At 37.9% G+C, this 121,896-nt stretch overlaps 4 protein-coding genes and 1 long non-coding RNA gene across 12 annotated transcripts; 3 read left to right on the top strand and 2 right to left on the bottom strand.

The window, feature by feature from the left end:
* Positions 1–1,209: 1,209 nt before the first annotated feature.
* c3h10orf67 (chromosome 3 C10orf67 homolog) lies at positions 1,210–19,192 on the bottom strand. The gene is made up of 17 exons (XM_056744551.1): positions 19,066–19,192; positions 18,734–18,969; positions 18,396–18,516; positions 17,171–17,314; positions 17,004–17,078; positions 16,752–16,880; positions 14,682–14,820; positions 13,818–13,876; positions 13,659–13,724; positions 10,075–10,140; positions 8,006–8,065; positions 7,839–7,918; positions 7,189–7,254; positions 7,020–7,107; positions 5,293–5,370; positions 5,115–5,211; positions 1,210–2,599 (listed from the first exon to the last, which is right to left on the bottom strand). Exons 2-17 carry the CDS (start codon positions 18,817–18,819, stop codon positions 2,559–2,561), a joined length of 1,395 nt encoding a protein of 464 aa, XP_056600529.1. The 5' UTR covers positions 18,820–18,969; positions 19,066–19,192; the 3' UTR covers positions 1,210–2,558.
* Positions 19,193–39,050: 19,858 nt separating this feature from the next.
* si:ch211-207d6.2 (sickle tail protein homolog) lies at positions 39,051–84,231 on the top strand. Of its 7 annotated transcripts, none has more exons than XR_008906155.1 (20): positions 39,051–39,176; positions 49,280–49,560; positions 54,616–54,811; positions 56,568–56,766; positions 57,320–57,413; positions 67,832–68,598; positions 69,107–69,208; positions 69,367–69,413; positions 69,902–70,059; positions 70,133–70,308; positions 72,682–72,818; positions 72,931–73,078; positions 74,592–75,027; positions 75,562–75,784; positions 75,893–76,140; positions 76,439–76,582; positions 79,510–79,587; positions 80,064–81,737; positions 81,840–81,961; positions 82,199–82,322. XR_008906155.1 is itself a non-coding variant. In XM_056742505.1 (20 exons), the coding sequence occupies exons 2-20, from the start codon at positions 49,447–49,449 to the stop codon at positions 83,191–83,193; spliced, it is 5,481 nt and encodes a 1,826-aa protein (XP_056598483.1). In that variant the 5' UTR covers positions 39,051–39,176; positions 49,280–49,446; the 3' UTR covers positions 83,194–84,231. The 7 variants fall into 7 exon arrangements, 6 of the variants coding, with proteins under 6 accessions (XP_056598483.1, XP_056598480.1, XP_056598479.1 ...); XM_056742505.1 differs by lacking the exon at positions 81,840–81,961 and adding an exon at positions 82,744–84,231 and having other exon boundaries at positions 54,649–54,811; positions 82,199–82,321; XM_056742502.1 differs by lacking the exon at positions 81,840–81,961 and adding an exon at positions 82,744–84,231 and having other exon boundaries at positions 79,513–79,587; positions 82,199–82,321.
* On the top strand, positions 57,675–62,531 carry LOC130417179 (uncharacterized). Its single transcript, XR_008906156.1, has 3 exons — positions 57,675–61,509; positions 62,061–62,154; positions 62,489–62,531. It is a non-coding gene; the product is annotated as an uncharacterized LOC130417179 (long non-coding RNA).
* Positions 84,232–86,990: 2,759 nt separating the features above from the next.
* On the bottom strand, positions 86,991–101,199 carry paxip1 (PAX interacting (with transcription-activation domain) protein 1). 2 transcript variants are annotated; one of them, XM_056744363.1, is made up of 21 exons: positions 100,997–101,199; positions 100,337–100,471; positions 100,143–100,186; positions 99,928–99,991; positions 99,731–99,841; positions 96,585–97,208; positions 95,572–96,430; positions 95,287–95,381; positions 92,244–92,336; positions 91,811–91,948; positions 91,519–91,640; positions 90,577–90,761; positions 90,415–90,458; positions 90,208–90,275; positions 90,024–90,126; positions 89,578–89,746; positions 89,084–89,184; positions 88,733–88,867; positions 87,694–87,769; positions 87,499–87,558; positions 86,991–87,292 (listed from the first exon to the last, which is right to left on the bottom strand). In XM_056744363.1, the coding sequence occupies exons 1-21, from the start codon at positions 101,075–101,077 to the stop codon at positions 87,276–87,278; spliced, it is 3,324 nt and encodes a 1,107-aa protein (XP_056600341.1). In that variant the 5' UTR covers positions 101,078–101,199; the 3' UTR covers positions 86,991–87,275. The 2 variants fall into 2 exon arrangements, with proteins under 2 accessions (XP_056600341.1, XP_056600340.1); XM_056744362.1 differs by lacking the exon at positions 86,991–87,292 and having other exon boundaries at positions 87,300–87,558.
* An 806-nt stretch (positions 101,200–102,005) lies between these two features.
* htr5aa (5-hydroxytryptamine (serotonin) receptor 5A, genome duplicate a) lies at positions 102,006–108,084 on the top strand. Its single transcript, XM_056744221.1, has 3 exons — positions 102,006–102,292; positions 105,267–106,020; positions 107,386–108,084. The coding sequence occupies exons 2-3, from the start codon at positions 105,322–105,324 to the stop codon at positions 107,719–107,721; spliced, it is 1,035 nt and encodes a 344-aa protein (XP_056600199.1). The 5' UTR covers positions 102,006–102,292; positions 105,267–105,321; the 3' UTR covers positions 107,722–108,084.
* The last annotated feature ends 13,812 nt before the right edge of the window (positions 108,085–121,896 follow it).

Raw genomic sequence — 121,896 nt, 5'->3', positions numbered from 1 at the left:
TCAAAGCCCCCCATTCTTTTCCATCCCCGGTATTCTCGCACAAACGATTTCGATACAATATGTTTCCATGATGCACTTCATGTGCCTGGGACGCAGAACTCGTTGCATCCCAGCTCAATGCGTCGACTGCCTTTTGTTCGGACAGGATGGACTTGAGAGGGTTTTCCCCTAGTTGCCAGGTTTCTAAAGTGTAAAAGCATGCATCATTTTTCACCAGGTCCCGTTTTAATATTCACAAAAGCGAATCTATGAAACAGACCTTTCACTTGTTCGCTGGCATGAACCTCACCGCTGTCCAACTGATTTCTCCTATTATAAGGGTTTCACAGCAGGGAGGTATTTGCAACACAAATGCAGCTGCAAGTTACTCTGCACAGAAATAGTTTATGGTGAGTAAAGATGTCCAGCTTGATGTCATTAATAAATGATTTCTGCACCACACAAAGGCACAGACCATATTGGATGGACTTCATCTAAGAAAGAAAAAAGAGAGATTATCTGGTATAAATTAAAGCTAAGAGTTCAGGAGTTTTTTCTATTAGATTTTTTTTCTCATAATACAATATTGAATTTAGCTTTTTTTTTCTAACAATCCAAGCACGGTAAAAATTTCAATTGTATTGTCTGTGCATATGATAGAAATGCAGGTAAAGGTGTAAAACAGTAGCTCAGCACAATTTGACCAGAAGTTAAGAATGATTGGCTGAAATGGCCTTGGGCCAGAGCTGGGAAAGCTTCCAGGCCAGACTCCCATTAACCCTCTATGGTGAAACTCTGCTGGAATCCAACATACCAGCCATCACCATTTATCCTCCAACTAATGAAACTAATTAATTTCTGGAGTACAGCTAAAATTCCACTTCGCTGTTTTACAACCTGAGTTTAAAACACTGTGAAAATAGCAAACGTCTTTAGTGCGATACCCCCTCCTGTGTTTGTTTTAGCTGGTGATATATATCTGACATCTGATAGTAGTCTCTATGGTTACTAGGCTACCAGCAGTTTGGACCATGCTGGTTTGTTCAGAAGCACAGCAGTACGGAAAAGTTGTTTTGTGACTTGGCAATGGACCAGTTAGTCGAAGATTACAAGGAATTAGGCCATAATCACATAATCCCTGAGAAAAGGGTCACGGCACAATGATCGAGTTGATCAAGTCATAACCCAATAACCGTCCGTTGTACATGACAGATAGTTAAATGAGAAATTGGTAATTGATTCTAAGCTTGTCCCTGTGGGTCAGTGGGGTCTGCTGAGACCAGAGTTTGGAGAAAAACTCTGCAGGGGTTTTTCACAGAGGGACGGCGTTTATACAGAATGTTATAGTTTGACGACATCTCACCAGCCGAATCCCTCCGCCTTTATAGCTTTGAAACTTTCCAATAAGTTCCAATAATAAATTCATACTTTCTTAAAGAAATATAACTCATTTGAAACTTCTATTCAATATCTTCCAAATTCAGATTACAATTTCTGTCAAAGATTTTTCTGTACATGTAAAGCTGTGAAATAAAGAAAGAGATGGGGGCAGAGCAAGACTAAAGACCGAAATGGGTTTGAGAGCCAAGATCTTATTGTTCAGCTGCACAGCTATTGAGATCGCCTCCAAAGCTTTGCATTCCGCTGGTTTTGTGCCGTATGCGGCATGCGGAAAGCTAAAGACTATTCTTGGAGCGCTCTTTACTGTGGCAGAAGAATGCATACAGTTACTCATGTCTACACCTCTCCAACAGCATTCAGGCTTAAGAGGTGCATTAGACTGAGTCCATTCAAAGCCCAGTCAATTACAGTCAGTTAAAGTCACGATAGCTTTTGTTTTTCTTAATGGGAGCTCTGTGTGGCTTCACTATGGGAGAAATCTAATGCATTTACTTACAGACATTTGAAGTTTTCTATTCTCATTGCTTGAAACCAAGCCAAACAGGCTAAACAGTAAGCCGTGATATCTTCACTGACAAACTTAACTTCCTCTTGTTCCGATGTATGAAATAATAATCATTCTTTTGTCTCAAGATGCTCACAAGTAATGTTATTTCTTAGGCATTTTATTAAAAGAGACAAAAATATCATAATCTATCTAAGGCTTAGTCCTGGTTTAAGGCTTAATTGTAACCCCGGATAAATTGCCAATACTCAAAAAAATGAAGTTTTTTGAGTTTTAGGGGTTCTTGGTTTAATAAAGCAAACTTTTACATTTGATTAAATTTTAAATATAAGTTCTTAGTAAGTGTGACTTAAATATTTAATTCATCATTCTCCTGAAATTAAGTAGACAGAACTTAAAAATCATAAAAAATATGTAAAAATCATGTTTCAGGAACATTAAACATTAAATTTCATTAAATTATGTTTACATTACTTAATCAGTTTGATTATTTTTAGCATTTGGATTTACAGTGGCAAGCCTTGTTTTTGAAACCGACCTTAGACTTTTTTCGGATAAAAGAAAAAAGCATCTTTTTACAGTATACTGAAGGACATGATATCATCATCAAGTAAGGACAGCACAAATATAAACAGTAGTTGCCTGGTTAAAAAGGTAAGAGGAAGGTCCGGGTCTATTCTTCATTCTTTTCATCTGCAACGACCAACAGTGAATCTGCAATGAAATATAAAAAAAAAGTTTCATGAAAATTCTACATTTCAGTAAAATATAATATATTATACACACACACACACACACACACATATATATATATACATATCAATTAAATATACTTTAAAAATACATTCAGAACAATAAGAAATATATTAATGAAAATTCTAAGTTAGGTATAATGAACAGTGTTCACGTACATGTATCATCTGACCACATGCTAGAATATCATTAGCAAACCAATAATGACATAGATATTATATAGCGTCTATAAATTGTGATGCAGGAAGAGTGGTTTTTGCCATCCCAAGTCATTTTTTGTACCAATCAAGTGAATGTGAGTACTGCCCATGGGAGGGGCAACATGACATTTCCCTGGCCGATTCTAAACAGGTCACGGACCCTCCATAGACACCAAGGCGGTGGGAGGGAGAACTTAACCACACCGTGTAACCGAATCAAACCAGTGGTTACCCCTTTTCAGCCCACTGGAATAGCCATAACAATACCATTCACAATGCAGCAGAGAAGACATGCTCCTTTGAGACTAACTGAGAGGCTTTTTATCAACCGAAGGGCTTTGAAAACAGAAGAGAAACAGAAAGCTCACGTTTAACTCTAAAAGTGGTTCATTTTCAGTGTGTCTTTTTTCTTTTTGCAGCAGGTTTAAGATGTAAAATGAGTCTTGGTAATGGATGATGAAGGAATATATGGGTTTAAGTGTGGAGAAAAAAGTCAAGCTTACGACTGCCCTAGAGGTGACCTAGGCCTTTCAGGTTGCTTGAACACATCAGAATTGCCATTGTTGAGGTTGATTAATTGAGTCTGATAAGTTACCATGAATAAAGATTGTTATAGAGTTTAATGTGGTGGGCCTGGGTTTGTAAATGCCTCTTTCAAATAGTTACGCAGCAAAGCATATGGCCCAGACGTATTCACTAAGAAAAAGAAGAAAAAGACCAAAATTTATTATGGTTGTGTATCCAAGCAGTCTTGTCCCCCTTCTTTTGATCATCTGCCGAGTGACTTTGTAGCCTTCCCATATAAAAAAGGGGGAAACCCTTTAAATCTCCTAGTAAAACTGACCGCTTAACGGCAAAAGAGATGCTACAGTGTTTGCAATGTACTTAAAATATTCATTGCTTGCATATTGAATATGAATCGTTTAATTTACGATTTTTTTTCTTTTTACTCTTGAAATATTAGCCGCTAAAATGAAGAATTATACTTAGCATTTATGAAGTCGTGAAATGAAAATCACACAAGCGTCCCCGGACCCAGACAGACAGCCAAAGTTTAGATGTCTAAATAAGAGCTTGTAAGAGTGGGTCTGCCATACAGACTTGAAATTATTCACACCACCTTAGATCGGTGACCCACTGAATAAACATAATCTGCTGTGTGACAACAATGTTTGCCGACTCTTTCCAAGTGTCAAGACCCTCAGTAGCCGTTGCCTTATCTCCAGTGTCTCAATTATTGGGTGTCAGTGGTGATGTATGGACCAGATTCCCATGGTTTAGACAGGGGCCGGCTAGCTGTTGTAAAGGTCACTGACCAGGTCCTCTGGACTGAGGACCAGTGACCCCCCTCCATGTAGACCCACTATAATCTACTGCGTTAGTTGGCCTGTAGAAGTCTCTATCCGTAGCCCAGGCTGCAAGTGAGCGGCTTTTATCAAGGGCTTAAGCAAATATACAGAGAACAATGTGTCAGGGGTTAAAGGTGATTCAAAAATCTATGACTGCGCTGCATAGGTCATTAAATGCACAAAAAATGTTATTTATGGTGAACATTCTAACCAATTATTTGTTTTCTTACCAAATAATAGTTGTGAGCAAGGTTTTAGATTTAGTTATTTATTGCAAACAAGATTGAACATAAGATTGATTGAACATATATATATTATATGAGTTGTAGAAGCATTGATGCACATATATTGTCTATAATTACCAGTCTGTTGAAATCTGCAAAAGAGTAATCCGTCCGATTGATTAGTTAGCTTCTGTGCATCAGATATTTGTGTCTGAGAGCTTCCATATTGACAGAGGGTATTAAGTCTTTCGGTTATCTCGCCATGTCATGCCTGCTAAGCTCATTAGCCTAGATCCCAATCATCAGAAAGTCAATAATAGGCAAAAGAAAGATTAAAACGTAGCTGAAACGAGACTACTCTCTCCATCATTTCTCATTCCTATTCCTCATGTGTCAGTGCTAATATGATATTACCTCACAAGGCGGCCTTTCAGAGGGACGTTTGGGCAAATCAATATCTGCAAAGACTTTATAAACAAATTAACATATCCTTGTGATATGCTTCTTCATAACAGGGAAGGTCTTAATGTTCTACTAAGGTTCAATGGAGTAAAGCGGAATGTTTGCAACCTGTTGTGCGAGTTTGGGGCGTCGCTAATGTTTTTGTGAACATCATTATGTTGTTTTAGTTGTTGACTCTGTTAGTTATGAAATAGTTATTTGTTATTTTTTCAGGTGGTTATGGAGAGCATAATTGACTTACCTGAGGTGGTGAAAGCAGGTCTCTCAGTCTGCAGGCATAGGTCCATTGTCCCAATCGTCCTGTTCTTTTTCTGCTGGCCTCCAGCACCTATACGTGGCTAAATGCAGATGGGATTCTAAGCTTGAGAGATTTTACATCACACGTAGAACATAACAGTTTCATTTGGAAAGATCCTTACCAATGGAGCTACACTAGTGGAGCCCAACCGTTTTAAATTACTGTCACTCTTTTGCAGTGGTGCACAAGGAACATCCATCTGTAGGAAAAACGTGTTAAAGCTTATCTGAAATGTGAGATTTCTCTCATCCTCTCACACACATTTACCTACAGTAGCTTACTAAATGGGGATATAACATAGATTCATCCTAAATACTATTGACTAAACGTAATCCACACCCTTACCTTTGAAAAAAAATCTAAACATCTATAAATTTGTATTGTTTCATATAAAGCTGAAATGTAAAGCACTTTCCAAAAAAGAAAAACACTTGCATTTTTTAAACATAAAAAGCTTATTTGCTTTATTATAAGTGTTATACGGTTTAAAAGCAACAACATAAACAAACATTAATGCACTTTATGCAACATAAACAAAGAATTAAACTTCTCGTGCACATCCACATATAATCCCTGCAGATTACGTCTAATAACAAGTAAAAGAAAACAAGTATTTCACATTAGCTAGCAAGTTAAAAGTAGGTCCAGCCAGTGTTATTTTGGGTTACCAGTAGAATAACCGTTACTTGGCTAAACTTAAATGCGACAAAGTCACAAGACCCATGATAAACAAATGATAAACAATTAAATTAAATAAAGTGTTTATTTAATACAATTATTATACAATGAAATATAAATATAAATTAATAGTTGTATTATTAGCCACTAGCCAGATCAATCAACAAACACAGACTGGAAGTTAATTGCGTCCTGAAGCCATCTATACCGCTGCGAAATAATAGACGACTTATTTTCTGTTTTCTGAATTTACTATTCCAGGTCGAATTAAAAAATGTATTTCCTTTTGTGTACTAGTGACAATACTCTAAAAAAAAGATTTTTTAATTGAAACGGGACAAACTGGTAAAAAAAAAAATGCAGATCTCTAACACCGCAAAGAAATCAAGTTCATATTCATGTTTAAATAACACAGAACTGTTTTACATGTTTTTTTTAAAGTTTAAAAAAGGGAGATGTTTGACAACTTTCATGCATCTTTCACATGATTCACGTGATTTTATGTTATTCCTGAGGTTTGTTTCTGTTAAATTCAACAGACACTGATGCAATACATGTAGAAATGCTGCTTAAAATCAAAACCGGAGTGCTCTCTTAATGTTTTTAGTGGATTTATATCACAAATGAGGTTTTGTCAGATTTAGCTCACTTACAAACAGTAACTTAATAAAGATTTCAAACACGTAGAGTTACTTCTCACTTGTTTGTCATGTGTATTATTTGTGTAATAAACGACATCCGGCACATGCAGGCCTCAACGAGGTGATTGGAGTTGCGTTTGTCCGCCGGTTAAATGGGGTGTGGGGAGCAGAGCAAAATAAAAAAACAAAACCAGCCCAAACTTATACATATTCATCAGCCTTCACCAATTGAGGCCAGGGATGAGGGGCTTAATGGGCATGCACCTGTTAAAGTCTGTTAAGGGTAACCTCTACTGTATATGTGCTCTGTGTGTGTGTGGGACAGGCCACAGGTGCAGATTTCATTAAGGGTTACATGATTAAAGCGTCTGCCCTCATTTACTGCGGCAAGATCATGAGCTTTGATAAAGGAAAAAAACATGTTTTGGTCTCACTCAATAGTGTAAATATCATGGGGGAGCATGTTTATTTATTCAAAGCGATCATATAGTTAGAGGACAAATGCTGTGTTCTTAGAGAATCCACTGACCGCAAAGCTGACTGAGGGGTTGTGAAGTATCGCCTCCTGCCGCTGGAGCGACTGCCTTAAGAACATCTCGTCCTTGATGGCGTGAAAACTTATAAAAGAAAGGATCAGTGAAGCATAGCACATAATAGTCTATCGTAACAACTTACAAGAGTTAGACCTTGCAATGTACCTCTGTCTTAAAATCTCAAACTTCTTTTCCCACACCTGATTGGAAGTGCACAACTGCTTATTGAGCCTGATAACATAAAACGGTAAGAGATAGAAAAACCGAAAAACGTATTTATTTAGCAGAAACCTTCATCCAAAGCCACATACAAATGAGTAAGCACTTAACATTTTGCCTTAAATTCTGTCTTCATTTACTCACCCTCAAGTTTTTCCAAATGTGTTTAAATGTATTTGTTCTGATTAACACAGAGAAAGATATTTGGAAGAATGCTTGAAACCAAACAGTTCTTGGTCAACAACGAGCATTTTTCCAAATAATTGTGGGAACAAAGATATTGATACAGATTTGGAACAACTTGAGGTTGAGTAAATAACAGAATTTTGGGAAACAACAGTATACAAAGCTGTTTACAAGCAGAAATTGTATTTTAGTATTTGGTTAACAATGTCAAACAAAGGAAAGTTAATGGTGGTTATGGATTGGTTAGGCATAAACAGAAAGGTCTTTCTTCAGTTTTTTGCAGGTGGTGGTGTTTCCAGTAGATCGGGTGAAGGCCGGCAACTCCTTCCACCAGAGAGGAACCAAGCTTGTGAATGTGTTTCAAATTGATTTGGTGAAAGACATTTATCTTTGTCAAACATTTACAGTACCTTTCAATCTCCCTTTTCTGCCCTTCCTCTGTCTTTCTTAGTTCTTTTAGTGTTTGAACCAGCTCTGTATTCCCAACAAGCTGAACAAGAAAAACATTCAAGATTCAGATAAGCTTTAACATGTTAGGTTAAGACATTTTCAGTTAAGAAGAGACCGGTGGCTATACCTCCATGCTTGCGGGTTCTGCTGACTTCGCCTCCTTAAATTTCCTTTCAATAGCTGCTTTCTGACAATATGAAAATCACAACTGTCATATTCAAAAACCACAATAATGCAACAACTTTGTGTGTATCAATAAAGAAAATAAATGAAAATCGTGTTTTTGTGTTTTTGTTCCAGTCCCTGATATCCCAAGAATTCAGACACTGAACCTAGCAACATGTTCGGAGCACGTCCACCTTCTTCAAAGGAGGAAATGTCTTTGGTCTGCTTCTCAATGGAGATTTAAATGGCCGGCCATATTCTGTGTGTCATTATATCAATCCGTTTCTCACAAAGGGTCATTTTAACACCAAATGTCCACTTTGTGTGGCATGTCCAATCAAGGCCTGACACAGCTTTGTGGAACGTCATGTTGGCTGATTGAGTGCATACGTTCAGAGCAGTGTGAAGGTCAGGTCACCTCAGGTCAGCTCGGACATCCACTTTTCCACCCATGTTCCCCCAAAAGGCCTAACGGAACGTGGGAGTCCCTTTTAAAGTTGTTCTTAGTATGAGTGGGCGCCGAGTGTGTTGTTAGTCTAACCCAACATAAAAAGGGTGTCAGTCCAACCTTTTCTTTCAGAGCCAAAGAAAAAAAAGAGAATGGGAAAAAAAAGTTTCCTTGCCAGAGTGTTCAAAGACCCATTGTGTGTAAAAAGGAGTAGGTGTTGATTTGTGACAATAAGATATTGAGTTGTGTTGGTCTACATGAAGTTCTCTATATTGAGCGTGAACACTAATGACGGCAAGTAACACTCCCAATCCAGTCTGATGAATCCAGGATGAATGTCTACATTTTACCAGCAAATAATAAAAGCCGCAAATTAAACTTTGATCTGACAAAATATAAAAAATGCACTCAAAACTTTATACAAAGGTCATGTCTATGCAAAAACTGTTTGTCATGGTAAATAAAGGAACCCGTATGCACATGGTATCTAAGCTTGAGTTGCTGTCTATGCCGAGCCAGGCACGTGCCAGTTAAGATGGAAGCTTGGGCATTACAAAACAGATAAGAGTTACACACATTACCATAATAGCTAGCCACTACAGTGGCCATGCTCATTGTGAGGGCACCCTTTATGAAGTGGACTTTAAACCGGGCCTATTGTCCCACTTCTATTCAGCAGGACCCCCTCACCCACTCTATCCTGTCAGTGTGTTGTGTCAGCTGTATGCCACATTCCACACTCTCCTAGGCTCTGAGCTGATTCAACCCGGACGCTGCCTCTATGGTCACCGTGTTGACAGAGTCATCTTCCCAATGGATGAGGCCTCGACAAGCCATGAATAAGTTAAAAGGAATAGATGGACTATGAAGACTTAAAGGGACAGTTCGCCCCCAAAAATTGAAAATTCTGTCATCATTAACTCACCCTTCTGTCATTTCAAACCTGCGTGACTCAATTTCTTCTGCAGAACACAAAAGAAGATATTTTGAAGAATGCTGGAAAGCAAACGACCGCAGTGCCCATTGAATTGCATTTTTTTCTGTGTCTGTGCAATTGAAGTGAGTGGGTACTACCTTGTCTGTCTACCAACATTCTAAATAAACAAACAACAGAATTGTTCATTTTTTTAGTTTCATTTTACCTAAAGGTAAGTTTAAACAGAAAAGGGCATTTAAATAGTAAGTTTCTAAGAAATGTATGTATAAAAAAGTAACACTTATGGTATGTGCTTCTATTGGTGTGATAAAAATATAGTTGTTTGTTTGCTTTAAAAAAAGGCAAAGAAGTGATCTCTCAATCATGACACAGGGTTGTTAATGACTGCGCTTTAGTGTTGGTCCGGGTTGTATTTTAACCCCAGGCTCATGGCTAAAATCGATACCACTTAGACGCTGCGTGTGCACCTTATCCTTCTTCTTTGCTTTAGGACTCTGATGTCTGGGGTGAAAAAGGGACCTTCCTTTGGCCAAGAGTTCAAGACCTTCAAACATCCTGAGACAGATAACTCGCCACCAGGACGTGCAAAAAACGCATCAGGTCTGTGCCGTATCTGAGGCCTGTTTTCTGTTTCACTGGGTCTCACCTCCTTCATGTGTGAAGCCTCAACCTGTGCAAGATCTTTCTCCATTTCCTCTTTAAACTGTTTCATCTGTGAAGGAAAATAAAAATATTATCTTTAAAAAACAAGAGATAGGGTGAAACTTATTTGTGAGCTCCACCTGTGTAAGTGCAGTTATCCCAAATGATTTGGCTATACCGAGTTATGTATTTAAGCTCATTTTTAATTATTACACATCTTCCCTAAAATTCCATTCTGATGTTGTTTACCAGTATGAAAAAGTCCTTATCAAACGTATTTACATAAGTAGTATTCATGGTAATAATAGTGTTACTTGCAAGTCGTTATTTTAAATCTTTAATATCCCATGCCATAAATAAGCATAAATAAAAAAATAAAATAAAAATCCTTTAAAAATACTCATATAAGTCAATGAAAAGTGATAAATGCATAAAATATAATTATATGATTTATTATTCTTTATGGTAACATTACACATTAGGATACAATTTATTAACAAATAATTATTGCGTTAGATAACATGAACTAACAAGTTGTACATTTTTAGATCATTTATTAAACTTTGTTCATTTTAACATCAATAAAATATGTTATTGTTCGTTTATTTCACTTCATTGTGCATGAACTCATTTTAAGAAATGCTACTGTAGAAACATCATTTGATTTTGTTAAATTGTATTAGAAAAATGTATGAAAAGTCGGCACACCAAAGCTCCAAAAAATATAATTTTTAATTGACTTAAACAAAATGCGTAATGGTTCGAGCACTTCATCAGACTTTTTGAGGAACTCTATTAAAAAATATTTTTTTTGGAGCTTTGGTGTGCCGACTTTTAATACATTTTTCTGATATCATTTGTTTGAAGGTGATGTGCGTACTTTTGTTGTATTAAAACTCAATTTATCTTAAATTATCCATATTTGACCTAACCATGGGTTTAAAACAACCCAGCAGTTTTTAGTGTGTATTCTAAGGTGTTACCATTATTACTAATACCTGACCTAACAATCAAAAAATAATTGGTATTAACCAATATATTCTGCATGACTGTCATGAGTTGATAAACCACTAATTTAAAAGATACCACACTAGAAGATAACTTTCTTATAACAATGCAACACAATATATCATGAAAAAATGTTGTGAAAAGCAAAAGCGGTGGGTCAGGGGTGCTGTTGACCGGTGTGGCCGTGTGGTTCAGGGACTGTTCATTTGGTTGTCTTTTCACAGAGGCAAAGCTTACACCCAGCTGAGCTTCACACTCCACTCTGGCCTGAGCCTTCAGCCTCTCATTATAGGTCTCCCTGCGGCCCTCTGGCTATGGAAACAGATTTTCTGCTCCATTGATCAAAGTCACCAAAATAAAGTGAAGAAAACCCTCGTTTTTTCAAAACGTCATTTTTTTGCTTTACATTTTCATGCATAGCCACCGTGATAGACCTTAACATTGAGTTTGTCAGTCATCGCACAAAAGGCCGGCTAAACAAAGGGTGCAGGACTGAAAAGAGATCAATCTAAGCTGCTACACTAAATATGGATTATCCTTTCTCCCGGTGGCCGTAACAACAATAAGGAGGTCTTTATTAGTGTTTTTAACCAGGGCTTCTTCATAAGGTGTGTTCGGCCACCACCTGCTACTTCAGCCTCTTGATGGACCCAACAAGTTTTGTGTCCACTCAGTGCTACATGAAAAGTCGGAACATTATTGTTCTGAAACTGATACACTTATTTTTAAATAGAAAACAAACTGTGTAATGCAATAAAAAACAATGCTTTACCTAATTTACTGGTTTCATAACTTTTTATTAAAGTCAAGCATATGAAATTTTATTATGATATTGTTAAATAGTTCAATCAAATCACAAATAAAGGATAATTAGACATATCTACAGTATGTAGCAACAACTGTACCTTATATGAGAATATCAAAAAAATTACTTGTATATACTATATATATATTTCTTTTTTATTTATAAGAAAAACTTAAATTCGGTTTGTTATCGCTTTCACTGTCAGCTGTAAGCACTCAAATGTTTACATCTTTATTGACACAGCATGCCACAAACCTATATAATAAACAAATAAGTAAATAACGAAAAGTCTGGGTACATAAAAACTCTTCAGGCAACAAGTGGCAACGGTAAACATCAGTATGTGTTTCCTTCTTTATCCTGCTGAAGAGCTGTGCTAATATGAGCGTTTGATTGCAGGCTAAATTATGGCAGCTTTGACAGGACCCTTGCTGCTTGTATCCCAGCAACCCTGCCAGGCCAGAGGGAGACTTTTAACCTTCTGGATTCTGTGTGGCCAAATTCAATGGCTGAGTACCATAGAGTCTTTCACACTCCTTTTACATTGTCCGCTGTGTTCATATTTTAATTTTAGCCATTGTTTGGCAAACTCGGTGCATATTGTCCCTTGCAATAAACCCCAGGAAAGCGTTTCTCGCTAGCCACTGCTTCAATACATTTTGTAAAAAAACCATCTGGTTTCAATAAATAATTCTGCATTTTCATCATTTTCAAATCAAATCAAATCATGTTTAGCCTTTCAAAGATAACAAAAAGAGGCTCAAATTCAAGCTTGTGATTTATGAATACAAGGCAACAGTCCAAGTTTGCGCTTATTCAAAATGCAAAACAAAGCCCTTTGGCCGCATGGTTTCTTACTGTAGTGCATAATATAAACTCTGGCATTGCCCCAATTTTAACACCACGGAGTGCTATTTCACACACACACTTCAGTTTTACTGCACAAAAGATAAAAACCCTAAATAAACAATGCTATATCAATAGGTGTCAAAAACGCTGCGCCACGTCCATTCGCCAAATGTTTTATCAAAATCAACAAGCTACAGTGTCAGGCCTCAATGCTGAATATTCTCAGCTGTGCTTGATCACATATCATAAACTCATTTACAGTTCTCTCTCATGCACCAGTTGCTGCACAGCATTAAATCTTGCTAAGATGCTCCAATGGCATGCGTCTGTCTGCTCACAAAGCTAACACATGAGAGCAGCATACAAAATTATGAGGGAAAACACAAACCTAACATATGCTACCATATTTATTTTAGATGTCACACAGTAACCATTTCTGGTAAAGAGAATTATATCCTGGGGCAGTACATATTAGAGAAACACTTTACAATATGATGTTAACTATACATGAGTAAGCATGAACTAACAATGAACAACACACATTTATAAATCTTAAACTAATGCAATTTTAAATCAAATGTTGTATACGTTAACATCAGTTAAAACGCATCAAACTAACAAAATCAAAAGATGAACAACTGTGTTTGTATTAACTCGCATTGACACAAATAAAAAATATTTCAATTTCAATTTTATTGTAATAATGTTTTATTTTAAAAATTATATTTCTCATTGTTAGTTCAAGATAGTTAATACTTTTGTTAATGAACATAACCTTATTGTTACTTAAAAATGCAAGAAAAGTACAAAGAACGTAAAGACCAATATTTAGACTTTGATGATTCAAAGCTGCATCAAATATTCATAGATCTAAATATGATTTTGTATGATCATATAATTTGAATAAAACAAACCAACAATCTCACCTTTTTCTGGCCATTTTCTCTCTCTGATCTTAACTGTATTTTCACTTGTTCATGTTCACTGGTTAACTGAAATCAATGGAAATTAGGATTTCATAAAACACAAATCAAACACAACATGTCATTCATATGTGTGTCCGAAACTCCTGGTGTATTGTGTACCTTCTGAAGTGCCTTTTTGCTGTTTTCAGCCTCTAATTTGACCATTGCCAGTTCCACGGCTATGGAGAGAACAAAGAGAGTTTAAAGAAAATCTCTTAGAACTTTACCCGTTCTGTAGTGAAAACTGTGTGAAGAGAAACAATTGCTGATGTTGAAAACACAACGACAGGACATCCACTCATCTTTGTTCGTCTCTGGTCAAAGGACTGAAGGCCAGCTCTGGCCTGAATGACCCGCTCTGGCTCAGGGTCCTGACAAGCTTCTGACCTGGCTCATAGCTGTTGACATGTCCACTCACATGCGTTGACCAAACACAAACCACTAAGTTCAAGGGCCAAGTGTGTGTTAGTGCCCGAGTGCTTTTCTTTCTATTTAGATGGTCAAGACCTGGGCAGCTCTTAAATTTAGTCACAGCCAATGCAAAACATTTTAGCAGGTGGTTCTTCACTTTGTGAATAGAGTAGTTTATGTTGTGTTATAATGGACGACGCATTACTTAGTATTTAATCAGTGGCATATCAAAAATAGATGTGTACGCGCGTAATCAAAAACCGACGGAAAATACTCAGGCGGTTACCTAAGTTACATAAGCAATGAATGAACATCAAACATATATGGGAGATAAAGGGCTGACCCTTGAGAATACACCTGTCTTGTGTTTGCTTTCTCCTCACAGACTCCCACAGTGTGTGAGATGATAGCTATGATCGAACAAGTGTCCTCAAACATTGCTCTCCAAATGCTAACCACCTCACACAAATGGGCCAGATAAGGTAAGCGGCCTATATATCACTCATTCGTAATGTTTATCTTTGGTCCCAAAAAAATCATTTGAACACTTGTGTGTGCGTGTGGTGTAAGTACCCAGCGTCTGTTCTTTGGATTCCAGGCTCTGTCGAATTTCTTCCACTTCGACGTGCAGCGAGTCGATCTTATCTTTCAGCTTTTCATTCTCTGACTTGAGTCTGTTTTTCTCTGTGTCCGCCGCTCCCTCCGGGTCGATCTGAAAAATGACACAAGTCCTTTTTGACTTTCCCTTTACAGCGCGAAACAAAAGCCACGCCGCTCAAGCTGCGTGGCAAATATGAGTGCCATTCAGGCACAAAGCAATCGTACAACTTTCTGCCTCCTACCATTTCCCCCTGCATAATAAAAAGTGAGAAACAAAAACCGCAAACACACTTCGAAGAGGGCCATCTTTTTTCCCTTCCTCCTTTCTTGTCTTTTCTTCTTGCCCGGAAGAAAGATGGCAGTACATTACATACAAAGACCATAATTCATGGGGACATTTTTATTGACAGGAATAATACATATCATACTGTTTGTGTGCCCCTGTCATTCAGGTCAATTTATTCTGGAAGTCGAGGAAGGCAGCTGGGGCCTATCCACCCACAGTCTGGGCTCAGCTTTCTAACAAGCCCGGCAGAGCCCGGCTGGGAGATGCTGGGGTGTGGGGGGGCGATCGGAGGATGGCTGAGCGGCCCCAGGGGGTTCACAGAGAGCACGGTTTCCCGGGGGGGCTTGTTGCCTTTGTGCTGTCCCTCAGTAGCAGCGCTGCCAGTGTCACCAGGATCACATCACATGTCAGTACGCTGAAGTTCGCAGACTGGGAGCCGCATGGAGCCCATCAGGTTCCTGTGATATCCACGCAGTTGGCTCTCTACTTTGTGCCGCAGCAACCATTCATTCCCTGAACATTAACAGGGCTTTTGCATGCCTGTCACACTTAAGATTATGCAGGCGTTCAAAGGCTTTCAAAGCTTTTTAACTTTCTTCGCTCCGTCTCTCTCTCTCTCTTTCATTCATAAGGAGAAAGTAAATCGCATGCAAGATCCATAAAGAAGTTTTGATTGCTATACAGTTGTTTGATGTTTGATGACACATAAGGATGACTCAAAAGAGCCCCCACGACATGCATATCATAGTATGTAAAACATAATCAACAAATGTTTTAATGTTCTGATTTACGCCTGCGCAGAGCCTGAGGATTACTCAATCACTAATAAGAATGGGCAACAGAGCATAGCAAAAATCTGACATCCACACACTGTACGACTTAGAGTGATGAGGGGCGGTCACCTCCATAACCCCAATGTCGCTGCCCAAACAACACTCGCCCACCCACCCTCCATCCATCCTTCTCTCCCATCTAGTTAAGACCAGAAAACATCATCTGAATTTGTAAATCGTGCAATTCTGCCAGAAATATAATCCAAGATGTTTTCTATTCTGCTCTTTCACCCCAAACTTAAACTCTGGCTCCACCATCTGCTGCAGTACCAGAACTACAGGTGATTAGCCATGCATCTCTCCTGTGGGCGTGAGAGCTCTCATTAGCACAATGAACAAAGCTCGAACTCCACCAGGCCGCACTCATTTGTTACACTTTGAGTGGCAGGTTTTGTATGGCCGTTCTTCCAGCCATCTGCCTACGCGAGCAGCCGTTTGGTTGGACAGAGGCGCTACTCTATGGGTAAGAGATAAGTCAGGCGGAGTGAGGGGGCAGCCTATTAAAAAGGCCAATAATGATAGACACCTCACTTATTGGCACCTTATAGCTCATTCATGTAGCATGTCACCCTATTCACCAGGGCATAAAGGTAAGTAATTGATTTCAATTTGTGGAACCCAAGAACCAGCTTATTAGTGTATTGCCATTGGGCCGTGCCACTCCCAAGAGCACTTCAGGCCACAATAGAGCAAGCCACTAAATAATAATTACCGTTTTGCTGGTCAATAATAACACAAGCTGGATGACATTTAAGAAATCAAGAGGAAAGAATCATATTGACATCATTCAATACAAATGCACGGCAGTGCACAGACTATCATCTAAACAAAGTACTAGTCATTTATATTTAAACAGATTGAAACAGATATGTCAAAATGTATAAGTCTTTTTATGATAAATAGTGATTAATAGTGATTTTGTACCTCATTTTTCTGTTCAGTCATACATTGAATTTTCAGGTTCTTCTCCTCAAGCTCTTCTAAAAGTTCCTTTACTCGTCCATCAGTTGAGTCAGAAAACAAAGCTGTCTCTTCCAGATTTCTGTTACTTTTCTGCCACACCACAATGTGTGTATGTGCATGGTGTGATAATGTAAATTAACAAATTATCATAAAAAATATATGTAAATATACTGTATATAAGTTGATTCATTTTCTACAATCGTTCAGTGTTACCTTATAGCTGGATTTGACCACCTGCAGTGCATCAGATAGCTGCTGCTGATAGCTTCTCCGAAGAACAGATAATTTCTTTAAAAAAAGACAGCAAACTAAACCATTAATCATTATCAGAAAAGAAACATGTTGGACGGAGGAGAACATGAGCAGCGCTGTATACAAACCTCTTTGTGACAGTCTTCCAAACTCGTGACTTTTTCATTCATTCTTGTGTACAGGACGTCAGCCTCTTGCTGAAGTTTGGTCTCATACTGAACATGTATTATTTTCAGTTTCTTTTCGGTGTCTTCCCTCAGAACCTGCACTTCCTGAGATGAATTAAATATTTTAAAACAAACACAAAACACAACGACGTCGCACTATAGTAACTGTCACTGAAATGGAACTAGCAATGGGAAATGGGTTAATATACATCTTGATCTAATGCACCAGGTCATTTGAATAAAAGCATCTGCCCAACAAAAAAAGCTAAAATGAAAACCAGACCAGAGTAAATAGGTCAGCATGATATTGAAGAAAAAAGTGACGCTACAATAATGTTTTAAGTTTGTAAATCAATTATGTTACAATATGTCAACTGAAAATAATATATCCAACATCCATGCTACACATTCTTTTTTGCAAAAGAAAGAATTGCTATAACTTCTGAAAGAAAACAACCACGTTTTACTGTTGCAGTTAATAAAAATAAGTCTGACAATGGCATTTTAACAATTTGTCAGATGTGTGCGTGTGCAAGCACTTACGCACATATATCCCATCTAACATTTGCATGCCAGTCTCTCTGCTGTCTGCACTGGCATCAAGTTCAAATCATTATTTTTTGAAGTATTAGATTATTTATGTAATTGCAAGCTGTTGCAATTCTATACATGCACATTTGGGATATGTTGATATATTGCGCATCCCTGCTAATTTGGACTCATGCATTTAGGAGAGTATTTATTTAACTGCTAGCCTGCTAATCAATATGTTTAAGCTAAAAGAGTCATGAGCACTCCTTGTGAAGGCACTGTTCTATAGCATAAAGACACCATATGCCCTCTCAGCGGGTCACCCGGACTCCAACTGTGAAGCCACTCAGAGCTGAAGTCAGAAGAATCTTGAACTAATAAGATGAAAAGACAGCAGCATGAATGAATTCAGTGGGCAAATCTAGTGGAATGCACCGATAAAGTATAAGCTTAATGTGCAAAAATACACAAATCCGCATCATTAATAGCTGCACATTGATTGATTGAAAGCTGACAGACTGCTTCCTGTTTTGTGGTAAAATCATGTGCAATGATCAGACTCAAAAACCTACCTTGGTTAGCCTCACATTTATGCATTTGCTTTAATAAATGCTATAATAGATGCTTCAATCCAAAGTGATCTGCATACACACACCTTCAATAGCTCTGCAGTGTTAGCAGCAAGAAGCTTTACATTTGGCAGGTCTGACTCTTCTGTTTGGACGCTGGCATCTTGTCCAAAAAATCCTGACCTCAATTGGTTTGATACATTAAACCTTGAAAACGGGGGAAATGAGGATGAGGTGAAAGTTCAGTTCCTACATCAAACAATCGTGTTACAATGAATTCGTAAGGTTTATAATGTGAGCTTAATGTTTAATGTAAGGTGGTTTGAGTGTCACAGTTATATCTTGTTGCACTATGTCATGAATTGTTTACAGTTATATGTTACGACTGAACTCGACTTTTAACGCAGCAAGAAACATGTCTTACCGATTTATTTCTTCAATCTCTTTTAAAATAAGATCATCTTCAGCTTCATCTGTAATGCTGTTTAATCTCTTTTTAATCTCGTCCATTCTTGGAAAATAGCTACAGGACAGCCAAAAAAGGTACAGAGCACAGGCAGCTTGAAGGGATTGCCATAGCGACGGAAAGTTAACAGGAAGTGAATGAGTCTGTAACCGGAGCTGGAGTATGCATTTGACACGTGCCCAAATGAAAAACGTCTAAAACATAATAACAACACAGCTAATATGCTTTTCATTGTGTGTTTTTATTTGTAAATCATTTTAATGTTTAAAATTCATAATCATATTTCTTACAATAAAAGTACCCTGGCACACATCCGGGATTTTCAAATCGTCATGTGTGTTAAAGGTGCAGTTTGTAAAAGTTCGCACGACCAGAACAACAACAATTCCGTTAGCTTGATGACGCTGTGAAGGAGCGTGGAATGATGGGATTGTCTTCAACTCCACCGCTGGACCATCAATCAGACGGGAACAAGAAATCATGTTAGAATTTGAGGTAAAGTTTTATAACTATTGCAAATAACTGTGGTCCATAAATAAGTGACTGCTCGAAACAATTTATTGGCTTGCTAGACGCTAGACACTACTTCCACATTTGTGCTCGAAACTGTTGTCGTGAGATTTCTACGTCAGTAAAGGCGGTAACAAGAGGGGAACGCCGATTACGATTTCCTCACGATTTTCTCACGATTTACAAGTAGTTGGGAAAATTTGAGATATTGTAAGTGCTCAGCTGAAGAAAAATATAACACTATCTTAAATTGTTACAAACTGCACCTCGATGTATAAAATGCATTAATTTATTTGTATTACTTTTTATTTGTTTAAATTATTTTTTTGCTGTTTTTATTGTTTAGTAAATTGCTTTATGCTTATCATCCCACTGTACTGTTTAAATGTGTTATATATTGTGTTATATGTGTAGATTAAATTTATCCAGTTGATACCAGACATGATATTGACAAATGGAATAACAAGTGTATCTCTAAAGCCTATTACCCTTTATTAGACCTACACAGCTATCTTAACTCACAATGAAAACAGATGATCGAGTTCTGTTTTCAGTAAGCAATTTTGGACAATGAAGTTCAAATCTCAGTCTAAAGACAGACAATGGTTTTCAGATTAACTGGGTTTACCTCCTTAATACAGTTTTGGGGGCTGTTTTGCACTTTGATTTCACTAATCACAAAGCCTACTCTTCATTTTCATACAAGGAAAAGTCTATTAAAATAGATTAGTCTGTCTAGTTGCCATAATCTGTTCGAGTCTGCTTAAACACAATAATCCCTAATACTGAAATATACTCTCCAACATGGTTCAGCGGCCCTAAACTCACCCAGAGAAGCAGTCACAACAGCAGACTCTAGGTATGTCCCCTCCCCCTCACAGACAGCGTTGCTTCTACTGTAAGAGTCTGCCCTGGGGGCAAGGCAATATGGCCCTTTAATTAATCAGTTTAGCTCTTTTCAGTAGAGGACAGTCTAATCGTGGTGTTTTTGGTTTTGATTTCACAACGTGGAGATTTCTGAACATTTTGTGTGCTGTTTTTTTTTGTGGTTCTATCAGAGTGGAGTAGTTTTGAAATTCAGAGGTCTTAACGAGAAATAACGTATGCATGGATGAACATCAGTCAGGCGTGAAAGACAGTCTTGGATATGCTTGTGTAACATGCACCTCTTAATAAAGAAACCTTGTTTATTGTTTTGTTCATCACTTTATGTCACAGTTCACCTACATTATAATGCTTGTACTTTGTATACAACCTTTCAGATTACTTATAATAAAGATGCTGTTCTCTGCATTTGCAAATGCAATAGGTAATAGGTAATATATAGAACAACCAATTATTTGTCCAAATGTTTACAAATTTGTAAGTGTGACGAAATGTCAAATACAATATTCAAGTTTGTTTTTATTCAAAGCATTTCTTTATTTTTTTTGTTTAAATCTTTAAATTTAAAGCATACATTTTTTGAATTATTCACCCGTTTATTATTACACCATCCATTAGTTGCATCTAGTAGCTATTGTAAACTGATCTTCACCACAGAGCATCACAATCACCAGGCAGGCGTAACTGTACAGAAAATGAAGGGTGTATTTTTGGAGTCAAGTCAAGCAACAAATTCCATAAGACACGTCCCACCAGCTGACAATGGAAATCAGCCTTAATTCATTTAGTCTGATTCATTCAGCAGTTTTGCAGAAGCCTTGAGGGCCCAGTGCTGGCCTGGGTAGAACTTCAGTGAAAGGGATCCATGTCATCACATTGTGGACTTCATTCATCGAGATTCATATGAAGGAATCACACTAATCTAACTCAATGGTTGGGTAATATGGTGCTCTTGGACGGAAAAACAAGATCATTACGTTTAGTGTTTTGACACTAATTTATGCAGATAACCAAAAACCTACTATTATAATACGCCTTTTGCTGCCCTCTACTGGTTACCAAACGTAGCGACCTGCAAACATTTAGTCAGACTTTACATTGCAGGTGTAATTTATATGAACGATATACAAAGTGTTTGCTTTGTATAAAATGCTTTATCTATTTTTTTCACCATGTATTTATGATACATATATAAATCATGCTGTTTTTATTTGCTGTATAACTTTCATTTTTACTTTACATTAGCCTAATCCTCATATTTACCAAAGTGTGAAAATACGTCAGTAGATATTATTATTTATATTACTCTATTCAAAACATTATTCAAAATATTTCATTTGCATTATTATTCCATATTTTGATGAGTTCGCAATCACAATTAATTTAAAATGTAATAGAAATAAGACAAAAATGAGTAAGTAATCCAAAGCAAAGTGGAAAAGAGACACGGAAAAGGAAAAACAAGACATTGCAGCACCCAGAGAACACATCATTGGGAGGGGAAACACACTATTACAAACAAATGGCCTCTGGTCACATAAGCTAAAGCTTTCCTTCTGAATAATCAGAGAAATTAATTAGTCAGAGTTGGCAGCAGATGACAGAGGCTTAAATGACATATGGCAGTTTGATTATGGGTGCGTTTTGGTTATCCTGGAGAAAGTGAGAACATCCAGTCTCCACAGAAATAAATTGAATAACAAATCAGTCTAACAGGGTTTTACTTGATGTTCTTGATAGTCCGTGTATAAAATGTGTAGAAGTTTGGCCATGTCTTGTAGTTTTCTATAGAGGGCAGTAGCTGACCAGGCGTGTCATGATTTGTACATTCATACCTATGACCTCTAACTGCCTGATTTAAAATGCTGTTTACGTGAGAGAGCACATAAAACTATGCATTTCACTAGTAATAATGAAAAAAAAATCTTATTGAAATACATAAGGTTAATGTATAACTGGGTTATTCTTGCCCTAAGACTTTAGTCTTTCTGTAACGTAATAAAAGCTTGTGTTGTTTCTTAATTTAAGAAAATATGTCTGTAAAACAGTACTGCATACCTAAAAGAACTTGTTAAACTCATGAACATAAACATTTAATTTACTACTTGACTTTTTTAACACTTTGTGAAATGCCGATATATGCATACATTGACTGTAGGGTATGTTGTTTTATCAAACCAACCAATAAAACATAACAGAATGTAAAATCCATTGTTAATGCTTTTTCAACACATATTGCTTTTTCACCACATGATATCACTTCCTGGATGATGATGTCATAAAGAAAAACGGAAAGAGTTAAAGGGAAATTGCAATACATATTGTTTTGTTTTGCTTGTTTTTTTCGGAAACTTTTTTTTAATCAAAAAGGCTATGAAATTAACTTTTTAATTATTAATCATAATAGTTGTTTCAGTTGTTGTAACTTGCATAAAGTCACATCAGTTCTTGTCACTGGCTAAATTGCTTGACTATCCAACTTAGTTTTTCAGCATTTACTGTGTTAATCCTTGTTAATGTAAGTGCCTGTCAATACAGTTATTCATGTTAGTTCATGGTGCATAAACGTTAACAGTGACAACATTTGGTTTTAATAATGTATTAATAAATGCTGAAATTAACAGGAATTAATAATAACAAATTCTGTAGAAGTATCTCATTGTTAGTACATGTTAGCTAATGCATTAATTATAACACCCTAATATTCTGCGAGGAACCTGGGGGTGATTTTCGTCGACTAGCTGAAATTCACCTCCCACATCGCAGCAACCTTTCGAACTGGCAGGTATGTGCTCTACTACAACATCAGGAAAATCAGGCCGTTCCTGTGGAAGTATGCCCTTCAGCTTGTCCAAGCTGTGGTCAGATCAAGACTGGACTACTGCAATTCTCTACTGGCCGGCATTCCAACCTCTGACACTGGCCTTCAGAACGACAACGGCAAATTCGCTCATCTACCTTAACTCAGTGTTCCAGGTCTGAAAATGAGTGATGCCAGGTTGTTCCATCACAGCGAGGCACCAAATCGCTTGCAAAAACCTTTCCTTATTCGGTTCACCTTTGGTGGAATGAACTACCAGCCTCCATCAGAACTGCAGCATCCTTCATACGTTTCAAAAAACAGCTCAAAACATACCTGTTTCGCATTTATTTGACTAACCAATAACTCTGTAAGTCTGTCAAAAAAAAACTTTTGTTCATTCTCTCCTTTGCTTACTCCAGCTTTAATCCTCCTAGTAGCTGGCCTTGTAAACTAACGGTACTGTTTAGCGTCTTGACAAAATGTTTATATAGTCTCCTACTTGTAAATCGCTTTGGATAAAAGTGTTTGCAGAATTAATAAATGATAATGAAATCTTATTGTTAACAAATAGCACCTTATTTTGAGGTGTTACCAAGAAGTTGGTCATATTTTAAGTGGTGGCTTACCAACACCTTACCTTACCTCACCCCAAACCCTAAAATCACAGCTGCAAAGGCTAATTTTGCTAAAAATACGAGTTTCATGAAGTGGCAAAGCACTGATAAATGACTACTCTAAATCCCCGCCCGTAAACATAACGTCACGGAGTGAAGTCAGATCATTACAAAACATTTGAATGAGATCTAGGAAACAGGAATTCACATGAACATTGACATACAGTATATTAATGCATGAGAGATACCACGTATTAAAATAAGAAAAGGTTGTTATGTCACGAATTCCCTTGAGACTGTGTCAGACTATCAGATAATTTAGAAATCAGTGCCATTAGAAATAAGGTCCAAGTTCTGATGTTTCTCCTGATCCTGCTGGGATTTTATAATCCTGTTAATGGTCTTACATCAAACTGTGCCAAGAACCTGCCCAATGAGCTGAGATCTCCTAAAGCTAATGACTTTTAATTACATGAAAGGTCTTTTGTTCTCCGCAGCGACTTATTATGAAACAATGTGCAAATAGGCACATCATTTAAATGTTCATCGATAGATCCAAAGTGTTTATTACTGGGGACCATTTTAAGAGAAAAAAGAGAAATGTCATAAAATTAACAACTTTGACCACAGCTGTGTAGGGCTGATAAATAATTGTACTACTTTTTTCTAATTTAAGTGAAATAATGCCCACAATGTGCAGTTTTTAACCTGTGATTTTTGCTCAAGTTCGAGATTCAATCTTAGTTGTAATGGTTGCCATGTCTCTGTAAAGACATCCTTTATTATTTTGCCGAAACAGAATTGTGTGAGTCACTATCTTTGTTTGGATCAGATGAGCTTTGTGTGTCTCCGGATAAGATCTTTCACCATTTAAATCAAACAACTTTTCTTCAGAATGCATAGTGTCACAGTACTCTGAAAGTTTATATGTGCATAACTCTTCAGGTTACTAATGATTCACTCAGTAATTTGTGGTGATTAAAATGTTAATAGAAATGTTTTTTTTGTTCTCTTTAACCCCACAGTCTGTCCTTGCTGCAGTTGTCTGTAATCAAAGGTCTGTGGGAGAGAACATCAGACTCGTGGATATTAATGCAGGCTGTTAAGGAGTAGACATCATAGACTATATGAACGTGGGGGAGACTGGCCAGGACTTGGTATTAAGGTCCAGTTAATTTAAAATGGCTTTTTTAAATAATTTCTTTGGCACACAAGGATCAAGTCACTAACAGACGACCTACAAACCAGCTCCTATATGGTCACCACTCTGCATCGTCTCTGAAATTTCTAGCATCTTCAGTTATGGTGAGCTATACGTCTATGTGACTTATTCTCTCAATAGTAAAGTGTAGCTGGTCAAGTGGTTTTCCATTCAATTATTATAATTTTTGCATAATGTTATGACTTGCTAACTACCTAAAATGGTTTGCTTCAGAATAAATATTGCCTTGGATGGATGATTCTTAAAATTATCCTAAAATCAGAAATTTGTTCAACTGAAATTAGTTCTAGGCTCTTTTCTTGTTATTTCTTCGTAAATAATGTAATGTGTACCTGAGAGACTGAGGTACTGGTACATTACTAAACCAATAATGTACACTCCTTCACTTACTTAGGGAAGCCAGAGTGCCCTATTTTTGACCGTGACACACAGCTACACCATTTCATCCCCAGAAGATAATGAGGTGTCTATTTCATCCTGTGTGGTATAAGAAGGTGACATTTATATTATCGTGGCTAATGGAGAAGAAACACAGGGAAGACTACAGGCGGACTGGGTCTAAAAAGTGTCCATGGACTTCTTCGGCAGGGGCTGCCCACAAGACCCAGCTTCTGGGCAGCCCACATAACATAACATAACACACATAACATAACAAACTGAAGCACAAACCATTCTTTAGTACTATAGTGCCTAAATGTAAATGTTTTTTAAGATCTTTCATGCCACCTTGCAAAGCCAATAAAACGTTACACAGTAAAGGCCAGTAAAGAGTAAGCAACAAATCAAAATTACTTAAAAGCCTGCCTAAACATGTAAATGTAATATGAGGTAATGTATTTAAACTGACCATGACATGTCATGCGGTTTCTACATCAGTAAGATAACAAAGGGTAACGTGGATATGACCCCATTGACAGGTGACGGCACAGCCCAGAGTGACGTTTTAAGCCCTGTCCCAACTGGCACACTGCGGTCTTATTGGCCTACTCCGAGTCCACACTTGGTGACGTCAGGAAGTGCAAACCTATATAGCACCATGCACTAGTGCACAAGGGTACATAGGAGTGCATTTTGGGACAGAGTTGATGTCATCACGCCTAAAGAGCGACCAGTCTTTTCTAATCACTCTCGCGGTTCTTTGTTGTCATTCGCAGATCAGTCTGCGTAACGCCGCGTGAAGTTGACCCCACGTGTTGTCTCATTGTTGTTATTGGGGACAGGAGCTGCCGGTTTTCATAGTTCTGAATTTCATATGTTTATATGGCACCCGAGCAATAGATACTTATGTTTGTTATGCATTCATTTGGCACTGACGTAAATGCAACAGCTTGTGTATATTTATTTGCATGCACTTTACTTAATGAGCACAATGTGTTCTTAATATGCATATATGTTGTTATTTAATATTTCTCTATGATACAGAAGCTGTGTTGTTTAGCTTAACAGAGCCCAGAGAAAACTATAAATCTACAACAAAACATTTATTAGCATAAATGCACTGCATTAAACGTTTTTATTCTTGAATAGCTGACTTAATAGAAAATAAATAAGCAATGGTGTGAATAAGAAAGTAATTAATTAAATAATTTCGAATTTTATCAAATGTTTACGTATATGTCTGACATCCATGACACTCCTCCCATCCGTTCTGTGATTGGGCGTTCGCAAGGATTCCTGGGTAACGTTAAATAACGTCAGTTGAGTGCTAATCCATGCGGGTTTCGCTCGCTAGTAGACTTCTGAGTGCTGAAAAGTGAAATATAACACACTACGGACTCGTAGACTTGGCGAGTATGCGCAATTTTAATCCACGAGACATAGATATTTTAGATATTGCGGTAGATATTTTACCGCAAAATCGTTACAAATAAAATTTTGATGTGCAGAACTCAGGCAGATATACACCTTTTGTCGTCAGTTCAGTGTGTCTGCTATTTTATTGAGTTATTCCTGACGGGAGGCTTCCGTAAATATTTACCTTATACGTAAAGTTACGCTTCAACTAAGTTGAATGGTGCTGCTCAAAAATATTTAGTAATTCGTAACTTAGTGTCCATTTAAGTCAAAACTAGGCTTAGTTTTACGCACAGCTGGTGCAACCGGCCCCTGCTGGACTCTAGCTGGACTAGCCATGTCTTTGAGCCTTGTAGACAAAAATCAATAACCCACAAACAGCTCTGCTGAGGCGATACCTCACTTCCGTTCAATATAAATGTGCCTCGTCCCCTACACCTGTGGTTCTCAAACTGGGGGCCCGAAGATGGATCTGGGGCCCACAGATTTTGTGGCATTATATGAAATATAGAAATTCATCATAGATTTTATGCAATCAAACATAAAAAATTAAGAACACCAACCAAAAGAATTGATGTTCCACCATTGTATAACTAAATATGTTTTTGGTTTAATTAAATTCTAAGTTTAAGATTATAAATCTTCATTTAGGGGGCCGAAAAGCAATGCATTCTACACAAAGGGGGCCTTTCAACAAAAAAGTTTGAGAACCACTGCCCTACACATAATTTGAGTACAAAGATCAGTTAGGTGTATGTTTACATTTACATTTAGGCATTAGGCAGACGCTTTTATCCAAAGCGACTTACATTGCTTTATCCTATACATTTTAAATAGGTATTTGCAATCCCCTGGGATCAAACCCACAACTTTGCGTTGTTAACACAATGCTCCTACCACTGAACTACAGGAAAGCTACTGTATGTGTGTGTGTGTGTATTTCATCAAAGGCAAAGTAAATTAAGAGGAGGAAAACTAATTTCCTGATAACTTGGACAATCAGAGATAGAGTATCGCCTGTGCTTTAAAGAAGAAATCTTATAGTAAAAACGGCTTCGTCATCATGGAAGTAGTTCTAGATTTAGTGTCAGGAAACAAGCGGTTGTGTAATTATGCACTTTGGTGTGGAATTGTAATATTTTACGATTTAATAGTTTATGCATTGGTATGTTAAAATAATCTACATTGTTAAAAAATGAAATAAGTGAAATTGTACTGGTAAGTTTCTGCTAGGAAATTATGCATTAATGTTAAGGACCATACTGTTAACCCCTAAAACATGATGCAATCCCATATTCAAAATACACGTGAAACAACTATAAAAAAATCAATACGTAAAATCCCTTCATGTTAATATAGTTAATTGTGCCCCAGATTTTTACAGTGTGTCGTACTCGTAACACTTAAATGATCAAAACGATTGTTTGTGTCTCATTAAACTTCAAAAGCCAACTTGTTTTTTTAAAAGGTTGTCTATACCTGTCTAAACTGAAAACTGCTTGCACTGACACAACTTACAATACAGCAGTGCCATTGTTTTGTCTCAAGATGCACAACTGTAATGCTTGTTTGTAAGACATGTTTTTGAAAATTACTTAAATGTCCAAATTTAGCTAAAGCCTATACCTGGCATAAAATAATCCCTGTGCAGGAAACCCCCCCGAAGTGTCTGTTCGGCTTTTGGTCAAAACGAGGCAACACAGAGTGAGATCCAGTCAAATGTTTTAAGGAGGAAAATAAGATTGTCAGTGTCTCTGTGCCCTTTATATAACCTCATAGTAAGTTAAAAAATCAGACAGCAATTTCCGTTCTCATGCGACATCGGTGACAACATTGACTTGTCTGATCTGACAGGATTGCTGAATGTGTACTTTTGAATAAAAAAATCTCCACATCATTGCAGGCTCTGTCGACAGCCTGACAAATCATGTCACGAGATGAGATACCTCAAATCCCGGATCCTGAGTTTCCACAAGTCTGTTAGCTTTCATTCTCAGACCTCAGGCCTGAAAACCAAGGGCTGGCTGAAAATAAACACCTATTAAAGCCATTTTATTCTTGTTCTTCAGAGAACCATGACAGCATGAACTGCCTGGAACATGTGCTGGTGAGATATTATTGGACATAACAGATTAGAGCACACTAACCTATGACCGACACAATAATGTGCTTGAGGGGGTAAGATGACATGGGCATCACCCAATTGTTGTGATGATAAAATACACTGCATGTGCTTTTTTGAGGATGTGGATTATCTTTTCTTTATTCTGTGAAACAAAATGGAAACTCAGCAAGGTTCAGTCTTGTTTTAATGTTATTTAATATTAGCTTGCCTGTCAATAAGCCAACAGTATATGTTTATTCAATGTAACCCAGAGCTCAAACCCACAGAATGTTAATGATTATGTGAGCAGACCTCAGTTTATAACCCATTCCAATTAAAAACAGACTTCTGCGCAGTGTTATTAAACTCCCTTAAGAGCAGATAGTGCTTGTTAAATACAATCCTCTTCATCCGCAGAGGATTTGTGGTATGACCAATAATCTCATCACTCTTCCCATCATTTCTTCTGGTTTGCGTTGGAGTGATTCTGGAGGAAAAAGACTAATGGCTCAAATCAGCTGTTGAGGGTGGAACGCTTTGCTCCGACATTTAATGCATGAGTGATAAGTTTCTCTTTGTTGCTTATTTGTTGATGCAGGAAGTCTTCAGTGACAATTGCGTTGGATTGTTATTAAGAAAGTGGACATCTATTCAATTGGATTTTAAAATTGCCATAGTTATTGTTCATACATTTTAAACATGATCATTTGATAAATATTAATTGTTTTTCAAATTTACAGTAACTTGGTCAAAGTAACACATATTTAAAGAAACATTAGAGTCCCCATTGTGATCAACTGCATAGTATTGCAGCAATTTTCAGAAGGAAACTGAATATTAAATAAGAAAAATAAAGGTTGCGGCTTGTTTTTTCCTATGCAAATTGATTGTTTCATTCAGAAGCTACCTGACTGTTGTTCTGTCCAAGCCGTAATGATGTCATCAGCGAAAGATATCCTCAGAGGAGAGATACATTTTCAGATTTTAATTTCAGATTTTTTTTAGGATTGACTTTATAAATAAACTGTTACCAAATAGGGTAAAACTTTATTACACTTGGACATTTAAGACAGAAAACCAAAATGGAGCTTTAACATGAGATTAAACGAAGACAGCAGAGTGTCACATAAACCTCTATTATATTTATTTCCATAAATTAAAATGACTAAATTAAACATCATACAATATGATAACTTGAATGACCATCTGGTTACTGTTAATTATTCTAAACAGTTAATGTTACTCATGTACTAACGATTGTATATGCTAATGTGCAGTGATGTGCAGTGAAATCTCATTTATGAATCTCTTTAAGACAGACATACTCATTTCAGTAATATAAATGTTATCAATCCTAATTATTTACAAACTGATGTTCACATCATCTCTAAACTGAACCACAGGAAGGTGCGTGTTAGAGCTACAGGCAGCCTTTTACATACAGTATGAGTCTCCTCTCTATTCCTTCTATCTCTCTTTCTCTCTGCTCGAGTGTGTGGTTTAGCTGTGGCTCTGGTCTGCATACACACCAGTAGCAGGGCAACTGTCAAACAGCGATCATCTCTGCTGCTTCGCCGGTTATATCTGCATGCCGATTTAACAGTGGAGATTACCCCTGCATTATGAGTACTGTTTTACTAGCAACTGCACAAGTAGATTAAAGCCTGATGCTTGCCTGCCGCTGGATTAGAAGGATCATTTCTGCGAAGCGTGAGAAGTGATTAAAGAGGCAGAAGACCAGACAGTTCATTGGTGGGTGTCCAAAAGAACTTTCCTTTCTGCGGTGTTGTCTCACAGCAACAGCGTGATGTGTGTTTTGGAGGCGTGATCTTTCTTCATCTTTGGTCTCATTATTGTGTCTCAAGCTGCGCATATGCTTCTATCCAAGATGTCCTGAACTGCTTTAATGGTGACAACTAACTTCAAACGCCAGCTTTCTTCAGGACAAGAAACAATGAACTTCATTAGAGAAAAACAGTAGTGCGAAATTTGCACAGGTGTGCGCTTGAGTGTGAACTTTGGGAAAAAGCTTAAGGAGAACTTGGAGAGATGTCCAAACCTTCACGTCTGGTCAAACCTTCCAAGCAGTCCCGGAAGGAACCTGCAGGGAATCGCTCTCACATGCTGGTAGTTGGAGAAAGATTGATGAGGGCTGGCAGTGAGGGCAACCTGGTGAGATCCAAACCACCTCAGTACCAACAGACATCACCTAAACTGGGTTCCCATCCAGGTACAGGTATATATTACTATCACCATTTGACCTATTAAGTGTTTCAATTTTTTGCATATCTTTTTTCTGTAATTGACAGACCATTTTCTAATACAGTAGATACAAATAAGATGAATATCATCCTTCATTGTTCAATTGTCAGCCATACAGTACATGCTTGCAGACACACACACAGACACATGACACAGTTCTGTCATGATTGTAGATTTACCGATCTGAGAAGAGTGGTGGGCTACTGAATGGTATGCCTGACTACAGCACATGACTTGTATGGTTTGGCTGATACCTTTCAATATGGGGGGATTAAAACTCCAGTCTGCATAGTTGCATTGCGCTCATCATCACATTCTCTCACATCTCTTGATCTTATCTGTGCTAATACAACAAGCGACTCTCAGACAGATTCACATACTTTGCAAATTCAACTGGCGGCCCTATTGGAAATTTCGCTGGCACCATTAATATACAAAATAATGCAATCTAAAAATATTGATGTTAAATTAGAAACTGACCTTCCGTTTTTGGGCAAGAAATTTAAACTTCTATTTAAGGATTATAAAGTGCCCATCCATCACTGACAGTGTTTCATTTGGCGCCTTTGCAGCACATTCACAATAAAGTTGAATATAAACATCCCAACAAAGAGGGATGAACCCAACCGTTGGATTAAATTAACCCAGAAATAGTTGAGATTAACCCAGCTCTTGAGATGAATACAACTCAATGGCTTTGTGGGTCCCTTTTGACCCAATGCTGGGTTGAAAATCCAACATTTTTAGTATGTAGTTTAATAAATTAACATGTCCAAACAATAGTATTTATGTGCTTCTGTGCATTTTATGTTAGCTAAATGAACATGTCTCAAGATGGCTTCAAAAAGATTGCTACTGTGCGATGCTCAGAGAGACGTGGCCTTGTTGCAGTAGTTGACTTGAACGTTTTGACAGTGCGTTTGGGCAAAAGTTTACAGGAACTATCACCGATCTAATTGGGTCACTTTAGAAACCACATGGTTGCTAATGGGTACAAGGAGCTCGAGTTCAGACTTCACAAGTCAATTCACATCAAATCTGAGAATGACTTTGTCTTGTGCTGTGGGTCACTGCATGCAGAACATCATGTCGTATAGAATCTATTTAAAGTAAAAATTAACAAATATGACCAGTTTGACCTTAAAGGTCCAGTGTACAAAATAAAGCGGCAACTAGTGATAAGGATCTGAATTGCAACCAACAACTAACTCCACCCCTCCCTTTCAAAGCACCGTGGTGGCTGACACAGACGATATCATCACGTTTTTGCTTCTTCGCCGAAGAAGATTAAGTATTCACAAAACATGCTCTGTAGAGCAGTTTGTCCGATTAGGGCCGCTGTAGAAAAAACATCCATGCAAGGGGACTCGCAGTGTATGGAGATCGAAATAACTCATTCTTAGGTAATAAAAACATGACACTTCGTGATGTTAGGTCTTTATACACCTCTTGCATTTCTGTCAGTAGATACTCCAAAAAATTACACTTTAAAACCATGTAAATAATTTTTACTTTAAACCCATGTAAAATAAATAAAGTAGCCTGCATTTTTAGGTTTCTACAAATAGATGGCGATAGAGAGGAACATTGCATCACAAAAAATATTAAAATATTTTACTTTCTGGATTCAAACAAAAATAATGTCCTTTCAATAATATATTCATTTTTTGTTAAAGAAATCCCCTTATAATTGTATTCACCGGTGCATTGCTCTTGTTTCAGTGTTTAATTTGCACTTATTTTGTACATGGCTTATTCACATTATCAATTACATTATCAATCATTCAATTGCCTGAATGATTTTCTGCCACACTGCTCTGATACGTTTGAGAGACAGATTTAGTGTCTCAGATTGAAGGAACATGACATTTCCACGAGCAAAGAACACAACACGCGTGGACTCCTCTCTAACCTCAGAGGCTCCAACAGTGCTGAAAGAGATTTTTCAAAAAATCAGCAGCACCACAAGACTTGATGACCTACCCAAGGGTCATTTTAAAGCCTCTTTTCCTTTGGCTATCTACGCACTGAACCGCATTTCATTACGCCTTGGACTTTACTTAAATTTGCTCCTAAATTGCATTTTTATAGGTGCGCCGAGGCATCACCCATGTCGTGTAAATGTATGCTTTTTTAATAGCAAACACCACCACCTCTCTTTTATTGTTGAAATATGTCCTGACATCCAACCGACCTGTCAAGGGAAAGAAGAACACAGGTTAAACTGCTTTTTTCGAAAATGAGAATTTGCTGCACTGTGCTGTTTTATTATCACAAAATATAGCTTATAAAATACTCTTGATGTTGTGATAGATTTCGTGAATGAAATGAGAAATATGTTTCAAAAGCGAGTGATATTTATCATAATTAGGCGGTGATGGAGAAGTGGGTGGAGAATGGTCTGCTGGGTTAGAGATTATCTTTTAAACTGTGTTATTGCTCTGCGGCTGCACAGAAAAATTTTCTCAAAAAAATCTCATGGTATGAATTCTTTCACTTTGTTCATTTCTGCCGAGTTAACACCAATCAAAGCCTGAAACATAAACAGGCTGTTTGAGAGGTGATGCGTTCCTTAAAGAGATGCTTGGCCTTAGTCTAAAAAAGCATTCAAAACTGTGTAGTTTAGGTTTTAATGTCAAAGCTTAAAATTGCTCACTGTCAGACCTAAACTTACATGACTGCTTATTGAGTTTCAAGGCCTTTTCATCTTGCAAGTCTACTTTAGAGCTGTAATTCTCTGTAGTTATATAAACCCTCTGAATCTGTCTCTACATCACTAATTTAATACAGGAAAGAGCCAGATCTTTGTGTGACATTACGTCAACGTAATCTGCAGGAAGCGATATGCTCTGACATCAGTGTGATCTCACGCAGGATGTGCGCTTGTCTTGTTCCATTCCCATCTACTGCCCTGTCTAACTTCATTTATGTCCCCTTCCTCAGCTCAGCAGTGTGGCAGTCATAGTTTCTCCACATCTTCTAAGCAAAATTGCACTGTTTTTAAAATGTAGTTTAACAGAATTTTGCTCTTATTTTTTACAGATCATACAAGAATAATGTCCAAAATACTGTAAATATAATGTTTTATTAATAGCGTTTTTATTGCATTTTTGAAATACAGTCAAAAATTCTTAAATTACAAGAAAAAAAATCAAATTTATAAGAAATACAGAAAGCCATGTCATTTTACAGAAAAAAACGGTTATTTTAGAGAATATTTCTGGCGCCCCATCTGCCAAAAAAGTTTTTTACTGGATTGTGTCCACAGTCCAGAAAACACATAACAACCACCTTAACAAAAACCCAAATAGCTTGGGTGAATTGATAACGCCTTTTAAGGTGGACCAGTATTTGTTACTTTGCTCATTGGCATGTTCTTCATAGAAGAACTTCAGTGGCTTTGTTACAGGTTCTCGTCTGCTTGCAATTTTCCGAGAGTGATTTGAAGTTTAAAGCAATTGCTGCTTTAGGCACGCATACCGTCTAATCTTTAATCTCCTCAAGGTTTCCCAGTTACTGTGCGGTAGCTGAGCCCACCAATATGCTTTCTGTTGTCAGAATCAAGATTGCTTAAAAATCTAGAAGGTCAAGATCCACACACACCCACAACAACAACAAAACTGCCCGTAATGAGACAATGAGGTCATCTGGAGAGAGCAGCTCCTTCTTAAAGGACATTTATTTCCACCTCATTATAGTCGGGAAGGAATACAGAAATGTTTGTATACTAATATTGTTGAGAATTTAGTCCTACGTTGTTATTATTTCTTTTCAGCATTTTACTTATTTGGTAATATAAAGTTAGAGAAACACATTATTAATCATTTCGTAGATGTCACGGAGTATCAATTGAATGTGAGTAGCCAAGAGTAAAATATTGCGTAAGTGACATTTCTTCCTCATTCGCAGTAACAAGAATTAAAGCAGAGTTTTACTTTTTAAATGTCACATACTTTAAATGATACAACAATATTCATTATATTGTCGTTATATGGTGGTCTGTTTTTCTAATATGCCTTAAACTAATAACAAAAACTAAAATAAAAGCGTGTGTGTGAGTGTGTATGTGAGTGAGTGCGTGTGTGCGTGTGTGTCTGAGTTTCATTTCACAGCAGTAAACAGAGGTGTGTAACGTGTCATTTTTATGTTTAACTGAATCTATCCTTTGAGATTACTGTAACGCAAAACTGTTAAATCACAGACGTCTAGGTGTCCCAGAAGGGCATCACCAAATTGATTTAACTGAAGGCAAGCAAACTTGATCTAAAGTTAGATCTGTCGCTGTTCTCTTTAGTAAGATGTTTGGTTTCTTCATGTTTTAACCCGTGTCTTGGTTCCTTGTAATGTTTTGATAGCTTATTAATGTCTCCTAGCTCTGAATCATAAGGTTAAGTCTTTGTAAAGGTCATTTAATTGTGATGCTAAATGCATCCCCTGTAAAACAATGTTTTCACTGTAGACACATGAGCCAAAGGCTATAATCATGAGCATTTTTCGGCTGCAGGGGATAAATTATGCTTCTCAGCTTTTTAATCATGAGAATTTTCCCTTGCTTAATAGACTGCCCAGAACTGCTGGTAATTTGGTACGGTGCCTTCAGTCGACAAGCTGGTGGGAATGATGTCATGTCTTGGCCAGGTTCCCTCCTGCCGCCTCTATTAACCATCACCTCATCTCACACAACTCCTTGCCGCATCTTTGAGCTTGTTATATCCTGTCGGAGCCTGTGAACAGAGGTTTGGGCGAAGAGTAGAGGAGAGATCTTTCCCATGACCATAATGAATTTCTCCTGCTCTGTTCTGTGCTATTTGCGATGTGTGCTGTACGCATTCAGTGTGTAGTGAAGCATCCCAGCGCAGCGGTCCAGAGGACCCTGCTCCGGGGCATAAGTGAACTAGATCAATCAGCTTGGTTTTGTCAACCCAGGAGAATCCTCCACCGCCCTCGCTACATCTGTGTCCTTCTGTGCACTGTGCAGCTCTTCATAAAGTCCCGTTTAGATGTAGCATCCTTTTGGAAGTCTTATTATTTTTAATATAAAAATGGGTGCTTTTTTTAATTAAGGGTTTGATTTCTTTCCATTTAAATGGGGTTAAGTCTCATTTTATGCACCATGATAGGATATCCCAGTGAAAACCTTTTTAATATCTTGAAAATAAATGAGATGAAATTAAACAGTTGGAAGACCCTTGCTGAAGTCAGCTGCTTCTCAGATGGTTTTCCTGTCCCTGGCATTCTCAAATGTGCTTCATTTAAAGTTTCATTGTACAAGATAGAAATAAACAGAGCCGAATGACACTGATTTGCAGTCAATTCACATGAAACCAAACCAACTCTGAAAGAGTTTGCTGAGCATTTATTTGTATCCTAGAAAAACCCTGATGTATTTAAACCTTCAGCAGTTGCCTTGGAAAAGGAAAAGCACTAGTGATGAGCTCAGAGGTGTAAACTTGGTACTGGCTCTGCTCGTGTTCCTCATCGGTTGAATAAAACTGAACAGCTCAGAGATTTTTATCTGTTACTGCTGTCTATCTAATGTTGCTGAAAGAGCAATAACTAAAAATATAATGTCCTCTGGGCAGCCCATATAAATGTCAGTCTGGCTCATTGGAGTGTACATTTGGACTTTTGTTATATCTTTTTCTTTTAAATGTTAAATGCGGTTGGCAAAATGTGAACCAAATTAAGAAGAGTTCATCATTTGATGAGAAAAGTGCTTGTGAACTTGTGAAAGAATCTAAACCTTCAAGGCTTGTACACAGGTTATATGAAAAACACGCATAATCGTCATTTATAAATAAAGTTGTTTAATTGCACCCTTTTTAATATTTAGATTTTGGGGGTGTTTGCCTATTGCAGACAGTTTATTTTTGTGTCTTTTGACAGCAGCAGCAGCACAAAGGAGCCATATGATTATTAGAGGTTTTTGTAGCCAGTCTGTCTGCCTCTCTGGGTGCTGGGAAAATATTTGAGAAGATTCAAGCTCTTATGTCTTTGAATAAACATTAATTGGTTGCAAAGTTTGTGTCAGAATAATACTCGGCTTTCTAAGCTTCTGATGATATTTCATATGTTTCATAGTATCAAATTAAACATTAAATCTCTCACATCAGTGTTTCCCCGCAACAATTTTCAAAGTTTCAAATGGTTTATTTGCTATTTACACAGCTAAAAAAAGACTTTCCTACTACTTAACTGATAATGATATTTAGATTGATAAACATTTACATATCAATAATATATATATATATATATATATATATACAATGTAGAATTTATGAAAAAATCTGTCTGTTTACAATATACACTCACCTAAAGGATTATTAGGAACACCATACTAATTCTGTGCTTGACCCCCTTTCGCCTTCAGAACTGCCTTAATTCTACGTGGCATTGTGCATTGATTCAACAAGGTGCTGAAAGCATTCTTTAGAGATGTCGGCCCATATTGATAGGATAGCATCTTGCAGTTGATGTAGATTTGTGGGATGCACAAAGCTCCCGTTCCACCACATCCCAAAGATGCTCTATTGGGTTGAGATCTGGTGACTGTGGGGGACATTTTAGTGCAGTGAACTCATTGTCATTGTTAAGAAACCAATTTGAAATGATTCAAGCTTTCTGACATGGTGCATTATCCTTCTGGAAGTAGCCATCAGAGGATGGGTACATGGTGGTCATAAAGGGATGGACATGGTCAGAAACAATGCTCAGGTAGGCCGTGGCATTTAAACGATGCCCAATTGGCACTAAGGGGCCTAAAGTGTGCCAAGAAAACATCCCCCACACCATTACACCACCACCATAATTGCATTAATGAGAAATTGAACAGGTGTTCCTAATAATCCTTTAGGTGAGTGTATAAAAGAGGATACACACCACTAGTCACAAGTTCGGAAACACTTACTCACTTATTTATATGTATTTTTTCAGCTTTTAAAAATATAACTCATCAAAACTATTAACCTGAATTTACATTAATCTGTAACTATTTTATTTTAGGAGATGGCTAATTTGTATGAGTTTGTACTTTGTGATTTCTAGAAAAAATAAAGTTTCACCCTTATGTCACTGGCACGAAAGCCAATTATACTGAAATTCAAAATGATGTTATATTTTATCTCTAAGTTTCCACCCTTTGACTTGTGTTTGCAGTCAAATTTGCTGTTTACTAGAATTTGCAGAACTTATTGCAGAATTATTGAATACATTTCCATCTATGCTGGACTATTGTGTGCTCTTTATACATTATTTGGTCCAAGTAATCCATTTTTAAAAATGAATATCATTTTGATATGTTGGGACAAGTATATTTTTGTCTACTCAAGGAATAAAAAAAGGCATACAACTTGAAACTTATTAATAGAAAGATTTTAGTCAAACATTTTGAAACGTTTAACCTTTAACCGGTATATTTATGTATTGTATCTAAAATTGGAATCAGTTATGTTTTTCTGTCTAATTGTATTACCAGTATTATACTATTGATTTTTTTGTTGGGATGGACAGGAAGAGAAGGAAGGCTGGAGGAACCAGCTGAGGAAATTGGTGATTAACCCCAGCAAGCAAGAACCAAGCTGTCACTTCCAATTCCCGCAAACAATGGGCAGGTGTTAGAAACATAATATGAAAAACAAAGAGGCGCGGAATTTTTGACATCTTCTGACAAACATCTAGTTGTTCCTCTTCTTTAAGGAGGGGTCGGGGGAGATGTAACACAATCTGACCTGCAGCTTTAAGCATTGTCAAACGTGCTGTTGAAACGTCCGTTGTTGTCTGTTCGGGGTCAATGGCAGGGTTTGTTGCTGAAAAACTAGCCTCTTGCTGAAAGAAACATGATGGAAACCTCTCCCAGCTTCTCTGCGTTCTTTGTTTTAAAGGCCTGATGCCGTAACCTAAGCACACTTTAGAAACACCACAAACATAAACTTAAGTTTCCTTTTTAGTCAGTGATCCCTTTTTGAACAATTGCTAGGTAAAAGGTTCTGGAATACAGATGCTATTAGTCATTCAATAGACCCTCCTCTTTACTGCACCTCAGACACACACACACTGACTCACATAAACTTAAGCTGTGTGGTGCAGAGAGTAGATCCAATGGACTGAACAGTGGGCGAGACACTCGTATATTTAATAGAGTGAGGTAGTGTGAATTTCACACCGATCAGGATACACATGCAAACTGACTCAGAGGACATTAAGAGCTGGTGAGTGTTTGTATAGGGGCTGAACTGCCTCATGCCTCAAGTAATTTATGTGCACACTTTTCATAAAAATAGGGACACTTATTTCTCAGGTTTATAGCTGCTTCAGAACTATTTTGTAGAAATGAAACTTGTGTGATGTGATTTGTATTGCATGCTTTAACCAACAGAAAGTTCAGTTGTGCTGCTTTTGTTGAACCACTGTAAAGAATGAGGTTTTTCTGTATACTGTGATATATAGCTAATATTTTCCTGGCTCAATGACATGATGTATATCCTGATGAAATCGTTTGACTTTGTACTTTAGTTCTCTATACCTGTCGAGTTGTAGAATGCTGAGTAAATCAGAAGAGTAATTTAACACTCGGCTTTATGAAGTATGTGACATTATTTAAACAACACTTCAATAAGTTTGAGCTAGGAATTGGGAAGTATCAGTCCAGCAGTTATATGACGACAAGCTGTGTTGTAATAGTTTAAGTCCTTACTTTTCTTCTAAAGAGTTTTGTTTGTTTTACAATTTGCAACTTTTACAAAGGTGAGCAGAGTTAAAAATAATACACTTTAGTGGATGGAAATTTCACTTTGAAATCAAAATTTCAAGGGTAATGTTTGGTTGGATGTTGGTGGATACGCTCTGCAAATTACATTGTGTGTGACATCACAATCTCACGGGAATTTAAAACTATTTTATGAGGTTGCTATTTTGTATGAATTGGTACAATTTTAATTGCATGTTTAAGGTTATTTTAAGGTTTAAGGTGTTTTACGATATGCTTTTGCGGCAGTGATGTTAGATTTAGGGGTGGGGATTAGGGGAGGGGCTTCGTTGTTGCATTCTTTTGAAAATTGTATGTTGTTGTACAATTGACATCGTACAAAAACAAATTATCCAACTCTTAAAATAGTTACGAATTCCAGTGAGATCAGGTTGGATATGGCTATATTTTTAAGGCTTGTCAACATAGCAAAAGTACCTGCGCTGTACTCTAACCATCTCGCCTGAAATGAAACTCATTATCTCTGTCAAAAACAATAACTAAAATTGTTCCTTTGACGTATACAACACGATAACCACATTATAAATGTTGTTATCATTATCATCAGTTGGATACTTTAATGTGACGTGTATCCCTGTCACAACCAACATAGCTTACAATATATAAAAGGAGCTTGAAAATGATCAAGCTGTTCCAGGTAAATTATTAGTGTCAGTAGTGAGCTGGGTATGCAGGAGTAACCACACACACAACTGTCATAGTTCTGAAATCAAGGTTCAGCCCTTTTGGTTCTAATTTGACGTTTGTGCTGCATCAACAGCGATTTGAGTCCCATTTGTCGTAATGGTTTAGAATAGAGGGCTTGACTGTGGGCCAGCTAAATGGTCTATAAAATAGCACTGGTTGATGAAGCTTAATTGTTGTTGAGGTCTGCTGAAATGCTGATGGCCGTGCGTCAGCCCAAATCCTTTCAGCCGAGGCATTTGTGCGAGCGGGCGCTGGATGGGATTCATTCCACCGCTTTGCTGACTTTGGGGGGATTTGTGTTGGACGTGAATGTCCCAGCGCTGAGTTAGAGAGCAGGGACATCCGATATGATCAACAACAGGCGTAGGGGTTTAGACTCAGCGGACGGGATGAGGGAGTGAATGAAATGTGACAGTTTTGTTATTTCAGTTAATTTACAATTTACAAAGTCATTTGGGATTGCACAATAAAGAGCAACTGGCTAGTTTACGGTATGCAACTGGCGTATTCTATAATTGGCATATTCTAGAATTCTATGATTGTCTGATTTTTGGAGTATAAACTGTATTTGCAAATAGTTTATGCTGTACCTTTCGATGTTACAATTTCCTTTAAAAACATATCTTTGCAATGGAAGAATTTATTTGCACGACATCTGCTTTTGCTTTCAGTCTATTGGTCTAAAGGTAAAGCTCAAGCCCAATAAACAATGTGATCTGAATTCTTGATCAAACCTAAAGTAGGTGCAGAATAAATTCATCCAGGGCATCATACGTGCAGATGCTGCGCTTGCCTGCTCACATTTCTTACTTATTCTGAGTGTGTTGTGATGTACACTAATGAGCTCTCTGTGCACATGTCCATACTCTATATTCCTCCAGAATCCTTAATTAACTGAGTTCCTGCTATATCATCCAATAAGCTTTTTTGTTGTTGTCATTTATTTTTCTTAACAGAATTTTTATCTAATTTTTGAGCTGCATATTTGATAAAACAACTAGGCCTATTACAAATATGATAAGGAATAATACATGGCCTGTATGAATTGTCAGATTTGTAAGGTTGTCAAAGCATTTTACTCTGTTAGTTTTAGGAGAGCTGGTTTGGATTTATTCTTGAAATCTCTGTGTGTTTTTATTATAAAATGATAAAAGCAGGAAAAACAGTCAAGGACAAATAAATGGAAAGAGTTGGGGCTGGGCTGGGTGATATTTCCTGACTGCTGGTGTTCATGTTCTGTCAGGATAATGGAAGATTCCAGTGCTATCCACTCATAGAATAGCAGGAAAGGTGCCAAACATGTAAACAAGATTATTTTGTTTATAGCCTACAGTACTTTACTACCATGCTCTCAAACCATAGCCATATAAATCAATGTGTTCATGTTTTTTAAATATTTGCAAAACTAGAGAAAAAATAAGATGGTAACCCTTTACAATAAGGTTGTATTTGATTCTGTTAGTAAATGCATTAGCTAATGTGAACAGATACAGTAGATAGATTTTCAGTTTGTATTAATCTTTGTTCATGCTAATCCCAATATACACAGTATATGCATTAACCTCCATTTGGTTAATTTTTTTTACTTTAAGGTATATTGTATAAAATGTGACAGCATCAAGCAGTGAGGTTGAAACTTGCAACCATTGGCTCACTCCACTGCTCCCGCCTTTCTTTCAAAGCACTACGGTGGCTGACACAGCACTAAGATGTCGTCATGTTTTCGCTTCTTTGCCAAAGGAAATAACGAATTTAGGAAATGTGTTCTGTAGAGCAGTCTGTCTGTTTAGGGCTACTGTAGAAACAACATGGTGAATTATATGTAAGGGTACCCGCGGTGTATGTAGATAAAAATAGCTCATTCTTAGGTAATAAAAACAAGGCTTCATTATGTAAGGTCTTTATGCAACTCTGAAGACATAGTTATGTATGTTACTTTGCATTTCTTTCAATAGATCCTCTAAAAAATTACACATTGGACCTTAAAACCAATAGTATTTTAATAGTCAGACTCCAAACATTGGATTTCCGTGCTCATGCTAAGGATATGTAAACATGACAGAACACAGAGTTACAAAGTTTGTTGGAAGTTTTTGACTTTCTGAAAACTGTAAGCTCTGTGTGTTTGAACAGTGTGGTTTAAATAGGCTGTAGCAACACTGAAAGAATGTGACTTTTGACCATTAACACTTTTTATTGGCCAATAGGTTTCCATAGACACTGTCTACAGTTGTTACGTGTGGATAGGTAGACAAACAAGGAGAGGATCCAAATGCAGTTAAATATTAATTTTGAAAAAAGTCCACAGAGTGACATTACACCCACGGCGAAATAAGTCCAAAAACACAGGAGAGCATATACAACATAAAAGGTACAAGAATTTACACTAGACAAAGGATACACTGGGGTTTATATACACAAACCTGGGAGACAATCAACAAGGAACCAATGAACAGAGCTACAAATGACTACAAAACAGGACTGGAAGTCAAAAGAAAAAAGCTAAATGTACAATCTACCAGGGAAAACAGAGGTTGCAGAGGTTGACCTAGGCCGTGGTGCAGAGCCACAGGCTGGTCAGGCAATCAGGGAGGTGCAGGCTGGTCAGGGAGGCTCAGTCTGGTCAGGGAGGCGCAGGCTGGTAAGGCGGCCAGGGAGTAGCAGGCGTGGCAGGCAGGGCTGGAAACCTGGGCAGGGCTGGACGACATGGAGGTGCAGGCAGAGATGGAGCCCTGAATGTGTCAGGAGAAATTAGAGCAGCCATCTTGACTGAGACACAGAAGAGTCGCTAGCGTCCATCTTGTCAGTAGCCCCTTGAGCGAAATGGCAATACACAGCCCAGACACACCACAAGGCTCCAACAGCAATGGGCAGAGCTGACTCCAGGGACAGGACCTCAGTAAGAGACGCCCCCAGGACCACTGGACATGGGACCTTAGGGACACCAGCCACCCGTACAGACACCAGAGGAGTATCTGCCAGACTTGAAACAAGACACTTGGACCTCAAACCAGCCATCTTGCGAGCAAGCTCTGGACTGGCAGCCATCTTGTGACTGGGCTCTGGACTGGAGGCCATGATGACCAGGGTGGCCACCCTCAATGTGGGCTCAGCCGGCTTACTGCCCCTCCCCGAAAATATTTAGGAGCAACCTTATCCTCCACCTCACCCACAGTAAAGGCGGACCAAGAAGACAACAGGGCATTGTCCATAAACTGCGCCAAGGACCCTCTGGGCCATAAGAGGAGATAATGTTTTTGTATTGATCATAAAGAAGGTGGTCCACAGAGTGCCATTACGTCCACAGACCAATAAGAAGTCCAAAAACACACGCGGAATCACAAGAACATAGCATACAACATAACAGGTACAACAATCGAGACTAGACAAAGGCTACAGTGGGGTATATATACAAAACAAAATAAACAAAATAACAACAAATGACTACAAAACAGGACAGGAAACAGGAACTCAAAAGAAACAAACTAAAAGTCCACACTACCAGGGAAAACAGACAGGATCGTGGAAACTATCAACTCAGAGGGTCAACCAAAATATTCCAAGGTCTGATAAAAGTTTTTAAGAGGGGGTAGTTTTCTCGTAATGTGTGAAACTTAAAGACAGCCGAGTAACATTTCGTGCAAACAACAAATAGTTGTTTGCATAGGCAATTTCATTGCATAATCAAATATATTGAATTCCTAATAATTTTTTTCTTTACTCTCACAAAATACAGTAAAACATTGTACACTTATCAAAATACATAAAGTTTAAAAATCGTGTCATGTCTTGTTAATCTCTAGAGGGCACTCATATATCAGACTCATTTTGAGTAAGTAAACAAATTCAGGTGTTTAGCTTTATTATTTGAAATGCTGTATTATGTCACAAGAAACGATATACAAATAACAAAAAAATGCAAGTTTAAGTCATTTGACAGGAATGATGAATGGGTTGATTTTATGTCATTCTCGCTGCATCATACAGATTACGTAACACCACAGAGCATTCGCTGCTGGAATACGAATGAATGCCAAACACGAATTTACGAATTTGAAGAAATTTTCTCATCTGGGGGAGACCCGAGTATGCAAAGCTGCTTATCATGGTGAGCACAGGCACTGACACCAATAATGCAAAACTGATTTAAAGCAAGTCATTAAAAAGTCCTGCGTTTTATTAGTATTCTAAAGGGGTTTCATATAATACCTAAAGATTCTCAACTGAAGACATCATTCTGAATACTAATCACAATGCACCGCTGTCAAACCATGGCAGATGCAGCCACTACACACTCCTACCATGCCAGCAATGTCAAATGACATCATTTGGATGTTCATAATGCCAGTTAGTGCAAAGCTTAAGTGCAGCTTGTCACTTCACTTTCTTGTCACATAAAAAAGCCTTTCCTCTCAATCTGGGACACCTAATGGTCATTTTAGAGAGGCCCTTGCCTCTATTTGGGTCCTATGGCTAACCCTGTTCTCTGACTGTAGATGTCTCTCATAGCCTGTATATTTCTTCTTATCTACCAGTCACATTTTATGACAAATCTTCACTAAACTCACTGAACCAGAATATGTTTTTTGTTGCTTTTAAATAGGCTGAATCTCTTATTGTGTATGCAATAAATGCCCAGTTAACGTCTCATACTGTGAATCAGGGAATTACCTCTCTTTCACCATGGTGTATACAGTAACACGCTCTATACATCTACGGCAGATTGTTTTCTCAGGAAGCAGCACACAATGAATCTCTTTTATGGCCTTCTAATGATCCTATCAAAGATGGATTAAGTTTCTGTGTACCTGGCTTGTAACTGCAGTTTTCTTAATGAAAAGAGAGGCTGGTACACATACTGTAGGTCTAGTAGACCTCTCACGAAACAGCAATCGACGTTTCATTTAAAGGAAAGCCAATTTTTTTAAAGCTGGGCCTGTAAATCCTTTAGCCTCTTAAAATTGTGCTTGTAGTTTAACACGGAATGACGAGACATGAGTCTGACACAGGCAAGTTTGAACTCATCATAAAGTGAAGCTTCATATTAAAGGACTTTAAAATGCTTAATGCTGGAATCATGCAACTGACAACTGGCTAAAACTATATCGAGGAGCCTCAGCAAGATTTATTTATAAGTTTGTACGGCCTACATGTACCATCTATGCAACATCTTTAAGTGGAATAGAGGATATCCTCTCCATAAAAGGACCTCACATGCCTGAAAAAATGTCAAGCTTGGTTTTCCAAGGAAGTTGAAGGATACGTTTTTTAAATAAATAAATATAGCACTTATAACTAGATAACATTAGAATAACATTAAGAAGAGAGTACAGCACACAGTCTTTGTGGGAAATAGCATATAAACACAATTTTTCCTGAGGGGCTGTTCTTAGCCACTGGAGTTAATGTTATTTCATCTTTTATTCAACTAAAGTCATTAACTGACAATAAAATATGAATGTAATATATAGATGATGAATGCATACATGCATGTGTTAATAGACTTTTAATGTTTGATGTTTAAATAATGCTAATCAAATGTTTATAATAGTTGCAATGACTTAATATTTTACTACATTTTTAAAAAGGTGTGTGTAATTTTTTGGAGGATCTATTGACAGATCATGCAATATAATACATAACTTTAGAGGTGTATAATGAGCTTATGTAATGAATCGTTATGTTTGTATTATCTTAGAATGAGCTATTTGTACACACCACGGGTCTCTTGCAAGATTTCCTGTGGCTCAGTGGTAAGACCATTGCGTTTCGATCCCAGGGGATTGCATAAACCTATGTATAAATTTAAAGGATAATGTAATGTAAGTCGCTTTGGATAAAAGTGTCTGCCAAATGCATAAATGTAAATGTAAAGTTGTGTCAGCCGATGTAGTGCTTGGAAAGGAAGGGATGGAGCACTAAATGAACCGAAGGTCTTCTAGGTCTAGATCTTCAATGAACCGAAGAGAGCACACGTCACTCCTCTCCTCATTAAGTTACATTGGCTCCCTATAGTTGCTCGCATCAAATTCAAGACTCTGCTCCTGGCCTACAAGACCACCACTGGTTCTTCACTCGCTAAAGCATACTTATGTACCCGCCAGTTCCCTACGCTCTGCAAATGAACGATGTCTTGTAGTGCCATCCCAAAAAGTTTAAAAATCACTCTCACACACCTTCTCTGGATAGGTTCCACATTTGTGGAATGATCTGGCCGCCGCTACAAGATCAGCAGATTCTGTGGCCATCTTTAAGAATCGGCTGAAAACACATCTCTTCCATCAGTACCTGACCGGTCAGCTCTAACTTCTATCTGTTTTCTACTCTTTCTATAAAAATGACTTTGCTGAAAAAACTGTGGTATGGTTTGTGAGACCAGTTTTATTGCACTTATGCTTTTTTGTTGTCCTAATGTTGTTCCAATTGTTTCCATTGTAAAACCCATTTGTAAGTAGCTTTGGATAAAAGCGTCTTCTTAATGACTAAATGTAAAAGTAGACCCTCAGCACTAAATTAGTCTGGAAAAAAAATCTAAAAGTTTGCAGAACAACATTAATGTCCCTGCTCTCAGTAGTCTCGGTTCCTGTGAGTCATAATATGCGATAATAGAGGCTATATGTCTGTGTGATAGCATTCAGAGGATGGAGATTGTTTGGCTAAAGCAATAGAAACAATCAGGCATTCTTACATAATCACCAAATGAACAGCTGGCCATCAACAGATATCTATGACCACTCAGCAGCATTAACTACAGTCTTCCTCTCGGGGGCCGTCCAGATGTCTGATGATGATCACACAGCAAGCACGGGTATTTCTTTCACAAATAAAATGAATGGTTAAAATGGTGAAAACATCTTTCATCTGCATGATGGCTTGAGGCTAGTGCCCTGGAGAAATGTTTCATTTTTCCTCTAGTAGAGGAGATGCAAGTTATTCTTGCCCAACAGATCTCATTTACTATGTGTGACACTTTCTGCACAAAATGATTTATTTTCTCCTGTGCTTTATATTTTGTGGTGAATAAGTACAAAGACATGTAGCCTGAAACATTTTCATCTACAGCGGTCTGAGCCTCTTCTGTCTCGATGTTTTTATTTCATGATGTCCTGTGAAAATTCTGAAATATGAGCCTACATAAATTATAGTTTATTTACAATACGTGGACATAAATGTATATTATGAATTATATTATTTGTTTAAGAGTGCATGTTTGGAAACATAAAGTGAAGACCATGGTTTTCTACACAGTCTAATATGCGTACATAATTTATTCATTCATTCATATTTTGAGATATTCATTCAAGTTGTTCACAAAAATATACACCCTACGGTACATTGCAAGATATTAAAATGACCAACTCTGCGGTATTTAAAAAAATATATCCACTTCTATGAAATATATTACACATAACATTTACAAAAATATCACGTTTTTCCATAACAGCACAGCTTTCTATACACTCTTAAAAATAAATGTTTTCACAGCGATTCGATAGAAGAACCATGTTTGGTTCCACAAAGAACCATTCAGTCAAACGTTCTACCTTTTTTATAATCTGTTATAAACTTCTTTATGGAACCCTTTAGACAAAAAGGTTCTTCTATGGCATCATGAAGTATCTTTATTTTTTAAGAGTGTATGAGGAGTCATTAAAAATATCAAATTTCTTTCATTTCTCTATAATTGACCAATAGGCTGAAAGGAGCTCAGGTCAGATCAAGGAAAGTCATTGGACAGTGGATCAGGGCCTGAGCCAATTCCTACCCAAAGAGATTTTCATTGATATGACAGTCAGACATTCAACTGACATGTTTAGAGAACCACACAATTTTTTGTGTGCAATCTATGTAATGATCTGCCTGCTGGACAAGAACTTACTCCAACCCATGACCTCTACAAGCTTTCCCCTTTTCTCAGTACAATCTTTCCACAGAGGAAAGATATAGTTGCCGCAGAGAAGAATTTGCAGCACATACAATCGTCTATCTCCTGATGACAGAATTTCAGATACAATGAGCATTAGAGTCTTCTTCTAACAAGCAGCCTGAGACTCTGTGACTCCAGCTGAAAAGACCAGCACGAGAAAGAAAATGAATTTGATAAACGCTTGTCTCTCATTAGCTTCCTATGATGGAATGCATCTGTAAAAGCCAGTAATGAGGCCAAAAATGTAATATTTCAGCCCCTGGGAACAATCGTTTGATAGCTGTGGGTTAAAGATGATCTGAAGTTTTATGGGGAGTCAGCAGATGCCTGGCTTGTATTCTATGTGCTATTTCTCATTCCACCACAGGTTCTGTGAAAGATGGAAATGTAATTTGCAGAAGTACAATTTTACTGAGTTTTGTGCAGTGCTTGAAGTTTGTCAAATAACACAAGTCAGTGTACCTAAATGTACAAACAATTTACATTTGTATACACAACAGAAACACCACTCAGATTAATAATACCAATGTTTTAAAATATAAACATTAAAGAACCAAATATTTCTCCTTTTTCCTGAACTCTTATATTTAATAAGCACATTGTTGTGTTGAAATGACCCCTGCTTCTCCCCATCGGTGGGTCTCAAATCCCATACAGACAGTTTAGGCCAATAATAAGCCATCACACCGAGTGCTCTGAGACTTCTTTTGGCAAGATGCAAACTGGTTATACGAAACAAATTGCCTGTTTGGAGCTCTGCTCAATAATTGCTCTCTTGGCCAGCAGCAGACGGACTCTTAGCCGGTCATTGCCTTGACTCTGTCAGTTATCACTCTAATTAATTGCAGATTTCGAGCCAAGTGCAGCCGCCCACTGAGTATCCCTATCTAATCTTTATTCCTTTGTATATTTTCCTCTGCCTTTAACCAAAGAGCCAGCAAAAAGCAACCAGAGGCTGATCTCCCATGAGGAGGCGGAAGGCCACGTCAGAAAGCAAAGCAGCGCAGATGAGATCGATTGCTCAGACCCTTGGTCCCCACGCACAGTGCCAAGAAGACACACAGTAGGAGGGCCTCGCACCGCTGGCGACGTGATCGTCATGCAGTCCTACAGCATCGACCACAAGAAAGAGGCTTTTCTCGAGCATCTGAAACAGAAGTATCCTAATCATGCCTCTATCATTATGGGTCACCAGGAAAGACTCAGAGAACAGGTGAGATGAGCTCCACTCCATTCATTTTTTTTGGGTCCTCTGATGGAACAAGTTATGTGAAATACTGAAGTTGGTTATTGGTAAAGGATATTATTTGTTTCCAATGACATTGAATGGTTCTCCAGGCCTTTAAGCGCCACTAGAGGCTAAATTTGGTCCTAATTGCTTTAATATGTTTATATGTTAATATGTTTATTATGTTGTACAAAAGCACAGCATAAAGAGATTAAAGAATTAGGGGATGTGCTGCAGACCAAACAGACAACTTTACATTTTAGACCTGATGTTTTGTGTAATTCATTAGATCTGGTCAATAAAAATCTATGCTACATTTAGTCATGCTACATAAGAAACGTCACATAAGGAACTTGTTTGGGCCCGTCCACACACATTTCTTCAGCATATTGAGTGTCCTCACTAAGATCTTCCCATATATCACCTGACTCCTGAAGATTAATGAGCACTGACATTTTATTGCTGTCGGTTTCCGCTTGACATTTTCACTGCGTCTTTGTTGGTTGGATAGGTTTGAGTTGTATAGTTATATAGCCTGAAGCTTCTTTTAAATATACAATATGTTTAATAAAATATTGATAATACTTCAGGAAATAAATGATAAACTTGTGTTTATATTTACATTTTTATTTAGATTTTGATGTTAATTGATGTTGGAAGGATATGAGAAAATGTATTAAGGATTTGATTTAAGAGAGACAATGTAATACTACAACATCTCCAGATGACAGCGCTCAAGTACCGCTGGTACTTCACATCGATCAGTCTTAATATGCCTCAAGGATGTAGCAATGTGTGTCAATTTTATTGATTAAATAATAGAAACCATCACATCAATTTTAATGAAACTAATGGTTATAATAGAAATGTTATTGTTTTTAAAAGGAAATAATCTGGTTTCGGATGGTAATCGGTTCTGTTGGTGGGACACTTCATGGATGATGGGAATCAACAGAACATCATTAAATTTTGCTGCAATAAAAAACCCACTACATACGTTATTTATGTAATGGTCTTAACACATTTGATGGTTTATAGGTTGATAGTTTAGGATAAATGGTAGAACTTTTGTAATGGTCGTATTATTTATCTGTTTTTCAAAAAAAGGCAGATAAAATGTAACCTCAGATATTTGTTTTTCAAATTTTATCTCCGTTGTTGTAAACAAGTTAAAACACATTTCGCAACAGATCTGTTGTAGCCCAACAAGTCTTTCAGGTAAATCCACACCGATGGGCGTGTCTTTGTGAAGACGTTGATGTCACGACTCTCAAGGAAACGCGCACGCACGCACTTCTGCTGCGATCTATCTGAAAAGAGAAGTTTGATTTTGATAAAGTTTCCTGCACCGGTTTGCTTTTGTTGTGAATTATTGTGAAAACGTCCTGATGCTTATGTGAGGAATCACGGCGGACGTTTCGCATCCAGGTATTGTAAAATTTATTTTGTCAGATCGGGTTGCTTCTCTTTTAACATGCTTGAATCAACTCGTTCAGTTCAAATTATTTTTAGACTTTTGCTGTATGGCTTTTTATTATTTAGCAGCTCGTTTAATAAGTCCGTTAAACTTAACGATGTCCAGGTTTTTACATTGTAAAGCAATTTTAACATATCTGCATGAACTGATGATTTATGTGTAAACTGAATTTGTAAAAAGGGAAGTCTTCACACCGGTTTTTATTTTATTCAAATCAATCGGATAATGTATGAGTTACTTAACTTTAAATTATGGTGACAAAAGCATTGCTGATACTCAATGTCTGTCTTGGTGTCTTCAATAACATAAAAGTGGTGAAAAGTCCAATATTTCTTAAATATAGTTATATGGTAACTTAGTGTTTTTTAACATAATAATATGTAGCCTAATTATTTTAAATACTGTACCACCTTTCTTTGAGCTCCCAAGTAAACCCACACACCTGGTGTTATTTTTATGAGCTGTCATGTGCAGTCTCTTCTTGCATTTTTCATTAGCCTTCATTTTTTGTTAGTTTTCCCTGTGACTGGCCATGAATATCACCAGACCCCTGGCACTGAGCAATTCTCATTCCCATCCTGTAAGGGGGAGTGTGTCTTTCAGCCTAATTCCTTTCTTCAATACTCTCCAGTCGCAGATAAATGAAGGTATGATTTATCTTACCCTGCCAGTGCTTTCAAAGGCCTGGCATCATACCAGATCAGATGAAGCATGCTCTATGGCCAATCATCTCCCTGTGATAACAGTGTATGTCGACCGATATACGTTTTTTCTCTGGCGGATGCCGATTTTTTAAATCGCAATAAGAAGTGATACAGAATATTGCTTAGATTAAACATTTATTTAAGAAATGTATTTTCAAATCAGTGCACTTGATTGAGAAAGATTGAATAAGTGTTTATTGCAGGGTACAATATCTGCAGTCTAAGTCTTAGGCAAATACAACATTGCTCACAACTTTTAAGCACCTTCTCAAACTGTATATGTCGACCGATATACGTTTTTTATGTTTGTTGGCAGACACTTCTATTAGTCAAATGATCATAATCTAAGTTAAAAAAAAGCACTTATATATCACAGCCTGGTGATAATAACTGCGTTTTTCGTCATATTTAGCTTTAAGGCTTTTTTCTAGCCTGACAGGAAAATAGACGCTCTTGTGGTCGAAACCAACATAATGCGTTAAGTGAACGAGGCGAAACTACAAGTCAGGATTAAAACTTTGGCTGAAGACTTAAAAGTTTGGTTTAATGACGAAAAACCAAGAAGGCAGAATGTTTTCTCTCCATTTCAGATCTCGAACACAGTGTTCAGTGTCTCGCGGCTGTAAGAACAGAAAAAAGCCCGCTTCTCTCTGTTTGTTTATCTGCCCCGGTCACGTTCGTTTGTACATTTTGTGCACTTATTTCCTCCATTTGAAAGATCGCCCAAAACGCATCTTACTACCAAGATTAATAATAGTCCAACCCACAGAAACAGTTAAGCAGGAAAGTGAACTGTAATATAGCCACTGTGCTCGCCCTCACCAGGTTTTCCAGCCGCATACATGTAGCCGTGATTGATGGCTCGCTAACAATAGAGTTCAAAAAGCTACTCGCATTCCCAAGAAGCATCAAATTCAATCAATGAAATATACAAGGCTAACTAGATAATTTAAGTCTTACCGTTTTCTTGGTAAGGTTAGTTAACAAGTTAGCAGGCAGAGGGGGATGGTTATGCCGCAAGAGGCAGCGTCGAGCATTAACTACAAGGTTAGCTGCTCACAGATCCACCTGCTTGTTAATCGGCCTAGTATGTGGCACAATCGGCAAATGCCGATTTATTAAAAATTCCCCCAAATCGGCAAATGTATCACCTGACCGATCAATCGGACGACCTCTAGATAAGAGAAGACTTCTCCTTTCAAGCTTAACCTTACACTTTTACCTTCTTTATTTAGGCCTCTCTCTTTTTCTCTGAATTCTGCAAGTGACACTTTTTACACTGTGAAACCTTGCTGTAATTTTGCAGCAGGTTTGACAGTTACTTACTGTAGATTTAATGTACAATTTTACAATTTTTTTATTTGATCCAACACATGTTTAATGTACAGTTGCATTATGCATGGAATCATCCCAGGTGCCTTGCATGGTAAATCTGTGCACAGTTTAATGCAGTTTTTTTCGAGTGGTGTTGAAAGGCAGCGCCTGTGAACACCTGAGTGATTGTTAGCCTGCCCACAATGCAACACCTGTGCAAAGATAACATCTAACTCCTATTCATCACTCACCCATGGACCTTTAGAGCGGAGGGCTTTGGGATGTGGACTGAATTGTATGAGCCCTGTTTTCCATCAGACAGCACAGTCTTTGACTTTGAAAAGACGTTTTGCCTCGTGTCGCCTTCATAATGGGGGCAAATTCAACCACACATTGTATGAAGTAAATGGAAAGAGTTGGTGCATTCCCTGTGTCTTAATGCAATGGTGTAGAAGGGGTAGAAATCTGTTGTTAAGGTAGAGCCAAATTAACTTTTAGATTTGGATGACATTGGACGTCAGGTCGAAAGTGCTTCTTCTTATGGTAAACAGCATGACACAATGGAGCATTGTTTGGTCTGAATGCACTTGGAGCTTGAGCTAATCTTCAGAGATGCATGAAAGTTACAAAACCTTTGTAAAAGCATTCCAAGGAATTTGGATTCATTATTGGTTTGAGAATATAAAGCTGTGTTTACAGATATAGTTTGAGACTCTTAGGGAAATGACTGTCTCAGATTCGAAGCGTAAGGTGTAATTGTGTGCTGACCTCATAAGTGTGGTGTCACCCAAACCACAGACGAAAATGAGGCAGCACTGTATAGAAGGATTAAGTTTCTTCTGGTCATGCAGGGTGGTAATCTAGCAGGCGTGCATGTCAGAGCAGGTCAATGTGCGTGATGTCGTTGTGTTGAGATGCACTTCAAATTAAGAAGATGTGGTCGTATGCCTGTTGGTTTTTCTTATTGTCATAGACTTAACGCCTCAGGCTGAGAACTCGTCTTCAGTGAAGTCGGCACATCCACCTTAAGTGTGATATATTGGAACAGCCATGCATATGCACTGTGAGAATATAAAAAGGTTAATATCTCTAAAATCGGCAGAACACACTTATCCTTAGCTTTTGTGTCAGTGGATATAAATCTCTCCATTTTTCTTTCTTTAATTTGCGCTAAATTACAGGACTGAGCTGTAATTGCCTTCAAGACGTGTTGACAGTTGTATATTTGCGTGTCATGAGACAGTAAAGCACAGCTTGTTTTATTATTAGGTAATGGTTTTCATTTATTCTCTTTTGTTCAGAAAATGCAAAGTTATACAATTTTATGATTCTGCTCTTTCAGGTGATGCTGTTTTGATTTCTTATCTGGTCCACGTTTTTTTGCTATTATAAAACGGCCTTTAACATTTCCACTTTCCTCTCTGACCTTTCGTCCTGAATTGAGCAGTGAAGTTTATGATTTAAGTTTAAGTTTATCATTTCACTTATAATATTGTGATTTGTGAAGTATTTTTTCAAGCGAATCTCTTCTTTGTTGTCTTGTAGGTCAGGAGCTCTGTGCGCAGTGTGACTCCTCAGTGTGCTTTAGGGGAGTCAGGGGAGCATCTCTCTATGGCTTGCCTCGACTCTTCGGAGGCCATGTCGGAGGGAGACACCCCCTCCGCCTTCACCCGAGGTAGCCGCACCCGAGCAAGTCTGCCTGTGGTCAAGTCAACTAACCAGACCAGGGACAGGTCATTAGGTACTGTATCATCTTAGTGCTTTTGTTAATTCGATGGTTTCAAAGCAACAATATAAACAAATGTACTGTGCATGCATGCTTTTTTTGCCTAGATTTAACTATTGTTACAGATCCGCAAAGAATAGAGTCCCTGTAGATTGTTCCTGATAACAAGCAAAAGAAATGACATTAGCTAGCAAGTTGAAAGTATGTCTAGCAGTATTATTTTGGGTTACCGGTAAAAGAACTTACTTAAATAACCTTAAATCCGACATAGTTACACAAGCCATTAAATAAATTGTTTATTTGATTAAATTAACATACAATAAAATTCAATTGTTTTAATTTAATATTATCGATATCGTGTTATCCCAATAGCAAAATTGTCTCAATATTATCGTGGTCACATAACTGTATGAAACTATAGGTCTTCCTGGCCTTTAACATGAAGAATGATAATCAATGTAATGGATGTTACCTCTGTCAAGGTCCAGCTGGTGCAGCTTTTTTATTTTATAATCGGGAGTTTTAATCATTTGACCTATAGGCTACCTCATACCTCAAAGCAACACTTATGATTAGAGGATAAAAAAGAGGACAGGTTATGACATGCCTAATTTTTAAATCATTGCAATGTTCAATAATTGTTTCAAACACTTATGGCACATTTTTCCAAGTCTTAATTTGTCTTTATAAATATCGCAATAAATATTGTACCACAGTCAGCACACCGAGGTATTACCGCATCGTGAGTTTTTGATACCATTACATCACTATGTTTAATACATTGATTATACAGTACAATATGAATATAAATTAATATACATTTAAATTAAACATAAATATATTATTAGCCTTACCAATCAACAAACTCAGACCAGAAGTAAACTTTAGACCAGGCAAATGCTTTCGAAGAAACCGTCTATGAAACAAATATTTTCGCCTGTGTTTGTTACATTTGTTGATGCATTATTACTATAAATATAGTAGATCAAACTAGTTTGGCAGGGATTTAATATCATGGACAAGGTCTGACTTAATTTTGTAATTACTGTCATTTGTATTGGAATATGAATGTGTTCTATGATAACCAGTGCTTTGTGAGATAATGGAAAGCCAAACCAAAAGTTTAAGATTTTTCAAATTCCTTGTAGTTTGGCGAGCTGTCCTTTTAAACTGTTTTTATATGATAAAAAACTGTATGCTAGAAAAAAAAACAGTGCAGTGTACAAATCAGACAAATATTTCAGCTAAAGCAAACACTAAACAGTCACCTTTCCTCTACTGACCAATTCACCTCATCTGTTAAATGCATCTTTCAGGATAAACACACTCTTCCTTTATGCTGTTCAAAATGTTTATTTTCCATTTACCAAAATGCCTTTTTAAATAAACAGTTGCAGACATAAACCACACATATGCATAATTAAAAAAAAAGCAAATATTAGTATAAGTACCAGTATTTTCTGGTAAAGTGATTCTTTTTTAATAAACTTTATTTATAATAAAGCATCTTAATCTTCTTATATATGTTTCAGCGTCAGGTTGATGTTAGAGCTCAGGACCAAATAGTTATTTTACTTTTGTAAATTTCATAATTCATATCAAAAGGAAATGCTTACAATGCATTCAAACCAGACCTCATTTAAATTGTCTTAAAAGATGAATTTCTTTTCATTCACAGTCGCAAGAAGAAATGCATCTGACATCATATACCAATAGGTATCTTTATTTATCCAGAGTATGCTCTACTAAAGTCTTGTTTGGTTTATTTCAGGTGTCCTCTACCTACAGTATGGAGAGGAAACCAAACAGATCCGAATGCCCAATGAGGTGACAAGTGCAGACACTATCAAAGCTCTGTTTGTCAGTGCATTCCCTCAACACCTCTCCATGAAGATACTGGAGTCACCCAGTGTGGCTATATACATCAAGGATGACATGAGGAACATGTACTATGAGTTGAATGATGTCAGGTGTGTGTTTGAACAGTTTTAGACAATCGCAAGTCACTAATAGAATTTCTAGTATGTGGCAAAGTGTTTTGCAGTGCAATGTTAACCAGACCTTGTGATGCTTTTGGCCATACTGGACATGAGTTACAGTATCTTGAAAAACGCAAAGATTTATGTGTCGTTGATACAGTGTTGTTGGCTCACTCGTGTTGGTTTTTAAGTACAGAAAATTGCAGGGAGTGCTTGATTTTGAGTGTGCACAGACTGGTGGGTAACGCCCTTCTCCACACCCCACTCTAAAGAGTCAGCAGGATCAATTTGTGTGCAGGTTGGACTGCGTTTTTTAACACACTTTAGGGAGCTTGTGTTGACATGCTTCTAACGGTTTGTTTCTATGAGTGGCAGATACGTTACAGTGCTGTTTGCCATTTGCACTGTGTAAACCATCACACTTTGAAATCTTTTCCATTACAATGTCTTGAATATACCCTTACTAAGCCAAGAAGAGCCTAACGGTTGGGATATATTTGTCTTTAACCCAGCTGACACAATGTAATTTCGTTTCACTTTACAGGAACATCACACCACAATCTTGCCTGAAGGTTTATCACAAGGATCCAGCTCAGGCCTTCAATCACAACCCCAGAGCCAATAATGGTGATATAAGGGTGAGTGAAGGAGTATGACCACATTCAAAGGAGTCTCACTGTTGGTTCAAAATTGCCTCTTGACAAAAAAAAAATGTTTCTTTTCGAAATTCTATACAGCAGTGTACAGGGTTTTTCCTGCATAGAGAATTTAAAGGCGGTCACCTGAGCCAAATTTCGCGCAGCCTCACCAGACTCTCTGCAAAGTGATGTCGGGTGTCTTTTTAAAAAACACTCCGGGCATTAAAGGGGTCATTTGAGGCGGCTAAAATTAATATTATTGTTTGCTTTAGATGTAATACAATGTGTATACATGATTTAAGGTAAAAAAAAAAAGACGCTGTATTTTCCACATACCGAGCATGTTTGTATCTCCTCTTTGCTCTGCCTCTAAGAAACGCGCTGATATTTTACAAAGCTCATCGCTCTAGAAAAGCGAGGTGTGCTATGATTGGCCAGTTCACTAGTGCGTAGTGATTGGTCGAATACTGCACGGAAACGTAACGCCTCTTACCATAATCGGAACATCAGGTTGGGCAGGCGACGGTACAATGAGATTTACAAGACCGCCCACCTTAATTGCGGTTAAATTTGGGCGGTCTTAGTCAAATGGTGTTAGGAACTGACGTAGATTCGCCGGGGTGTGGTTACACGAGGCGTTTCGGACAGGGGCCCGTTTCAGAAAGCAGGGTAAGTGCAAACTCAGAGTAAGTCAACCCCAGAAAACGGAATACTCAGGGTTTTTGGTTTCAGAACGCGAGGTATGTCAAACCCGCGACCACGGAGTAAGTCAAGCCCATTTCAGAAATCGAGGTATTTTATACTCCGAGTGAGTAACCAGAGTAACCTACTCCGTGAACCTAACCTGGTCGGGAGCAGGTTTTATTCCGCAAACCTAGGGTTTGTTACAATCTCCTCCCCCTTTTCGAAGTGAAAGCGAGCGGTGTTGAAATTACATACGTCATTTGTTTATTGATTCGTGTTCCTAATCGCGCTCAATTTAGTCACACAGAACTTAAAATGGCATGTCCGTTTATTTAGGAACCCATAGAAGAGGAAGCTGCATTAATTCGCAGAGAATTATATTTATGTCGGGAGAGAATTGTGAGGCCCCGTTTGGACGTTTTATCTTAACTTTTAAGGCCAGTTTAAGAAGTATATTTAACATTTCCCAATCAGGCATCTTACTAGCAAGACCATTTTATTTCTTTAAAGTTTCCTGAATAAATGATGTTATTGTATTTCTACGACGGCGTTTTAGTGGCACGTTAAAAATAAAATAAATTCAAGATTACGAGATTAAAGTCGAAATGTTACGAGATTAAAGTCGAATGTTACGAGAATAAACTCGTCGTAATACGTATTTTATTTTCGTGAAGGTTGTAGTTTAAGAGTTGAAGTTATGTTTGAGCACGTCATCTGAATCAGTGAGTTAATTCGTAGTTCATGTCAGATTTTTTCTTCTGAATAAATTCAGTTTCCTACATAACGGCTGCAGTGTCCTTTTACTAATTATAACTCCGTGATGATGCGCCAAAATACAAAGAATTTCCTTATTGCTAAATCATAATCTCAAGTAGGATTTAACCAAATCCTCCACATCCATTGTTTCTAGAAATTCTGTTATTTTTCTCAAAATATTACGACTTTATTCTCGTAACATTTCGACTTTATTCTCGTAACATTTCGACTTTATTCTCGTAACATTTTGACTTTATATTTCGACTTTATTCTCGTAACATTTCGACTTTATTCTCGAAATGTTTTTTTTTTTACGACGCCGTCGTATATTTCATATTCAGCTGCTGCCAAGATCTTTTTATTGCAAAAGGATAGCACCTACATGAGAGCGAGAGAGTTAAATATAATTTACATTTTCACAGTTTCAACAAAATAAATATAAAAGTGATTGACATATAAACTGGCGCATTAACAAGTGAAGCACTTTTCTCCCATACCAACTCTCTTTCTTTTGCTGCTGCGGCTGTGTTGCTCTTTTTTTCTTAATATTCACCTTACGCTTGTAACAGTACCTTCAATTCGATTGGCGAGAAATGAACAGAGCGCTTTTTGTCACGTGCCGTTGCCATGGTGAATCGTGCTATCTTCACTCAATTGATAATGGCTTTTCATCGCCATGCTGAACGCGCGTAACCTAGAGTGAACTTACTCAGAGTGGATTGAACTAACTCAAATCAGCTGTTCTGAAACTGAAAACTCAGAGTAGCGATTCTCTGAGTAAATCAACTCAGAGTTCAGATTTTAACTCGGTGTTGGTTGAACTTCCTTATTGAAACGGGCCCCAGGTCTGGGTAGGCATTTGCCTCTAGATAAAATATATATTTTGTTCCGACACTTACATTTTTTTAATTTTACGTGTATAATACATGCATGGGCAACTTATAACACACCAAAGACAAAGAAAAACACGTATTTCCGGCGATCACCGCTTTAAACAGAGTCATTTGTAACTGCAGTTGCGGCATTACGCCACAGTGGAGGCGCTATTTCGTTATCAGAACTGTGAGGCGCTGAAGAGTTTAGTAGAAGAGCTTAGTAGCTGTATAAGCTGTGTTTGACGGCAGTTCATGTGTTTTACGTTAAAAAAAAAAAAATAAGTTAACGTGCTATACATCATTGAAATGGTTTTAGATGTGAAGTTGGCTCGTAGAATCAGCGTTATACTCTGTACACAGCGAGTTCGCCAGTATGAACGCACATTGCGATCAGACCGACTCGCACACAAATGACTCATCTGAACCGATTCATTTTAACAGAATGTATGAGATCAGCGATTCATTCAGAGCTCTGTGAACAACAAGAGAACGTATGTAGGATGTGAATGAACTTTGCGCATTTTGTTAGACTGGTTAATTATCACCTGAAAAGTTTGGTAAGCTTGCATTTAAATTTTCAACTTTTCTGTTCAGATGAATAAAATGAATGTTTTTTTTTATAACTTATTACCCAGCGGGCACCTCGATGTCAATTTGACGTCAAATTTCAGACAAGATTTGATCAAGATGGTGCACCACATCATTTCAAATTCAAATCATACATTAAATTCTTCAAGGTTTTTAATGAGGTGAAAATATGAGGTTTATCCCATACTGAAATTGGTTAATGTAAGTATAGCCCAATATGTTTGACATTGAAATGACGTCAAATCAACGTTGCATTATAGGCATTCATTTGATGTTGTATTGACATCATATTGACATCAATGTAAATCCAGTTGAAATAGCATTTTTCTTCTAACTGGCCCCTCAAAATGCATCTATTTGTCACATCTTTTGAAGCAGTTCTTGGATTTGTACATGAAAGTGGACTGCTGTAACTTCTGTGGTAAAAAACACTTTTTTTAAAAGTATGTAAATACTCATGCTGAAATAAAAGGAAACAGTGATTGTTAAATTTTACAAGAAAATATACTGATTTGCCAATAATACATTCAGATGTAATTACAATTTAAAATATTAAAAACAAAAGCAGCATTTTTGCTGTAACCCCACATAAAGTATTATGTATCCTTATTTTTGTTATTTATAGTGATATTATATTACTGTAAAATTAGAAAAACATTGCTGTAATTGAAAATACTCATAAAATTGTAATACCTTATAATGTATGTACCATTTTTACAGTATTACAACTTCATGTTCATTTTAGTCAAAAAACTCTTATAAATTTTTTATAAATTTTTATTTTTCCTTAATTTTTATTAATAATCATTAATTAATCATTAATTTTATTATGAAAAATGTTGGGCCTACAATGCCCATTCATTCTCTGTAGTTTTAATGCCCATTTATTATCTGTCTTATGTATTTCTTAATACCACCTGTAGACGGCGCCATGGCCTATTTCACATTTCCGGGTTTCTCAGCAGCTGAAGTTAGTGAATGGACTACAACAATTAATTTATTTTTTGTGTGAAATTTGATGCAAATGTAGTATAACATATTATTTTATACATACACGTAAAAATATAAAATTTATAAAAATATTTGGAGGATTTACTACGTTGACCGTTGAAACGTACGTCATCACGTCTTGCGTAGAGGCCAGTGTTTGCTATGCGGTCGAAGCATTGGACAAGGTTGTCGCTTTTTATCAGGTGAGTAATAAACATCTCATGAAATAAAAAATACGATATATATTGGGTAACTTTGAAAACCTAGAAGATTGTGTTTTGATGAAATATATGACTTGGCGATATATTAGAATCTGGTGAGTTGAAATATCCCGCCAGAAGTACCGTGAAGATTTCTGAGGTAATGTTAATGTGCGATCCATTAAGCGTGTAACGTTGAGTTAACGATTTAGAAATGTCACTGAGTAATGTTAGTTTTGCAATTAATATTCGGATAAAATAAAAATGCCCTCATTTGAATCTCTTTACCGATGCTATGCGACAAAGCGAAACATACCCATAATTATAATTCATAATTTGATACACACTGATGAAGTGTTCTAAAATGTCCTGGTAGAAGGTCCACTGTGTCAAGCAGGACCAGCCCACACTACTAAAGGTACCAAAAGCTGGTTCAATGACCATTTGTGTTACTGTGCTCAAAGGAAAACTTCTCAGCTGTTCTGGTCACTTAGTTGTATTGTTCAACAATCTTAACAATCATTGAATACTGATATGGTTGTCTTTTTTTTCAGAATTCTTACAAACAAATTGATGTCAACAATGAATATGGATGGCTCAGGAATGAAGAAGGCCTTTGGAAAACACGGCTATGTCGTGTTATAATAGGTACTACATTACTTTTCTTGTATGATTAGAGGATGTAGTGTCTATCAACATATGCTACATTTTAAGTAAATTAAACATGTAATGCTTAAATTACAATCTTATCTTAGTAAACTGACACATTTAAAACATTTAACAACTCTTAAATATTTGCAAGTAGTGCACATTTCTAAATTTAACAGATACTTATTTAAACCTGGGAACATCTTAGTGTTAATAAACATTTAAGAGCAGCAACTTGCATTAACTTCTATGTACAAGTGATGGTTGCCGAAAAATGTTAGGTATATTTTAATGTCTTAAAAGGTGTGCTAATTGTGGTTTCATCTTCATTTAGGTGCACTACAGCAGTCCAAACCTTCATTATCAGAGGCTGAAATAAAAAAATACAGCTAAAAAATCTCCGGTCTGCTCCCGATAGATGTGGGGGTATGGGACGACAAAAGGGGAAATCGGCGATTGATGTGTGTTCAGATTCTGAATAAGTAGGCCTTAAGCCAATTGTTTATCAAAATTATTTTTGTTCATTTGGGATATGATCTGGGAAAACCCATCACATGGTGAAATAAAAAATACTGGTTTTAGGATCATATGAAAGCTATTAAGCCCTTTCCAAAACTGTTTTTATTTAATTTACAAATTGTTTTTATGGAGTGGGTGGTCTAGTGGGTTAAACCACTGAACTGGTAAATCAAAAGGTTGCTGGTTCTATCCTAGTAGCCACCACCAGTGTGTCCTTGAGCAAGACACTTTACTCCCCGTTGCTCCAGGGGGATTGTCCCTGTAATAAGTGCACTGTAAGTCGCTTTGGATAAAAGCGTCTGCTAAATAACTACACGTAAATGTAAATGTTTTTAACAAATGGAAAGGGCTTGAGAGCTTTCATATGATATCAAAACCTGTAATATGTACAATTTTGTCATGTGATGGCTTTTTCCTGATCACTTAATATTTATATATCAATTTAAATGTTAATATTTAATTAAAAAGTAATTCAAGGAGGATTTTATATTTATTAGTGGTTTAAGAACATTTTAAATTTCTGGAATTGTAGCTGATTGTATTTAATAAAACATGTCTTACATTAAGTACTGTTGTTTCATTATTTATTGGTCTAGAATAGGACATCAATTTGTTAAAAAATGTAAAAGAAATTGCTAATCAAATTAACGTCAAAACTTGATGTCAATTTGATGTCAAATTTTGACATCGATTTGATTTGCATTTTTGACCAATTCTTTGATGCCGATGTTTGACGTCAATTTGATGTCTATTTAACATCAATTGCCCACTGGGTAGTTGTCATTTTCATCTTTTTTTTTTAACTTTAATAGAAGTGTTTTGTAAAGCCACTTAAAGGGACGGTAGGCCTACACGCACGTTGCCTCATTTTTAGCCAGGAAAAACCCATGTGTATCTGTTTGAATAGAATACTTGCCGCACCCTTCAGAGTTGGACAGGGGCCTACTTATGTTTTTTCAAAACTACTGTTGTGCTATTATACTGACTACAAAGTACTGTTGTGCAATTATAATAATGGCAGTTCACCTTCAACGAAGTTCTTCCTCAGGTTGGCTCCTTGGTGAACTTTATTACATCTAATTATAGGCTTAGTCAAAAAGTTATTTTCTACTAAATGGCAGCTGGAATGATGCTGGTGTTCTGGAAATGGCCAAAAAACAGGCCAAGCAGTGGCAGTTCCTTGTCTCATTACATAACACATGGCATCTGGATTTGGTTAACAGGTTTAATTGGAGCCATGATCAGTCAAATTAACCTGCAATAGCGTTTCATGGAAATCCTTTTTTATGAATTGTGTTATGAATATGAATAGATACATTTCACTTCTGGCAGTTGACTAGCAAATTCAATTTAACGAGCATAAAATTATACAACATATTGTGTCCCCGCGTTGAATTTCATTTGGCATTGTTGCAATGCCTTCTGGGATTGTTTTCATCGAACTCTCTAGTTCAGTAGGCCATAGAGGTTTTAGAAGTGTGTAATTCAGAATCAGGGCTGAAATTTCTGGACCGGGTGTGGGGATGCACTGAGTTCAAATTATGAGACAAACAGAGCTCCAGTGGCTCTCTGGAGAGCACGGCAGTGGGATGCGTCTGACTGAGAGTACCACACAGCATACAGTCAGCTGTTAACTGGGCTTTCTGTATCCATTATAGCTCTGGTGTAGATGACAGTTCCCAGATGATTATATGATAAATAGGGTGCATACAAAACGCTCTGTAGCAACAAACTTCCGCTGTCGCCAGAAGTCGGGATGTCAGTCTCCGGTTTGCTCTTGCACTGCACAAAATGTCAGTGTTTACAAGATGTCTTAAAGATCTGCAAAATATAAGCATTAAAGATGTACACCTGCCTGGTCCACTGCTCCAACAAGCAAACGGGACAACGGATTTAGGCTCTATATATCGAGTTATATCCACAATTACGAGGAAGTAATTTAATCTAATGTAGTGTGCCTACAGATAATGTTAGTTTCTAAGCTATAGTTAGCAACGTGTTTATTTTTATTGTAAGTATGAATTATCAACTGTTTTAACTTTCTTCCCCTCTTAGTTTCTAATAAAGAGCAGGGCTCAGATGAAGTCATTGTGCTACAGATCCATGAGGAAAGCTTAGAAACCTAGTTTGTCACTCCCACTTTTGAGTGTATGGTGAAGCTAGGACTTATGAACCAACAGTTACTTTAATAACCAGACGTTTAAAATGTTCCTGGGGATTTAGCTAAGGTAAATCATTCTAAATATAACTCTTAAATTAGTACGTAATTAGCCACCAAGTTTAGTTGTCGGGACATCACATTAGATTAAACTACTTATCCTCTGTTGTTGGTTATAAAAGTCGATATATAGAGCTTAAATCCTTTGTCCCGCTTGCTTGTTGGAGCAGGAGACCAGGCATCAACGATGTGGTGTACATCTTAAATGCTTTTTTTTGGCAGATCTTGAAGACATCATGTAAACAGTGACATTTTGCGTGGTGCGAGAGCAAAACGGAAACTGACATCCTGGCTTCTGGAGACATAGGAAGTTTGCCGTTACGCTTGTGCACGTTAGTCTATGGAGGTAAACAAATTGAATAAAACATTATTCTAATATAATTAACAGCTTTAGGGATGGGTAAGGGATGGGCAGGAGCTGACAGATTACAGGACAAAGAGTCTTTTTAGACTCTAGAGCATTTTTAAGCATAGTTGTTGAGAGGAAAGTTGGAAACTCTACAGGAATGTTCCCGACTGAACATTACAATTACAACAGACTAGTTGGTGGGCTGTTTGATAAATTAAACGGAAGCCCTGTATGAATTAGTTTTAGTGTCATGTCAACTTTGACAGATGTTCAACAAAGAAATGAGGTGATAACTTTCATTGCACAAAATTGTCAAATTGTTTTAAAAATGTGAATTATGCAAAATGACAGCATTCAGATCTAAAGTTATTCTTGAACTCCAGACTAAAGTCGCATAATCTAATTATGACATAAGGAGCTGTCATAACCTTTTAAAATCAGGAAAATTTTCATTTTTGTTTATTAACCTTAAATATGAGGTTATATTTTTCACAAAATGTTTTTTTTACATTATGTTATATGATTGTGTAGAAAACATTAAATAAGAAAAGATTTGGACAATGTGTAGCAAGTTGTAGCAATCTTGCTGTGCCTTCGTCCTGCATGTTTCTATACGGGAGGCTAAGCATCACAGAAAATGCTCATATGTATGTTTTCTGTCTCCTGTTCTGCGCAGCTGCTAGCCTGCCTACCATGAAATCTCAAAACAGTTTTTTGGCACATGTGTCTCCCATAGAAGTCACACCTGTGACCGCACAGAAGTTTTCCTTTCACAGCTGAGAATCCCGAAATCTCTCTCCACGTGGTTTTTGTTGGGAGACCCTTTAACCCTGTACCCACCCAGCTGTATTTACGATTGGTGGTATGATATGAGCTAGAAAAACAAATCGATGTGTAAAACAGGTCGCCCGAGAGTGTGAGAAAGCAAACATGCACAGGCGTGTTTGTTGATGCGATGCACTTGTTTTGAAGGGCTTTTTTAAACAGTTTGGGCTTTATGATGAATTGGCCTTTCATTTATCCATTCTCAGTGCTTTATATCCCCTGAGAGATGAAGCTTGTCCTTTATTCATGTAATTTATTGACTGGAGTAGTGGAGCTCTGTGGATTGTCGGATGCTTTGCATCATTCCTGACATGTTGATGAGCTTACAGTCTTGCAAGCTTTTACCTTTAAAGGTGATTGTAGGGCTTTATTTTCTTGTGCGACCACAAAAGCACTAGATTTTGATGGAGGTCTTTGCGCACCCATGAAAAAGACACATTTTTTGATCCTATATAATACAATAATGAAACGATGGGCTGCACCTATTTAAACATGCCTGGCTTTGGGAGATCCTACTTGAGAACTGTTCTATTCTTACTGGCAGATCTCTACTGCAGTCCGGTTTATTCGTTGCGACTTGTTTCGTCATGTCATTCAGTTTTCAGAACGTTACATTAATGAAGCATTTAGCCAAATTATCAGACAACAATATTAAGTACACTTTCAATTTGATAGGTTACTCTTCTAAATCTGGTCTAAAAACTTATGAGGTTGTGAGGACAGGTTTGGAGAATGCTGTTTCTTCTTGGGCTCATTCAGAGGGTGTTGGTGCGCTTTGAATGAGGGATTATTCACATGCACGCACATTTTGTCTGTGGGCTTTTATTGCTGCATGCTCAAGCGCGGCCACTGTACACTGACAGGTCTGGGCAGGGCTATTAAAGATTCAATCTTTTGTTTAGATCTATGTGCTTTCCTAAACATAAATCATATCAACAGACAATATAATGCAGATCTGTTTTTGCTTTCCTGACCATTAGGAACGTTTTTTCATTTCTCCTGCCAAAAAGACATTGTTTCATCTTCTTTTTCATGTTAAATATGTGATAAAGGCTTTTCACAACTAATGACGTCATTACTAATGACAATTCTTAACTGGGGGGAAAATGTAACCAATCTGTAAGCATGTGTATATTAAGTATAGCAAAATAAATAGTTTTATTAACAAAATGCATGCCATATCTTCTGTTGATATCAAGGCTGAGTTCACTTAAACTGCTATTTTGGTATAAAGTTGTCTGTCACATTAGGTAGATGCCAACATGGACAAAACTACACTAAGTAGATTTCCTGTAGCTCTGTGGTAAGAGCATGGCGTTAACAATGCAAAGGTCGGGGGTTCAATCCCAGGGATTGCACATACTTAAAAAACAAATGTAAAGGATAATGCAATGTAAATCAAGTGACTGCCAAATACATAAATGTAAACGTAAAGTAGAAGAAACAAAGCGACAAAAAATGCATAACTACATTAAAAGTTACAAAAAGATAAACATAATTTGTGTTTACCATGATTTGGTACAAAATTGTATAGTAAATACTAATAATTAACAAATATTTAATGATACATTTTAATGTTTGCTTTTTTTTTAAAATTGACCCAATCTGAAAATATGGGTATTGGGGTTGTGATCCACTGATGATTTGCATCAGCATCAGTGTTTTACATTCCACAATTGCAGTGGTACCAAACATCCAACCTGCTGTGTAAAGATGTTATCTCTTGTCTGGCAATTCCCTTGAATGTGTTTTTGGTCTATCCCCAGATCACAAGAGAGAGGCTTTACAGTAACAGACAGCAGCATGGACCCCACAGCCCCGTGCATACTCTTTCAGGACCCCAAAGTCCTCTTCACTCAGTCCAGGGCTCCATGTCTCCTCCTACACCTCGTTCTGTGCCCTCTTCCCCCTCCAGGATTTCCTACAGCCATTCTACTTCCGCTACTTTACCCAGGGAGCGCCTGTCGAGCGTGCCCCCCAGTCGCTCCAACACACCCTGCCCTAGTGCCATCCTAGAACGACGGGACGTTAAACCAGATGAAGATCTGAGCAATAAGAGCGTTCCTGTGTTTGCTGAACCGTATGCTCAGCTCGAGGCCAGGCTTAGCCTCGCCTCTTCTCAAGGCAGCCATACTGGAGACATCCCAGACGGGGCAGCTAATTTCCAGCACCGTTCCTCTGTCAAGTCCACCAGCGCTTACCCAGACGGCCAGGACCAGCACACCCTCTACAGGCAGAAATCCCGCAAGTACAGCGAGAGTCAGTTGGGCTCCAAAACTCCGCCTGCTTCCCCACACAGGGTCAATGAGGTCAGAATGATTGACACTCACCCAGGCCAGAACTCACACATGCAAACACAAGGTGTAGCGATGGAAAGGGCATCAACTGTCAGAAGATCTTTACGTAAGGACGGTAATGGAAACATGGAGGTGACCAGGGTGAGAGGCAACATGACTTCGCCGGTTTTTGCAGACTTTCCACCTGCTCATGCAGAGAGACCATTTCAGGTTGTCTCAGCTGGAGATCCACAGAGGTGAGAGTCAATTTTAAATTAAAGTCCATAAAGCTCAGGTGAAGAGGTTCATATCTAATATTGGGTATTGTAAAAATAACATTATAAAGAAAAAGTGAAAATAAATATTTATTTATTTTCACTTGATTCGTAACAAGAAGTTCTGTTTGTTTCAAATGATTATTTTAATTAAATGTTTTCATGTTATATGAAATACTACAAACTTTTTTATGGAAGAACTTTGAAAAAATAATTTAAAGAAAGTTAAATATTACAAATGTCAGAGGACTTCGATTGAGCTGCGGGCGACCTGAGTTTGAATCCCGGCTTGTGGCCAAATAAAAAAATTAATTTGCGGGCAACTCAGACCTCAGTTGGACACAATGTTGAAGACCATTGCCCATGAGATCCAGTTGGGAGACCTGCAAACATTATATTATTTGTCTTAATAATAATCTAGCATAATAGTCTTAACATAAAAATTAATGTTGTCTTTATTGTATTATTGACCTGTGGCTTATGTTTTTAGTGTAAGAATAAAGGCCATGGAGAAACAAATAGCCAGTCTGACTGGACTTGTTCAGCATGCTCTTTTCAAAGCCCCGAATACAAGTGCCAAAGAGACCACCAGGTAAATGTTCAATTAAACTTTTTGAAGCTTTATAATAACTGTGTTACAGAATGTAGTCTATTTTTGTCAAATCTAAGCAAGTTTATCAGTAGGCCTATAATGTGAATATAGAACCAATTCCATGAATTTTGACCTCTTTTTTTCTCCCTTTACTACAGTGAAAAAACATTGAGGACCTCTCCTACTCATAACATAAATGATGGTGGTCAGTAAACATTCAGATATTTGTTTTCTTTAATTTTCAAACAAACAAAGACTATTGTATTACTATTAATGCTGTTGTGCTGTATACCATTATCTGTTTGAATACTCGAATATTCTAGTCAGTTTGGTCAACATTTGAAATGAACTGACGAAAATAGCTGTCGTTTTTACCTGTCTGATCAAAAATGACTCTGTCAACATCAAAAACAGCTTTCATTTGGCAAAGAACTATGGTATAAGCGGGTGAAACCATGGCTATCCATGCATTAAAGGATTTTAATGCCCTCCACAGAGGCAACCATCTCTGCTTCGCGTTGTGTGGTTCCTGGCCTCCCCTTTGTGCGTAAAATCCTTTAATGCGTGGCTAGACATGGATTGTCCCTTACATATATTACTGTTTATTCATTAATTTAATGTCTTCAATGACATTTCCCCATGTTCATCTGAGCAGGGACTGTAAAATTGAGTAAAAGACTGGTGTTTTCTCAGGTTTAGCATCCTATAAAGACCCAGATGTGAATACAGACTTTCCTCCAGCACAGACTCAACCTCCTGTCACAGATCCTGCTGTATGCTCACTCCTCTTCACCTTCAAAAGAAATGTCTCTGACCTCAGGCTGCAGCTCTACCAGCTCAAACAGCTGCAGGTACAATCTCAAAGTCACACCTGTATAAGCAGGTCATATAACCTGTGATAACTGTTAACTGTTGCGTATGTAGATGCAAAACCAGGAAACCATGAAGATGATGCTGCGTCAAGCAGAAAAGGAGATAACTGGCAAGCTTTCAGACACTCCGCTGCGTCCAGAGGACCCTGTTCAAAGACAAAGAGTCCTGGTGGAAGAAGAAAGACACAAGTACCTGTGCATGGAGGAGAACGTTCTCTTTGAGCTTGGGTAAGAGAACAGGGCACCTTAAATGTAAAGGGGGACTTTTACTTCTGCGTCGCACCTACACCGTAGGCAACGCACCGATTTTTGTTTATACTTGTGCGTTGTTGTCTGTGTCGACTGGCAATGGCCACTAGGCTTCATTTTCCAAAGGCTTGTTGCTTGTGTAACCAAGACAAGAGCCGAAGAAGAAGCAGTTTGTTGTGTACGCTGTCTAAAGCACTTAAGAGTGATAGCGACAAGTAAACAGTCACTTTTGCAGCTGGAGTTGTGACATACAGAAGAGCACATAATTTATTTATAGAAATTATAATGCCAGCAGCCATATCACCCTGTAGCCCAAGACTGGTTGCCAGCTGAAGCTAAGCAGGGCGGAGCCGGGTCAGTACCTGGATGGGAGACCTCCTTGGAAAGCTAGGTTGCTGCTGGAAGAGGTGTTAGTGCCCCAGTATAGTGATGGGGAGGTTAAACTGAGGTCCTGACTCCCTGTGGTCATTAAAAATCACATGGCACTTCTCGTAAAGAGTAGTCCTGATTTCCTCCAATGATCCTTGTCAATCATGACTTTATAATAATCCACACCCTCTGAATTGGCTCTCTCTCTCCTCTCCATCGATAGCTGGTGTGTGGTCAGCACATTTGGGGCGTTGTACTGTGGCTGCCGTCGCATCTTCCAAGTGGATGCTGCGCACTGGTGGTGGGTGAGGAGAGACCCCCATTAAAATGATTGTAAAGCGCTTTGGGTGTACAGCAATACACAATGAATGCAGTCCAATCACAGCGCTTGTGGTCCGCGTCACAGTGACGCAGAAGTAAAAATCCCCCTTTAGTGTGCCACTACTGATCCTGTTTAAACCTTGACGTTAACTACCCGCAGAGAGTCTATTACGGATTGGTCATCCGTCTAGGATGTGGGAGACAGCTGTAGATGAACAGAGCAGCATGTTGCCGTCTGAAGCGGAAGCAAAGCAGCGATTAGTTTTTGAAAATGAGCCAGATTTGATGCTGATTAACTACTCAAGTCTGATCAAAGCGAAATTCTCAACCATCTCCCACAGCAATTAATTTCAGTCCCATGACATTGCTAAACATCCTCTTAAATAAACAACGAACGGAGGGAATTCTTACATCATTAGTGTTGTACTGGGTTCTCTTCAAAGGGCCCATGTAGAAGTGTAAACCTTTATTGAATAAAAGCGTTTATGCCTTCCTTAGGTGGAGTTGTGGATGATAGAATCAAATGACGCTTCAAATAAGCCACTGTCCAAACCTGTCTAAGATGAATAATGCTTGTGAACGTTTGTCTGTGTTTCCTGTCACAATGAACTCGGTGTGTTAAGGTTACTTAATAAAGGTACGGGTGGTTAGTCACAAACTCGTACCAAATATCAAAGCACCGTTGACGATCATCTGTCAATTCTTCCCCGACACAAAAACAAGTTAAATTCATGTTGTAACCAGCTTTGAGATATATTCATGAAAGCGGAACTTCACATCTTACATGGGAAAACCCTTCAGGTGAATCACAGAAAAGATGAACCATTTCCCACAGACACAGTACTAGAACTGTGATCTCAGAGCATGTGCAGGTTTCTGTGTAGCTTTAATAAACAGCCATAACTCTAATGTCATGATGACCTGCCGCAGTGATTTACAGTTTTTAATCATGTGAACAGAAACGAGTCTGAGACCCTGAGAAACAATGAGGTTATTATGATCTTCTGAAGGTATTTGGCTGAAGGCTGAGTTGTTGTTGCAATCTTCTGTCCCAAACTCCTCTGTATTTCAACTGTCAGTCAACAAACAACCTTCAAGCATGTCTAACAGGTTTCAACCTTCAGCAGGTCTCAAAGTCACATCTTTCTCATTACACAGTGTTAGGTGTCACTAAATGCTGAACATGCTGCTATATATGCATTTGAAAAAATACATACAAAAGAGCACAGCAAACACATTGGCAATTCTGAACAGATTTTTTATTTAAACCTGGAAGTAAACAAGTGAAATGTTGATGAAAAAGTAAGGTTATGCTAGAGAAATCCACTCTGTCTTAGATTCAACACTTATTCTAGGTCACTAGTCAAATGTAAGCAAATTGGTGACATGGGCTATTGGTAATTCCTTTGAACAAGATATCAGATTTCCACGCTTTTAGTGAAGCACAAGATCCTCTTCTTGCACAACATTCTCAAATTATGCTGGGTAAACACAGATCATCAGGTTTTGCACAAACTTGTGCAGTCAACGCCTGTTCCAATTCTGTCAGACTCAGTAGCAAAAGGGGTGCGTACCAAACGTCTCACTCTAAATATGAAGACTTGATGAAACTAGACCCTACTTTATATTCTGTTATGTAATTGTTTGTCTGATATGGTACAGAGAGCTGGAGAACTATGTTGAGAAGCTCAAGCAAGAATCCACCTGTGGCACGAGCCATCAAGCAGTCACCCTGAAGGATGTGGAGGAAGGGGCGGTCAATCTGCGGAAAGTGGGAGAAGCTTTGGCCACACTTAAAGGTACACAGGATTTATATTTTTCACGCCTGTAGAATCATGACAGTTTTATATTAATTTGGTATAACTTTGTCCTGTGTAATTATTTGTTGAAATGGCTGGTGTATCTCTTCAGGAGAGTTCCCGGAGTTGCAGATGAAAATGCGTGCGGTGTTGAGGGTGGAGGTGGAGGCTGTGCGTTTTCTGAAGGAGGAGCCGCATAAGATGGACAGCATGCTGAAGAGAGTCAAAGCCCTGACTGAGACTCTCAGTGGACTGAGAAGGTGGGAAACCATATACGGTTAGCAACATTAAAGCCCTTTGACACTCAGTGGTAGATTTTTTATATTGCTGCAAAACAATTGAAGACATGTTTCACAATGGCAAGGCATGGCAATGCCAAATATATGGTTACATTTTGCTCTGGATAGAACAATCTGCATTAGAGGAGTAGTTCACTTTAAAATTAAAATGTTATATATTTGGGCGTGACATTGCGGGTTTGCACACTCATTTCGCAATTAAATAATACCCCAGGTTGGATTTCGTTTATTTTTAACCTATGAGTTCTAATAAATGTAACTTCAACTATTTCTGAATTTCTTAATTTAAAAAGAACGACGCTACCTCACATAACGCAGTGAAGGAGGTATGGGTCGAGAAACCAGCCTAGAAAAGGTATAGCTGTAGTTAAGGTGTTTCTTTAGATGTTTGTAGAGAAGAGAAAACGTCATCTGGAGACGCAGCCCTGATCATTATGATTCGCTTAAACACGAAATGGCTTTAAAAAATTTAAGAAATCTGTGCTTTCACTGAAAAAAAATTGGAATGACATTCACTTAAAAAAAGCCTGGCAAGTTTTTCCACACAGAAAGTGCTTGTTATATTTACTCAGGCTATTTCTAAGTAATATTTACTTACTAGAACTTAAGTTTAACATATGTTGTATTGTTTACAACATATATGATGTACAAGTAAGCTAAAGGTTGACTCCGTAATGACTGTGTAAAAACAACACACTCCCACAATCTAAGCACAAGCACCACTGTTCTGAAAGATGGTAACCACACTATCAAGTCTTTAATTTCATTTCAAGTTCAAGTTTATTTTATTTATATAGCGCTTTTCACAATGTGCATCGTTCCAAAGCAGCTTTACAGGGGCAAACAGGAAAAACAGAAAAGGTAAAACACAGCACAGTGCATGGTGTTTATAGAACAAGAAAGATCATTCTAATAAATAATATCTTGTTAATAAATAAATAAATGCAGTCTCCCAGTGAGCAAGCCAACACTGCCCCTGCTGTGGCAAGGAACCCAAACTCCAATAATTGATTTATGGAGAAAAAAAACTCAGATGACGTGTCATAGCTGCACTCAGTGACTCAGTTTATTTTAAAGCACAACAAATAAAACTTTTTCACAAAAAATACTCTCCTAATGCTGTCGCACGCATAGCATGCTGGGAACTCTAAATTCAATGCTCAGTAAGGGAAATTAACTTAAAGAATTCATGTAGTTCCACCACAAAATAATTTTTTTGTATGAAAGTAAACATCCTTTATACAAATTGAGGTTGAAAATGATAAAAGTAAGTTGAATTCATTCAATTACTTGTTTATTTACAATTCCAAGATATTTCTAAAATTTTAACTTAAATTTTGATCAAAAAAAAAACAAGAACACAATTGTATTAAGTAAAGTTTACTCAATTAATTTAATGAAATCTACTACTACACAGAATAATTTTTACAGTGTTCTTTCTCTGAACATAACACATTTTCTTTGTTTTCTGTAGATATGCTTCTGATAGCCAGAACCATCCATCTGAACCAGTAAAGACAGTTACTGATTATTCAGTTGTCTATGCTGAGGGATGCAGATCTCCCAAACCCGTGCAGGATTCTCCCACTCCACAGCCAAGATCACCTGCAAAAGTCAGTAGCTCAGAGTCCACACCCTCATGCCACTACACGGTGCACCAGGTTCGGAACACTCCCATCAGCACACACCACGCCAGCCCCCCGCTCACACCCTCCCACGGCCGGGACTCGCCCACTGTGGCGCTGGTCATACCCAGGAGCAGAGAAAACAGTCCCGATCTCAAAAAGAGAGCCGCTCCACAGGGCCAGGAAGCTCAGCTGTCAGCCACTGCGGTTAGAACTGGACCTTTATCATCTTCACAGCTCATGGAGGAGATCACCTTTAATATTAACACAAGCATGTCCGAAGAGGTGAATCTCAACTGTGTCTTTCACTTTTGATTGATTGAGATTCATAGATTGCAACTAGTACAAAACATCATGGTGTTGTGTGGTTATCTACGAAGTCTCCCTGGAAACTGCAGTTTACCGAAGATAACACGTCACACAAGTCTACCAAATTCGAGTAATTTGAATATACCGCATACTAAATGAAGCAAGGGTGTAGAGTTACATCAAAGCTATATTAGGACATGAAGAAAACATTTTTACAGGGAGACTGTATCTGTGAAACTTATCAATTGAAAGTAACCTGAATCTATTGAGTGTTGTGGCTCTATTAATGCAACATTTTTTTGAAGTCATTCAAATGTTAAGGAATAAAACTATTTATTCATGTACGTATGAAGCTTTCATTCATTCACATTCACTGATATTACAAGCCTCGTCTTAAACATTACAATAATTTATCCGTTTTTATGTTTCCTGGGAATAGATCCCCGTGACCTTGGCAGTTCTTTTTGAGCTACAGGAGCTAACTTTAGAAATCTGTGGCACTCTTCACAGGTTTCAGAAAGAGCCATGGAGGGAAAGCACACAAACAGCACGCTTCACACTGCTGGAAATGAAATGGAGAAAGAAATGGAAAGAATCCTTCAGCAGACCCAGGCCAGCCTTTTAAACTCCATACCTGACCTGGAGTTAAGCGATCGGGCAGACAAAACCTCCTCCCAACCACCCAGCAGCCGAGATGAGATGGAGTTTTCACTTCCTGTGTCTCCACTTCCTGGTATGTCCATCCACTCTTACGAATCTGCATATACAACTAAATCATTCGTTTATGTTACAGAGTATGCATTGCATACATATTGTATTTGATTACTTTTTGTTAAAACAGAAGCTAGACCACAAGATGGACCCAAAGCAGACAAACCAGTCCAGACCAGTTTAGAGAGACCACAGAAGGCTACCATAGAAAAGCCCCACAGGGCTAGTGTTGACAGAGGAACGCCCAACCCTGAGACCGCCAGCAAATCGCCTCCTCCTCCCCCTCCACGCAGATTCTACCCCTCCGGAACTAGGCTCACCACCGGTCGGTCAGGAGAGGTTATCTACACCACCCGGAAAGAATCAACTAGCGCTCAGGTGCGTGTGTTCTTCTGTTTCAACTCCCTCTAATATGGATCACAACAACGATATTTGAAGTCACTCAGGCCTTGTTGAACTACATTCCCAGACACCTTCTCTCAGTGGATTCCTGCAGTTGTGCTCGATATGTGTTGAAATTGTATTGTGCTATCTTTGGCCTGGGTGTGCCGTATTGTGTCCTGTTTTTGTGAATAATAATGACAGCCACAGTGTGGGTTCCAGCTGCTCTTGTTGTTATGAAAGAAATAATAGAGGGTGAGGGTCGGTCACACTTGGCTGATTGTTTTGGCTCTAGGAGGCTGAGGAAGAAGCTCCACCGCCCAAACCCTTGCGTGTGCCCCCGGAGGTCAAGCCCAAGCCTTGCAGCCCTCCCCCCGTCAACACCTCCACTTTACAAGATGAAGAAGATAAAGGAGATAAGATTATGGCTGAGCTACGGGTGAGCAGAACACTATTGTCTTCTCTGCACATTATAATTTTACACATGTGGAGGTAAAGCTGTGGCTTATGATAAAAAAGTGAAAGTAGGGTAACGCAATTGGCTGAAAAATAGGTGTTAAGTGACAAACTTCGAGCCCGTATGAACATCAAATAGCCACACCAATGTAAACATTTACAAAAAAATAAACCACTTTGAGGGATATTGGGATACATATTGGGTTTCTCAGAAGTTTGACTTGTGCTGCCCTCTGTAGTTCAGAATAGGTAACTTTCTCTTTGACTGACCAGCTTAAATAAAAATAAAAGCATACATCATACAGAAACATACAGTACCCAACACCCAAAAAACCAAACTCTCGATAACACATATTTAACTAATAATAAACGAAAATCTGTTATATTTCTGCATTTTCAGGGTAGTTCCGGAGAATTTGCAAAAAATGTTGCCAAGGCATTTTAGTAGGCAACATCTTGAGGTGTGATGCTTTGTTTTGAAGGATTCCCCACATACGCCGGGCTCCTGTTGACTGTTTTTTGTCATTATTGAAGTCATTCTTTTCATAAAAAAAATATTTTTGTCTTCAAAAATTTATATCAGACATTTAAGGATATGCCTTTAGATAAAAATACTTTTTAATCATGAAAAAACATTTCAGTCAAGTGATCCCAAATGTTTGAACTATTTTGTAAAAACATTATAAAATGAGTAAAAAGTACATGTGTTGGCTATAAAAAATAGGATTTGGTTAAGGATACTTTTTCGAATTTTTATCTCGAACAGGTAGAAAAAATCTAGAAAAAGAATCTGTAGCAAATAAAAAATAAAAAAATGTAACAAAAAATGGTGTGTTAGTTATAACAAATAGATATATTCAAGGGCGTTAGTTTAATTTTGTCATTGGTGGGGACTGGGGACATAAAATTGGTGTGCAGAGCCGCATTGTCACTAAGGTCAGGGTCATTTACTTGACGTATTTAAACAATATAATAATTTAACAATACTTAAAATAGTTTTATTTGAATGAGTTTTCAAGACTGTTCTTCATTGTTGTCACTATCATTGCTACACTGTCTATTGCTGTCTACAGCATGATCAGTTTCCGTAGAAATACACCAGAATACACAATTAGCCAATCAGTATTACTGTATATTTAACAGCATTTACTGAAAAAAAAATACTTTTTATATACATTCATATTTATGCCTACATTATTAAAACTACTGTATGTATGACTGACTGCTTGATAGACCTCTACAACAGTGCAACCGTAATATAATGCACAACAAATAACATAATCATGTAAAAGCCTATTCACCTGTGACCCGGTCTCTGTAACAAAGTAAAAGTACACAGAGATCATCTAAGTACTACAAAACAATTCTATACTTTTTTGTTTTCAGATGTCACATATAGGCTATTTTGTTTTCATCGCATCTATTTAATACAAGTGACATCTGTGCAATTCAAGTTGCTCTGTTCTGTTAATCACTCCACCAACCAAACCTTCACCATAAAAAGCCACGGCCCCTAATGTCGCACCCTCACCCCTCCCCTCAGGTGTTTCAGAAGTGCACGGTTAAAGATTTACAGCCCAGATATATTGTTGATCTCACAACCCATTAACCCTCAGACAGTGAGAGGGGACCAAGGCGTACCCTCTCTCACCACATAAAGGTAACGAATGTGACGTGTACTTAGCCACCCATTCACAAGTCTCACACGGCCAGTCATGTCCCATAACCTCCTTTTCTACTGACACTAATACGTAACATTTATACTGACGTATGACCATAACCCCTCATTAAAAGAGGAATAATATGTTCGAATGTGTGTCTGTCACTCACAGCTCTCTTTCTGAATGCTAATAGATGCGGCCGGATAAGAGGGGAGTGACCGAGTCACTGGGCCGTTGGAGGGTCATTTAGTTCAATCTGACTTTTGACCTTTTTCCTTTTCAGCAGTCAGAGTTCATTTTTAGAAAAAAGAGGACGGATGTCCACTCTAAGGACATTTTTGACCAATGACTGACCGATGTTTGGTGTCTCATTGTTTTTATTCTTTAAAGATTATATTGACAGCCGTTGGATACACATTTAACTGGGGTTTCAGAATCAGTTTTACCCTGTATGTTATTGTTAACAACCAGATCAGATTATAAATGCATAAATCAGGGATTCTCAAAATTTTGGGAAACTCTTAAAAAGAAGACATTTTCCAAGGACCCCATAAAAAAAACAAGTCCATACCACAATTTGTATTGGAGATGGATATCTTTTTCAAATAAATACTTGAGGCTCATTTTACAGTGATAAATAAAAACACAATAATACATTAGGTTAATAACACTTATGTGCTTTGGTTAGATTGTTACCTACTACTTTTCAGGTTTTCTTAAAACCCTTCATAAAATCTACACAAACAATACAGTCGTAGTGTTAATAAACCCAAACATTGAAATTACCGTTTTTTTAAGTGTTATTATAATAAAGCACAATTTGATAATTTATAGCAAGTTATTATGCAAACACCCTGGCTGTGGATTGCGGACCACCAGGTCTCATTTTTAGGCATTTGATGGTTCTAAAACCAGCAGCAATATTTCAGAATCTCTTCAAAGATTGAATCCAACTCGTTTTTTTCCTCTAACATACTTTGTTTAAAAAATGAACTGACCATAAAGCATGTTTTGTCCACAGGCATCTTGCATGTAAAGTGCTAAAAAAGCATATTTTAGTAACAATAAACGCATTTTTGTTGCAGTAGTGCTTGTCAACATACTGTACTATTGGTTTCCACCTATGAGTTAAAAGTCTTGTTTATAACTCTAGATGGCGCCATTGATCTGTCTTACTTTGTAACGTTGAGCTCAAGTCTTGCACACAATCACTTCAATGTAATGACTCTGTGCTAACAAACTGTCCTAGCAGAACAGCACTCATAGGTCAGAGGAAGGAAAACTATCTGAAATTACAGAAGATAGTGTAACACCTGGCTCACCTAGGGTAAATATCTTTTTTTGTTAAGAGCATAAACAGCCACAGAAGAGACCATTTAAACTTTATTTTTATTTACTATTTATAGGTATGAGTAAGTTATTATTTTTGTTTCATTATGTGAACCACTAGCGATATTTCTTTTGAAATTCTAATAAAAAGATTGTTTCTATTTGCATTTATTTGCAGAAAATGAAAACTGGAGAAACAAGTGAAATAATAAAGAAAAAATGCTCTGCAGTATTTGAGGTCTTAAAAATACAAAGAACACAAGTTCACATTTACTTTTAAGCAATACAACAGTATGTTTTAGGATAATTAAAAAAAAATGTGATAGACTGATAGCATACAAGAGATATGAAAACGAATAAAAAATATTTAAATGGTCTCTTCATTTTTCTGCGGCTGTATGTTAACATATATTATATTCACTTTGCCTTGAATGTGTTATTTTCAATCCAAAGAATTCTTCATTTCTTTGTCAGGTCATATTTTACAACACCGGAACAACCACAAAGACGTCAAGTGCCAGTGCAGCAGCTGACCTGCAGGTTCCCACAGAAGCAACTTTCCCTTCATCCAAGGTTGCATCTGAAAAGGCTTCTGACCTTCACAACCAACCAAACCTGTTGACATCAGATGAAGTGTCTAAAATTTCATTTAAATCAGAGACCCAAAGCAAGCTGAGCGATGCTCAGCAGGTGTCATCCGGTCCCGTAAACTCGTGTGCTGTGGCTGTTAAAGAACGATCCCTCATAAATCCCATAGAGATGAAGACTGAATCAGTTCTGAAGTCACTAAAGCAGGAAGTCCCGATAACCTCAGAGACAATCAAACCTGTTGAGACATCGGAGCAGCAGATAGCGTATACATCTAATGAGCAAGACACGTCAGTAAAACCTAGAACGACCACTGTCGAAGTTACACTTGTTAGCACAAGCTCTCACAATGCTGAACCTCAGGTTCACTCACCCATCAGTCAACCAAGCAGTGCCACATGGTCATCACAGCAGAATGACATTGAGCAGCAAGTAATAATGAGATCATCCAATAGTCAGTTCAGATACACAGAGGATGCCAGTTTAAGTCCAGACCTCCCCGGAGAAGAAGCCCCCCCTCCACCAAATAACATCGCCTTTAGGATCACTAACTCCAAAGTACAGGCTTTGTCCACAGGAGAATACCAACAGCTGGTAAACAGCAGAGGTGAGGACGTCCAGACTCTTAAAGTGGGCTCGGAACAGACCCTTTATGCCCCAGAGGACTGCGGATATGACAAGAGGCCGGTGATTATCATTTTCGATGAGCCAATGGATATCCATCAGGCGTACAAACGTCTATCCACCGTCTTTGAGTGCGAGGAAGAGCTGGAGAGAGTTCTGTCCGAGGAACGCATCGACGAAGAGACCGAAGAAGAAGTGGAAATGACCTCGAGGAGTCACGTTGAACAGATAATGATCCGAAATAATATCGTAGACAAGGTCAACAATCAGAGAAGTAGCAGCGTCGGTAATGCGTTGCCTTTACAGAGACAAAGTTCCTGCGAGAGCTCCTCTCCCGACGTCGAAGACGGAGACAAAACGGGATCGCCCAAAGACGCAAAAAAGAAATTCAAGTTTAAGTTTCCCAAGAAACAGCTCGCCGCCATTGGTCAGGCCCTTCGCGCGGGGACCAAAACGGGGAAGAAGACTCTGCAGGTGGTCGTGTACGAGGACGAAGAGGAACCGGATGGAACCGTGAGCGAGCACAAAGAAGCCAAGAGGTTTGAGGTCAAAACCAACGCAGACCCTGATTCAACCACCCCCCGGCCTGTATCCCAAAGCTTGAACGCCACATCCCAGACCGCCAGAGACAGGACAGAGGAAATCCGTAAGACGACATACCAAACGTTAGATAGTCTCGAGCAAACTATCAAACAGCTCGAAAACACCATAAGTGACATTGGACCCGGACTGTCGACTGAAGTCTCCCACAGAGACTCAAAGCTTGAAAGAATCCCACTTCAGACAGAAACAGAGGACGGGAGTCCCACCAAAAAACCACCACCTCTGAAACCAAAACCACACAAGTCATCTCAACATAAGAGATCCAAAGCACAGTCACGTTCCTCCACAAGCACCTCGGGCTCCTCCAGTTCCTCCAGCTCCAGCAGTAAACAGGTCTCAGCTCATCTTACCTCTTCTCCCAGTGGCTTGGGTTTGTTCTAGGGCCTGATTTTCTAACCGCTGATTCTAATAATCCGCTCGGAATGTGTTTTGTAGGCCTCAACGGTCGAGTACACTTGGGAACGCTGTGGTGTGTGACCTTAGTGGACATGATTACGGACTTGTCGTCTGGATTGTCCCACTTTCACTCTACTTTCACTGTTCAGACTTTCAATGAGGTTGAAGCCGTGAACTTTTTTCTCTGTCTAAATGCTCGACTCTGTTACTGGGGTTAATAAAATGCATGTAGTGGTGGTCGGGAACTTGGTGCTGTGGTTCACTTCCGCATGTTGCTTGTATTTTTCTGTCTGCAATCATGTCTTCAAATGAGAATTTGTCGTTTTTTATTGAGTTTTCATGCATTTCCCAGGTATCTTTACTAGTGTTTGACAGCGTTTCTTTATGACTCTTTACAGAACACCGGCGACCCACCTGCTTTGAGTAGGATTTCATCGCCTAAATCTCGCCCGCATCTTGGGATCGCGGAAAAACCCGAAAAGCCCCAGAAGCTTCAGGATCCCCAGAGGCAATTCCGACAGGTAGTTTTACTTTAGGGCATCCAAGTGATGTCGAGACTGACATCTTAAACTGTGAATCCGTCATTTTTTTGTGCACTACGTGGATCCCTTGTACAGCATCGCACCCCCGTGCTTGTGCATGCTTGCATCATAACCACCGTCACCAAAAGGACCGTAAAAGACTTTATTTTGTTGGATCATGAAGACATCTGCGTAGTGCAAGAATCCTTTTATTCCTCCTTTTCCCCTTCATTGTTTCATGTGTGAAACAAGCTAAGAGAAAAACCCAAAGTAATGTTGGTCCACATTAAAGTGTTTGTTACTAGAGCAAGATTTTTGTTGGTGGTACACTGTCAAATATTTTTATGGAAATAGAAATATATATTTTCTCGTATGTGTTATCCTCCTTGACTTTCTGTGTCTTCCGGCATCCTTGTTCGCAGGCTAACGGCAGCGCTATGAAAGCTGATGAACACGCCTCCCTTGCTTTGCCTGTTTCTAAGATCCCAGCCTGTGTTCGTAGCACAAGGACCCGTTCTCTTAACTCAAATGTTTTAAGGGCTACTAAGCAAACCTCTTCCTCTAAATCCTTTATCCCGTCTCTCAGTCTGAGCTGGCCCAGCTGTGGACCCGATTTGACCTCGGATGACTCTATCCAAAGCCCCCGCCGCTCTCGTCGATCTAAAGATCAAAACCTCGCTCTTTGTCCACACGCTCAAAATGTCAAGTACTGCTCTTATTGCTATTCATCCTCTGGCTCCTCTTCTTCCTCTGTATCGCCAACTTCTTCCCCTTCCTCTCTTCTTTCACACACTGCCGTGAGTCGAGGTGGCCGGACTGCACACACGGACGGCAGCAGCACACCAGCATCCTCAAGCGGAGACATGGCATGAGCTTTCCATTGCTCTCTTTATTTCTTGTTTGCACTCGTGTTGGGGGATTTGAGATGTTCTGTAATGAAGACAGAGATTTGTCTTGATTTGATGCTGTGTATTTAGGGTTGTATTACTGTCTACTTCTGAAATCTTAAGAATTCAACAAAATAGATCTACAGTCACTTATGGTGCTTCTGAAATGCCTGTTTTTTTATTGATATGAGGGACCATAAACGACAGTGTTGGCTTTATATTTTACAATGCATTCAAAATATTATTGTTTATTTACATGAACTGTGTCAAACATGCTATTTTGGAGAAAGGAAAAAGGATGGATAAAGACTATTTTGTATTAATTAGCAATATACATTAAGTTTTAGAATTTACAATGATTGAAATAATGGCGTAAAATCAAGAAATGTTTTGTAATATTCTGTAGAATTACTGGGACGCAAATCAAATTGAACCAGATTTGTGACATTGACATTTGCTTGTGTTGGAGCGGTCTCAGGTAACATTGACCAGATAAAATACAAAATTATTTCTCAAATAGAAACTACAGTTCTCACATCATAGAAAGGGATCTAATCGAATGAGTGTTAATTCCTCCTCAACTCCAGTGAAGTGCCAGTTTAAACTAACAATATGCAGCCTATGAACTGTTTTATTGGTTGTTTCGCCACAACGCCACATGAACGTATTGTTCTATAAAGACTCTACGTGACAAACAAAGTGTATATAGTGTGAGTGGATGACATACGATCATTGTAGTAGTTCTGTAGCTATGTGTTGCGCCACTCTTACACTCCTTTAAAAAGCTTGTCAATTGCCAAAAATAAAAGTTGTTTACTTATCAAGTATTGCTCGAATATTGGATATTAAAGGTGTTTAACTTTGTGCCAAACTTCACTCCTATGCATGCTTCCCATACATTTATTCGGAGAATAATGCAAAGGTATATTGCTGTAAATATGATCTCTGTTTTTGTATAACTTGTACAAAAATTGTGTGAAACGAAAGCTTGCCAGATGTTTATGAAATAAAGGGCTGCCAGTGGATTGTTAGTTTTCTTTTGAAACAGAGCGTTCATATTTGGATGTGTTGCAAACATGTGAATCACTTCCAGATCTTCAATATTCTGCAGCACTGACAAGCATTGATCATTTAAGCATTCTCGACACATTCAGCCCCAGTTTCACAGACCAGGCTAAAGACTAGTCCCAGACTAAAAATAACTTGCCCTGATATATCTTAAAATATGTCTATGCCATTGTTTTGTTTCATCAGTAATGTTTTTTTTCTACGCTATGTTATTAAAACCGACTGACTAAATTAACTTAGGCATAGTCCTGGTTTAGGCTAAGCCTTGTCCATGAAACCAGGCCAACGATCTAGTGTGGAGTGTGCAGAATTAAAGGCAGCACCAAAGTTTTTTCAGAGATGTAGTGCTTTTTTCAGAGGTGTTCCCTTTTGTCTGCGTCTCTCAAGTTTTGAAAGAAAGTACTTTAAAGTGATAGTTCACCCAAAAATTCTGTCATCATTTGCTTGCCCTCTTGTCATTTACTCGGCCTCAGTCTGACTTTCAAGAATGTTGTTAACTGAAAAGAGATGACACCTATTCACTTGGATTGGTTTAGTTGTGTCCATACAATAGAAGTGAATGGGTACCACCATTCTTGGGTTACCAACATTCTTCACAATCTTTTTGTTTTTATATGTTTAAAATGACAAGAGGGTGAGTAACGATGACAGCATTTTCGGGTGAACCATCCCTTTAACGCCTAGACTAGCTTTGGAAAACCAATTATTGCTATTTAGCGAGTTTTTTGCTGTTTAAATAGTATACATTCTGACTCAAATTGTGTTTAAATGAAAGCATACGATACATAATTCCTCTCACTGTGAACAACCATTCTGTCATCGTGTTATCATTTAAGTAACCGTCTAACAATGGTCATATTGAGATATCAGAGATAAACCGAAGTCGGTGTCTTAAACATATGTCTTTAAAAATGGGTTTCAAAAGCCATTTAAGAACTGTGCCTGTGCCCCTCAGCGGTCTTTTTCATCACATTAGACATGAAAGCAATTAATATCTGATTGATGTATAAGTCATATCTGTTATGTGGACAGCAAAAACTCCTCGGAGACGAATGATTGGCACATCTATTAATTTGGACATTCCCTCTGTGCTTAGATATGTATTACTTTTAATGCCAAGTTCAATTCAGTTTTAAAAAATTAATTTACAGTATCTGTTCAGACACGTGTCATCAGCCAGCTGTTCGGAGGATTCAATCTTCATATGACAACGTTGCATTGTTACCAACCACTATGACAAGTACCTTGCAGCGGCATTTCTAGTGTTCAAAGCATTTATTCATTTGAACGTTTTGATAAAATATTTTTCAGATTGTATCACTGTTTAACGCCGCTGTATCAAATCCCATGTAATTTTGTCAACGTTTCCAGATAAAGCTACATCAATAAGAGTCCGGACAAAGGCACACTGCTCTACGTTCAATTCTAGGTCCCCTTCAAATGTATAATTAGCTTTAATGAAAGATAATTGGCTCATATGCAAATTTGAGAAGGATGAATCCCTAAGCTTTTCACCATCTAATTAGCATGTAATTTGTGTATTATAATACATTTACTATTAAGAAGTGAGAAGTCCAAACGCCACAATGCTACAGAGAGGAGAAGAAGAGTAATTAAAACGCAAGTCCTTTTAGCATTTAAGATTAATTCTTGTCTCCTGATGTTTTATTGTACAGGAGCATCAACAGTGTAAATCTTTGAGGACGTTAACAAACCAACAAGGAACTTGTTTAAGTTAATCAAAGATCTGGTCACTAATTTGCATTTTTAATTCGTTGCAATTAACAAGAGCGTCAATTAGATGGGAAATTAGAAAAGCTGCGATATCCATTCAAGCTACTGCAATTTGCTTCAATGATCCTGTTTATTTGACCATTAGAACAAAAGGAGCTTACAACACCCACTTCAAACTCAAGTTCATGCCTGTCAATCAATTCTAATAACTAATTTGAACACATTTGAAAAGCCTTGGGATGAAAATCTGAGCTGCAATGTTTAACAAACAGATATAACGTCTCATTCTTATTTCATGGTATTGTATGCGAGGTTGAAGATTAAAAAAAAGAACCTGCATGGTTTCCTCCATGAGGTCATTTTGCAGCGTATGCAAAGGAATAGTTTTAACCTTTCTCTAACGCGGTGTGAAAGATTAGCTTCAAGAACATGCGAGCGCACACAGTCGGAGCACATTTACTAATTTCCACACTTGAGTCCAGACTCTGAGGTCGAATCCGCGCCTATCGTTCCCCCGGTTGGATTTTTGGCACATGACCTTGGCTGTGTAAGTTTTAATTTATCAAATTTTAGAGGGCATTACTGGCAGCTCCTCTCTACCACCCAGCTCAGGAGCCAGGGGATCACCCCAGGCGAACTGTCTGACAGCACACAATTGCCTTCCACCGGTAAGTACTCTAACACTTCATTAGCATTTAATTGAATTTTGTCTATCAGGAATAATGCTTTTAAAGAAGAATGCTTCAATGAGAACAGAGCACTCTGTGTACTCCCTGAAGCATCAGTGAGAAGAGATGATAAGGAGCCATAGAGTAAACATGTATTGTGACCTGTCAAAGCTGCTATTTATTTTCAACATTGGTCACTCTTTGATTCATAAGTAAAACAATATTTTGTAATTTCGGGAACTGAGATTATCTTTTAATACGACCTAACATACAATAATGCTCTTTTAGTGGCGTACAGTTCACACTCAATAATTAAATCACAATCAGAATTTATTTCAAAACCATAAAAGGGGCAAACATTTATCACAGTAAAATCTTAGCCGTGTCTTCATTTGAACAATCATTACAAATAACATCCATTTATTTAGGCTCACCGCTACTTTGTTTACAAAACTGGTAACAAATGATTTATTATTTAGGTATTAAAATACAAACATTAAAACTTAACATTACTGTACACTAAAATGTAATAAGAAGCATTTTTCTGGAACAGGGAACCAGCCATAGTCGTAAAATACTTATATCCTTACAAGGACATCATGTAAATTTATATGTGAGATTGTTAAGGAGAACAATTCGGCAAACCACAGAATCATTTACAGAATTCGTTTTTTTCTGCATTATATTTGTACAGCTGTTAATTTGTGCAGAAAAGAAATCAACTCAAGATGTTAAAGCATATTATGCCCATCATGCCACAGAAGAAAGCAGAAAATAATGTTTTATTCGCGAAAGCCTGTGTGCATTTTAAAAGGATATGATTCGTAGTCCAAAGACTGCGTCAGCACTCCTGTTAATATCAGCTCAGCATTATGCACATCTAAAAAATGTAAAAGGAATTAATTAGCTCGGTTATGAAATACCTGAAAATTCAAGACAAGTAAACCTTTTTTGAAATGTATATACATGCTGCTGTCCTATATACTTTTTATTGTAGTTTTATTGGTTTTCTTACCAATGTTTTTCAGGAAATACTCTCTGCACAAATGCAGGTCGTTGTCACAGGATACTAAAATGATCTCCGGCAAATTCTAGCAGAAACATGGATAAATGACATCAATATATCAGTTAGGACAACATGTGACAAGAAAAGAATTCTGGTCCAAAAAAACTTTCTTGTTTCAGTTTTTTTAAGACTATACACTTAGTACAACAAACAGAACATTTATAACCAAATTAAATACGAATATCTTTAAGATTTCACCATATATACAAGAATTCAAAAACTTAAACCAGACGTGCTTCTCAACCAGTGTATACATTTTGCAAAATTGTTTTACTCTAGTACGATCAGTGCAGATGAAGAAACAAACATAGATAGATATTTCTGAATAATGACCAATGCCCATAGCAACATTTTAAAATTGAGCTCCCATCTGATCTTATACCAGCGCTATACTTTTCTATTCAATAATCACTATCATGCAAGTAACTACAGTGAGTCCATTGAAGGAGTTCAGGAATAATGGTTAACATTGGACTTTTCATATCTGGTAAGAGAGATAAACCTCACTCCCGTTTATAGCACATTACCTCTTATTTAATACATAAGTGTGCTATTAACTTTTATGTCATAAATATGATATAAAAAGTAGTCTATAATCAAATAAAAACACATTTCATAAATTTGACAGGTTAAAACCATTATATAACATGTAATAATGAATAATATTCCTTAACAGAATTGTTTTTATGATAAAAATCTTTCTTTAATCGTTTATGAATTACAAATGTTTTATACAAATATTTCAAAGATTTTTTTAATGAAATAGCAATGCACCATTTGTTTTCCTCAATGCACCATTATTCTGCATGATTCCTCGTGCTCCCCGAATTCACATTCACGACTGTAATTATCCCAACCACAGAACAAAACAACTGTGTTTGCCGGCTGCAAATAGATGTTCATTAGGTGAGAGAGCAGAATCTGGCACAGCATCCTCATCAATATAACAGCCCCACACACCCCCCAATCAGGGATTTGATTAGCGTACCTTGTTCTGCTTGTGCTCCATGATCTTGCGGTAGGTGGGCTGCTTCGAGAGCACTTTCCCTCCGGCGCTCTCCACTATAACTTTCATTGTGTTAGGGCTCGGACAGATTCCTGGTGTTATATAGAAATACTTCCCCTGTTAAAAGAAGAGTGATATGACTGAACACACACCCATCAGTGAGCCTCTCCTCTGTGACATCCAATTAGGCCACATGTCAAGGCTGAGATACGCTGAAGGCTGATTGTGTGGCCTATTGTCCTACGGTCACAAGCGCTAGCACAGGCACCGACGCGCACACTAAAGTGGGGAAGTGATGAAGTGGAGGGACTGAATGTCCTCAGTGAGGCTAACCTTGAAGACCGGTGTTGTGTGAGCTCTCTTCAGTGACTCCTCCAGACTGAAACAGAACAGCACCTCTGCCTCTGCATCTCGAAGCATATAGCTCTGCTCATCTGGAAGACATGCATGTATATTAGCATCAGCCTTTCCAAATGCACGTTTTAATCTAGGATTTTTTTGTTTCAAAGATGATCGGTTTAATGCGATATATTAGAATCAGCCAACGGCATGGAAAAAATCAATCATCGTATCCAATACAATTTCTTTATCAGCTAATCCCAAGTGGGCACAAATTACTACAAATCGGGTCAACATTGTTTGATCATTTTTTGAGACCACCCAACTCCTCAAGAACCAGCTTTATTCCATGATTTCATTACATAATATTAATATTAAATTTTTTATTACAAAACATCTTGGCTTAGATATGAAGCAAGTCTCTTCAGATCCGTCAGAATGGATTGAAATATAAATCAGACCCCATGCTCGCACTACGCATGACTCACCCACAAATTTCTGGCTTTTCCAGCTTTCCTCCAGCCACTCGGGAGTGACTATGTGCTTAACTACAGATATTGCAGTGAGGAACTTCACCGTTCTTGTCACTTTGTTGGCAACCAGATGAGTGCACTTCTGAGCGCTGTCAGCAACTTCACCTCCAAGATCATACAATTTCTACGGCGGAGAAAGAGACAAAGGATGAAGACATGTAAGGGAGGGCGAGCAAAACAACGTGAGAGTTACAAACCGAATCGCGTCTGAGATGAACAATACATTTCACCGCACTCTCGAATGGTTCAGAGGAAATGAACCATTTTGAAACATTTCCCATCAGCCTCGAGGGCAGGTGCAGAGAGTGCACGTACATATGCAGCAAAATGATGGACCGGTACATGGTGACTGGTCCTACCTTAAACTTTTCATTTAAAAATGTGTTTGTGTGTTTGGTTACCTTTATGTACTGCTGAGCATGTAGTGGTTCAAAGCCTGTGAAGTACACGTAGGGCGTGGACTCGGGGGGAAGCTTTTTAGTAGGTGTTGGCAACTCTTCAAGTCTAAATGAAGAGCGTATCCATATTAGCATTCGGACCTTTAAGTGTGGAAATGTCTTCAGCAATCTCTTTGTTTTAACTCACTTGGGCTTCTTGCTGGGCGGCTGCAAGCTAGCATCCGTCTGCTTCTGTTTCTGCTGCAGACGCAAGCTCTGCATGAGGCAACAAGCGAAACGACTGTTTGAATCTCCACACTCACAGAGATATGCTATTAAATGTGAAAACCCAGTGCACTACTCAAGCGTTACAAATAACAGAGAGCAATCAGAGTCTGTGTGGGCACCCACTCACCGTCAACACCTCCGGTGAGACCTTCACAGGAACGCGCCAAGCACCTGACCAAAAAAACAGCTTATTACGTCCTACCTCCTTAACAACTTGGAAAAATGCCAGCGTCATAACTCAACTGAACGTCTCAAAGCTCCTTTGTTGACTTTGGATGTATAAACTTACTCAGAAGATTGTGCACAAGATGTGGGTTGGGTGCCAACGGATCAGGCAAATTGAACTGAGAGTATCTGCTGTGCTGGATCTGCCGCAGAGCTTCGAAGTTTCCCAGTAAAATGTCGCACAGCCATTGGGCGTTTACACACGGGATCCTCCACTCCTTCGCCTTTTCATATTTCAGCCCACTTGGTCTGTTGACATTGTGATATAGGCATAGCACATTAGCGAATGGTGATTAAACAAGAAATGCATAAAAAACTTTTAATAAATTACAATTTTGACCGCCATTAATAACTGCATAACACCATTTAGTACTATTAATAACTGCCCTCCATTTACAGCCTTGCAACTACATCAAACTTTTCTATTTACAACATGTTGTTTGCAGTAGTTCAAAATGCAGCCGCACAGTACTATTGCCAATTCTTATTAAAAACAGACACGCATGCCCTCCAGAGAAATGTAAAACCAACTACTGTGCTTTGATGTGCTAATGATAACTTATGTGAAGCATTTTTATTTTAAAGCGGTCTTTTGCAAAGCTGACAAGTAAAAAACCCTTTGAAGGGAATTTAAGTTGAATGTGTCATTGAATGAGAGAATGCAACAAAGAGTCCTGACAATCAAGAGCAGAGAAAAGCTTTAAACAATAATCACCTCAGTATGCCAGTTCAGTGAAGTAGTGGAATATGGTTTACAATCTTTCTATAGGTTGCAATAACCTTTATGCTTTTATCTAACCTCACGGCGGTAATGACGCCACGACATAAAGAAACATTTAAAATTTCAGACGAAATTGTTCTTTTACACCACTTTTACTGCCATTTTGAGTTCAATAAAAAAGACCTTAACAAAGGCTCTGCAAAATCGGTCCTATTGATTTCTATATTTCAACAGTTTTTCAAGAAGCGAGTCTCAACCTTAAAGAAACAAGAGACTTGTTCTTACTCTTTACAGATGAGCACAGTGTTGCTTCGACACAGATAGCCCGTGTATCTGGATCCTGTAAGATAGGCCATTAGCTTTAGATCATCACGGTCACTTTCCACGAATCCAGTCACCGAGATAATCTAAATTACAACAAAAAACGACGATCAGACATGTCTCTTATATTTAAATAAGTCACCATGCACATATATACATACACAAAAAGCGTCTGGTAAATGACTAAATGTAAATATATAGAAATGCTCTATTGTTATGATGTACTCTCAGACACCAGGAAAGAGTTGGTTCTTACATGCTGCGAGCAGGGCTTTGCCCCCGGAGGGAAATTGAAGGGAAGATGAAGGGTCCTGTGAGGGGGGACCATTCTTTTCTTCTTGAGAACAGTGTTAAGCCAGTGAGCAGTCACACAGCGCTTACCCTCTCTCAGAGCCTGGCACAGGAAAACAGTTTGCTTAATGATGGATCATTAGTAAATGTCATGACTGAGAGTAACCTTAAAACAGACACATCACATTCAGGCCTTTTTCCCCTAATTAAACAACTATGCCTTACGCTGGTCGGTGAGCCGATGGGGATAACGTACATACCACTTCATGCTGAATTATTCACTTGCTTATCATAAAATAGGCAATGTGATAAATTACGAATTTCAAACAAATAAACTGCTTTAAATCATACTGTTTCCATTATATAAATGGGTTCTGGCGAGTTTATTCTAGGCTTACCTGGACATACGTATTGCTGACTTGACTCTCACAGAGTAAATGAGTGCAGCGACTCAGAGCGGAGTCCACAGTCCCTCCATATGCCTGAATGATCTGTGGAAAAAATAAAAATAAAATGGACCATTGGCAAAGCTAGAGAACATATCTAAGATCTAGAGAGATTCATTTCATGGGATTGAATGTTACAATTGTACCTATACCGGTATTCAATAATATATGTATACGGCTCCTTGTACATTATCCCCCGCTTAGAACATGGTTAATTGCCAATAAATTGGACATGAAATGTGAATTTGAAATATTTCATTAGCTCATTTTTACCGAATGCAGACCTTCCGTGAGGAAAAGCAGTTTACTTTTGGATTTAAGGTAAGAAACGACATTCAAATGTCACAAACAGGCAATTTGGTTTAATCATTCGTAATCGTGATTATAATGTCACACGGTTCTTTTACATCAGGCGCTTCAACATGAATGCTTCTGGAGTGACTAAACTATAAAAAAGCTTGATTTTTTAAAGTCAAATATTATATATTTATCTGGACTAAAACATGTTCATATTTTTATTATTGTTCTTTACAGTTGTGTTCTTTTGCATTTTTAACGGTATGAAACAGTTCACTTTATACAAATTATATATTCACGTTTAAGTTGTAAAACTTGTTAGCGTGAGTTTTTTGTAACAAAATGTAATACCGAAATATTATCAGGGCTTTTAAAAATCAACGTTTTTACTATGCAGATGTGAACGATTCTTGCATCAATACACAAACGAATGATCGATTATTAAAACATGCAATTGAACATCTGATGTGCCAGTGGTTCCCGTTTTGTTGTTAATAAAATTTTGTTGTTATTATGTCCTATCGTATTTGAAATGTTGCTTTTGACAAAAAGCATATTAATACATCTTTCAGACTGCAGTTTCAGCAAGACCAGCACTTCAGCATCTCTCTCCCTCTTCCTTTCTGCCCTGTCGGATGAGTTTGTGTGCACAAGAAGATGCATGCACTGTAAATAAAGTGCTTTTTCATTTATTTTTGAACTTGGACCGCTGTTTAAAGAAGCACGTGCCTCTGGAGCATATCTTCAGGTCTTTGAGAAGAAAGAGCAACAAAAACCTTGTCTACACCGCACACTAGCGGTACGATTCAACGTGAAGAAATACAATGGAACCTAACGGTGGGGGGAATGGCCAAACATCAATTTCACAGAATGAGTCATTTTATTTCACTGCAATAATCTCAGAATGTAATTCTATGTCTCAATCCTCATTTTTTTATAGATTGATTTCCTTCATTTATTGTTTACAGGTCATTTAAATGCTCACCATAGTTAAAACAGGCAAGTTATGAAAATGTCCTGAAGATATCAGATCAAGTTGTAATTTATCTTCTAACTAAATCATGTTTACAGAAGGAATATACACAACAAGTATAACAATGAAGAATGGATATGTGCACAAACAATGAGAGTACAGTATATGACTGGTAAATGGTTTTCATGGGGTCTGCACTTTAGGTCTTTATCGTTCTTCACTCTCTATTAAATGTGCTTTTTTTAGTGTGTTGTGTCTTTAGGTTTGTTTATTCTGGCACTTGTCTTTGCACTGCGAGTTTCTGGTGACTCCATACGCGTCCCCCAAAACAGGGGGCGTCACGTCAAAACACTCACGCAGCTTAAGCTAATCTTTATTAAACAGCTTCAGAAAGCAATCTGACTTCTCAAATACGTGGTGAGAATTTGCTTTTTTATATTCTCGAGCAGATCCCTGTACGACCAATCTCTTACGGTTGACATTTTATTCCCCGGTAACGGAATATTCCATCATACCGCCCAGCATGCCGTGTAGACAGTAGGGATGCAACAATACATCTCACCCGCGGTTCAATACAACCTCGGTTTTTCAGTTCGGTTCGAATGGCTTGGCACATTAAAGTGTTTCTTCATTGTTCTATGCTTATGGTACAGGAACAGTAAAATGTTAAGAGAAACTATTTTACTGAAATTCTCAAAAATAAACTTGTACAAATTCCTGGTATATTGAATAAATGTAAATATTAACACTGGCAGATCACAGGTTTACTGATTTTTGGTTTACTGTTCAACATGCTAGTAAAATAAGCTTCTTGAAGAGGTTTTGCACATCAGAGTATTTAAAATAACGCAAAGCAAAACTTGCTATTGCTGTAATTGAAGTAAACGTGCTGTGTGTATAACACATCCAACTCCAGCGCTCAATGGGAAAAGCCAAAGAAAATATACTAACAAGGTGTGTCAATGCTATAAAATGGAAGAAATGCAATGCTAAATAGCTGCCTCGAGGCGCTCTTGCTATGACGTAAATAGCTGTCCGAAAGTCTGCCGAGTGGCATGACTTCCGTTAAACAGACTTTGGCATGGTGCTGTAGATGCTCTTTCTGCATGTGCTGGGTGAGAGCAACGCGAACGTGCTGCTTTCTTATGGATTGTAAAAATACATTCTTGATGAGCCGAATTCGGACATTATCACTTTAGTACAACAGGCATAAAATAAATCCAGCCCGCGTCTGTTTGTCAGCATTATACTCAACAGCACATTTCTACTTGCGGTTCAGGCAGCCACGCTTCGACGCCCGACACCACTCCGATAATACTCGTGGGGATGCGTCTATCTAGCACACAGACATACAGACACACACGGACAGCGCTAGTTCAGAGTATAATTAAGCACACGGATATAATTTAAACGCAAAACCGCAAATTCAGTTACACGTATTGAACCATAGAGGTCGTACCGAACGGTTCAAAACTATATTGAGAATTGTGGCGTCCCTAGTAGACGGGGTGTTATAGTGTGAGGTAGACAGAATTGCGAGGTAAACCATTTCAAGTGTGATAAACCCTACTGTGATAAAAGTTTCAGCAACTATTGTTACTGGTAAGTTACTATTTAAACACAAGCATTATTGGAGCAAAATAAATTTTTACAATTAGTGTCCATATATTTATTATTTTACAATAAGTGTTGTATTTCCAGCTTAGGTATGGTAAATGTACTTACTCTTTTCCATGAGGCCAGTAACTGTTTATCAGGCATCTGCTCTGGGTAGTCAGCAATGGCAAACACACAGCCAGCCAGAAAACCGTCCTCGGGAACTAAATGGGCAGAAAAAAAGCCATACTGTTAATATTCCATTGCCATTGTTTCAGTCAAGAGCAATCAGTGCTCCAGGAGAAAACACAGTTAAAATCTTCATAACAAGGGCGTCCAAGGTTGTCAAACAATATGCATTGTATATGCACACTCATCTTAGTGTTATCACCGAGAAGCAGCCATTACACTTACTCTCTTGGCCTGGTTCATGGCCAAACAGTTGGTGTGACTGTGCAGTCATCATTGGAGGTTGAGGTGCGGCCTGGGTCTGATGCTGAGGACCTTGTTGGTTCTGCAGTTGTTGCTGCATGTGTTGCTGCTGCTGCAGTTGCTGCTGCATGTGTTGCTGCTGCTGCAGTTGCTGCTGTTGCAGGAAATGCTGTTGCTGCTGCTGCTGCAAATGCTGCTGGTGCATGTGTTGCTGGTTTTGCTGCTGCTGCTGCTGCTGTTGCTGCTGTTGTTGTTGTAACTGCAACTGAAGCCTATGCTGCTGTAACTGCTGCAAGTGTTGCTGCAACGCATGCCTCTGCTGCAAGGGCGGCCTAGGGAGCTGCTGTGGTCGCATTTGTTGCTGTTGGAATGTGTGCTGTTGCGCATACATCTGCGGATGCATCTGCTGCTGTAGGAACTGATGAGATTGCTGAGGCATTTGAGGGAAGCCTTGCTGTGGCTGTTGTTGTGGGGGTGGTTGTTGTTGTTGTTGTTGCTGCTGCTGCTGCTGCTGCTGCTGTTGTTGTTGTTGTTGTTGTTGCTGCTGCTGCTGCTGTTGTTGTTGTTGCTGCTGCTGCTGCTGCTGGTGGTGCAGCTGCGTCTGAAGATGCATCATGGTATGCGGTTGTGCCATCTGTTGTGGATGTTGCTGCTGCTGTTGTTGTTGTGGTAGCTGATGTGACTGCTGTTGTTGCTGTTGCAATAACTGCTGCTGTGCTTCGGCTGGGAGCTGTTGTTGAGTCTTGACTGGATTAAACAGAATCTGGTTGGGAACTCCAGGCTGACCTTGATTTCCGATGTGCTCCACACCTTTAGAGGAGGCCGAAAGACTCTGAAGGATCTAAATTCGAGACAAAAGTATAAATTATACAAAAATCATGCTCCAAGCATCTCAAATTACAGGGAACAACATCTTCATACCGGGCTGGAATCGTCATACTCCCCAGCCCTGTGAACATAATAAAACAATGCTAAAAGAAAAGTTGGATCCTTACATGTGCCACATTGGAGGGTCGTGAGGTCTGTTGTGTGTCTGTGTTGTTAGTAATATTCCTAAGCGTCCTGGCAGCTGGATTCCATCCACCCACCCCCTCTGGTCTCTCCACCCCGAGAGACACACCTGGGCCGCCCATCCGAGCATCTGGCACGCCAAAGCCTCCAGGTACAGGTGGAACACTGGTACAGAGATTGATCAAACCTGTTTCTTTGCCAGGTTGGAGACGACGCTTGGCGGGACCAGGCTGCGGCACCTCAGCTGGGGTCCAGTTGAGGTTGCGATCCTCCTTTTCTGGGGACGAGTCGTCCGAGTCATCAAACATCAATTCAGGTTTCCTCTGTTTGGGTGAGGGTGAACGTCTACGCCTGCCTACTGGAGAACCGTCACGGGATGATGTAGGGCTGGACCGTCGGCTGCGAGGTGACCGTCTGTCGCTGTAGCTCCCATCAGAACTTCTCTCATTTTCATATTCGCTACCCTCTTCTTCAGGTGCCTCGTATACTGTAAGGCGTGGATGATATAGAGCCTCTTCCTTCCTGTTTTTGTCTTTTACAGTGTCCAAAATCCATTCTTGGGTTACAATCTTAATGTTGCTATGCCGCAAAGCACACTCATACTTTGCCTAAAACAGACAGAAATACCCAAACACAAGACACGTTAAAGTGTAGAACTACTAAATCTATTCGACATATTAGACTTGGGCTTACACTAAAAACCCATGAAGCGAAAAAAGTTTAAGGAACACAAAGATCACTGCATAGCCAATATGTAGATTTGAATTAAAGGACACAGACTATTTGTTAATTATGTCTGCAGAACATTCTTCTTTGTTATATTTGGGAGAAGCATCACTTTAATATACATTTTGTCACGTATCAAAGTTGCATTGTCCAGTGTCTCCACAATAAGCAGCCCTAGTCCAACAGTTATGTGCTTGATCAAAGGGATGGGCACAGCGAGCGTTTTCAACCCATTCCCATGGAAGCTGTGCTCGCGGAGCAAAGCAAGCATTCCTCTGCTTCACGAGCGCCACGTGAATGTGTGAAGAATGGATGAATGGAACGCTTGCCCTGCTCTGCACCATTATATTCGGACACAAAATGTCAATAGAGAACACTTCTATCAGACAGACAAGTCAGTAGAGACTTTACCGTCAGACAATGAAAGACAGAAATGCAACAGGTGAGAGATGACGCTTCATCTCACGCTGATATTTCTTTTAGATCTTTATTGTATTTTCGAAAACAATAGCGAATTTTGAATAATCTAACAATGTTGATTAAGTTATTTACTCAATGTTGTCATAGTTTTATCCACATGCATTTTCGTCACCATGAGGGACACGTCCCCAATCAATCTCATTTTTCAAACCCGTCCAGAACTCGAATGAAATAAGATCGAAATGCCCATCCCTACTTGAACATTTTATCTTGCTGCTCAGGTGTTACCAATTACATTTGTTTGATGACCAGGGGGCAAAGCATCCTATAACACCAGGCTTTAAAAACAGAGACGGTGAAGCTAGGGGCTATAAAACTTAACCTTTTTTTGAACACGGCACCACAGGCCTCAAAACCAAGTCCAATAAAACATACCAGCCTGATTCCTCAATTGATCTGACAGCAAACTACCCACAGACGTAAAACTACAAACAAATGACTTGCAGCTAGCAGCTGTTAAAGGAACTCTATTAGCAATAAACTTTAACGGAGCTGTTGCTTCTCACACACCTCCCCCACTTTGCTTTGGAAAGGTATGGAGGCCACAAGGCATTGAGTGCGTTTACATACACAATCTACTCCAATTATGCTAAATAAGCTGATAACGTGTAAGGTATGTAAATGCATAAAACATTTGTTTTTATTGGGGAAACCTTATAAATGGCATACGCAAACCCCAATCGGCAGAGGTCGTTTTGGCCCATTACTTCGATTTGCGGCAAAGCTGCAGATTAAGACATTGTAAGTACCGGTAAGACCTCAGGGACCTGTTGCAACACAAATGTAGATAAAATGTCACACTCCCATTTTGTGAAACCCCAGGACGCGAACTCGGGTCTCACCCTCGGAAAGCGGTGACCAGACCAACAGAGACCGGAGCGCATTCGCAGATTGCCCCGGGGGAAACAGGTATGCTTACAGTAAACAATGTGTTTGGTGTTCAAAGTCGAGACACAGAGTTTCGCATTTGTTTTATGTGACCCTGCTTTCTTGGGTACTTTCAATTATAAAAAGCAGTGTGTGTATGGTTTGTAAATATGCGACCGGCTTGTCACATGTACTTTCGCATTTAGAAAACATGACGGCTGTGTTTTAAAGAGATACACACCAAAACAGCAGGTTTCTCCTCACGTGCAAAACTAGGCAATTAGGACATGGTATTATAAAAGATCTTTGGAGTATTTTGAGCTGAAACCTCCCAGACACATTCTATGGACCCCTAAGATTTATATTACATTTGGGTAAAAGTAGAAAATCTCCCCATTAAAACATGACAGCATGTATAACAAATAAATATGATATAAACGTGCATTTCGAGAAGTTGAAAACTGGACCTCTAGAGATCAGATTGTAAAGGTGACGGGTGTTATGAGGTGGTGATCATGAAGTATCCCCGCCGACTTTCTATCATCTTCTTGAAATTGTTACTGAATCATGAGTGGGCAACACGTCAAAATTGTGAAATGGTGTGTGTTCGGACGTTTGAATCTCGTCATTTGTGCTTTAACTCGACAAAACATTGCTGCTTATGCAGCAGTTCAAGTTAAGATGTACGTGAAAATGCTCTTTAATATTGTACTCGCCCAGATACTGGCTAAAGCACTAAAACTGGAGACAGAGCGAGAGTGCATTCTTTACTCTATGATGAATAAACTTTCAGTTCATCGAAGGGTCACATGCTTTACGCAGCAGTTTAAATTAAGATATAAGCAGGAATGCGCTTGTACTCATCCAGATAGAGAGATCCAGATAGAGAGAGAAGTAAAAATATTCTACTTTATAATTGACTAATTTAGTTAATCCGTGGGTAACATGGGTTCCGAACCATAGAGCGATTCATCACGCGATCCGTTTCACCCTTACAAAGTACCAATAGAAATCACTGATTATGTACATAAAGACAAAAAGACATCCATGCACTTACCCCTTTTGGTTCAGGAACAACCAGATGGGTGCATTTCTTGTTGAAATGAAGCTGACAGTCACCTCCATGAAATGTTATCAAGGCCCAAAGTGCATTCAGATCCCCTGAAAGCTACGGAAAGAATGAGACAGATCAACACTGTGTTACCCAATACACAACAACATATAGATTAGCAAGAGTATGAAGCAGGGACTTACATGTGGTAGACAAGCTGTAACACCAAAGAATAACTGTCCAGACTCTGGCGAAAATCCAGTAACTCTGATTCACTATTAGTCAAGGGTAAAAAATGAAACAAACGTGTCTCTATATACTTTTACAAGGGATCAATTACCAGGGATTAATTGTGAATTACTTATGAGATTTTTTTTAAGTGTAGATGTTTTCACACAACCGAATCATAAAAGGATACGGTAGCAGGTCTCCACATTTTACAGACAGTATCACCCAATTTGGCTGAAAAAGAAGAAAATGTCAATACACACACATTGCATCTCCAGACTCTTACCAGTAACATTAAGTGCTCACACAATACTCACGTTCACGTGCTTCTTCAAAGACCATGTATAAATGTGTAAACCCTTCAGTTCAGTTGTATTTGTTTACCTTCACAACAGGCAAGTCAAAGACCTCCCTGGACTCTCCAACCTCAGGATTATCTCCATCTTCTGCTATAATGTGGGTGGCGAGTGCATTGTAAGACACTTCTTTCCCTTTCCCTGCTTTCAGGAGTCGCACAACCTAATGGGGAATGTCAACAGCTGATCCTCACCATGTCAGAATAACAGGATACATTCATAGAAAGCATAGCTTAATGGACCATCTACAAGAGTGTTGTTGCCTGATCTTGGTCTTTATGAAGATCACTAGATTATAATATTAAGTTTAACAACATAAACAAATATTTGACAACCCAGATAAGACAACAAAGGGTTGGACATGTAAAGTCCAAAGACGTTACAGATAAAGTGATAACAGACGCATTGTTGCCAGTGATGGGAAAAGCTGGGCTAACAGGCTACACTCAGGACATTTGCTAACAGTTGATAATAGAAATAAAATATGCAAACAAGAGGAGCGACCTAAACAAATATAGCAAAATATAATCAGACCGAACCCCAAAATGTATTTTGCAAAAAGTGCACAGCCCTCAAATCTAAGCAATGCGTGGACAGCCTTATAGCTTTCATGCTAACATCAGTCATTCAGCTACTATTAGCCAACATGCTAACGTGAAATGAACAGCTTGCACTTTGACAGTTTTACCTTCTGATCGATGTCTCCCACCACGTAGAACTTCACATCCTTGAAAAGCTCTTCCGGTACTTTTAAATCGTCCTCCGACATTGTTTTGACTGCTTTAAATAAATTCACAGCTAAAAGTAAGCATTGTGTTGCTGTCAGACTAGCATTCAACCGGCCCCGCACAGAATTGGCTGTTAGCAAAGGAGTACAGAGGTGAAGCGCCAAAGCGGATTCGGCGCCCTCTGGACGCTTACATATCTTACACGGGGGGGACTGAATCCTTAAAATAAAGAAACATTTGGCAAATGTATGTAAAGTACAAAATCAACTCTACACTTCACTCTTAAAATTATAATTGTATCTCCAATAGAGTTTGGTAGATTTCATGTATTTTTGATTTGTAAAATAAACGCGCTATGTTTTGCTATGACCCCTATATTTGTGGCACACGCCACTTTTGTAGGCGGAGTAATTTCGTCCACGCGTTTATTTACATCAAGAAACGCGCCAAATATGAAGCGCCAAATTGAATTAAGAGAGTTTCGACAATGAACATGTTTAATTAGGCAGAAATGTAAGTTAAGCGACACTTTGATTTGATTTGCAGCAGTTTTCGCGCGTGTGTTTGCACATGTCACCAGTCCACAGAGCATATTTCCTAATCACGACTCTAAATAAACACAAACCTTTGCTTAATAAATGTGTCTTTGCTTTTATACCAGCAAAATGATTTGATGTAATTGTGTACACATTCCTACTATCCTTAATTTCTATTTCCGGGTACGCAAATGTGCAAGGGCAACAAAATGACATCCAACAGGAAATTATTCTGCACGCGCGGTGTGCTAAATAAATCAATATAAACAGCATTTTTTTCTTCTTCCCGTTAAATCCCAAGAGGTATGAGTTTAAAGCTCATCCATCATCGTAGATGTAAGTATACTGTAGCAGTGATTTATTTATTCTGAGCGTGTCTTAATGGGATGTTTATTTATTTATTTGATCTACTTGCCTTTAATATTTTAAATTTAAGCGCACGTATCTTGAAACGCGCACTATAAATAAAAAGTCATGATCCTCATTAAAATTAAGAAAAACATAATACTCCTCACAGTATTTAATAATAGCATAACACCGTCCTCGACCTTCTATCCAATGTGGTCTGCTCTTGAGAAAGCCGCAGCAGATCACTCCTCCTGCTGCCCATCTGAGAGAAACAACCTGGCGGACTCAACCTGTATTCACCGAGGCAAACATTTCCCTCCGAGTCCGAATGGGGTGATATAACCTTCGTTCTAAAAGTCTTCTTTCCCAAAGGTAAGCGTGGAGATACTGGCATGAAATTCTGCGTGAATTCTCTGTGTGCATAGTGATCGTAAAAGATGATGACTACGGTCTTATGACATGTTTTGTACAGTATCGATGTTACGTGGAAATGTGCAAAGCCTTGCCGTGCGCTTTAGTATTTTCCCGTCCCTCACTTTCGTTTACTCTTTGCGACTCGATTGTTATTCTGTGTCTGTTGTTTCATTGCCAGAGAGGATGTCTATAAATTGATGTAAACAATAGACACGCGGTGGGCAACGAATTTTAAATGTATGCATGCGCTATTGCGCTTGGACTTTACTTAACTGGGCTACTATAGAGCTTGGCAAGATGCCCAGGTTATGGAAGTCAGTGCATTGCCTTCAAGTACAGTTCCCTAAAGGGATTGTTCTACCAAAAACGAAAACTCTGTCATGACTCTCTTTCTTCTGCAGAACACAAAGAAGATATTTTGAAGAATGTTGATGACCGAACGGCGGTGGCACCTATTGACTTGTATGGACAAAAAACGAATGCGAGTGAATGGTTGCCATTGCTTTTCGGTCAAGAACATTTTTCGAAATATCTTCTTTCGTGGTCTGTGGAAGAAAGTCATGCAGGCTTGAAATGACAGGGTGAGTAAATGATGACAGAATTTTTTGGAGGGGTTAACTATCACTTTTAAAAATGTACTGTGTTCCAATCAAGGCTCAAACCAATGTTGTATTATAGTAAAAACGTAATAACCACGTATTACTAACGTTATAGTTTTACAACAAACATCATGGTTAAACTATGGGGTTTCTGAACTGTTTGAGAGCTATGGAAGTTGTATTTCAGCATGTCTGTAAATAGGCTGAAATAAACCACTGACCTGAAGACATCCAGAATGCTATCAAATGATCTCAAAAGGAAAATCTGTCATTGCAAAAAAAGAAAACATAGTGATCGACGAATAATCTGAATGTTAAGGAGGGTGTATGTATTTCAATGTTAACGGTGCCTTGTGTTTGAAGGGTTTTGCTGTGAAGAGAGAACAAGTGTCGTCTGTGTGATTAGGATGAGCCCTTAGCCGCTGCACTGTTTTAACTGTCATTAAGGGAACGAGTCAAGGCGGAGGATTGTGTCAGAGTAGATGACAGTCTTTTTAAAACCTCAAGTTTGATGAAAAGAAATTATGCGATTTATAAAAATCATAACCTCCCACACATGCATAAAACAGATAAAAGACTGTCTCTTGTTGAACAATTGGAAGCACTTTATTTTACAGTTGAACATTTATGAATGTTATATCTGGATATACTGCATAAATGTGAAATTACACCATATTAAATTCATGTACCAGTATTTTGTTGGGTAGATACAATGTAAGTGCACATAATGTAAAATTTGTTCATGTTTGAGGTTCTGTAAGTGTCTGTGTTTCACATACATCATTTACACGCACATCAAGATATACATTTTTACATACATCTAAATAAATTGTCTCGCTTTTGTTTTTATTCGCTATAGAAGGCAAGGGCTATGTTGGTCTTCAATGTTTGCTTCTTCCTTTTAGACTTGACCATCTGATCTGATGTGTCTGTTGCTATGTTCCTGGGCCTTTCAAGTAAATCATGTTTGAATGCTTAATCAGCCTGGCCAGTGTTCACACAGAAATTGTTCTGAAACACAATTACGGTTTCGAACAGACACAGCCCGGCAGATTCATTATGTAGTCACAAAGAACGACAGAATATATATTCCATCACGTTTTTGAGACCACCTAATGAATTTAATGGTGATATGGAGGAATAGCTGGTCTAAAATATGGATTTTAGATTTTCAAGTCAAATGAAATATTAATACGTTTTCAAAGACTTCTTCACATTCTGCTTGCAGCAAGATGCACGTCAGAATGCAAATTCTTTGATCATTAATATAGTGCAGGTGATGTAAGGAGCAATTAAGGATCCGCATGTACCTTCAACCCAATTTATAAGGGAGAAGACTATAAGTAGTGCTGTATTTTATATGTGATTTTAAAACCTTAAACGGCAACCAAAACATTTTTTTAAAGTTACAAAGAATATGACATTTGTGATCCTGGATCTTAAGTAGCACGGGAACATTTTTAGAAAAAGAAAAGAAAACATTGTATGGGGCAAAATGATCGATTTTTCTTTTATGCCAAAAATCATTAGGATAGTAAGTCATGTTCCATGAAGATATTTTGTAAATTTCCTTTCTTAAATATATAAAAACTTTATTTTTGTGAGTGGATGGCCTGCCACAGTGCCCTTTATCAACAACTTCAAAGTCAATTTTCTTAATATTTGGATTTTTTTGCACTCTCAGATTCCAGAGTTTTACACGGTTGTATCTCAGCCAGATATTGTCCTATTTTAACAACTCCTACATCAATATAAATCATATTTATTCAGCTTTCGGATTATGTAAAAATCTAAATCCGAAAAATTGCCCCATAAGACTGGTTTTGTTGTCCATGGTCACATTTGCATTGTCATTTTTCTAAGGATTTTTTAGGTCAGAGGTTAGATGGCAGTTATACTTCATCTTTGTGAGTAATTGTTTCATAATTATTATTAATTTGCCAATATATCATTTTAACAAGAAGGTTGAGGTCAAAGCATGCTCACATAAAACACTCAGACGTGTTTCCACCGTAGTCTTCCATTTCATAAAGATGTCGATTGACGTGTTTTCTGTCATGTCGGTTTAGTTCAGGATTGACAAACAAAAATTGTGATAGATGTCTTATCATTCACTGTTCTCTAGATGTGGAACGACATATGACAAAACCACCAAAATTTTCTCAAGGTGTTATGAACATTCTACTTTACAGTACATCCACAAACCAGTACAGTTTTTCATGATTGTGTTTATAGAGTGTCACTATTTTATCCATTGACATTATTGTTTTAAAACCAAATTAAATATCTATGAATTTCTTCTGTTTTTAAACTTTTTAACTCTTTTTTTTCAGCTGTAGCTGTCAAATAAAGGTGTCTCAGTATCAGAAAGAAAGCTCGCTTAATAACATGGCCGATGCCATCCAGAACAGCTCCTTCAATCAAAGCTCAGAACATGAAAACGTCTTCAGGCCTCAGACCGTGTTCAGTGTCTTGACGTTTACCTTGCTCGCCATGCTTGTGGTCGCCACGTTTATTTGGAACATGCTCGTCCTGGTAACCATTCTCAGAGTCAGAACATTTCATCGCGTGCCCCACAATTTGGTGGCCTCCATGGCCATATCTGATGTTATGGTGGCTGCTCTGGTGATGCCTCTCAGTCTGGTCCATGAGCTCAACGGGCGGCGCTGGAAGCTGGGCCGGGCTCTGTGCCAGGTTTGGATATCTTTCGACGTCCTTTGCTGTACGGCCAGCATTTGGAACGTGACTGCAATAGCCCTTGACCGTTACTGGTCCATAACACGGCACCTGGAGTATACCCTGAAGACCCGCAAGAAGATCTCCAATGTGATGATTGGCCTGACTTGGCTGCTCTCTTCCGTTATCTCCCTCTCCCCGCTGTTTGGCTGGGGTGAGACGTATTCGGAAGAGGGCATGGAGTGCCAGGTGAGCCAGGAACCATCTTACACCGTCTTTTCCACATTTGGGGCCTTCTACCTGCCTCTTTGTGTTGTTCTGTTTGTCTACTGGAAGATATACAAAGCTGCTAAGTTCCGTATTGGATCAAAGAAGACCAACTCCATCACTCCAGTTGCAGAGGCTGGAGAGGTACTTGTCATGTTTTGATATTTTATACGTTTACTTTATGCAACTTCAGAGCACTAGAGATAAAGCCAGATTCTGAATGCGCCGAGAATTATTTGAGCAACAAAATATTTTGAAATGACAAAACTATTTACATCAGTACATTTACATTCTATTCTGCCAGTAATTTTCTACCGAACATTATAAGACGGCAAATTGATAGCCAGTTGAACATTAACATTCTCCTTTAACTTTTAACAGCGCTGTTGAATTTCTGAGCATGTCACAAAGCTTTAGAGAATAGTAATTCTGACACCGTCCTTAGATTAGTTTCACATTATTTTTCACCCTATTACAACCCTGTTCTACCTCAGTGGGTTTGGGAGTGATTGGCAAAGTATGGTTGTGACAGAATTGATGGAAAAACCTTCAAGCTTTAAAAGCTTTCGCTCTTCATTCATAATCATTCATTCATTCATTTCTGCATAATATCACTGCACAAGTTCTAGAAACATTAACATTGTTATTGTCGCCATTATGTTACCCTAAACCTGATCTCATGGGATTTCGTAATTATTTTATGAGGTGGCTAATTTGTATGAACTTGTACCACTCCTATGAAATTGTATACGATTATTAGAAAAAACGCAATATTGAAGCTACTCCCCTAACTCAAAGTCACTGGCATAAAGGCAAATTGTAATAAAACGTACAAATAAGATGGTACAAATTCCTACGAATTAGCCACCTTGTAAAATAGTTAAGAATTCAAATGAGATTGTGTTTCACTTTTTGAAACTTCATTAAGTGCTTGTCCTTTGGCACTGCTCGTCTGAATGAAGCTGGGTTGTCTGATCTGCGTATCATAACCAGCCCAATGGTTATTCATAAGTAGCTCCAAAAATGCTGACTAGGCAACAGTCTGACAGCTGACTCTTCTTTCCGTTTAAAGTGGTATAAAAAAAGGCAGATCAAGCTGACAGTTCCTGCTAAATCTGACCCAAACACTTACATTTTTTATTAGTTATTAAATTACTAGCTAAATAAGTTATTATAAACTTACCGTTTTAAATAATGTACACTGTAAAAAATCCTGTCCAAACAACATATCTTTACTGTAAAATATAAAAAAATGTATATTCTGTAATTTGATTTTAATAAATAAAAGAACAGTCAAATTCTGTAAAATTACAGATTTTAATAGGGAGACAGTTTTGAACACTGATTTATTAGGAACTTGGTCAATTATGATATTTAGTTTTTTACCCAAGTAACGAATTCGGTTATTGCTTTAAGATTAAACAAAGTTGATTATAAGATGTTTTTAATTGATTTTATTTTTAAAAAGCAGTAGCATTCGAGACTCATGGTGTAAGGTGTGCCCCTCAGGTAAAAGAGGCCTCTAGACAACAGCCTCAGATGGTGTTTACAGTGCGTCATGCCACGGTGACTTTCCAGACCGACAGTGAGACGTGGCGAGAACAGAAAGAGAAACGTGCAGCTGTGATGGTGGGCATCCTAATCGGAGTGTTCGTCCTCTGCTGGATCCCCTTCTTTCTCACCGAGCTCATCACGCCGCTGTGCTCCTGCAAAATACCACCAATATGGAAGAGCGTCTTTCTCTGGCTGGGTTACTCCAACTCATTCTTCAACCCTCTCATTTACACAGCCTTCAACAAGAACTACAATAACGCGTTCAGGAATCTCTTCTCGCGACAGCGCTAAGCCCTGCCACTTGAGAGATAGCAGACAGCTCGGCTTCATCAAAAATGCCATTTCGAACCACCCTTAGGATTTGGGAAGTGTGGTTATCTGAACGCTTCAGTAGTCAAAGGTTCACACAAAACACAAAGGCATTGAAGAAACCATGTCTGACTATTTTATTGGAAAGTGAAAGGGATGATTTGATCTGAGTTTTCAAAATGTCAGTCTGTCCGCTGCATTCAATTATAATGCCAAGAGCTTATGCACTTTAGGCGGTTAGTTTATATCAGTTTATATTTGTCATCTGAGGTTTGTCTCAACTGAATGTATTTTTAATTGTTTACGTCGCTTCCTTAGTAGCCTGAATAGTCAAATGACAAAAACATGTTACATTAATGAACCATATTATTAAGAGTTTGATATATTTATATAAAGAGAGAAAGGAAAGGTACAGAGACAGGAGTTAATGTTATAGTTTTTGGGGGCTTTTAGTGAGAATATGTAAGTCTGTCTGTGGGGGAATTAAATTTTAAAAGGGGGCAGAAGTCCTGCCGTAACTTTCTCTTTTGATGGAAATTATCTGCGCATATCAAGATACTTCAATGGGTCTTTAAACTGAAATCAAAAATTGCTTAGAAATGATATAGAGCAGGTCACAAGTATCAAATTAATGTATGAATTAGTTAACATAATTATACGTTTTGTGTGTTTAGTTGCTGTATTTGAGATGACAGCTTTTTGGCAATATTGTTTAGGACTTTTGAATAGTAGCCCTGTTTTGGAATGTGAGGACAATTTTAGGAGCATATGCAAAGTATGTTTCATATGTCGGCTATCATTTTTTAAACATTGAACCTATTAAATATGTTATACATGCATTAGGATACTCCATCGAGCATTATGATCATTAACGTTCCTCATTAAAATGCAGACAGACTCAAAGTAAGTTAATAAAATGTGTTACAGTAGCACCATTCACAGACAAAAGTCACAAAGTGATCTATGAACACAGCAAACATAAAACAACTAAATTAGTCAAACATGCAATAAAATATAAAATCAGGACAAATTAAGTACAAAAATATCCCAAAGATTAAACACCACTTTGTCATACTGTTAGTCGAAAGCTTGTCCAAAAACATGTGTCTTAAGGTGTCTTTAAGATGAATTTACAGAACTCAGTTCTCCATGTTAGAGGGAGAGAGTTCCAGACTCATATGAGCCACAACACAAAAAGGCATGATCACTTTTTGTCTTAAAATGTGTTCTACAGGAATAGCTATAAGATCCAGGTCAGATGACCTTAAAGATGACGAGGAGAGTGTGCACATAATAGATCAAGAGTGCGCCTGACCATGCAAGGCTCTATAAGTTAAAACTAGAAAATGATGAGATGAGACTAATGTATGAGATACAATGAAAATTTTGAGCTCTATTGAATGGATAGGACAATTCTTCATCATTTACTCACCCTATCTACTTGCAAACCTGTATGGCTTTCTTTCTTCTGCAGAACACAAAAGAAGATATTTTGATGACCAAACAACCATCAACTTCCATTGTATGAACACAAAACCACTTCTTTAAGTATCACACAGCGTTTTTAATGACATCATCAGGGTGAATGAGAATGGGATAACTATCCCTTTAAAGGGAAACTTCACCCAAAAAGGAAAATTCTGTCATAATTTACTCACGTTCGAGTTGTTCCAAATCTGTATAAATGTATATGTTCTAAAGAACACAGAGAAAGATATTTGGAAGAATGCTTGTAAACAGACAGATCTTGCCCCCCATTGACTACCATAGCAGGGAAAATGACTTTATAATTACTTTGAACTTTTGACTACCATTGCATTTTCTCCTTGAGCTTTCTCTAAAGTCTTCATTTGTTTTGCCAAATAATGCAAGTAGGCCTACAGATTTACAAATTCAGTAGGCTTATATGTCCACTGGCAAATAGTTGGTTTGACTGTGGACATTCGATTGTCGTGAATTTGGGGACCGTCTCCAAAGTTACATACACTTTAATATTCTAACTTCAATAGCATTTACAGGGAATTAATTTCAGTCACAAAATCAACTGTACAATGTCTCAGCTGTAATGCACACCACTGTATTCCGTTTGTCCATGATAATATCAATTTTTTGTGTCAGAATTGCCTAATTGATATGTTTTCGCATGCTTAGCTTTCTTGAGTAAACTTTATTTTTCATGTTTTAGTTTTGTTAATCCCTCATTTGATTATAGTAAAAAAGCTAGATGGTTCCAGATCCATGTGTTACTTTGGGTAAAGAATTACTTACATGTGAATCAAAATCTGAATTTAATTTTATACTTAATTGTTCTTACTGTCACTTTAAGGTTAATTGATTTGTTATTTTATTTCTTATAGTTTACAGTTAGGCCTATGCTTATCTAACTTGAACTATTATGACAAGGGCTCCCACAAAGACACTGGTTTTATATTATTTATGTGGGATAGTGTGAGTTTAATTCTCGTAATGGTATACATGTGAAAGAGCTGTTAATTCCAGCTTTAAGTATACAATGTATAAAATGTACCTTTGGACTGAAGTCATCTTATTTAAAATTATTGATCAGCAGTGTCCATTACATCCCTGATGTGACTGCAAATTAAATCAGGTCGCTTGTCATATTTAGAGGCCATGAATTCATTCTGTGTCTCTCATGCATAATCAAGTGCTGGAAATAGCACTATTAGAAGCGATCTTGAGCAAAATGCCTAACAACAGATTAAGAGCTGTGGACATATTTCCTAATATTGGGACTTTAAAGAAAGGGGTTCAGCAATTGAAAGCATCCGTCTCTATTAAATACCACTCAGCTCTCATTTTCTTTCAATGAAGATGCTTTGATCTTCAGGCTTTAAAGGATTTGAGTCGTATTAAGATGTCGGCCCGAATAAACTGTAAACTGCAACTTATTTTACATGGCTGTTCATCCTATCACGCATGTGAGCATTCAGGCATTAAAGAAGCCTTTTTGAAAGCTCTGAATAGACAGACAAAAGACTGACAGACCAAAGGCTCAGTTGTTTGCAAACCGAGCGTTGTAAAATGCTTTTTGCGTTCGCAACACACAGTGACAAAAAGAGATATTTTCATGACTAATTGGATCATGAAGTTTCAGGTAAGAAATTTGCTGCTGGAATGGAGACATGAATAATGGATGTGACACCTGCCTAAGTGGCATCTCCCCCTGTAGCAGAGACACGAAAACAACAAGAATTAGTCTCACTAATAAAAGCAAAGACGGTTTAGTCATTCTTTTCTTTTGCAGATACTCTTAAACATTACATGTTGTCGCAAGGACGAAAGGTGAAAGTCAAAGATTTCAGTGTCTGGCTCAAATATGCAAATGGTTATTTTGCACCTAAGGATAAATAACTGGCAATAGAATATTGCCAGTTATTAAATAAATAAAGCAGTGTAAATAATAATGTAAATAAATAAAGCAGTGGTTTGAGACAATATTTAATGAAAAATTAAGACTTACCACGCTGGTTCACCTTTAACATGTTATTTAAACAAGACAGTACACACAATAGTATTTTCCAATCCATATACTGATTTAGTTTAATGGGGCTTGAAGATTCATAATGTGAATATTCAAGCTTCACAAATAAAGAGTATAAAAAGCCATTGTGCACGCTAACCTGGGACACGCTTCTCCCACAGATATAGCAAATGATAAGAAACCATCGGGGATCTGATCTATTCTGTTGAAATATCACATCTGACATTCATTCACTACAGATAACGGGTCACTGCTTTGTCTGTGGTGCAAGGAGCTGAAGTTGTAGTAGACACATTTTAAGTGAAAGTCTATAAATTCATATCTTTCTGTATTGGTTTGCTAACACAATAAATTGCTTGTTTGGGTGCATTAATTCGATTTTTTAGACATCTTTATAAAATTCATACAATCACATGTAAAAGTCACTATTCTTTATTGCCACAACAATATTACACGGTTCAGAACTATAATTGGCATCTATAGTGAATTACATCTTGATTTGGACATGCTTGTGTGTTAAAACATCAAAAAAGTGGTGCATTCGTGAGGAGTAAACTCAATTAACTGCAATTAATTTAATGAAATAACATAATTACATACTTACAGTGTTTAAGTAATCTATGTGATAATCAAAACTAAAATGTCCGGATTAAATTGTGTAGTTTGTGTAGTGCAAAAAAGGATGGGGTCAAGACGAATCAAGAAATGCTGAAGAAGTTTGCTCTTCTACTGATTGCAATGTCATTAATATATTGCAAAGTGTTATTTCCCTCAAGATATCAGGCAATTAATTTTTCAATTATTTTCAAAGCATTGTTTCACAATAATTTCTGATATTATATAGCTTGATTAATGAGTAATATTCTCTCATTTTTAAAATTATACAAGAACATGTAATTGATAATTTTCGACTCCCATCTTCTTTCCTTTGTTCAACTATTACTTGATTGAATTTTTAACTACATCACAGAACTTCAATAAGTAAATGCAATGTAATTGACAATGACAATCATAAAATTGCTTCCAACAATGTAACCCATAATATAGAAAGTCCACCAGTTCCAGCCTGCCCACAACATTGACTGATGGATTGTTTATGTAAAATGATTTTAGTTATTATTTTCTTCTATTTTATTTCTACAATTACATTTTTGCATCATGAATTACGTTTTTTTGGAAGGTCTGTAAACTTTGCTGCTGTGTTATGCAAACCTGCCCCCTGGTGTACATACATGGGAAGCACATTGCCTTAGGATAAAATTGCTTTAATGGTCAAAAATAAAGACAGAGCATTAATATGAGTTATAATAGACAGTTTTATTAATTATTTATTTTGACACAGTTCAAATCTTCAATCTCTGCTTAATTTAGGTTAATCAATATCCACAAACTATTTTGTACAAGCTTGAAACGTGAACTTTAAGTAACCAACATGCCACACTGTCTCTGTTTCTACCAAATGCTAACAAAGTGTTGCCAGTTTCTATGTAGTTATCACCTGTTGTGTGCTTATTGTCCAGGTGAGGGCACACTACAAAACAAAACAACACACAGATCATCTATAAAATCTCACAAATTAAACACCTGCCAAAGATGTAGAAGTGCTCTTATGTCTAAAATGAACCTTGAAAAGCATTAGTAATTTATGGTATAGTTTCATATTTCATGTTTATACATCCACACTTCAAAATATAGACATGCCAGAGTCTGCCACAAACACTTAGGGCCTATACGACACATGGTCAAATACATCAACATTAAAAGACCTTGACAAACTCTGAAACGCATCCAATCGGAAGCATAATTAGATCATTGAATTGACAGCTAGATTCAGTGCGGGGATGTGACCTTGCGACCCTAGAGAATTAGGTTTTGACATCCCTTTACCTGACTGTCTGACACAGCGTGAAGAATTGATTAAGACCAATTTTACCCATGTGCTCACATTTGCCACTTGCTTTCCAGGTGCGTCCATCACATCTGTGTACAAGCTTTAATTTCTGTTAAATAGTCAGTATGTTACAATTGGTGTGAAGGTTCTCATTAATTTATAGGCAAGCATCCTGAGAAAGACTCAGAATCCTTCGTTTTCCATCACTGAATGAGCGGTTGATGTCATATTCTACTGAAACGAGATCCTGGGATATTGCAACGTAAACATGGGCTCCAGAGCCTCCATCAGTACAGATTAGTCATGATTAAAGGTTAACAGCTAATGAAGGACAGATCAAATCGCTTGGCAGCGCAGCAAAATATGACATGATGAATTCATTCTGATTGAGATTGGACGTGTTGTACTATAGCTCTGACATTTTGAGCTTAACGGTATATGATGAATTCATTACTGCCACAAAGCATTTGTCTGCTTTACTGTAGTTCACACTTTCTATGTCTATCTGTTCTGGCGTAGGAAAAATATGAATTCAACATCTTTATTTATTATAATGAAGACTTTAAACTTATTGTTGCTCATTAAAGCTTAAACCCCTTGCCCAGTAAAAGCCACTTTGGCAAAGAAATATAAAAGTCATATTATACAGTTTATAATACAGCTTCATAGAATTACTCACATGGAGTTTGTTTACTTAAAGGCAGGGTGTCCGATTTCTCTTAGCCGTTGTTGATGTTCAAATCACCAAAACAAACACACCCCTACCCCCATATTTCGCTTTCGTCAGCGCTCGGCTCGGCTAATGTCCGTCCTGTGCACTGTGCATCTTACTGATGATTGGCTACAAGGTTGTTTTGGTACTCGGCCTGACTCAGTTGTCCAAAGCGTAATTCGGTTACCCCGCCTTTAAATACAACTCATTTAAAATTGAGGGTTTCAGTATCCTCCAACCACACTTTGTTAAAGGTCCAATGTGTCATTTATTTTGGAGGATCTACTGACAGAAAAAAAAAATAATAATAAATTAGAATATACATAATTATGTCTTCAGAGGTGTATAAAGACCTTACATTATGAAGCGTTATGTTTTTATTACCTTAGAATGAGATATTTCTATCTACACGGAATTCGGCGTGTTGTTATTATAGTAGCCCTAAATGGACAAACTGCTCTACAGAGCGCGTTTCGTACGTTAACTAATTCGGCAAAGATACAAAAATGAGACAACATCTTAGTTCTGTGTCAGCCACCATAGTGCTTTGAAAAAGGAGGGGTGAGCCGTTTGTTGCAATTCGCAACTTAACCGCTAGATGCCGCTAAATTTCAGTTTCAGGTTTTTTGACAACTCAAAACTAATGTTTTGTCTCCACAGTTCCTCTAAAGATGATGAAACAGTGTAGACTAGCGTCTTATTACATTTCACCTGGTCACTTGCTTTTTTAGGTTGTCCTATCCATTCATAAATTATGTGATCAATACACATATTGCTTTTGTACATTCTCTCTCCTTTCTTATAGCTCTCTTTCTCTTTCACAATTCTATCTTGTTAGTGCACAGCAGAAACGCTGGCACACATCCAGCTCTCTCAATGTGCCCAGACTGCCTCTGGGATATGCGCAGCATAACCTTCAAGGAAATGTATTCCGATGTCATTTGCCATACTCTGGCCTCTGTCTACAGACAGAATATGGAGGTGCCCATCCGGCAGCATCATGGGAACTCCTAGTACCCCTTGCATCTGTGCCTCCACCCACAACCAACCAATTATGAGAGAAAACAAAACCAGGGGGTAGAAAAGAGGCACGGCAATCTCTGAGGATGAGCACATTGGCACACTCGCACCAGGAGGCCGCATTCAATATTCTGCCTTTCATTTCTCTACTGAAATACTATCTCGGTCTGAGCAGAACACTCACTAAATGTTGATTTAAACAGTTGATGTGGAAGCATAAATGATATGTTGACTAATGAGTATGACTGAAAATTTGAAAAATGAGTTACATAAAAAACAAAACGCCATTTAATATGTTTGATTTTGTCCCTAGAGCTAACCGGCGACATATACTGTAAGTCCCCGAATCAGGACCTGGATTCTTAAATATGGAAAAAAAATCTTTCTTCATTAACATTTTGGAATCTTTACCAACATCCTAGTTTGTTTAATTACTTTGCTTGTGGCACCACCAACTGCACAACGAAGAGAGATTTGATGACTTTCCGACATCATTTAAATCAGAAAGGCTTGCTGCAAAATTGGACTTGGAACGAACCAGCTTTCTTCCCTAAAGCACTTGTGCATCAAATATTAATTTCTTGGCATTCATGTGATATTACTATGAATAACTAGACATAAAGCAATAAAATCAGGGGATTCAGGGGATTTGACAGACAACAATTACATCAAATTACTTTAAATACAAACTGATGGAAATGTCATGTGATGCTTATCACCTCTGGTTCAGACGTGTGCCTGTTGCCTGAGATCCAACCTAGATAGAAACACAGACCTAGAATATTACTTTGTACATAGTGTCATATTCAGCTAAATGTTAATATTCAGTAATCCACTTGTTTTTTTGTTTTGTTTTTTTGTTAACCAATAGCAATAAGCACTGATTGCAATCTTCATTTATATTATCATTTAAAAAAATGTAAGTGCCATTTCTATTCATTGTGAAAAATACTTTTCTTTTGCTTGTCACATATTAAAATGTACATTAGTGTGTTCTATAAAACGATTCTATTTATAATAGAAACATACAGCACATTATATTAGTATATGAATTCTGTAAACGTTCATTTCAAGGTGTCAGGATTTTTAGAAATGGCATGTGGGTCTTCATGTCATAGCAGTGTAATGCCATTATACCCACATCCCTCCTGTCCCACCCCTCAAAGACTAGACTCTGTTCTATCTGTTTGCACTGTCAGTCTCAAAAGCAAGTGGCCCTCTCTTCTCCTCCTCTGCAAGTCCCTCCTGAGAGGCAGCCCTTACGGCATGCTGGGATACTGACAGTTAACCTTTCGCTCAGAGATTTCTGGGAGATTCGCCAGATTACCCCGCCCTCCTGAGTTTGTTGCAAAGACAACACTTTCCAAAATAAAGATGTGTATACACTAACTCTTAGCATTCTGGAAATACCGATCCCATCCTATTTTGCTGTTCTGCACAACATTCACCATTTAACAGTTTAAAAAAAAAAAGATTAAGCGTTGAAAGTTATGCAACTAAATGGAATTATCATAACAAACAAATACATTATATGCAGCCTCAACACTGAAGTGCATACTTTTCCCTGCACACAACATCAGCACAATAGCATTGATCTGTAAGAGGACACATGAATGAATATACTGTCATACATCAGCATAAACATCTCTGAAGTTTTCTTCTCTGGTCTTGATAGATCTATTGTTCAGCCCAAAGACCAAATGAACAATGGTGGATTGATGCTGGGAGGCTGGGGTACAGTATGGGTGTCTCTCACCAAATCTGGTAATTAAGTGGGGCGAGCGCCAGGATGGGCACAGCAGGGGTGATGGTAGGGGTGCACGAGTCACTGCGGGGAGCGCAGCAGATCACAGAGTGACAGAGACAGACACCCCACCAGGAGACCAGGCCGCCTCCACTGACATGCCAGAAGTCAGGATGCGTTTTTACGCTCATGTGCGGATCCGGCACTGTCTTACTGATTTAAGGGTCCAAAAAAAGTTATATCAGGCGTACAGCAATAGCAAACAATAAATGAATGACGATTTGAACATTTAATGTAAATCCGCATCTGAATGTATAATGCAATATAATGGAACATAATATATTGTAATATAATGAGAAAGCGATGAGAAAAAACAAACACATGCCCAATACTAGATGGTAAAATATTAATATAAAAATCAAATATAACCGAATGATATTGTTAGAAAAAACTCAATTCAAAGTGACAATAACAGCATGATGAATCTGTACTAGTTACTAATGCTTTTAGAATGGCCTTACTACAAACTTACTAGAAACACAGCTGTGTTGCTATGAATGACTAAATAATACATGAAAAGCATTTTAAAAGACTGTTCATAGCGATTATAAGCCATTAAATTGTATAAGAATAGTTCATTAAGAAATTGTATGTCATAACCCCAGTCGAAACCAATGAGGCCATGTCAGCCATTAGTCATATATTATAAGCCACTGTCTGCCAGTTTTGTTTTACATCCACAAGACATTGTTTAAATTAATCTAACAATAATACAACATATCAGTTGACCTGAATAGATAACAGTCTTTTTCTCATAGACTTGATATTGTACTTTCACATTCTCATAAAAATGTCAAAGCATTTAAGAAATTAAATTTATTTTCACCCAAGCCACACTAAATAATGTAAACTGAGGCCCGGGAAAGGTATATATTTTTATCTACATTTATTTTCATTTTATGAAATGAAAAATCATTTTACAAACTTAGCAGGGAAACACTACAGGGCCTGTAAGTTCAACAATTTTTGAAAATTAAATTAAGGGCTTGCTCCCCAAAGAAATTGAGATTGTATCATTAGGACTATTATACTTTAATAATATAACATTAATTGAAAACCAAAGAGTGACCTGCTGGAACACACTTTCCTCAGCAGTGTCTCTTACAAAAAATGCCCCTTGGGTTGATTTACAGTAGTACTTAAACCGGGAGCTAATAAGTAGAGTTAAATGAAAAAACGGGGCAACGTTTTTAATTAGGACAGTCATCGCTAAGAACAACATTGTTTCAAGTTGATGAGTGAGATTATCATACAGAGTGAAAGGTATTATGCGAGTTTGACCTTAAAAGGCGAATTCTGCAAGGTCAAGGTCGAGGATCACCTAGTAACTGTCAATAAATACATGACGATTTGAAAAATATTTCACAAGACAAGACGTCTCGAATGCAATTCAAACACCATCAAAAAGACAATTTTAATCTGCAGTTCAAAAAGCACTTACACTTAACAGGTTAAAAAGCACGCAGCATAATACACAAACCAACAACTTTTAGAAATCCTTTACACTAAGAAGATAATAAGAAGAACAGCAGGGAACGCTTTTTGTCAGTAAAACATTTGCAGAGGGCTATTACCCAAATCCCCAATTGAGAAGCTTTTTAAGAAGCTTAAGGGCCTTCCTTCAGAGTTTAAAGAGGAGCGTTCAGCTCCGCTGAGCCTTTAATAAGTGAGATACATCCCTGTCCCTCTCTTCACCTTTACTTACGTTTCAGCCATGCCTTATGCAATGCCACTACTCCGAGTAAAAAACAACATTTACAAAACTGAAATATTTCCCTGTACATTTACAACTGAGATGTTGGAAAACAGGATACTTTCAAGGGGATTGAGAACTTTTTTGGCATAATCTCACCTCTCTTTTTGCATTAAATCATCTTCAACAAGTTAGTGTTGCTTATTGGCACATTAGACAAATAATCTGTTTTGAAATGATGTCTTTAATTGACATGACCTCTTTTGAGAATTGCAACAGTCATGCAGATAGTTAAATGCAGAAAACATAAAGGACGTTTAAATAAATGACCTATTATGGCTTTCTGACTTTTTCGCCCATCACACAAAAAGAGCGAGATTCATAAAGTATAATTGAGAATTGGGGTTTTACAGATGAGAACATCGACCCATATGGTCGTGAACCACCAATGCATGCTACATCCCTAAATGCATAATGTCATCTTAAAACAAAGAGAAATGAAGTCGACGCACCGCTGATGCGTTTCTCTGCAGCTGGCAAATATCATGCTCAAGTCACCGAAGTTCCGCTCTCTAATCACGCTAATTAGGCCAAAAAACTTACTTTTATGTTATTTTCTTTTGAGCAAAATTATTGCATCTACGTTTACTTCCTTCATAATTATTCGCATTCAGTAAAAGTAAATCAAATGAAATGCAAGATAGCCTGCAATAGAGCAGAATGTAACATTTTTACTTTAATTTTAAAGTTTCAAAAATGCGTAAGAAGAACAAAATACATTTGTTGACAACTTATGTCGTTTTGTTCAGACTTTTATTTTATATTCTCACTAAAAGGTTGAAGTATCACGTATTCTGTAATGAAAACCATCCATGAAAATAAACATACGAAAGTCTGTGTACTGTCTTCCTTCGGTGGAATAATTCAGTGAAGTGGAACTATTGCGACATTGACCTGTCATAAACTTTATTTAAGTGGGTTCTCATGCACCTGAGCGATAAATTTAATTTCATTGTCAAGCTTAATATCCAATTTAAATGCATATGGTATTACAAGTGACGCCCATTTACATACACTTTAAACATTAGGTGTAATAAGGTCTGTAAATCTTCGATAATGTCGTAAATTGTTAAAATAAAAGATTAACCGTGAAAGAGATGAAATGTACACAACTTTTGGCAAGATGAAGATAAGCAACCGGCTTCAAGTGCTTGAGGGATTATTTTAAGGAGAGACCAAAAGTAATCATTAAACTCACACAGAAAACAAATGCTCATAACACATTACGAGCAGAATGATTATTTTTGTGTTTTGCTTGATTCTGGTATTGGTATTACATTTTTTCCAATAAAAGCTGGAAAATCAAATAGTCTAAAATAGACATGATATGGATAAAGTTGTAAAGCAAGACTACAACTAATGATCAGATTATAAAACAGCCTAATAAAAGGGATTTAACGCGTTATTCTGTTGCCAATGTCTATCCTGATAACTGAGAACTGCGTATGTGCGTCTCTTTTCGGATTCGGATCAGCCTCGGCTCATTGAATTATTTTACACAATGACATTTCATAACATGGGTTGTTTGTCGAGGTTAAAAAACAGACACAAAAGTTGACTCTCAGGTGAATATATCTGTTTCACCCAAGCAGCAAAGCTTTTTTACAAAGGCATGATAGACTATTGGGATTACTATAATGGCGGTGTGTGATGTCACAGGACAACATCCAATTAAAGGCAAGTCCCTGGTGACATTTTGACAGTGTCAACCTTGCATGGAAGAGACTAAGTTACATTAGATGTTATCTCTGTACCTCTGTTTTACCATTAATATTAACCTTTTGGTCAGTTGACCATAGACCCAATATTACCTATTTGAAAAGTGAATCTGGACATTGCTTTAAATTGTTTTCAGAAGTTAAATCGTGACTGCAAATCAGAAAAACGCACTCCGTCGTGAGTTTATTTCGATTATTATTTTGAAGAAAAACAACTAAACTAAAAATAAAAGTGAAAAATCCGGTGGGAATCCTGATATTACTTAAAACAAAACTGCTTGTAAATCCGTGGCTATAGAAACAAATATATCTGCAGCAAATATATTAATAATGGGATAAATGGGATAATGCCACATGAGAAAATAATTTTGGTATCTAATTTACAGAAAAAAAACAGTTCTTTCCACTAACAGAGTTTAAACAGGTGATTATCATTGCATTCAAAGACTGTCAAACAGTGTCGTTTTCAGAGTGTTATCTGAACTGTAAGACATGACATGCACTCGTAAAAATAAAGGTGCTGCAGCATACCATAGAAAAACTATTTGACTTATGTGATTCTATAAAGAAACAAATTATTCTTTAGTTCGAAATATTTCAAGGTAATTAAGAAATAGTTCTTATGGAACTTAAAATGGTTCTTCTATGGCATCACTGCAAATAACCTTAAAAAACGATTTTGACAGTAAAACTATAATACAAATATAACTTGTGTTACAAAAGCATGAATAGGGCAAAAAAGTAACATTTTGTCCATTTAGTTTTACCAAAAATCTTGTGCACCCTGTTTAAACTTTTCTAATATTCCCTTAAGTAAAACCACTAAATGATAAAAAAATAAACTTACGAACGTTTTGAGGCTAATCTGCAATCGGTATGTTCTTGGTCTCTAGATGAAATCTATGTATTTGCCATAGGTTTCTTGTCATAGAATGGCACTGGTGTGATGTTGTATGAATGACATGACCATGTCATTTCCTCCCCATTGAGACTCGCTGAGTCCTTTCACCGATATTATTAGCATCTGGGTCAGTCATTATTGTAGTCTATACCAGAACAAAACGAGCGAGGGGGAGACGGAGACAGAGCATTTCCGTTCCTTGTGGCCTTTTCTGAATATTGATCTGAAATACATTAATATAGATGTCCGAACTGCAACGGGACTAAATATATATAAAAACGCACGCGAATCACACTTGGTCAAGAACATCGTGGCTTTTGATCTTAAATGACTATTGAGAGGCATAGGAAAATGCGAAAACGCCTGTAATAAAAGTGCCGCATGTAAACGTCATAGTTTTTAACGAATTTCAACTTGAGTAACAGAGAACGTGACAAAAACAAAACTTTTGATTGGCTGGATCTTTCTATTTTATGTGCTCACAGAGCGTTACCGCTATTGTGCGGCAGTCGGTTATGCCTGACCTCAGATTCACAATGACAAACTTTCACGAAACAATAACAAGAAAGGATTTCGGGGCGCCAACTTTTTCTCATATACGCTCTTTTCACTTTTCGACTTCCTTTCGTCGTGCTCTTTTTTTAATCCTATACACACTCACTCAAACCTTTTTTGCAAAAAAACATCCAAATCTAAAAGATTCAGAAAACAAATGGAAAAAAGCAGAAGTGAGTTAAAACAAAACAAAACATGTAGTTTCAAAGACTTACCTATGAAGGTCAACTTTGTGTATCGTTCAGGTATATTCTGCAGTATCTACTATTCATTTCGTTATGAAAAATCATTGAAATACAAA

The sequence above is a fragment of the Triplophysa dalaica genome, chromosome 3, assembly GCF_015846415.1.
Source record: "Triplophysa dalaica isolate WHDGS20190420 chromosome 3, ASM1584641v1, whole genome shotgun sequence".
Classification (NCBI taxonomy): Eukaryota; Metazoa; Chordata; class Actinopteri; order Cypriniformes; family Nemacheilidae; genus Triplophysa; species Triplophysa dalaica.
The sequence above is the reverse complement of the archived record's forward strand: the minus strand, read 5'-3'. Positions and strand labels throughout refer to the sequence as shown.

Bases quoted from the DNA above. Each gene is read 5' to 3' on its own strand.
- c3h10orf67 (XM_056744551.1), bottom strand. From the start codon at position 18,819: ATGGACGAGATTAAAAAGAGATTAAACAGCATTACAGATGAAGCTGAA. The intron at 17,315-18,395 runs GTGTGTGTATGC...AATTCATCTCAG, and splicing joins ACACTGCAGAGCTATTGAAG to GAAGTGCAGGTTCTGAGGGA. The intron at 17,079-17,170 runs GTTTGTATACAG...CTTTTTTTAAAG, and splicing joins TGGAAGACTGTCACAAAGAG to AAATTATCTGTTCTTCGGAG.
- si:ch211-207d6.2 (XM_056742501.1), top strand. From the start codon at position 49,447: ATGCAGTCCTACAGCATCGACCACAAGAAAGAGGCTTTTCTCGAGCAT. The intron at 68,599-69,106 runs GTGAGAGTCAAT...TTATGTTTTTAG, and splicing joins TCAGCTGGAGATCCACAGAG to TGTAAGAATAAAGGCCATGG. The intron at 75,028-75,561 runs GTGAATCTCAAC...CACTCTTCACAG, and splicing joins ACACAAGCATGTCCGAAGAG to GTTTCAGAAAGAGCCATGGA.
- paxip1 (XM_056744362.1), bottom strand. From the start codon at position 101,077: ATGTCGGAGGACGATTTAAAAGTACCGGAAGAGCTTTTCAAGGATGTG. The intron at 100,472-100,996 runs GTAAAACTGTCA...ATTCCCCATTAG, and splicing joins TGGGAGACATCGATCAGAAG to GTTGTGCGACTCCTGAAAGC. The intron at 87,559-87,693 runs GTAAGAAAACCA...TACATTTTTTAG, and splicing joins GTATTTCCTGAAAAACATTG to ATGTGCATAATGCTGAGCTG.
- htr5aa (XM_056744221.1), top strand. From the start codon at position 105,322: ATGGCCGATGCCATCCAGAACAGCTCCTTCAATCAAAGCTCAGAACAT. The intron at 106,021-107,385 runs GTACTTGTCATG...TGTGCCCCTCAG, and splicing joins CAGTTGCAGAGGCTGGAGAG to GTAAAAGAGGCCTCTAGACA.